The sequence below is a fragment of the Hoplias malabaricus genome, chromosome 1, assembly GCF_029633855.1.
Source record: "Hoplias malabaricus isolate fHopMal1 chromosome 1, fHopMal1.hap1, whole genome shotgun sequence".
Classification (NCBI taxonomy): domain Eukaryota; kingdom Metazoa; phylum Chordata; class Actinopteri; order Characiformes; family Erythrinidae; genus Hoplias; species Hoplias malabaricus.
This window is the reverse complement of record NC_089800.1, coordinates 78,465,547-78,609,725: the sequence shown is the minus strand read 5'-3', so window position 1 is coordinate 78,609,725 and position 144,179 is coordinate 78,465,547. Positions and strand designations below refer to the sequence as shown.

Sequence of the window (144,179 nt, the reverse complement as noted above, 5' to 3'; positions counted from 1 at the left end):
GGCTTCCCAGAGAGCAGCCCGCCTCGCCCTGCTCTAGTAACCCTCTGCTCTAGGCTCTCAACCACACACGGACACAGTGATCAATATAATAGTGATCTTTATTTATACAGGCCTTTTATTTCAGCTACAAAATCCCAAAGTCTGGTAAATGGGAAGATAAGTTAAAAAGCTGCTCCCATAAAATCATATTCTCCTATCAAGACATGTAAAGCCAACTATCACTTCAGCGCAACATGCTTGGAGGAGAACACTAACTGCCCAGTTAGTGCAAAGTTGACTTACAGATGCTTTTGTTATCAAGTTAACTAATGTGGGAGTGTGGGGGCCATTCTACCCACCCACAGAGAGATCAACAGTCTACTGCTGGAGGGCATCACACCCCTCTAGCCCATGCTTGTCATTGAGGCTGGTGACCTAAGGCTCATGTGCAGCTGCTCCCCTTTTTTACAAGCTGTGTGTGCCCGTTTGTACAGTATCTGTGTCTAGTGTGCACCTTAAACGAGCTGAACTCACAATATATAAGCAGTGTCTACAAACTTGTGGACAGGATGAATGTAGATATTATTTTGAAATAAAAATAAAGGCCTGTTGTATGTGAGGGGATTATATCTGTGTGTGTGTGTGTGTGTGTGTGTGTGTGTGTAAGCATGCATGAACATGTGGTAGGGAGTAAGGAAGAGGAGACAGGACACAGAGATAAGGAGAGAGTGATGGAGGTCAGAAGAGTTGAGCTAGCACACACACACACACACACACACACACCTAGTGATTGCGAGCATGCAGGCAGTTTGTTTGAGTAAGGTGATAAATAATTTGGCTCTGCTGACATGGATTAATGTGGCCTTTGGCCTCCCTCCTCCCTTCGCGATTGCTCACGGCTACGTTTGGCCTCTTTCAGACCAATTCCTAATGATTTAAATGCATGACGTTCATATCAGCTTTCATACACACATGCCTAACTCTATCCCCCTCACACAGGAGGCTTCTGGACCTCCCACCACATGCAAACAAACACAGCTTTTCAAGGCAACACTCTCATTCACACTAGAGCCTTGTCCACACAAACATACATTTGCCATTTTATATTTTAAAACATTTTGGCCTTCTGTGCACAGACACAAAGCAGTGTCCGGGGCTGGACTGGTGTGTAAATTTGATTAATATCAGTGTGTAGGAGATAGCCCACTATTCTAGTCCCACAAAGCATGACTTCTTAACTAACCATGTGCCTTTGTGTCTAGATTTAATGTCTTATGACAATGGATAATGTATTTATTTATTTATTTATTGTATTATCTTTTGCCTTTTTTCCCTTAATAATGCAGCCTCTGCAGCTTTCTTAAAACTGCTGCTGCGCAATGCCACTGCGCTTCTCACTTCAACACACTTGCAGGAGCACATTAAAGGCTAAGCACCAGCTCTATGAAAGTGTCAAACAAATAAATACAGTGGAATTTGAGTTCCTAACTTGTTTATTGATAGTCAGAAAACATGTTATTTCTTACTAATTCAAGAAATAAGGTTTAAAAGACAGTTGGTCTCCTCCCCTCCCAACGGTGTTCGGAAACTCTAATAGGCGTCTTGCCTGTGACGTAGATGGTGGACAACAACTCTAGAAGCTGCACTTAATTTAATGCAAAATGACGAAAAGGTGTGTTGTTTTTGGCTGCAATCATTCAATGTACAGTGGGACATCTGTGCACAAATGGCCCAAAGATCCCAAAATACCAAAAAAATTGACTAAATTAGTCAACTTTAAACGGGCACTTTGGAAAGGACCCTCCGCTCACTCCGTTATCTGTAGCTCATTTCACTGGCGCTTTTCCAACAATATGGGCATGTAAGGACACCAACGAAAGGTGTTCAAGAGCCTCTGTAACATGGAGGTAAACAGGGTAAGGACACTCACTTCGCCTGTTTTAGTTGGTGTTAGTTAACGTTAGCTTGACTTGCTAAACTCGGTGTCTCAGATTATACTCGGCTACGTAGCTGCATTACGGAGGTTTATAGTGTCGGATGAATTCGAGTTCGACTTCGATCACATTTACAAGAATAACGGTAATTAATAATTTCAGTTTAGCTTATTGCTAGGCTATTGTCATGAATAATGTTGGTTATTTAGCTAGATACTGTCATAACAGTCAGTCTTAACGGTGTTTTACCGTGGCATTGTTCAGCTGTTGTCCACCAGTGACGCCATGTTTGCGTTCAAGAATTTCCGTAGCGAGCTCGGGTTTTTCCGTCAATTTAATAAAATTGTCAGTTTTAAAGCATATATATGAAATATATTAAGTGGCGCTTAGACTTTAACAACCCAAATGACAGATACCAGTCACACAGGTTCACTAGCATCATGTTGAGCATTAGGGATGATATAGAAGGCCACCCTACACACCCAGAGGGAGTGAGGCCAATTGTGCTCATGGGTAAGGTCTAATTTTTATGACCCCTACCACTCACACCGATCCTGAAGCTAACACTGTGCTAACGGAGCCCACTCTCCATTTGTGTTAGTGGTCAATGCCTAGAGTAAATGCCCCAAATGATGCTTGTACCAGAATTCAGCAGGAGGTTTTTCACGAACATGCTCAAACCCGTCTTCGTATACACAGCCCTTTAAGTATATCTTTTTGGTTTGTAATTAGTTAATTAATGCCTCAGGAAGACACTGGGTTCTGCTACAAGATACATTCTTACATATTTGACTAAAAGACTAGGCCCAGGGTTCCTACAATGTGTGCTAACTATAGTGCACACTTCGTTGATCTACCCCTGAATTTCTGACACATTTAGCTAGAGTGACAATCAGTGTTAACCCTGAAACTCCAAGACACGTGATGTAAGTATAGCTAGATTGTATGTAGTCTGTATTATGTATGACTGTAGTACTGTAATATTTTGTAGAAAATGAATAATGTGATGTGTGCAGCCACAGTTATTACTTACCAGTCGTTTTACCTTGGTAGTGTCCCAGCTCTGCGCACACACACACACACACACACACACACACACACCCTTTAAATTGATCTGCCTGATTTAACATTGAAAAACCACACGCTTGTTCAAATGAAAGGTACAGTGCAATCAACTCAAAGCCATTATTGTTCTTTTCCGCTTGGCCGGCTGTGGATTTCTTTATCCGCGTGCACCCGCTCTGTGTCCTGCCCGAGATCAGCTTGTCGTCCTCAACAAAAACTAAACTAAAGGCATAGCCATTTGTGGATGAGCGAGATGAATAATTCAGAGATATATCCCCCCATGAACACGCCTAAAAGGTCCCTTGCTGTGAAGAGAAAAACACAAAATGTAGACTGGAGCTCACAACAAAAACCCCTCAGCTTCTCATCAAACTCGCTCATTTGCAAGTGGCTCGTTTTAGCATTAGACTTCTTATTAAAGGGCTAAAAATATGAAGCGCTTCATTGGCTGTGATATCCCTCTACTACTTTTCTGCTGATTTAGCAGAGAAAATGAAAACAATTAGCTCCGCAGGGCATGTATGAAGAAGAGTCTTCAGAACTACGTTAGGCCTCGGTACAGAGGAACCGCTGATGGTGATTCATATGATAAAGGCTTGCACTTTGGCCTCTTTTACACGGCAGGGTGAAATGGTCCTCAAGGCTGTTCCGTACCAATCCATGCAGCTGTGGATATTCTATCGTCAGGTGTGTCCGGTCTCACATTTCCGCCCTGATTTCAAAGTTAGCATGATATCTAAATGGAGAACCATGAGGGTTTTTTTTTTTAATTGTTTTCCAAACTTCTTTTTTTGTGTGTAAAACAGCACAGACTACTGAACAAAGGTGGCACAAAGAAGGAGCTTACCTTCAGACACCTGCAGGATATGTGGCCAACAGGGGAACTCTTGGGGTCAGAGTAGGTTGTAGCTACTAATACATTATATAAGACACATTTTAAAAAACATAAGGAAATATTGCACTGTAAAAAAGGTTGTGTTGCAGAATAACTTCATGTTTGAGCAGCAAAATGCTTAAATAAGCAGATCCCACAGATCGGTTCTGTGGCCCTGAGTATGGTTAGCTAACTGTGTTGAGAAAACAGGAATCTGCTACTGAACACTTACAAACCATGCTAACTCTGTCCATGTGGAAAAACCATTTAAACGGTTACCTTCCGAGCTCTGAATCGTTCGGCCCTGGAGTTTGAAAGAAACCTTTAATACACTCTGATAATCTGTGCATGTGCCAATGAACATGTGTCCATGATGGGTGCACCTCTAAGAAGCTATTTTCACTAACATATGAACAGATAGTGCTACTAAAAGACAATGTCCTTCACCTGAGATCTTTTGTGTCATGGAGCAATAGAGCTGTACCAGAAAAACCATATGATTTAAACCTCGCTACCACTGATTTCCCATTGACTTTTACTGTCTCCGGAGCCAGCATTTCCAGAGAGAACTGTAGAAAAATGAAGCAGTTCCTTCTGCTCCCTTCTTAATTTGAAGCACATGGAGAGAGTGTCGTCAAGTCCTCTGTTAGAAGAGACTGGTATATTTAGTCTGAACTACCGCCATTAAAACAGAGCCTCCCATGACCTGTTAGTGCCTCTGCCTAACTGCCTTTTCTGAACTGACAATCTTTTAGACTCTTGGGGAACATCAGTGTAGCAAACAGAACCATTAGGACCTCATTTGGAGATCTCAATTACTCCGAACCTGGAAAAATAAACCCACCAAGTGATGTTCTCTCTCTCCTTACCGGGTCACGGAAAACAACGTGTATCCCTTTGCACAGTCTTGTAGCTATCAACAGGGAGTGTGGCTAATGTTTGTTAGCAGTGAGATGCATAGTGGGGTAAATATGGATTTATGTCGAGCAGAGCGTCACATCAAAGCCAGCCCTTTTTCCTGCCAGTGGTGAAGTTCAATACAAAACCCGGAGAGATGAAAGCTAATGAAAGGCAAACACCAGAGCATTGTAGGTGGAGAATGTGTGGGGTTGGGAAATATACTACAAAGATGGGGGGGTCCAATAAGCCCAGATCTTTAGTCAATACCATGAAGATGAAAAGGCTTTCTGTGGCTCAGAGTGGAAGGTTAGGGCTGGGGTTGGGGTTGCTCCTTAGTTCATTTGAGTGCCGTCTAATCCGGAGCAGGAGAGGTAAACATCAGCCAAAACATGCAGAAAAACAATGAATGTTGGTAGATGTCACACACCGAACCCTGTAAAACTTATAAAGGATCTGATTAGTGCTACAAATTAAGCTAAAGGACAGCTATGTATTGGATGGTGGATAATTCTCAGCATTGCAGTGACACTGACGTGGTGTGTCAGTATGTGTTGCGCTAGAACGAGTGGATCAGACACAGCAGTGCTGCTTGAGTTTATAAGCAGTGTGTCCACTCACTGTCCATTTATTTAGTGGACTATTCACAGTCCAGCAGTGTCACTGAGGGCTTTAAAAACTCATACCAGCACAACACTCACTAATACAGCACCACTATGTCAGTGTTATATATATTTGTATATGTATATTAGCAAACTCCAACCATCATAATTGCTCCGATGCTGGAAGACACACTGCAAACTTGGGCCTGGTTCTCAACCTGAAACTTGAAAATGAAGTTTGTAGCTGTTCGCACTATTTCGACACAAATTTCTGAGTTTAATTCCAGCAAAACACGGAGAGAGTCTATGTCATATTACGAAGAACACATCCAACCAGCGTACACCCCACCACTATTCCCCCAAGGGGAAGAGCAATTTTCAGGAGTAGCTTAAACGGGCTGCTGCCGCTGCTGTCATCGGCAAAGCTACTTTCCGCCTGAAACAAGCAAGAGAGCAGCGTGGAGAAGCCTCCTGCCTCTTGACAGCACAACGAAGGCCTCAAAGAACAACAAATCTTATCAACTTTGTGCCATTAATGAGTGGGTGAGGCCATTTTAAAAGCTCAGACATTAATGTGTTGCAGAAATGCATTCAGATTGCATTAAATCACATCTCTCCCTTTTCTGCCTGTCATGCTGCCATTACGGCTCTCCCGGTGTGTGTGTGTGTGTGTGTGTGTGTGTAGCTGTCATAGTTGTAGTGTGTCAGTGTCAGCGAAGCGCAGCTTTGCCTGTGTAAATAATGCATGTGTTTCAGTGGAGGCTAAGCTAATAGATCTCAGGCCTTCATTAGCTCCCTCTGTGGCTGTGGCTCAGCTCTGGCGCTAAAGCCGTTAAGTGTGCCTGTCACTGACGAGCAAAATCTCCTCTTCACGGCCATAAGGAGCCTGAAAGAACTGTGTGCCACTGAGCACTTTACCTGGGAGATCAGACCTTACTCTGAGAGCCCTTAAAGGAATAGGCAGCTTAGTCTTCGAAATGCTAATGATGCTAATGATGAACCAAGGATAGCGGAGGCCAGGGAGTATTATGTAGACTGACCAACTGCTCTTTCATATTGCTGCTGTGAGATTGTTACCTACATTAAGTGAAGAAATTACAATTTTGCTCCCAATACTTGTTCATATTAATTAACAAATAAACCTAGGTGAAGATGATTGTAATCAAAAAACACTTTTTATAAAATTCAGGTGATCATTCGCTAGCTCTCCAGTCTGTTTGAATACTGAAAATAGGTCTAATGTGTCTAAATAGGTCTAAATGAGTAAAAAAAAAAAAAAACTGGCTTGGTATGGTATGCTAGGCTTTCTCTCTCTCTCTCTCTCTCTCTCTCTCTCTCTCTCTCTCTCTCTCTCTCTCTCTCTCTGCTCATGTCAGAGGCATCTGGAGTTTTTATTACACAATGAAAAGAACTCCATAAGTTGAAAATCATGAATCAAAACAAGGTGTGCCATAATATTGATTCATTTTGCCGTTTCAGGTCAACTAAGATGGAAATATCTCCAAACTCAGGGGAGGGCTAACTGAATTACCAAAAGTGCTACAAAACTAAACAGTTGAATTCAAATTCAAACAGTGAATAAAGATTTACAAGTTAAACTTCAGCCATGTTGTAACATGTTGTAACATTTTCTCTCAAACACACCGTTCCACCTTATAAAACGCAGAGTTTAGAACTGCGATTCCCCACTGCTGTCCAGACTCTTTACAGCTTTTTCTGCTTGTTTCTCACCAGTCAGCCTATTATTCACTGTCGGCTTTGTTGTGACACTGCCAGCTCTCTTGGTTGACCTGCCTGACATCTTGGTGCAGTTCTGACGCTATGCCTCTTGTGTGGGCGGTGTTTCATTAGGACTGCTTCTCCATTGGCTAATGAGTTTTTGAGTGACAGCTCAATGCTCCACATTTTGTTCAGTGCAGTAAGTACTTGTACTTTGTCTAGGGCACTAAACACAAAAATCTTATTAGTCAATATGGACAGACTCCTGAACAAACACAACAATCCAAAACATCGGTGTCTTAACTCCAAACAAGTCAGGCAGCGCAAATGAGAACGCTGGCAGCAGAACCACAATGTGCATTCAAAATCACAAAATTGTCAGCAAAATACATAATGTCAAATTAATAAGGGAAAAAGTTTACACTTTTACACTGCAAAGTTTTTGTTTGCAGTTTATAAGTTTCATATTTGAGATATTTGAGCCTTCAGTAAGGTTTTTATTTATTTTTAATCTGTAAATGGATATATAGGGTGGCACGGTGGCGCAGCAGGTAGTGTCACACAGCTCACCACAACTGGAGGTTGTGGGTTCGATTCCCGCTTCGGGTGACTGTCTGTGAGGAGTTAGTGTGTTCTCCCCGTGTCCACGTGGGTTTCCTCCGGGTGCTCCAGTTTCCTCCCACAGTCCAAAAACACATGCTGGTAGGTGGATTGGCGACTCATAAGTGTCCGTAGGTGTGAGTGAATGTGTGTGTGTGTCTGTGTTGCCCTGTGAAGGACTGGCGCCCCCTCCAGGGTGTATTCCCGCCTTGCGCCCAATGATTCCAGGTAGGCTCTGGACCCCCCGCGACCCTGAACTGGATAAGTGCTTACAGATAATGAATGAATGAATGCTGCAGTTATAACTATGGTTTTGTGCATCATTTAGTGTGATAAGCTAAATAACACTAGAATGCTATTTTGATGATTTGGCTCGATAACATGGTCAGGGTAAAACATTGATGCCTTTAATAAATGTTCTTTTAGAACAACACATTAGGGACTCGTCTAAAATCTGAAATCCAGCCACATTGTGTGATCCTAGAAATCTAGCTCTCCTTCAAGTTCAAGTTCAAAGAGTTTATTGTCATTTGCACAGTAAGGAACAGGTTCCGTGTACAATGAAATTCTTTCTTTGCTCCTCACCAAGAATGCCAAATGGAAGTATTTTGCAGACAGGAGTCTGTGTGGAACAGGCTCCTGTGAGGTCTCCTCCCTTACAGCATAAGTATGTGCAATATGTTTTTACAGTGATTTTTGATTACACAGATATGTTCTGGGTCTGTGGTTTTCTTAATTCTGAACATTTTATCTTATGATATCCTTGTACAGCATAAGTATAAGTTTAATCAATGTATTTTTGTATAATGTCATGGTTAAATTCTGTTTTATAGCAGTATATACATTTTGTCTAGAGCAAAGTAAGTACTAATATCTAATAATTAATAATAAATATAAAATGTGGATAAAATTAACTACATAGCTCATTGTGAAAATTTTAATTTAGTTCTAATCATTTCACTTTCTTTATTATCTGATTACAGATGGCATTTTTTATGAATGAACTAAAGAAATATAAAGTTGGCTTATATTTAGCTTAGGTCTGTCTGCCATAAATTTCTTAGTTATGACAAATAGATTTATCAAGAGAACAGTTACTGAAATTGCTAGTTTTTCTTTCTCTCAAGACGTTATTATAGTTAGCATGTAGCTTTAAGCTAGTTTTAGCCTTTAGCTAATTTAACCAGTTAGAGATTTATAAGTGCATATGCATTTTGTAATATCAGAATTAGTCAGAATTCTCATCCCTAATTTGTATGGAGTTGGTATCCGTTGATATCTGGATGAATGTGATCCAATGGTGTAACAAATCTCTCCTGAAATATCTCTCAAACTGTGTGTTTTAGAAGCTGTAGCTGTACATTTCAGTTAAAAAAAACAACAACTAGGTGGGTGAGATAGCCTGGTTAATCACCAATACTCAAGCTTGGCATTCCACTTATAGTGTTAAAGATGATTAGCCTTCTCAGTCAAGAAATCAGATTACACTTTTCTTAAGTTACTAACTCTCTAAATATTGAATTGCTCAAAAACATATTTTGTTTCAACTAATAAAATAAAATGGGCCTAACTATAATAATAGTATTGGAAGCTAATAGGAGTTTTATCTCATGTGAGGTATGCGTCATAGAAAACTTTGAACAATCAAAATTTGTTTGCTGTATTCTGAAGATTAGTTAAATATATTAACATCTTAATTTAAGATGTTTCTGAGGTATTGATTGATTATGGCCTCTTACCACATTCTGTACAAGTGCTGGTAGCATGTAGTTGGAGGCTAACACAGGACTTGTTCATAAGTGCATGAATCAGAGGCAGATGGTTGTGTAATAGAGGAGATAAGATCAGCATGTGTATAAATGCAGGACTAATTGCCTGACTGGAGGTATTACTGCTGCTCCTCCGCAGGTAAGTAATGCTCAGGAGGTCACTGCCTCTGCTAAACTCTTTATCTCCAGCCATTAGGACTCTTATGAGGTTAGTCCTCTTTTTCCTCTGAGCTGGCTGTGGCTTGGATGGCACGAGCTGTGTCATATTTAATAGTGTTACAGACATCAATGAAGCATGGAGCTTGTTGAATTCTGTCCACTTTCTTAGATGACCACATGATATTAGATATCACTTAGCAAATGTGAGGGGGCTGATGGTCATAGAGCACATACCATAGAAAACCTTGGAGTTTATATAAAGTGTAAGTGCCCATCAACATCCGATATAATAACTACTTGTGATGTAGTCAGTGCTAAATGTGAAATACAGGAGCACACTTTGTGTAATTGTACAGTCCTCAAACCACCGTCATTAAAGAAAAGCTATGTAATAGTTTTATCATAAAATCCATTCATTCATTCATTATCTGTAAGCGCTTATCTAGTTCAGGGTCGCTGTGGGTCCGAAGCCTACCTGGAATCATTGGGCGCAAGGTGGGAATACACCCTGGAGGGGGCGCCAGTCCTTCACAGGGCAACACACACACACTCACTCACACCTACGGGCACTTTTGAGTCGCCAATCCACCTACCAACGTGTGTATTGGGACTGTGGGAGGAAACCGGAGCACCCAGAGGAAACCCACACAGACAACACACCAACTCCTTACAGACAGTCACCCAGAGCGGGAATCGAACCCACAACCTCCAGGTCCCTGGAGCTGTGTCACTACCTGCTGCGCCACCGTGCTGCCCCTATCATAAACACCTTCAAAATAATTGTGATGCTCCACTGAGCTGTAATAGTGAGAACAGATACTCTGTGGTTGCTACTCTGGGTTCAGCACTGCAGAAGCTGCACTATGTAACCTTTGGAGGCAGGTAGGAAACAGCTCCTCCCTCCACCTCCCCCTCACTAATATAATTACATAATTTCATTGCTTTAAAAAGGAAACACACTAGCGGGAGTGCCAGAAGCAAACAAACAAACAAATAAACAAACAAACAAATCTAAACTAAATAGAACCGTATGGAAAAGAAACTGCAAATCCAGACAGGTTTTGTGACGACCCTGAACAGAATAAACTGGTTAAATAAGATGGATGAATTAATGAATGAATGAAGGCAGGTAAATGCATTAATTGTATGTGTTCATGGGATATTGCTTGTTTAAAAACACGAGTTAAAATAAAATGTCTGTTTGTGGGGTTATTTATTTACTCTTGTCTATTTGGCATTTGTGGAGCCAGAACATTTTTAGGAATCTCTCATACACACATATATATATATATATATATATATATATACAGAGAGAGAGAGAGAGAGAGAGAGAGAGAGAGAGAGAGAGAGAGGAGACTTTGCTGGGCTGTGAATGAGTACTGTATTACTACACTGTATGCTGAATTGTCTTGTGGTTTCATTGAGAGAAATCAAAACAATTACTAGAGTGCCACCTTCTGGCCAAAGACAAAACCTGATCACATTTAGAGAGAGAGAGAGAGAGAGAGAGAGAGAGAGAGAGAGAGAGAGGGAGATTTTAGTATGAATCGAAGCCATTTGAAATGCTAACAGTCAGAGCATGAAAAGGCTGCTCATTGCTCTCCTCTTTACATTTTAAACTCACTTTGTTGCATCATTGCCCCAATACCTGAGCAGCCATCGTTTTCAGTGGCACAGGGCTTGCTCTTGAAAGCTCACAACACTAAGGAGAACGACTTTGACTTCACACTCCAAGCACCTACTCCGCCTGGCCTGCTCTCTCTCTCTCTCTCTCTCTCTCTCTCTCTCTCTCTCACACACACACACACACACACACGCTACAGTAAGGCAGTGATGGAAATGGCTTTACTTTCACCTTCCTCATTCTTAAACTTGTGAAATATGTTTCAGGGAAGACTCAGGGAGGTAAATTCTACAAGAACATACCCTTTATTATTTATCACATATATATTATGTGTATGCTATTAACTCCCATATAAATTGTAGATATTGTTCGGTCGTTATCCAGCTGCTAGATTGATTTGAATTGATACAGATGTTAAACAGCTATGTGCTAATATCACAATTAAAAGTTGTTTTGACCTGTAGCTAGGTGTGGAACATTAGGGCAGGAAGACATCAGTTCAGGTAAAGCACAAATCTAAAAGAACTGTGCCTGGGGTTCAGTTCCCTGCTCGGGTTAAGCACATGTCGGCCAAGAAGAGGAGATTTTTGCACTACCACTTTTGGAGGTGTGCTAATATTTCTGCCCCCAACTGCTTACACACACACACACACACACACACACACACACACACAAACACAAAACCTTGAATCAAGCTTGTCTGGTTCCTAAATTTGCAGCCCCCTGCTGGCATTGTGAAGAGCCAGTGGAGCAGAGAGAGCAACCTTTGCTCAGCTCGTTCACTACAACCCGTCTGCCTTGCTCCCCTGCCCCTTCTTTAGCTACGGGGCATTCAGAACGGACCCTTAGACCAAACGTGGGGGTGGGGCGGTAGAGGTGTGAGAGAGAGGAAAAGTTCCTGCACAGGGGCACTTATTTACCCCCACTCCTATCTGCCAGCAGGGAGATAGTGTTGTGGATCTATTGATCCTGGAGCACTGAAGCAGTAACCATGCAACCTTGATTGATTCCGTCTGTTGTGCAGAGCTCAATGCACACCCCAATCCTTTCCTTTCTCTCTCTCTCTCTCTCTCTCTCTCTCTCTCTCTCTCTCTCTCATAAAGCATTGATATGCATGGCAGCAGACAGGGGTCTGAAGGGAGCAGAGGAGGGCATTAAGTGAGTATACAGGAGATGGGATCTATAGCAAGGCCTGGCTTAACACACAACACAGAAACCTGACATTGCACTGCTACTGCTCACACTCTACCAGACCCCCTGTATCAACCCCCAGTGGGAAGACTTCTGTAGGGGTATGGGTCTGGCGTAATCCAACAGTGATGTTATAAAGAAGGTGTCATATCATCAGCAAAAGCTCTAGTCACGGGGAGGTGCTTTTGAGAATGAGACATTAAGGAGAGTCACTCTAAAAGCAGGTCCCTTTCTCCACCGTGAAATGCTGGGGGGCTTTATATCCCTCTAGCCCTGTTCTTTGCTCCTTGGCTCCCCCTAGAGTTACAGAGTGCAGTTTGTTTTTGCAGCACTGTCGTGAATTTGGAAAGGAGTGTGAGGGAAATGGGGTGTTTTCCTACCCTCCTCCACAAGATACATAATGCAATTTCTGCAGTGCTGAGCCTGGAGTAGCAACACCAGAGGCTCCATTCTCCCTATTGCAAGTCAATGAAACATCACAATTATTTTGAAGCTGTAATTTGAATGTTAAAATACTACCTATTGTTGCTTCAACAGAATACAAAGAGAACTCTGGTTCCCTCACTTGCCACCGCATGCTTTTATAAGATGGTGTTGGTCTGGGTGGTGTACTAGGAGGTGTGCTGCACATGCACAGAGCACTGGGCAGCCCTAGCCATGGCTCAGGGAGCAGTTGACTTGCTAAAGGTCACTTCAGTCATGACCTGCCGGTTCTGAGGATCGAACCAGGCAACCTTCCAGTTACAAGCCCAGTTCCCTCACCACCCGGCCACGGCTTCCCCCAAATACAGCACACAGATCAAGCTTCCTAGGTGTAGGTATTCCAAGATGAACATGAGCTATGAAGGAAGTGTGTTTCTCCTTTTAGCATTTGGTGGAAATAGTCAAGCACAGGAGGGAAAACCCTGTGAAACAAAAGTGTGCTGCTTGTTTAAACCCATTATTGTAAGCAAACCAAAGCACATTACAGCCAGCCCTGAATCTGCACGCGTGTTTGCTTTAATCGGCTTTGTTGCCTTGATAACAATGTGTACCTATTTATCTCTGTTTTTGTGCTGCCCGTCACATGTTCTGCTATGGAGAATGTGTGTATGTGTATGTGTGTCTCCCAGGGATACATCATACCGTGGGGACAAAAACCTGTTTACAGACTCATGTTGTGGGGATTTGTCTTCTTTTGGGGACCTCAAGCTGGTCCCCGCAATGTAAATCATTACATTTTATGCTGACAACATGTTTAAAGGTTGAGAGTCTAACCCTCTAACGGGGTTAGAGTTACAGTTAGGGTTAAAGTTAAGCTACTACTAAGTCTCCAGAAAATGAATGGAAGTCTATGTAATGTCCCCACAATTCACCGACACTAGATTCTGTGTGCGTGCGTGTGTTTGTGTTTGTTTCGCGGGACCCTCACTGCTCTGACAGCTGCAGAGGGGAGCGGTTAAATCCTGCTATTCTTCATGATGGAGCAGAGTGCCAGGAGCAGGGCTTCTGGGCCACTCTGAACAGTGGGGGCTACCAGATCCCTCCTGTGCCCCTACATTCATCCTCTTCCCAAAGCACTCAGAGCTTCAGAACGAAGCCCTTGGACAAGATTCCTGCAGGACTTGCAGAGCCACTGGGATTCCCATGAGATACATTGGGGGCAAAAACATGTCCCTGTTGGCAGGATGGTACAGCAGTGTGACCAGACAACAATGCACAAGGTACAAGTGGTGTTTTGGCTGCAAAGGGAACAGACCTGAGGTGCAGTAGCATTGCCATTACAAGTCAGCTTTTAATTAATTTATTAATTTATAAAGAAAAACAAAACAAAAATGTGTCCTTTGACCTGATGTGTATAAGTGTACAGTAGAGGTACTTGATTCTCTTTTAACAGCTGTAACTACAGCAGTTTTCAGAGTGACGTCAGATGCTCTAGTTGTTACCAAGGTCTCAAAAAACGAATCCATATACAACAAAAAGGATTTGCCTGGTTACTTCCAAATGGATATAATTCTAAAGCATGAATGGTACCCTAAAAAACATACATACTACAATGTTATTATTTATAAATTGAGGACATCATAATTTGTAATTATTGTACGTTCACTGAGCCCCCATCCACTGGAGGCGCTGTTTCACTACATACACTCAAAGGCTCTTATGTGTCTGAAGAAGACCTACAAAAACAGCAGAGTACTCTGTTAATGATAGCATTGTGGTTAGGTTTTCAGGTCAAGTTTCAGATTAAGTGACATCCTGGGAATGGTCTTTTAGTAAAATATAGTAAAACGTTTTCACCTTGAGACCAGTCTGAACATTTCATTCATTATGATTGGTTAGTGTTAGTGCAGAGCTTAGTGTTGGGGTTAGAAATCCTGTGAAGTTATTTTAGCCAAATATATATGAATTCACCTTGAGACCAGGTTGAATCCTCACCATGGGAAAAAAACTCTTAGGTTTCTGCAATGGCTGGTGTATTCTTTTTCCATTACAATTTGCTTTTATAAGACTACATTTTCCTCTCATTCTACCTCATTCAAATGTGTCATTACTTTTCAATTTCCAGTTTTTACACCCAAGCCAAATTTCCTACAATAAAAATAAAGGAAAAAATAAAGTAGGATGGGAAAGCTGCGATAGTAAGCAAAAGCACTAAGTTGTCCCAAAGGCAGGAGACACTTTCCAGTCCTCTGGCCTATTCCCAGTGTTGTGGCATCATGTGAACGGCAGCCAGCCGGCAAAAAAGCAACAATAAACTAGTGCAACTGCAGAGCGAGTTGCAAAAACGAGAGCCCTTCACAGTAGACCATGCATAGCAAGGCCTTCTCCTGTGGGACGCTCGGACATTTCCCATTCAGCATCCTTTAGCAGCGCCAACTGACCGGATTCATCACAGGACAGCTCGATTTTGACAGAAAGATGACAGGGCGAATCAGGTGTGATGGTGCAAGGCCGCTACAACCATCCAGACGTCTCCTCAGCTCCGGCCCCACAGTTTACGACAACAGAGTTCGGCTATTGCACTGCTCTTACAGGGATTATGTTTGCCAGGGCATCATGTGCAAATGAAGCATTACTAGCATATCTCAAGTCACTCACCTAATGGCTCCGTATGGGAGGAGACCTCATTTTCGGGAAAAGAATTCCAGAAATAACGCTCTAATGACAGTCAATTAAAAAGCAATATACTCAGACTCTCTATGATCATAAAAGGAGCTTTTGCCATGCTCTGAAGAGCACTCGGAATATCTAAGAGGCATGTGGAGATTGGACGATAAACTTCTAAAGATATACCCATCAATTTAATCAAAGGCAAAAGTCACATGATGCAATGCACTGTCAAACGCGGCCAATGCGGGGTAACGGGCAACACAGGGCTGTCTAATGAAAGCGCTGTTCACTCAACCATCTCATCCCTCCTTTCCTTGAGAGATACACTGTAATCACCAGTGTGAGGTCCATCACCATGAGCCAAGTGTCTACCAAAGTCATGCTGTGCTATCATGCGGAATTTTACTTTTTTATTTTTTGCCAATTCCCTCTTAAATTTCAGTCATTGCTTATTCCTCCTGCTACCTTTATCTGCCAAATCACATTTTACAGGGCTACCAAGGCTTACTCTAAAATGAAGTAAGCCCCCAAAATGCTTGTCTTTAAATCTTCACCAATCGTAATGTCACTGGCCTCTCAACACACTTGGAAGAGAACGCTAACAGCCCGGCTCAGTCACAGCAGCAAACATACGTCCATATGAGCTTACTTTAACCTGGAATAAAGTTCATTTACAGTCCAGCCACTCATCAAACCTCTCCTCCAGGACGCCTTTTGAAGTTACACAGACCCCAACCGTGCTAATGAGCTTGGGCAGTGGAGAGTGATAACCGCTGCTAAGCTGAAGCTGACTTCTGGAAGCTCTTCTTGGGCAGGTGCTGGGTTATTAATCAGTGAGGGAGTAAATAAGAATATTCTGGTTCTTCACATAACATTAAAACCACCTCATTGTTCTTATGCTCATTAGAAGCTCCACGGATCATACAGGTGCACTTTGTAGTTCTACAATTAGAGACTGTAATCTAGGTGATGCTCTGCATACCATCAGTACCATCATAGAGCAGGTATGTATTATTTCTCAGAGCTGCTGTGACACTGATGTGGTGGTGGTGGTGGTGGTGTTATGCACTGCTACGAAAGGAAATGATACAAAAGACTAACAAGGTAGGTGTGTCTAGAGTGGACAGTGTGTAGACACACTATTTAAAAACTCCAGCCGCACTGCTGTGCCTGATCCACTCGTCCTCAAGGAGACTTATTTAACATATATTGAAATTTAACTTGAAAATTCTTACAGTTGAGTTATAATACAACGTAATGATCATTGTTTATAATGCACGAATCTTACAGTTCATAACACATAATAAGCTTGGTTATGGTGTACTGCACTAATGACTATTTACAGCCATGATTATGCCTTTTGAATGTCTTATAGTGGGTTATAAATATGTTTATAGAGTCTTACAGACATGGTATTCATAGAAAATGTTACAGCACCTCTTTACTCCATCTTCTCTCTTCAACCAGGCTATTAATTTACCACAGAACAGGTAACTGCTTAATAGGGCTCCAGCACATGTGAATTGTGTCTGTTGTTCACGGGTAAAATTGTACGCAGCTGGATAAGCAGCAGTGCCACAATTTACTGTGGAAGGAAACTAAGGTGTGGATTCTCTCGGACTCGCTGTTCCACAGATGCGGGGCCTGTTAGACCCTGATTTATTTGAGCCTGGCATCTGGTGCATTAGCATAGGGTTAACACAGACCTGTTATAGGAGAGCGACGGTCTTCCCAACGGCCCACCGTGGCAGATCTGTTATGCAAATCCTCTCACGCATGCCCAATCTAAACTGTTTTCCTCCTCACATCAAGGAACTGCCAATTCTACTGAGGAATAAGAAGGCAAACGCGAGCAAGCTGTAATACAGGCCCATTTGGGGATGCCAGAAAAGTGATGTATGGTGATGAGCCTAGCTGGAGCCTCTCTTGGCCTTATATTTTTTTTCTAGTAGTCTGTCCTCTCGGCTGTCTTCAAGAGGTGTACGTCAAAAAGCCCATTAATCAGTCGTAGAACTGCTTGGTGTCTGAACATTTACCAATATATCTGTCGGTTCACTGGATTATTTCTTCCATTTAATCAATCCATTACTTATTTTTCTTTCTTAGGTTTTCACCTGATTTTCTCTCTAGTTATTAGTCATTATCGATTCCCCCATCATCCCCTTGAGCACACGGTACCACCAACCACGACAGGGAGGGTCACAGATGTGAAAGACATGGCCTGCCCACCTATTCTTTTCAAACCGCCGCTAATACATTGGAGGAGCATGCAAACTGTCCAGATCTCTCACATCAGCTGGCTGTCAGGCTTTGAGCCCAGTTTCGATCCTGCTCCAGTGATGAAGGCACTCTCCTGCTCCTGTGACGGTGGCTCTGGCCGCTCCTGTTCCCATGTCATTGGTCCTGGCTGTTCCTGTTCCTGTGCCGGCGCCTCCTCCAGCCGCTTCTGTTCGTGTCAGTTCATGACAACTGAAAATTGTTCTGTGAGAGTTCTTACAATTGGCACACAGGGTAAAAAAGGGCAAAACATGCAGTTAATTTAGCAGCTGATGGACTACAGTGTGCAATAGTAAAACTACTATGTTCACCTGTATGGTCAGTGAATTTGAGAGAGTGGTGAGATTTGAATGTTTTGGCGGATCAGTGAATATAGTAGCAATATGTGTAACATGTTAGGAGCGCAAGTGACACGGATAGCAAAATAAAATCTTTTTTAACAGGATTAGTTTAGTTTAAGTTCAAGATCAGGGCCCTAGTATTTTCAGTCTACCCCATTGCATCTCTCTCTCTCTCTTTCTCTCTCTAAATGGCACCATCCACTACTGGCATCTTGCTTATTATTCTCTAAAACCTCCAGTTCCCAGCTGACTTTTCCCTCTCGCTTATTCTCCGGTGTAATAAGGCGCTTTGTTTTGGGGCAAGGCGGACCCCCGACTGTGGCAAGGCTTAGTGCAGTGCTGGCGCTTTTTGTCTGTTGCGGGGGTGGGGGTGGGCGGTGCAGGAGCGGTAGAAAAGCGGCTGGGCTTATCTCCTCCCTCCCAGCAGCTCTGCCACACAGGACCGCTGGCTCATTACAGAGCCCGGAGAATAGTGCCAGGGCCCATCCAGCCTGGTGTCATCTCTGGACTCGCTGCCACCGTCAGAGCAATGAAGAGTCTGAGATGACGTAATGTTAACACTCTCTCTCACTCTGGGGTGTCGGGGGTGGGTGGGGTGTGTGGTTGTTGTTGCTTGTTCCCCATGACAGCCTGCAGAGGTTTGTGGAGTTCAGTGCAGTTCAGCTGTGTTGGAACATGCGAGGCATTTGGGTCATATGGGAGATGGTTGTTTCCCATTACAGCTCTCGTGTGAAAGGTCCATGCAATGTTTTTGATTAGAAAAATTTAACATTTGTAAATGGTATTACCACTGCACAATGGGTGTTTCTTAACATTGATCAAGGTGAAAACACTTCCGAAGCAATACATTCAAAATGCACTGTATTTCCATAAGTGTGTAAGCACCCCGTATAATTATTCAACTTTCTTACCTTAAAGGTGATTTACGGTAAAATCACTGCTGTGCACTTGGGGGTGGGTGTCCACAACAAGCGGCTCATTATGATTTAAAGGAGCAGGCACTGAAAATGGCTCTACCGAACACAGCTGCCTAGACAGGGGGAGAATGCTGCTCTGGGGTTTGATCCTTGTGCTGTTTGACCACAGCAGATCACAGATGTTTTATTAAAATCATTTCGCTGCAATGTTGTACTTGTATAACTTTGTATGAGACAAATAAATTGAATCTGAATCTGAATTAAGACCCCAGAACTGTGTTTGTGGAAAGGAGTAGAATATGTCTCCTTTAAGGCTTAGAGGTGTACCATATTGTGTGAAGCATCTGCTGCCTTGACCATAGCTTACATAATCCCCACAGAATAGTGTGAAATAAAACGGGATGCTTCAGAGCAACTGCACATGAGCTTAACGACACCATGTTACAACCCCGGTATCAGTCATTAGTCAGGTTCTGTGGATTACTTTACATTTAATACTCCAACAATGCTGACCAGGTATTTTGCTCTCACAAATACACAAAGGTTTAAAGCAGGACACCTGGCAACCCTACAAGTGTCTGAAAATACAAATGTTAGTCTTTGATAAACACACAGCTGCACATCAACACATACAGACACCAGCTCAATAGCACTGATCATTGATTTGTTTCATTGCACGCCGTACCTAATCTCATCCTCCGCCCCAAACCACCGAGGCAGCAGCTGATTCAGCGCGGGGAGAAAAACACACAGGAATCGAAGTGTAGTACTAATAACAACTGCTTTCACATGTGTCCAATTATCTGCACCGGTTTGTTTATAGTGAATCCCCCAATTTCTCTTCTCTACGGTGTGTGTGTGTGTGTGGAAACTAAAGCTTTGCAGGCTGATTGCTCGATCATGGCAGCTCACAGAGTGCTGTTAATCACACTCTCCCAGACACTGTTGTTTTAACACATTAATGTGGGATCAGAATGAAGGACAAGTGTTTGTGTGTGCGAGTGTGTGTATGTGTGTGTGTGTGTGTGTGAGGGACAGAGAGACATTACTTCTGCCTACAATTAGGACTGTGTTTGTGTGTGTGTGTGTTTGTGTGTGTGTGTGTGTGGTGGGGGGGGGGGGGCATAGAGGGAGATCCAGGGCCATCTGGGCCTAAGGCCTACTGAACAGAAGCTTTCCAGGATCAGTTCTGCACTGTGGTGGTTATAGACATTGGTTTTCATACTGTGTTAGAAAGGCCATGCAATACATACATTCACTGTTGTCATTGTCCCATTATCATAGATGCAGTTTCCTTCTTTTTTTAATTAAAGATTCCAGTTAACTGTTGTCACATTGTCCAGGTGGATGCTGCACACTGTGGCTGTGGACACGACTACTTAGAGTCCCAAAGAATGTAAAGTGCTCTATGGGTCTAGAAAAATGCTGTAGAAGTGGAATTATCATCCATTCATCTTTCATTCATTTCCTGTATTAAATATGATAAAGTGTTCAAAGCTTTCATTTAAAAATAATTAAATGTATATTTTGGAAAAAGCTCTTTCTGATATCAGGATGTTTTTTGTTGGCTCTGATCTCAAAGATGAACCCTGTTTTTCTCAGAAGTTAATTCAAAGTGAGGCACAATTTACAGAGAGAGGGGGCACAAACCGTCAGTCAGAGAGAGGGGAGAGTGAGAATGAGAGAGGGGAGGTGTAGGGTGGAAAAAGAAAGGGGAAAACTGAAAAACACAGAGAGTTAGAAAGAGGCACACAAGGAGGGAGCAAGTCAAAGACTGAAATGGAGAGAGCGAGAGACGAGGGAGACAGACAAGGAGAGAGAGAGAGGGACAGTGACTGAAAGGTCTGGCCGGAGCCCAGCGATTTGTCTCACCCTCTCCAGTCCAGTGATGGGTTGGTAGTTAGGAGGGTACTCTGCCTGGGTGGAGGTTCCAAATAGCTGTCTCAGCTGAAACAGGAAAGCACGTACCACTGAGGCCTGAGAAACACAAAGACAGAGAGAGAGAGTCGTTAGAGTCTCGCACAAGGCTTTAAGGGCAGCACAGAAGTGGAGCGCCGGAGCTAGCTTATCACCAGGAGACTTCCTGTTTGTTAATTACTGTCAGGAACATGAAATATTCATGAAAGAGTGACTTATATAGTGTACTTCATTCCCTATTCACAGCAATGGAACTATATGCAATAAACACCCCATGAAAGCAGGTCTCCTCACAAGCCATAATAGAAGAGGGATCCCCAATGTCTTCTTTGTGATGTTTCCTTATTTTGAAGATAATGTATTTAAATAAAATACAGTAACATACACACTTAAGTAGCAGAGGTCACAGCGATAACAAAAGCATGCTGTAATTTTAAATTAATCATTTCTCCCTCACAGAATAATAAACTGGGAAACTGTGTCAAAGCTAGAGACTATAGTCATAAGCACCACATTTGTATTTGAAAGTAGGAGAGAAAATTATATTCTTCATTGACCTTTATATTACACCAAAACAAACATATTAAACAAAACATCCAATCTCTAAACACACAATGGAAACTGCAAGAGTTCGGCCGGATCTTAAGCTTAATTTTTACATAAGCTTTTCTACAATGTGTACCAAATATAGCTTACCATTTTTGGATGTATCTGACACCCAGTGTGAAAAATCAACTTCACTTTTAAACCTAACCTAACAGCGAAACAGTGAAACAGCGCCACCAGTGGATATAAACTCACTCAGTAATGTTACAGCTGCTCCTTTTTTAATTTAATATGTACTAATGTCTTCATACAATGTTGGGGGTGTTACACCCTGAAAAAGGGGGTTAAATCAATAAAGATGCTCGGACACAATGCTTCACTCTCAGCAGCTTCATTGAGAATGAGGCTTCGCGACCAAAGCGCCCCCTTCCAGCAGCTGAAGGCATAACCAATCAATCAATCATATCACATCAAAAAAAAAAGGACTCATCAAGTCGATCACAGATTGAAACATGACATATTCTTATGAGTTCCACTGAGACTTTTCTACATCATTTATGGACTTATTCTTTTTCAATTAATTATTTAATGTTTAACCATGGCTATTTTACTGCCGAATGAGCATTGATTATCAATCCATACAATGATAACAATCGATCTATCACAGGGGCCTTGGCCTAATGGTTAGAAGACCAGGTTTGGTCCCGGAAAGTTGCCGGTTCGATCCCCAGGAGCAGCAGGAACATCCATGGCCCTTGAGCAAGGCACTGAACCCCAAAATGCTCCCCGGGCACTGGGGATGGCTGCCCGCCGCTCTGGGTGTGTGTTCACTGCCCCTAGTGCACTAGTATATGTGTGTGTGTTCACTGCCACAGATGAATTAAATGAGGAAGACAATTGGACAATTTACAGTGACAAACAATTGCACATTGTTATTAACATGAATATTTGTGTTAATGTGCCTAATTGTACTGTAATTACCTTGATATAATAAAATTAATAATAAATGTACATCTAGACGACAAAAGTACTACTAAAATATATATTTTTTTATTTAAAAGACTTTTTAGAAAGGTAAATTGTATTATTTTATTATGATTAGAATTTTTTAGTAAATTTTCTTTTGCCCTATGTTTACTCCAAAACAAACAAAACATAAACACAGACTCAGATATGTAAATATAGAATGTAATTACACTGATATAATGCTGTAATAAATTAATGTAAACTCTCAATCTCTAGACTTTATTATAGCGACTGAAATGATTTACCAAACTGTCTCCAACGTCTCAGTGTTGTTTTTCTCCGGGTGATTTCAGTGCAAGGGCACTTGAAGAAGAGCCGCTTTCCCCTGATAGGCAGCAGATGGAGGTGTTCTTGGGTGGCATCCCTCTTGTTCCAAAGGGTCATCTCAGCCATTAAGAAGGGAACATTAGTTAGTCTGTTCTTGACGAACCTCCAAACATCACCATGGGAAATGTTGATGGGACATGCCCTTGGCATGTCTGCCATCACAATCTTGGCATAATCTCAAAATGCTGAATTGATCACACACTTTGTTCATATTAATAGATATGATTATGACTCAATGTGTTTACATAGGAAACGGAGTATGATTTGATGAATTATAGGTCATCAAATCATGGACGTCATATAATTGAATGTAAGGCTACTTCCAATTCTATTTATTTTAGACTTGTCCTTTTCAACCTAAATGTCATGCCACTGTTGAGTCTGGATTACAGTAGATGATGGAATATGGCTGCTTTTTTATTTCAGGATAATGCTTGAGCAGATACGCAATGAAGGATCTGAGGAATCTTCCAGTAGTGCTACTCAATCCACAGCAATAGGGTAAAGATTCTGAGTGTTAAGAGAAACATTCCTGCCTCTAGTGTAAGTCTAGTGTAAGAGTAATTTATAAACATTTCTGTCAGCCCTCGACCACAAAGTCAGCCATCAAAATTGCAGACACATTGTTTTGATTTGCAGTATTTGACTATCAATAGAACATAGAAGGAAACCTAGTGTACCTTCCATATGGTCAGATGCGGATCATTAAATACTAGGTCCCTGGGCACACATTTGATAGACCCGACTGCAGCAGGCTGTAAACTGGGCTTTCATAGTATAGCACTTTAAATTCCACAGTTGCACATTTCCACCAGAGGGGTCGCTAATTCCCCAAACACACATTAGTGCAGCTTTAAAAAAGTCAGAGGTTTTACAATGCTATATCTGCACTACACTTTAGTCTTTATAGGATTTAAGGATTTAAGCTTTGGTGCACTTCAAATTTAGTTTAAATCATTAACAATTATTTCTTCAAAATATAACTTGTCTAAAATGTATGTTCTAACTAGGCCAAAAAAATACATCCAAAATGGAGGTGCAAGGCTTTGTTAAACTGTGGTATAAATAGCACATAATCCTTAAACGTGACATTCATGATTTTATTTAAAACATTTTTAATAAAATACATAAAATATTGATTCCTCACCATTTGCTGCTCTCCAGTCTGTGTACTGGACACCGGTCTAATGTGTTTACAAAGTCCCAGTGTCCGTAATTGTCAGGATTCACGGAGCGGACTGACGGAGGCGGACGCATTTGCTAAAACACGGTATTTTAATTATAATGAAAGAAATAACAAAACAACGACAGGAAACAGTAGTTACAACACAACACGAAATGAAACTAGACTAACACTTAGACAGACTAGACTGGGGAGCGAAACGACGATGAGAGAAACTACGGAGACAGACAGATAACATGACTGACATGACAAAAGAGAAAAGAGAATGTGAATGAAATGAACGACAAACAGGACGTGAAACAAGAGGGCTTAAATACTCACACAAACGAGACACACCTGGACAGATAACAAGGAGGACGGGTTAACAGATGACAGACGAGGAGGCGGGACAAAGGCGGAGACTAGAACATAAACAAAACATAGCCATGTGCAAATAAAGCACATGGCGGGGACAACAGACATGACAGGACGAAGGCGTGACAGATGCCCCCCCCAAGAACGCGCAACTCCCGGGCGCGTACTCCTAAACCCCCCAGGAGCTGGCACTGGAGAGGGCACGGAAAACAAGACAGGACAACAAACCAACGTGTGACAGGACTCAGGACAGGACGGGAACAGACACAGGAGCTGGGGACACGACAGGACCGAATATACGAGACGGGACATGGGACATGACAGGAGACTGACAAAGGGGGGCAGCAAGAGACGAGAACGGACTGGACAGGACAGGAATGGACACATGGGACTTGACAGGGTTTTTGACATTGGACATGACACTGGATGGAAACAGGGACTGGACAGAAGACGGGACAGGTGACATGACTTGGTGCTGGGACTGGACGGGAGCAGAGACTGGTGACAAGACACTGGACAGGATAGGAACGTTAGACTGGACAGGGGTACGTGACTGGACAGAAGACAGGACAGGTGACATGACACTAGACTGGAACGGAGATGGGACTGGAGACTGGACAGGGGATTGAAAGGGAAACTGGACCGGAGACAAGACAGGTGACTGGACATTGGACGGATACGGGAACTGGACGTGAGACAAGACAGAGGGTTGAAACAGGGACTGGACAGGACTGACAGGGGACTGGACATGAGACTGAAACAGAGACTGGACAGGGCTGACAGGAGACTGGACTGGACTTGGTAGGGGAACAGGTACAAGGACATTTACAGGGACTGACACAAACACAGTGACCGGGACAGGGACAGAGACAAAGGCAGACACGGGTACAGGGACAAGGACAGAGACGGGAACCAGGACAGGGACTGACAAGGGAACCAAAATAACAGGGGGGTGCCCAGGACTGGCTAATGTCCGTGTGGCAGTCTGAGGAACCAGCCTGGGCACAGTTCTGGGGATCGGCCCCGAAGTCCTTCGGGCCGACCTACGGACATGGACAGGAGCGGCCGTAGCCACCGTCACGGGGACAGGAGAGGCCGTAGCCACCGTCACGGGGACAGGAGAGGCCGTAGCCACCGTCACGGGGACAGGAGCGGCCGTAGCCACCGTCACGGGGACAGGAGCGGCCGATGCCGCCATCACGGACACTGGAGCGGCGGGTGCCGCCATCAACGGGACAGGAGCGGCGGGTGCCGCCATCACGGACACTGGAGCGGCGGGTGCCGCCATCACGGACACTGGAGCGGCGGGTGCCGCCATCACGGACACTGGAGCGGCGGGTGCCGCCATCACGGACACTGGAGCGGCGGGTGCCGCCATCACGGACACAGGAGAACGTGCGACGACGTCCACGGAGGCAGAGGAATCTGCGCCGTCGTCCACGGAGACTGGAGAACGTGCGACGACTTCCACGGAGGCAGAGGAGTCTGCGCCGTCGTCCACGGAGACTGGGGAACGTGCGACGACGTCCACGGAGGCAGAGGAGTCTGCGCCGTCGTCCACGGAGACTGGGGAACGTGCGACGACGACCACGGAGGCAGAGGAGTCTGCGCCGTCGTCCACGGAGACTGGAGAACGTGCGACGACGTCCACGGAGGCAGAGGAATCTGCGCCATCGTCCACGGAGACTGGAGAACGTGCGACGACTTCCACGGAGGCAGAGGAGTCTGCGCCGTCGTCCACGGAGACTGGGGAACGTGCGACGACATCCACGGAGGCAGAGGAGTCTGCGCCGTCGTCCACGGAGACTGGGGAACGTGCGACGACGACCACGGAGGCAGAGGAGTCTGCGCCGTCGTCCACAGAGACTGGAGAACGTGCGACGACGACCACGGAGGCAGAGGAGTCTGCGCCGTCGTCCATGGAGACTGGGGAACGTGCGACGACGTCCACGGAGGCAGAGGAGTCTGCGCCGTCGTCCACGGAGACTGGGGAACGTGCGACGACGTCCACGGAGGCAGAGGAGTCTGCGCCGTCGTCCACGGAGACTGGGGAACGTGCGACAACGTCCACGGAGGCAGAGGAATCTGCGACGTCGTCCACGAAGACAGGAGAGGCGCGCGTCGCGCTCACAAAGACAGGAGAGGCGCGCGCCGCGCTCACGAAGACAGGCGCGGCTGGAGGTGCCGCGCTCTCGAGGACAGGGGTTTGTGCTGCTCGCCGGGCTCGCGCTGGAGCTGTAAAGGGTTTAGGGGGTTTCACAGGCGCACCCATTAGATCCCCTCGAGGTGCGCCCCTGTTAGCCTCCGACCTCAGAGCTACGGAGGTGAGGCTAACAGCCCCTACCCTTAACGCCCCCCCAAAAATTTCCCCGGACCTGAGGGGGTAATCCTCCAGCGAGGGGGAGACTCCAGCCCGCTTTTTCCGTCGGCTCCGTCGACTCGCGCTGGAGCAATCACTCGACTCATGAATCGACTCCTCCCGAAGGCGCTGAGCCACTGTGGCATGTATCTGTCGGAGCCGGCTACTCCATTCCACAGCCCTGTTAAACGAGTTTTCTGTGCTAGCTGCGTCCATGTAATGGTCGTACATTCTGTCAGGATTCACGGAGCGGACTGACGGAGGCGGACGCATTTGCTAAAACACGGTATTTTAATTATAATGAAAGAAATAACAAAACAACGACAGGAAACAGTAGTTACAACACAACACGAAATGAAACTAGACTAACACTTAGACAGACTAGACTGGGGAGCGAAACGACGATGAGAGAAACTACGGAGACAGACAGATAACATGACTGACATGACAAAAGAGAAAAGAGAATGTGAATGAAATGAACGACAAACAGGACGTGAAACAAGAGGGCTTAAATACTCACACAAACGAGACACACCTGGACAGATAACAAGGAGGACGGGTTAACAGATGACAGACGAGGAGGCGGGACAAAGGCGGAGACTAGAACATAAACAAAACATAGCCATGTGCAAATAAAGCACATGGCGGGGACAACAGACATGACAGGACGAAGGCGTGACAGTAATTGGGATTAAAAACAAAGTGTCTCAGTCTGGAATGCTAGGCATTTGGAGTTTTTAGACAATGAAGAGACCCCTGAATGTTGAAAATCAAGAACCAAGATGAGGATTTTGCTCTGCTTCATTGTTGGGTATCATTGATTTATATCTGCTGTAGGTGGCTGCATTAGAATATACACAGAACGAAAGTGCTACAAAACTAAAAAACCCAAGTTACAATTGAGTTCCCTGGTAATTCAACTTACAGACAAGTGCATCTTCAGCCACGTATAAACAACAGTCATTTTTCCCCCTCTGACATACCTAAAGGACATGAAGATTCTGAATGTAAACAAACCAGAAAACAGCATTTCCCCACAATTGTAGCCACTGCCTTTAAATGAGACTACTTCATACTACAGCGATGGAGTTGCTTCATGCTATACATGTATGTTAACTTTCTATGCATCAACAATAAAGCATTCCAAAACACTGTTTCCAGCCAAACAAATGCAGATCACGGTGGGTTGAGCAGCTATTTCGTCAGTGTGTGTTTCAGACAAAAGAACTTGTCTCAAGATTTTATGGCCGTGCTTATTTTCACCAGCCTTGAACAGACAGTTCCAACAGACACACTCTGCTTTACACACAGAACACCACATTTCTGGTCCACTGGCCTTGTGGCTAATTTATAGCCTTGTTAGAAGCCAGTTCCCCTGTGCTAAGTGCTTCTTATTTTAGGAAGCTTCCACAGAAGCAGTGCAGTAACTAGAAACCTGTGGGCCCCTGTAAAACGGAAATGAATGGGCCCTGCCTTAGCAAAATGACTTTCAATAAAAAAATATTGTAATGAGTTTGTTTACTCACCATCTCACACATTTTTGACTTAAATGTAATGCACTCATACACACAATTACTACATATATGACAAATAGGAACAGCCAATACATTCCTAGCGATTCTATGCTATAGCTCGTTATGATTCAGTCATTTTACAATCATGAAGTGATTGGTAGCGCTGTTTCCCTAATGCTGTGAAAAAAAATGTTACACAGGAGGATAACAAAAGAAAATCTGACCATTTCTGACCTCTTGAAGCTTAGATTTAGATCTACCTCCATGAATGTGAAGTATATTTTGTAAACATTGTGCAAATTCTGGAAATGGTCTTTTAGTCAAAGATGTAAAAATGGGCTGATTCCACTGCCCTATTCCTTCCATTCCCAAGTTCTTCATTCTAAAACACTAGGCCTTCAGTTCAGGTCCTGAACACCTTACCAATGAGAGAAAGCACATGTTGTACTATCTAAGTATACATAGAGGGATGGAAGATTCTGAAAACTGGCTATTGGGTGAATCAAGATTTACCCAGAATCATGAGCCGCTAGGCGGGAACACACCCTGGAGGGGGCGCTAGTCCTTTGCTGGGTGACACACACTCACGGACACTTTTGAGTTCCCAATCCACCAACCAACGTGTGTTTTTGGACCGTGGAAGGAAACCGGAGCACTCTAAGGAAACCCACGCAGACACAGGGAGAACACACCAAACTCCTCACAGACAGGCACCCAGATTCATTCATTAATTCACTGTCTGTAACCGCTTATCCAGTTCAGGGTCGCAGTGGACCCGGAGCCTACCCGGAATCACTGGGTGCAAGGCAAGAACACACCCTGGAGGGGGCACCAGTCCTTCAAGCAATAAAATGATTTCATTAATTAAGAAGGACACACTGTGTTTTTGATACAAAGCACTGAATAGCACCCCCTTGTGGAGCAGTTGGTAAATCTGAGTGAGTATTAGCATCCAGTGGAGATTTGTAGGTATAGAGATTGAATTGTAAGTGTGAGTATGTATGTGTGTAAATGAGTGAGATATTGAGTGAGTTACAAACCATCTCCCTAAAGCCCCTTCATAAAGTAGTGTTGCCACTTGGTCAGAAGTTTAATTTCGGATTCATGAATACCAAGTTCCAAAAGTGGAAACGCTTCGGTATTTCCATCGTTCTAGCAAGACAAACACAGAACAAGGCTGTGGGCTCATGCGTTATTTTTGGAGGGGGGCGGGGGGATCTTCGTGTTTTCCTCTTCCAGTCCACACTGGCTCACTGCCTGCTCTCTTTCAGCTCATTCCGCGAGCGCAATGCCATTATGACTGTCAGTCATCCACCAGCATAAAAGGCCCTCATTTGAAAGGCTCAATGCAAATCTCCTATCTTACATGAAACAGTCTTGATTTATGTCTTCTTTCCCGTCTTTATTTCTTTTTCCAGACTCAATTGATCCCTGCATGACTCAGATACAGCCCTTCAACACACAGGCAAAGGAAATTTGAAGCTATTTAGGAGGTTAGGGATGGATTTTAGGCCTGATTTTGTTGTTTTTTTGTTTTTATCCAGTCAATATATGTCCACAGCAGGTAAACAGGAGAAAGTTCAGATGAAGTAAACTAGCCCTAGATTGTAGCCAATGTGTTTTTCATGTGTTTTCCCTTAGAGCAAAGCACAGACAATCCAGGATCTGTGAGGAAACCTGTCAGTAAAGACACTAAGAACAAGAATGCTATTCATTTTGTTTCTTGGTTTTAAAGACTGTGGCTAATCTGCAGTCTTAGGTCACCAGAGAAACTTGTAATTGAAGCTAATGATGCAAGAGTTAAATATAATACTCAAAAATGTCCTTAGGTGTGAGTGAATGTGTCAGTGTGTGTCGTCCTGTGACGGACTGGCGCCCCTCCCAGGGTGTGTTCCTTCCTTGCACTCAGTGATTCCGGGTCGGCTTGAATGGTTGAATGAATGAATGGTTCATTGTTATTATTTTTAACCACTAAGTGAGCTCCAATTCACTGGAGGCATTGTTTCACTAAATCCACATAGACAATGTCATATGTACCTGAAGAACCAGGTGGCTGACCACAGCTATTCAGCTAAGCTTAGCATATTTATTCCTATCATCCAACTGCTGTTGGGAATTCATCCTAAAAACTACCACCTCAGAAGGATTAGAGGTTTAAAAAGCACTTTATCCCAAGAATGTCCAACAGTGAAAGACTCACCCTTGCTCTCTTACTTTTAAACATTTTAGCTACAGGATTTAGCAAACAATCTGATTTAAAAATCTTTATTAAAGCTTTTATTTTTCTTCGTTAATTTATGCTCATAGATGGTATGTTGATAAAAGTTCGGTGAGAGTGTATTGAAAGTTAGTTTGTCATCACAAATGTCAAAAATGAATACTTCAAATAAAGAGTCCCCGAAAGTGCCCTCACTGCTGGGATTAATAAAAATTGTATGGCTAATTTCATTTTATTTTTTCCAGTATTGAGACAGCTGCTCTGATCCTGCCGCACTTGTCCTGTGTTGCCCAGCATTACCTCTTTGCACCAAGCCACTAATGGAAGTGAATCTGGCAGGGTCTCTATGCCCCTCTAGGCTGGAGCTTTGGATGTGTGTGTTGGGGAGCTTGGCTTGTTTTGGCAGGTCTGGCGGCTGGACAGGTTGAGGCTCCTGCAGGGTGCTGACAGAGGAGAGAGACATGGGGAGAGAGAAAGAGAGAGAGAGATTTCTGCTAGACCCCGCAAGCCACCACTACGCAGCTGTGATGATCTCCATTCAGGACCTGAACTTTCTAAGCCCCCAGCTCAGAGGCAAAGACCGGTTTGCCAGCAGTGCCAGGTGCTCCCACAAAAAGTGCCCTTGAAGGACATGAAAGCTGAAATGCATGGTGGTCAGGTTTGTGTTTTTGTTTTCTTTAACAAGGGTACATTTTTTTTTATAACAACCCCACAGCAGGGGTATACAACTATGCGGTTGTGAATATTTCAGGGTCTGGTGATATAAGGTATTAATGTCTACAGAAACACAATCTTAATTAAAGCATAATTTAAAAATTGTAAGCAACAAAGCTCTTAGTTTACTGCTCGGTCTAATACCTAGTGCCATTTTAAACCCTTGCCCCTCTATTTTGTCTCAATTCTTGTTAGGATAGAGGGGTAGCATGATGTGTTAGAGAGACATTGTTTGAAGTGTGCCTCTGAATAGAATGGTATGAATGCAAGATGACTGCACAAGTGAGCAAAAAAATGCAAATGAATGTATTTTCTCCTTTAAAAAACTAAACCATTTACTTCATAACAAGCAGAAAACATCACTAGTAGTACAATGTCTAGGTAGTCATTGAGTTCATTTCTAGTTATGCCTTAAATGATGTAGTAATTACATTCTGGTGCCTGAGGCTACCACAACCTTTAAGGTGAAGCTGAAGTTTCGACCAAAATGTTGCAGAGTTAGAATCTGAATTCATGTTTATATCACAGAAGAGTGAGGAGAGGGTGATAATATATGATTGTGGAACACTTCTGACAGCAAATGAGGCCCTAAATGTAACTATAGTCTAGCAGTTCCTCTGATACTACTGCAGACTGACAGAATTGCTACAGAACCGCGAGTCTCCTGAAAATGAAGCACTGCATTTTTTAAATTTGTGGTCTGATGATGTATCAGGATCTTAAAGGGTCATCCCATGTCATATGATTTTAAACACTACACACTCTAACTCAGTTCCAATGGGCAAGGTGACACTTGAAAAACAAGGAATAGGACTAAAATTAAGAAATGGTTGGGCCTATGTCCCTGATGGTAGCAATGTATTGTAATTGTGATGTAATAGTACGTATTGTCTTATAACATCTGACCATTGCCAGTTCTGGTCATTCTCTGCCCATACATTGCTCTCTGAAGCCTTTTGGAAAATCAGGAACTTGTTATGAAAATGTGGTTACTTAAAAGACATGACTGTAAGTGTTTAACATCTGCGGCTGTTTAAGGGGGGGGATGGGAGGTGGTGTAATTTCATCTCATGACGTCTGGAATCTCACTGCAGTCCCCATTCTGTAATGTCAATAAGTAGGGCACTGTATTAACTCAACTCCTCTGAACATGTTCTGCACTGATCAAATTATCTACAAATGATTCTCACCTCCAAGGATAATGATAGGCTGGGCTCCATGTGCTCCAGATTTTTCACTTTCTGCAGGAGGAGAAGCTGAGAAGTTTACACATGACAAGATGTAAGAAGAGTCTGCTTGTGATGAAGTGGGTTGAAGACCATTTTCCAGTCTCTTTGGTGCCATCTGTTAATTTTGGGTCATTTGCTTCAGGAGAAGGTTGCAGCTTTTTAAATGAAAGGGTCACATGTTATGTAAAAAATCCCTTCTTTAGAGCATGTTCACACTAAAGTGTGTATCTAGAGCCTACCAACCCACACGCTGTGAAACAAGACCATACAGTCGGTTAATTCTACCAAAATCAGTAAAGCCATTCGGACTTTTCTCTGCCTCTGACGTCAAGTGTAGGGACTTTAAAATAGCCCCCCTCTCATATGAGTTTATCCAATCACAGCGCTGGACCTGCGTTTACGTGAGAGTGCAAAGACGAGGTTAAACCGCGCAAAACAGACACAACGAGCACAGAGAAAAACTAAGAAATTGAGAACAGAGACGAAAGAGAACCAAGTGAAAATGGATAAAAACCAGAGCTCCTGCTCCTCACTCTTCACAGGCACTGAAACTGGCCTTTCTGAACAGGACTGTTTAGACAGGGTGAGAACATTGCTGTGGTGTTTGATCCTTGTGATATTTTGACTAAAGCGGGTCACAGATGTTTGAAAGTTGGTGCACACTATGCAATCAATCAATCAAGTGCAGAAATTCAGCTCTCATTTTTCTATGTTCCTTATTCATCTCACATTATTTCTGAATGTTATTTAGCCATGTGAATCTCTGAATGAATTCTGTTTGTCCCATTTTCAGAGATATATAATCAACAAAGCACCCACTGTGAAAGATTACTAAAAAATGTGCGCACCAATTCATCTCTCTGTGTACCAGCGAACAATCCCCCAAGCCCTGAAAAAGGCATTCATACATCAAGGCTATTACCTCAGCTTGTCATTATGTATTTGAGTGGTCAATGCAAATGTGTCGTAACAACACAGACAGCGCTCTCTGTTTGTATTCGCTCCGTGTCCCGGCAGTTCCTCAGGCACTGCATCAATTAGAGTGATAGCTAGCGAAGCTCTTTGTAGCATAATCACACAGAGTGCTCGCAGAGTTCACTCAAGTAAACTACAGCTTCCTTAGTGTGGCGTTCATCCAGATTTCTGTGTGGGACTCAAACCCCTGGAATTTAACCATTTCAGAGTAGAATTAAAAATCTATTTAAGCAGCTTTTTTTTTTTCGTATAAAGTATAAATCATTCAGTTTTTTAGCAGCAAAAACAAAACAAGCTTTATATTCCAGCACAACTGCAATTCAGTCTTTGAAGTTAGTTGTATGTTTCCCAAGCAATTACTTTCAGCTCTGGAAATGACAGTTGTCATATTTAGCCCCTCCTCCTCTGTGTCTAAGTCTGCTTCCAAAAACCTTTGCTACCGCTCCTTTCCTTCCCCTCCCTTCCTACTGCTCCTCTCCCACCCGGAAAGAAGGCGGAGGAATTTAGGAGAGGAACTGAGCAAGAGGAATGGAGAAAATGAGCAGTAATTGGAGAAATGGGACAGCTGATACCCTTTCAAATATGTTGACCACTGATGAACTGGGCCAATCACAGCGCTCGCATTCAGTACAACCCTAATACTCCCAAGCCAATCACAGCTGCTGCACAGAGCCTGCACATATACAGCAGTTCTGTCCATTTAACTGTTGTCATCGTTTCAACCCTTCTTATATTTGCCTAATTGCTTATGTTCAAGATACATTTGTGTGTGTCCTTCTCCATGTCCTAGTGATGTCACTTCAGAATCTTTAAAAGACTTCCTGGGCGGCATACTCCGGTGGATACTCCGCTGAGTTGTTTTGGTGGCGATTTTAAGTGGCTTCTTTTGTCTCCTCCAGTATTTGGACATCTGTCAAGATGGCACCCCTGGTTTCCTTGTATGGTCCTGTTTTCCTCCTTGTTTTGGGGTTCCTGGGGGTTTTTCTTCTTTCACAGTTTTCTCCGTTTATGTTTGTCTTTGTTTCCACATGTTCATTATAGCCATGCTCCTTGTCCTCAGTCTATTTTCCCAGGTGTTTCCCATTAGTCTGATGTTTAAAAACTCTGTGCCTTGTCTCTATGTTTTTTGGTCTTTCAGTTTTTTTGTGTTGATCCTGTTATTTGTGTTGTTTGTGCTCTTACTTGGTGTTCTTCTTGATATATGTCTAGAATGTGGTTTCTTTGACTTGAATCTCTTTAAACTTTATCTTGGTCTTGAGTCTCTTTAGTCATAGTCTTAGTTTTTGTTTGTACCCTGTTTTATTTATTTTTTTCTCAGGGTTTATTTATCTGCTTATGTTTAGTTTCTTGGTCTGTTTATTTGACAGAAACTTATTTGAGTTTTGTAGCACTTTCAGTGATGCAGTTAGTGCTCTCCCAAATTTACAGTCATTTCCCAACTTAATAATCAAATAACAAAAAGGGGGTCCTGGGGTTTTCGGTTTGAGCCCTGTTCTCTCTGTGAGAAGTTTGTTGTGCTTCTGTCTTAAACACAGTGCCACAGGTGGATAGGAGCCCATTTACTGATTGTAAAATAACTATTGGTTAATTTCATTTTCATTTCATTATCTGTAACCCTTATCCAGTTCAGGGTCGCAGTGGGTCCAGAGCCTACCTGGACTCATTGAGCGCAAAGCAGGAATAAACCCTGAAGGGGGCGCCAGTACTTCACAGGGCATAACTATTTGTAATGATTCATATCTATGGAATTTGTAGATCTCAATCAACAGTAAAGCTTTGTCTCTCAAAATAAACATTTTAAAATGTAAGGTACTGTTTATCTGATAGAGGTCAGGTCTTGTATTGTTTATAAGTGTCCCATTTTCTCCAGTTCCCTGAATCTGAATTATTTTTGCAGCAGAGTTCTGAATAACTTAATTGCTGTTTTGACTGGAAGTTAAGCAGCTGAAGGGAGGTGTCTCTGGCTTTAGCTCAGTACTGTACTTGACCAGCCAAGCTAGTTGAACGTTTTGCTTCTTTTAGCTTTGCACTGAAGCTAATTTAGCTAACAAGGAATGAAAACGTATACCTCAGGAGCTGGCGAGGTGCAAACTGAGACAGAAATTGTGTGTTATGATCTAGAATACATCATAACTGATTTCCTGGATTAGATGTGTTTCATTAGGCCTGGAACAGAGCTCTGCAGGGAGGTAGATCTCCAAGGACAGGGTTGGGGACTCTTGCTTGAGCTATTAAATGTAAAGTGTGACTTCATAGCAGTGTAATCTAGGAAGTTTCCACTAGCACGGAGAAGTCAGCTGTGGTGAAGTATGATTGCGGTCTGGACGAGGAGTTGCTGGAATCCCAGAGAGTCTCAAAAAGCTCCCCAATGAGCTCCACTCTCAGGAGCGTTTACGTGAGCAAGGCCGACCCTAATTACCCAGTGTTTATCTCCAGATTTATTAAGTTATTTTTAAACTCCTCAACTTCGTCAGCACGCCACTTACATAATGTTACAATTAACTGTGGCTGAAGCTGTACACACACACACAGAGGGCAGTGGAGGGGTAATTGAAGAGCAATGTAGAGTTTGATAAACATGCTAAGTGATCTTGAGGTCTCTTTGTTCAGGTTCCAATTTCGGCTTCCACATATTCCCCAGTGAAATGTAATAACCTTCCCTTAGTTACATAAGCTCCTGAATTTCATTACCATACGTACCGGAGACTGTAGCAGCGTGAGGCTAATGTCTGAACTATGGCTGCCTTTGAGAAGGTCATGTTAATGAGTATATGGAGAATGCCTCATGGCACGTTTTCAGTGTTTATATTTATTTGAATAGAGTTTTAATGTGGCCTCAAAAGTGTTTTGTCCAGTTGACCTACAAATATAGCAAATCTTTAACATTCCTCTAGAGCTCCAGTAAAGAACTTTTATTGTTTACTGTTATCGTAGCTTTCCTGTGTTCAAGGGAACATGATTTTATAGAGCTTCCCAAAGGGTCATGGCATTTTCTACATTTTTAGCAAACATTTTTTACATTTTTGCAAACTTGGTGATAAATACACTACAAATATAAATATCTGTTGATTTGTTAGTGGACTATCGATTATATATTCACCAAAACAGTGTAAGTTAACATTCATGATGCGACAGAATATCAATCAACCATTCGATCATTCATTAATTTAATAATTCATTCATTCAGTTATCTTCTACTGTCATTTCACCTTTAGGTAATTTCACATTTACCCAGGCACTCATTCCTGTGGACACACAGTTCTCTCTGGTTTGAAAACATTCAGAAGCTCCACATCTTTTAAAGTGGAATGGTATGTTTAGGGGGAACAATTATGGTTTGTGGCTGAAGTTTAAATTGTAAGTTTATATTCACTGTCTGAATTACCACAGAAACTCATTTGTTACTGGAGTTGTTTAATTCTGTAGCACTTTCATTAATGCAGTTAGCCGTCTCCTGAATTTGAAGGCACTGCCACTTTAAGTGATCTGAAACAGCAAAAATAAGTGAAGATTACCCACCAATTGAGCAATATCTTCATCTCGGTACATGCTTTTAATTACCTTTAAAACACAACCTGTGGCTCAAATTCCTAGAGTTCTTTAATGTTTATTTAGCTGTTTACTGCTGGTTTTACACATTTGAATTACTTCTCCAAATTCCCAGGAGCATCTGAATGTGACGATCTGGTGAAAATGGTAAAATCATTAGCAAAGCAAATTAAGAATCCATTCATTCAAAGCAAAAATCAAAATAAACAGATGTTTGCTGTTCTAATAAACAAACTAGGGCTGAGAAAGGACTGAGGAGCTAGATACAGATGGGGCAGTGGTAGACTGCGAAAACATTGTCAGGGGAACTGCTAAGTAGAAGTGGAACATTACCAGGACATTAGCTTGAAACCTTAGCATGATCCTACCTCACATTTTCAGCTGTTTCAGAGCTCCATGTAGTGTAGCTCTGGCAGTGTATGTAACTTTAGGCCTTATCTCAATGCTCATAGCCCCTGTCTGACTCCTCCCTGGTCCTGAGCACTTGAGCTCCGGCGCCTGACATCATAAATCAGGCTAATGGAGTATCCAGAGTAGGGCGGAGAGGGAGGTTACCTCAAAGCACTGCAGAGCTTTTTTCACGACTGAAAAACATCATTATCTCTGACATTTCTGGACGCTGCACTTGCTAATACACTGTTGTTCAAACCCCAGACTTTGATAATAAGCGAGGCTGGCGATGTCACCTGAAAAACTGGAAATCAAAACATTCCCGGCTCACTTTTACTTCAAGGATTTATTTGCTTTAAGCATTTTTTCTGGCACCATTTCCATTCAGATCATCTCCGGTCATGTCTGAATAGCCCAGGTGGTTGTGCTTTGGGTTTCTCTGAACACTTTTAGCGTGATATAGCATCAGTGCTCATCAAAAGGCAAAGAAAGGCTGTTCACATCATCCCTGGTGTACCACCTGCAAACACGGAGGGCAAGCAGCCACCATTTCGGCCGTGCCCTGCGCCACCCTAGCAGGGAAGCATAGATAGCGGCTAAAGAGCTTATTCCCTAAATCTCTTTATCCTCCCCAGACCTGTGAGATGTTGACAGAAAGTCAGCTAACTCTAGCCAGTGGCAGCTGCCTGGGTTTTGCATAATTAATTATTTATACCACGCCAGACACAGTAATTACCATCCAGATGAATATGATATTCTAATCAGGCACGCTTTAATTTTAATTGCCCTCCAGCATCTAACTGTCAGCATCGGCCCGGCTTGATAAAGTGGGCGACTGGTAGAAAATCTATTAGACATCTGCTTTAAGACCACTGCCTGTGCTAGCCATCGCCAGTCGCCATTAAAATCAATACAGCCTGTATGATTATGTATTTCTATGTGTGTGTGTGTGTGTGTGTGTGTGTGTGTATGTGTGAAGACGTTGGGGGTTGGGGAGAGTATAGCTCATCCATTTCTTAACGGAAAGTATATTTCTGTACCAGAGAAAATGTAAACTGGAAAGAGGATTTTTATGGAATGATGTTTTCCTGCTGCAGGATGATTTGGCTTGGCTCGGATCTACACTATAGCGGGGCTTTAGAATAATAAGCCAGTGACAGATGGGGCTGTGAGGAAAATCAGCCAATCTCATACGACAGTGGCTGGATGTGCCCAGAAACATAGGAGGATTATTGGATCCTCTCACTTACGACTTCCATTACGATAACTCACTCTGAAGCCTGAAACAAGCGAGGTCTTCCAATTTGTTACATATACATGAACTGCAGATGATTCCTACAGAGCAGGAATGTGTAAACACACTATAAGACCTATGTATAACAACGCAGGCACTGGTGTACTGCCAAGTAAAAATCATCTTAAAGAGATATGTCAGACAACACAGGCTCCTTTAAGATTGCTGCAGCTTACAGCAAGGCCACAGTAGTCTCTACCCTGAGAGTTTAAAAACGAGGAAAACAACCTTCTAATGATGCACCTTAAAGGGGGGCAGAATTATTATTTTTTCCTGCCAGCTGGTAAATGAATGACAGATGAATGACAGCATGAATGAATGATATTTACACTTATAAAGAACTTTTGTAGTACTCCAAAGCACCTTATGTTCTCAGGGATATTGGGGAGTCACATTGTTTTTCAACTGTGCTTTTCCACAGTGTTTTCCAATGGATGCTGCAACAACAAAGGCTAACAACAATGCTTAACGTTACCATTGCCATTATTGTGGTTTCTAACGCCTGCTGTACTCATTAGTGTCTTGCAGCATCACTGGCTACATTTGATAGTAGACTACAGTGAAAGATGTTATACAGGAAACTGTCCTCTCATCTTTAATGTTTTAGAGCTTAGGGTTAGGGTTATGACTAGCTTTTAGAAATTAATGTGTACATCTATAATTTGTATGAATCCTGGGAATGGACTTTTAGTTGAATTCACCTTGAGAACAGGCTGATTTAAGATGATGCTCAGTCCTATAGCGATACACTGGCCTTCGTAAATGCTTAGCTAGGCAACTTTAGCTAAACACACCCTGTGGTGTCACCCCAGCATTAATTGGTGGCAAATAAAACAGATTGGGAAAAGCATAGAGCCGTTTGCGGCTGAGAAAACGAAAACACATGGCTTTCTTTGACGTGATCTGGCAAAGTAAGAACCACATGGAGAGAAGTGTCAAGTCCTGACTCTGCGTTCTTCCAGCCAAGATGGATAGATCTCTTGGATGTCTGTGATATAAAACCCCAGCATTTGGAAAAGCAGAAACAACAACAAAAAAAGAAATACGGCTTTGCACTACCATGACCAAATTATGAGAAACAGAAAATCCACTCTCGTGATTAAAACAAGCTCCAACTCATCTGCTGTTTGATGAAGTCCCTGTGATGTGCAGCAGATATGAAAACATGTTGAGTGGTAACTGTTTTCAGTTTGTGTTCATACATGTGTTTATGAATGACGCATTCATTCACTTATTCACAGATCCCCATGCAGTGAATTAATGATCTTACTGAGGTTCCTCCTTTAGCAATGTCTCAACAAACTGCAGCAGTATATATCAGAGCCCTAGTGCAGTCTTTACTTAATGATCCCCTCAATGAGGATTTGCCCCCCTTTAGAGTGCACTGAATCTCCACTGACTCCAGATGTTGCTGGGAATTGCACAGAGACGCTCCTGCAAATTGAGTCCCAATAAAGCCGAAAGCTACACTGATCACTGAGATAAAAAAAAAACCCACCTACCTTGTATCTAAACTCACTGTTCATTTTATTAGCTCCACTGACCACACAGGAGCACTGTGTAGTTCTACAATTACAAACTGTGGTGAATACCAGGCTCTGCATACTTTCTTATCCCCATTTCACCCTGCTCTTCAATGGTCAGGACCCCCACAGAGCAGGTATGGTTTGGGTGGAAGATTATCCTCAGCGCTGCAGTGACACTGAAGTGGTGGGCAGCAGTGCTGCTCGAGTTTTTAAACCCTGTGTCCACTCTCTGTTAACTCTGTTAGACATTTCTACTTATTGGTCCACCTTGTAGATGTAATGTCAGAGATGGTAGCTCATCTGTTGCTGCACACTTTGTGTGGACAGGATGCCATCCAGATATTGAGGGCTTTAAAAACTCTTGCAGTTCTGTGAGATTCTCTGAGGCCAGAGCAAAACAAAGGCCCTAAACTGAGGTGTCTATTTGCATTTTGGCCTCCCATCCACATGAAAACTGCATTTTACAGAGGTTTCCAGAAACACAGCAAGAAGTGAAGAGGAGAGAAAGAAAACCAACCAATTTTTTGGATTGTTTTGTGTTCTCCGGTGAGTGTGGATATTTTCTAAAACACTTCTGGTGTGGATTATTTTTATATATATATATATATATATATATATATATATATATATATATATATATATATATATATATATATATATATATATATAAATCAAGATAATAACTTCCATTTTCACAAATATCCAGATACGTGTGGGTGGGGCCTAAACTGCACAAATGAATGAAAGTAGCTTGTTCTAATTTCTCTCATTTTTTGCTTCGCTCTGCCACGTCCGTGTTTCGGAGGGAGCTAAGTTGAGTGTGTGTCTTGCAGACAAGTAGCAGCGGCTTGAATTTCATTAGCGCCACACAGAGCTCTGCCAGGCGAAAGCAGGAGCCTGACTCAGTGCTAATCCTGCTTCCAAAGGCTCAGGGCCAGAGGTCACCAGACAGCAGCCAGTGAATCCTGAGCTCTGGGTTGGCCTTGGGGCTCGAGTAGAAGATACAGAAAGTCTTCTCTTTTTTTTTTTTTTTTTTTAGCCCTACAGGTTAGCTGAGAAGCTAATGAGGAGACACCATCACTATGTCTGCCGTCTGAACGCTCTTCACCGGAAAGTGAGAGTGACATAAAACAGAGAGAAATGCAAACTGCTTTCAAGACACAGTGTTCTCCAGTGGTTACGGCCTGCAGCCTGGGTGCAAGTCCCTGGCTAATAACCCTGGAAGTGGGAAAACGATCTAAGCTCGCTAGAGGAGCTCCATCTATTAGGAATCTAATAAGGGCTCATAGTGGTGGTGGTTGCTTCATGAAAGGAACAGCTCCCTCTGTGCAACTGTTTTTTCTCTGACTTCATTTTGCTTTAATTAAAAGGCTCGCTCTGACCATGTAGGTCATTAATGGGGGGTGAGAAAAACTGTAGCAAAAGGATGACTGATTATATGTTACATGCAAAAGCAGGCCTGCATATAGGCCTAGCAGCATAATTAGTAATAGCTCCTCATATTCCTTCACTTTCAGGTGATAATCATTTTATTATGTAGCTGTAACAAGATCAGTGCACCTCACTAATACATGGGCGGATGTGCAAATGCAAGAGGCAGTAGGAACGAAGCTGAGGAGGATGCCCGCTAATTACTGTGAATGTCTGGACAGCAGGAGGTTGGCTTCAAACATGTTCTGTCTCTATATACTGGCTGGTCTCAGTCACTTGCCTAAAGGTCTGGCCCATGAAAAATATATCACTTTGTTCATGAGTCTATACCAAAAACAGCCTGCATTAATTTAAAGGTAAACTAGGTAAGGCAAGGACGGTGGAGTGGTTTCCTACCCTCCTCTAAAACTTACATAGAGCAGTTTCTGCAATGCTGAGCTCGGAGTAGCAATGACAGAGGCCCTGTTCTCCCTGTCACAGCTCAGTGAAGCATCACAATTATTTTGAAGCTGTAATTTTAAGGTACAAATACTACCTAGTGTTCCTTTAATTTTCAGACAAAATAGTCATTGACTGTGGCCGAACAAAACCTGAAGTTCCTAGATGTTTGTATCATTGGTGTCGGAAACTGTCTTTCTGAACAACAGAATACTTGAACAGGAAGATAATAAACACACACCCAGATCTGAATAAGGCCTCACGCTTTTTCAAAAGAAAACAAAGCACTACAATGTTCAACTGGTATAGGAGACATGGAGCACAAAGAGAGCTCTGATTCCTCTCTGATTTATTTCACTCTGCACAATGTGAATATGCACACGCCAGGACTCCTCTATCTGCACATTTACACCAGGAGAAAAATGAAACCCACTATTGCTTAAGATAAAATTTCTCCATGTCAAATGGTTCAGATATTTTTGATGTCACTCAAATTTAGACACACGTTATATGTGCATTCATAGTCAGCAAGTTTAACCTGGCCATTTGTGTTGAAGCTACAAGCGGTGTTTCTGCTCACACAGTTTATTGATTAAGGCACAATAAAGGGAGGCCAATCAAAGCCAAGCCTAATTACTGGTACTTTAACCTTTATGGTTTTCAATCGCAGACATGAAGAAAAAATAAACCCCAAAAAAACTGAAAAAAGGCACCTTTTAAATTTTTGTACATATTGAATTTTGTCCGTCTAGAAGTTGTTTCAGAGCCTATGAAATCTTGAATTTCTGAGTGCAGCTCATTAGGTCTCGGCTCCACTTTCCTCACAGTCTCTCTCGTTAACGCTGACTTATTACCACATGTCTTATCTGAAAGTTCTGAACTTTAATGATGGCCCACAAAGCTTAATTTATTCTAATCTACCCTCATGGGAAAGCTTTTGATAAAAAAGGCCTTAGGTCATTTGGAGATGTTACTTGTCTGTGCATTAGGTACAAAAACAGACTTCAGTCACCTGAGAATGCAGAAGGTCAAAAACACTCAGAAACTGATAGCTGTTTTTCTATACAAATGAAATGGACGTTACACAGGTCCATGTCATTGTACAATACTGTATATTTGTGTTAGACTTACAAGTACCAGGAAACGTGTGTATGTGTGTGTGGTTGGGGGGGGTGTACTCACAAACACAGATGCAGCTAAGAATCTGTACCTTTATCAGTGAAATATTTATTTAAATAATTACTATATAATTAAATGCTACCAAAGTTAATACATAACATATTCAGTTTTCCCTGTCGGTTGCGGTGGGTCCAGAGCCTACCTGAAATCATTGGGCGCAAGGCAGGAATACACCCTGGAGGCGTCTAAAATTTTATATATTTCTTTAAATTGTATTTATTTGTAAATCTATTTTTATTTTTTTCTGTGAAATACTCACACTACCATGAACCTCTTAAACCCCTACACTGGGATTAGTGGACATTAAACCATACCCTTACCATGAACCTTGGGTGGTGGTCCTCAGGCCTTTCCAGGTTAAGCCTGGTTGAATTATGTGGGCTACCCCGGCACTGGACGCACACTGTCAGACATCGCCCCCAGGCCTGTCTCCAGGGACAGGTCCCTATTGTCCTTTCCTGGGAACTGTTCTCAACACTGTAGACTCCAGACCTTTTCCCCAAGGGAGACCCTACCGGAAGCCCGTAGGTCCTGACGACATGGCAGGATTATATCTCCCGGCTAGCCAAGGAACACCTAGGGATCCCCAGGAGGAGTTAGAGGAAGCTGTGTAGGACAGAATGTAATGTGCTTTCAAGGTTCACAACTGAACTTAAGATCATTGCTTAAGATCCTTTTGAGGGTCCATTTACAACAATGTACCTGTACAGGAAGCTGTACTCTGAGAGTGTATCATGTAATGCACTTTAAATAGGAACAAGTTTCTTTAGCATCAAATTCTAGGCAGTAAAATAAAAAAAGCTACATTTGTTGGTTAACGCTGAGAAATTGTTGTATAACTCTCAAGATTATGCACTTATAACTCTGCAAATCATAGTTTATCACTTCCCCTGCTTTAGTTCTGTGTTTTATAGAAAGCCCCTTCCTGTTTGTGCTGCTAGCAGTTGCTGTCACTCACACACTGCTGTGGCACATCTCACTGTTGCTCATGCGAATGAACTGTCCAGTATATCCATTATGGACATGTCAATTTGTTTCCAGACCTTTTAACTCGGGTGGCAGAGTGGGCACCTCACAAATCCGACGGCTTGCAGCTAGTCATCTGCGCTGGAGCGACTGTCTAGGCTCTAAATTGAGCCCTCTGAGACCACTCACCCAGAGAGAGCCATTGTTAGTAGCCACGCCGAGGCCAGGCACAGGGCCTTAGTCCCGTAACTTGGGGCTGGAGCCAAAGATAAGGGCGAGGGGCCCCTATGGCCCCCAGCGGGATCAGGGCCCAGGCGAACGGAGCACACATAAAGCCTGCTTCCTGAAGTTTTTGATGGGGGTATAAGGCGGTGAGTGGAGACTGAGGCTCAGAGCGTAATGAGAAAATGTGTGCAGCATACTAATACAGGGATGTACCGCGGGGCGCAGGATGAAAGAACAGACCGAATCACACCACCATCTTCCTCCAAATGAGGGACGAATGATGGCTGAGGAAGAAAAGGCGTTTTCTTACATGATGTTTTTTTTTCTAGGTTATTATAACATCTTTTCTTTATGAGGACAGAGTTCAGAGAAAGTTCCTATCAGGATTAGGACGTTACCATTGCTGAAGACTGCGATATGTCTTGCTACATTTTGGCACATAAAATGTAAGAATATCTCAGGGATATCTCCTGAAAAAGACTTGCATTTAGAGGAACCCTAGGTAGTATTTTCGCCTTAAAATTATAGCTTCAAAATCATTGCGATGCTTCATTGACATGCAATAGGGAGAACAGAGTCTGCTTTTGCTTCTCTGGGCTCAGCACCACAGAAACAGCACTATGTAACTTCTGGAGAAGGGTAGGAACCACCTTCTTTACCCCCTCTCTCTTGATTTCAGGACAGCAAAATGATTTTGAAGGTTTTAAAGGTACAACAAACACTCACACAGAAAATGGTAATGTAGAAATCAGTAACAGGTTTTAGTACCTTTCCTTACCATGTCACTGCTGTGTTAATGTATAATAAAAGAACATTAAATTACTTCAACTGAATAGTTTTCTTATTATTCTTCACTTTTTTTTATCTCAATAGTTTTAAGATGCACGCTTGAAGCCAAAGCAAATGAGACAAGAAAGTCATACACACCCATTGCATCACGTACGTATACTGTTATACATCATCCCCCCCACCCACCACCACCACACACACACACACACACACACACATACTTTTGTGTGTTTCAACAGCAAACGTCTTTGTTTCAAGCTCAGTAACTTTATTTGTCTTTGTAGCTGCCAGGGAAACGAGTGATTGCTTATCTTTCTCATTTGCATGTGGAGATAACTGTAATATGGCGGTGGCTAATCCACCCTCTTAGTACTGGGGTAGCGGACCATTTTTAGCTCGCAATCCCTTAATGAAATTTGTTCGAGCACTGGCTTGAATCATGGCAATAATTATGGGAAGAAAGTTATTATTTTCAGTTATCTATAATTATGTGTTTGGTTCCCCACATTTGCATATATAGATTGCAGTAATAATGTCTCATTAATTGATATGATTTGGGCAAATTGACTTATTATGATGCATGGTATGTAAAAGGGAACACTGCTTATAGCTATGAGAGGAGAGGGTGAGTGCGGCACTCATCCGTCTATTGCCATGGTGTTGATAGAGTATCTGAAATGCAAATAAAAACAGATGCTGTGAGTAGTAATCTCTCCTTGACCAAACTGAAAATGTTTACCACAGTGTTACATCAGCTTTCTTTTTCATTACACCTCATAAATATTTGAGGACTGAAGATGCACATTGATCCAGTTTTGAAAGCAGGCTTTAGCTATTCTTCTTTTCAAAATGTCTTAAGCTAAGCATGAAGGTCCCTGAAAAAGACGTCAACTAGAAGGTTGCATGTTTTCTTCCAAAATGTGTGTATATCTTTCAGGGTTGATGATGAGTTCACAGATGATACCAGTTGCTCATAGAATGACAGACTCTGTTCTTTAAACCTCACAAACTAAAATTACAGTCACAATGCCTTGCTTAAATCTCTCTTTGGCATCATTCTTTGCGATTTAGGGGTTTGGTCAGAGTATGGTTTGAGTACTGCCCTGTGTGAAATAATCAGCTCTGAAACTGCTTTATTTAACGCTCTGGGGGATGATGTGACATGCCAGCCTTTTTTTCAAACAGGGGACATGGTTGTTTAAGATGGTTATAAGTGTGGACAAGTCTTAAGTGCATACATTGCAAAACACAATTATCATTCTGCATCATGAACTGAAATAGTCGGGGTCTCTGGTTCCTCTGTTTACAATCACTGTGAATAAACAAGCCATCACTGGGAGCTTTATAAACATGGATTTTGCTGTTGACACTGGGATTGTTGTGTTTATGAATTTGAGCAGAACAGCATGCCTCTAACTCCTTCCTTTAGGGTCTTGGAATATTTAGTGATATCATTGCTCAAATTTCCTTGACCGTGCCCTTCAAATCCAATCCCAATCAAAACATTTCCAGCTGATGGACAAGGTCTGAAAAGTACATCACATTAGTGAAGCAAGAGCTTTATGAACATAAACATCACACATGTTTAGCATGAACTTCACTAATAAAATTTAAACCCTCTACGTCATCAGTAAATTCCTGACTGGGCTTTAAACACAATTCACATTAATTTCAATACATTTACAAATTACACCTCAGGACTTTGTCCTGTTATTGAGGTCTATATTTATTTTGACTTTACGGCACATACACGGTAAAACATAACAGCTAGTGTCATTAAAGTAATTGAGCAATGAAGTCTGAAGTTAATGGCCCTATGAGCAAATCAGCCTCACCTGACTGAGCTTTGGGATAGACATAGTTAAACTGTCAACGTGCCATAATGACAATAGGCATTCACCCGTAAAAATCTGGCCGTGCTGAAGCATGGCTGGAAAAAAACAACATTTCCTTTTAGAAATGAGAGTTTGATGTATTAAGTAAATATTGTTTACCATTGCAGAACATTAGCATTCACATCCAAAAACCAAAAAAAAATCAATGCTTTTACCAATATCTGCTATTGTAGCCTACAGCGGTTTAGCTCCTCCCATTTGTCATGAAGTAATAGGACAGGGGTTTTCAATTAAAAGTAAGTGAGGTCCAGTTGCTAATAAAACAATAAACAAATAAACACCAATAAAAGCTGTCCCTGCAAAATGAAACCTGACATTAACGGGAAAAAAGAAAACATAAACAAATATTCACATTTTCAGTTTAGTTTTCTGCATCATTATTTATTTTGGAGCAGGCTGTGTTTTCCTCCAGCTCTTTTTAGTGAAGTGGCCCAGTAGGGTAAACAATCATCAACCTTTCATATTTTGGAGCATGCCATGCTACCATCTCTCTCATGTCAATTTTACTTTGACCGCTCAGAGTAAACAAACAATTTCTTTGACTTAATTAACTGTGAAGCTATTAACATCTTAACTGAATTCACTGAAGTCTCAATAAACACTATGTTTTATTCTAATTAGTTTATCAAAAATTATTCACAGATCTGAGTAGAACAATCACAACCCCTGGGTGATACCTGTAATAGGGAGTGTTTCCAGTCGGTCTCCTTTTACAGTGGGATGCTAAACAGTGCAGCCGAGGGACCAATTACATTTATCAGTAGTTAATTCTAAGAGATTATGAGAAGTAGGAAAATGGTCACATTAAAACTCGTGTTGGATTATTTTTGCTTCATAAACCGAAACAAATGTCACAACTGGACCCCAGAGGAAGAAATTTAACACATGGAAAATGTAGCAAATGTCCTCTCTATAAAAATACTCTTCTTTGGCTGGGTCTAGAATCAGATCTGCTGCTGTGGATGTTGCAGCGTAGGCTTGGGGCACAGTGTGACATTCAATCTGAGCCCTGAGTCATAGCACTGACAGAGAGCCATTTAGCTAAGCTCAACCAGATACACACTTGTAAATAAATGATGTAGGTTAACTGTCACCCACTGGAAGAGGAAACAGTACATTCCTGCAGCAGGGTAGTCCTGTTTGGGCATAGACGTGTGTGTGTGTGTGTGTGTTTCTGTCTGTCTGTGAGTCTATATAGGTTCATGTAAATTGGCAGGCCCTAAAATGAAGAGATGTATACAATATACACACTGTTTATGAGTAGCTCATTGCACTGAACATTGCATGTTGTTGCACAATACAAAATGTTTGTAAAACAGTAGCACACTAGAATAAAGTATTTTTGGTGTATAAACTTGTTAACATACCCTCAAGCTGCCAAATGACTACCAGCCTTCAAACAGAACTAGTGAATGTCCAAGATAACCTCTTTACACTGCAGCTGCTCTGAAAGCATTTGTCTGTGTTTTGTACTTGTACCAGCACAACACACACTAACACACTTAATTTATTAAGACCACAGAACTCTGTTCACTTGTGGAAAAGGGTTATAATTTGTCCTCTTCAAAAGGATAAAGAGAGGTTGAACATTGTTTTGCTTTGTTGGGAAACTTGCTCTAGGCTCTGCTGTGGGTGATAACAGTGAGTAAGGCTCTGCACTTTAATGTCAAGTGCCACTTGCTTTGAAAAAGAGCAGTATGTGTTACTGTCTGCTGCCGGTATGCGTTTGGTTGTTTACAACTTTTCTAAATGTTGCATTCCGTAGGTCATAGGATCACCCTGAAGTCTACTGACTGACCCTTTTTTTCCTCTCTGTGAGTGAGGTCTTCCCTGGTTGGCTATAGTTCAGCCAGGCTGTCATTTCTGAAGCTGATGTGGGGTATGAGTGTGGGCATTTGTGCCAGGCATCTGCCAAACGAGCAGGAAACTGTCAGTGCCTCCCCTGTCTGTCAGTGAGTAATTGGCATGCATTGGTACAGACATATGCAGGTGGCTGTCTCTATACTGAGTTTCCTTCTCCCCCTCCACCCCCAACCCCCCTCCACCCCCTCCAGCAGGCCCCCTGGGATGAGTTGGAGCTGAGAAATACCCCCTCCACCCCCCATTGCTCCAGGCTGCATGTATATATGCATTACAGCCAATATCCTGCTCTCGCCCCCACAAATTTTAAGTGCCCGAATAAAATATAATTGGCCGTCTGGAGGCGCGCGCTACACGACATACGTTTGTTACGAACTTAGCATTTATTTCTTAAGAAGGGCCTATTTTCTTGCTCCCTGCCCACCCCCCCTCAAACACACTTTTCCTAACAGATGGCATTTGTCCGCAGGTCCTGCGCAAACCAGCGCCTCCCGGAGAATGGCAGAGTTAAAATTCAGCAGCATATGTGATCCAGCAGGGGTGTTAGTCACGGTGCACTAGCCAAATCCCAAACAGGTTGTAAAACCAGGTCTGCCTCTAGTTTCTTTCTCTCATTCCCTGGTGTCTCACCCAAAAAAAAAAGGGCCTCCTTTCACTCAGTGTAGAGAGATTTGCAGAATATGCATCGCTACTGGTTACCTGTCAAAAATGCCATGCCGGAGTTAGTGACCAGAACACACAGATTCTGCACCATTACAGCTGACCGGGAATCACTGACAGGCCAGGCCTGACTGTTATGACACAGGGCTGGTGCTTTACACGAGCCTCTGTGAGTAGGAAACAGTGCAGAACCCTCAGGGGCTGGTAAGACTAATGATTTGCAAGAGATAAAAAAAATTCATATAGGCTATGTTATGCTTATTTAATAAGATCTACAATATTGTTGCATTCAATCTCTGGATATTAAATCTAGGTGGATAAAGCTATGTGAGTTCTCTCATTGGTTAGGCCTTCAGGAGCTAAACGTTGTGGTTTCACTGCATGGTATCTACTCTACTTGGTGCTACTTGCTTTTTTATAATGCTTTGGGGGGAACTGCCCCCCAAATGTAGCTGGTGACATCGCAAAAGAGTCGCTTAACAGAAACATCGGGTTTTAGGAATCACAACAACTGTGGTGGTAAGAGCTGTTTACGCATTGTGTATTTGTGTCGTGGTGCTGTTGTTTGGGACTGAACACAGCTCCGTCATCAGTTCAGATAAAACAGCAGTTTGTTCCTTCCTTGCTGCACTGTCCAGCTCTCACTGGATTCTTTCATCAGACAACGATCCAAGGAGCGTTTTGAACTTCTTCAAAAGATCATGGCGTAATTTACAAGCTGCCATTGTGAGTCGGATTAAAAGAAATGTGATCTCTGCCATAGCTTGGAGATTTTACAAATGCTAAGTTTGTGCTGGACATCTGCATTTCATCAAGATTCATCAACAAGTCTCTGGACAATTAGAGCTCTGCACGGCTTGCATCCCTACTCATCTTACTTGGAACTATGAGTGTGTAGGTATAAAAATGTACCCAGTTCCCGGTACCAAATTTGCCTAATGGAAAAACAAAAAAAGCAGAGTAGAGCCAAGTCAAGTCGAGTAAGTACCATGCAGTGGAAAAGTATTGTAACATAACAACTATGTTACAAATGACTTTTTTTCTGATTCAGACTAAAGGTAGGCTTCAGATCCAGCATTTCACTGAATGAATTACTTTTTCTGACCAGATCTGTTTGGAAACCTGTCCCTCGAGGTTATCTCGAAGTCCTAAGTATGCGGTAGTAGCAGTACAGGACTGATCAATCTTTTTCAGTCAGTAACAGCTGCAGCTACGCCAGGGCTTTTTATTGAATTAAGCCACTGCTAAAGTTAAAATATATGCCCATGACCGTGGTTCACCACTGGTAGGAATGTCATACAAGCTGATGTGAAAGAGATGTCATGTTACATTCGTACCTTGCCTTAATGCCCTTAATGCACATTCAAATCTCACTTACATGAAACATGATTGGTAATGACATTCTTCTGTACCTTCTGTACCCAGCTGTACCTCCTTGACATCTCCGTTGTCTTCTCACAAAGATCAGAGAGTCCATCTCTACAGAGCAGGAGGACGGCCTATCAAGACTAGCTGTGAGCTGCACGACGGCAAGGCAATCCAGGGTTTCTGCAGATTTACAAGAGGCTCTTAAAAACCTAGAATTCCTGGGTGCCCTCCAAAGAATGAGCGGATGTCTTCTAGTGCCAATGAATCATTATGTAATGGCTTAGACGATATAAAGCAGCTTAATAAACCCAAGACAATAAGAGACCCTGCAAAATAATTCAGCTCCAGGGGAATGACTTGGACCATTAAAGACTGTGCTTTTATGGAAATCGCTTGCCTCCAGAATCCCCCTGCAGAGGAGGAAGACTGCAGAGATTCCCAGGGAACGATTTTACCCCTGGTAAAGTCATTTCATAGTGCTTGGTTTTAACCCCTAACCTTCGAACACCTGCAAGTGACGAGAAATAGCATCACAGCAGAGTAGCGTAAACAGTGTAAGACCTCACTTAAAGCAACAGTAGTCAGTATTTTTACCTTAAAATGACTCTAGAGTCACTGTAATACTTTACATGCCTGTAATAGGATACAGCCTCAGAAATTGTACTATGTAACCCTTGGAGGAGGGTAGGAAACACTGTTAATCACATAACAACACCTAGCATAATGTTGCTCCATGACTCCAGAGAACACACTGAGCACTCTGCTCCTGGGGGCTTTAAACCCCTCTAGGTGACAATCAGCATAGAAAATGGTCACCCTAGGGTCATGTGCTGCTGCTCTGTTTCTGTTTCTGTGGAGGTAAAAAAGATATGTGTGCACCTTTAAAGTAGCTGAATTTGCTAACTCCAAACTTCTGGACATATATTTCATGTGTCACACAGCACTGTGAAAGATGGAGGAAGTGTCACTTCGCATAATATGACAGCGCAGCCCTCCTGCCGTCACTCCATCTGAGAGCCAGAGCCGTGAGCCCCCCTGCTGCCACTTTCCAGGCAATCAAACCGTGCTGATATATAAGATCCTGCACTTAACAGCGTCCCCCAACAGCTGCCGACCTGGTAAGGTCTCCTTAAGTAAATTATGAGGAGAAGTCGCAGGCTTCTTCTGAGCTTCTCATCTTTGATCATCTAAGGGACTTGACACGATCCTCACGTACTCTGTAAATGGACGGCCAATTTACATGCCATCAATGCCCAACTCCAGATTAAAATCTAGTTCCTGCTGGCTACAGCAGCAAGCTAAAGGCATGATGGAAAAAAAGAAAGAAAGAGCTCTTGGATTTCTGTGTTGAGCTGAAAATATTTGAAAGCCTCCGTAATGGCTCTCATCCTGTCAGAACCCAGCCATAAAGAAAATGGGGACTATGGTGTGAGGAGGCAGGAGGGTGGATTCACTGTGCCATTAATCTTGTTATTTTTTTTTTTGCTTTACGTAACAAGCTTTAAATGTGCTCCGAGGGCAGGAAAATGTGAACGCTTCCTGATGTGGACGCACAATCGCTTTCCCAACTGCTGTTTCCTTTGCTGGTTCTTTTTTTGGGCCACAGACAGGGATCGTGGCTTGACCCTCAGGAACGTGCCACATGTGGAACTGCAGAAATAAACTCTAAGTGGCATTATACAACCCTCCCAAGAGGGCAGTCTCCAAGCAGACCAAGGATTACGGCTGCAACGTTGCTGGGCTTAATAGCCGCCCTCTTTAACACCGTTCACGCCGTATGAAAGAGCTGTTCCAGACTGGTCAAGGCAGCGCAGCAGCCCATGTCAGGTTTCAAAGGAGGAACAGAGGGGATAGTGTTCTCCTTTGTGACAGCGGGGGTTATTATGGTGGAAAGTTAAGCATACTTCCCTCCATTAATACAGTCAGAAACGGTCATTTTGAACAACAGAAGAGACAAACACATCGCCTGCATTTATCTACAATCAAAAAGGGTCAGTTCTGACGTGATTTTTGTTTGAAGTTCGTGCATCATATACAAGCATTATGGAATCAAGTTGTTGTATCTACGCACAATATTAACTGGGTATTTTGCACACTGATCTCTAGTGGAAAGAGCCTAAAGCAAAGCATTGTCAAAAAGATATGTACAAAATCTCTATTAAAAAATAAAAATCGGGAAAGTTCTGTATCACATTTTCAAAGCCATATTTACTGTATTTTCTTTATCTCTAACAAAGGTGTCAACAGTTCTAGAGGACATTGAGTGTATACTGAAAATAATGACAGATCTGAATGGACACTGCTTGACTGATCATCCCTTTATGTATTACCCCCATTATCTCTTGTTTTGCAGGCCCTGAGCGACCTCAGTCTTGGGTGTAATTACACTGCCAGTGGTCATTCTCCTAAATATCCTTTTTACCCCAGAACCAGGCTTAATCTCTGTCCAGGAATCCTGCTTTTGGGGCGGAGGGGGGTTGCTCCAGCCCTCATTTCATCATGTGTTGTGGTAGCAGTGCTCATGCAGTATTGAATTATTTTGCCAATGAAAAAACATGCAGGACCCACTTCAGATGTCTAACACACACACACACACACACACACACAGAGGAGCTCACTCTCATTTTTCTACTTGATTAATCAATAAATGCCCCGCAATTTTGCCCAATTAGTTTCACACACACATTCCATCGATTATAGGGAGGTGGTAGAAGGTGGGGGGCATATGGGAAAAAAAAAAAAACATACTCCATTTTGATGCACACCGGTGGCAGCCAGACACCTCATCAGGTGGTATTGATTAAGCCTGGCCACACAGGCCTAGCCTAGTAGCGCTCCAACAGCATGCAGGTCCCCATCATTAAGCCTGGGCTTGGAGTGCAGTAGCCCCCCTAGAGTGGTCCTCTTCGGTAATGTGTCGGCGGTGACCCCCTGTTGGCGATAATGGGGTGGAAATCAGGCCCTGCCGTCAGGATGCATCTCATCCCCCCAGGTGTTAGACCACCGTAATGAGGACAGGCGCTGTCATCCTGCATATCCATATACACACGCCTAACGCCGGCATAAACTCAGCCATCTGACAAGAGACCCAGGATGGTGCGCAGATTTCTGCACCTGTTATGAGCTTGATATGGTGAGGGGCTGCTTAAAAGAGCCCCTTGTGCCTCCAGGAGATGCCTCATTACGTTCCACATGCTGCTTCCTGCATTGGAAACAGTGTTATATAGCACAGCCCATTTGCATTCCTCTGGAATAGAGGGCTTCATGCATGTAAATCCCACAACGGTTATTTGTTAATGTATATTTACCCGATTTCAATGGAAAAGGCGCTTGTTCAACATCCGTAGCAAACAGCGCCCACTGGAAGCAGACAGATCAATATTTGAATTGCTAAACAAATGGACGTTTTCACACTGGCGAGCCCTCTGGAAGAAAATGAGTCCACAAGTGCAGATTGCTAAACCTCTTACAGCCTGATCTCCTGACCGCTCCCATTTACACCCCCTGTCCAGACTTTAACTTCCTGCAGCTCCTGACAATCGCCAGCGGTTGCATGAAGGTTCATTGCAGAGGCTCTCAGGAGAATATACCTCTCAGCTTCGGGGGAGACCTTCCATTTTGACAAAAGGCTTATTTATGCTTCCTTGAGTACTTAAATTTCAAACTACAGCCCCTTTCACATAGTTACGGTAACCCAAAAATTAGAATTAGAATTGGCCACTGTGCTTGGACTCACACACACCAGTGAACACTAGGGGGCAGTGAGCACACTTTCCTGTGGAGCAGTCGCGGGTTTAGGTGCCTTGCTCAAGGGCACTTCAGTCATGACTTGCCAGCTCTGGGGTTCAAGCTGGCAACCTTCCTGTTACAAGCTCAGTTCCCTAACCACCAGGCCACAGCTGCCCCCAGATGCGCAGGGATTTACCCAGAGCTGTATGTGTGAACGCAAATGCCTAAAATGTTTGTCCCGGACTTTACACAGACTTTATCCTCCTTTCTCTTATCTAGCAAACTCGGATTCAAAAGCTTTTCATCTCTTCTTGTCAGAGAGGGGAAACACAGAAATGTGGAAAGTGAGGGGTCTGCAGAGGGGAAAAAATATCCCTTATTTCAGACATCATTCTTTTATTCTTCTAACAAAGCAGTAGGATGATAAAGGAAGAAGTCTGCTCTAAATGTAACAGAAATATGCACAAACACAATGGAACCATGTGGTGTCTCACTCCCCCTGTACTCAGTTGCTTTGTACCTTGCTGTTTTAAAAAATTGTTATTCAATCCTCCTTCATGACAAGAACCAAGGAAAGAAATTCTTGTCATTGCCAGTATTGCTACTTATTATTTTTTAAATATATAATGTATGACCTTGCACTTAAGGGGGCTTAATTTCTTAAGTCTATTGTTCTCCAGCTGAGCTTTGAGAAGTTTAGAGCGAAGTCGATCAGGGCCAGCCACAGCTTTAAAGCGTTCCACCGCCTCCGTGCAAGGAGTGAGTAAGTCTATTCCACAAGTCCATTTAAAAGCAACACAACTGTATAATATTGAGGCAGTGGGAATATAAAAATTAATAAATAAATAAGAAATCCCACAGACTAGGTCCAAATTATTCAGTTAAAAAGGGTGAAAAAAGTCTTAATCCTGACCATGAACATCCATGCTCAACAGTTTACAGCACTGTTTCTGTTTCTTCAGGTACATATTAGAGAGTTCATGTGGATTTAGCTACACAATACCTTAACACCATTAACAAATGATAACACCCATTCATTATCTGTAGCCCTTATCCAGTTCAGGGTCGCGGTGGGTCCAGAGCCTCAGAGAGAGAATCACTGGGCACAAGGCAGGAACTCACCCTGGAGGGGGTGCCAGTCCTTTGCAAGGCGACACACACTTAAACAGTCACACCTACGGACACTTTTGAGTCGCCAGTCCACCTACTAACATGTGTTTTTGGACCGTGGCAAAAAAACGGAGCGCCCGGAAGAAACCCGTGCGGACACAGGGAGAACACACCAACCCCAGATCCGTGGAGCTGTGTGACAGCAACACTGCTGCGCCACTGTGCTGCCCAAATTATAACATAGAAATGTTAATATCTTATACAACTGAACTTTGGAGGGTTTTTTATATATATTTTTATTGTTTTCACAGTGAAAGACCCTAGATTAAAAGCTATAAAGAAGGCAAAGCATGGGCCAACTGAATAATTACATTGCTATATTTTCCCTTTGATATGTATATTTTTTTCCTGACATGAAGAAATGACTTTTGCACTGAACTTTTCTTCTGTAAAAACACACAGGGCTCCTCGTAGAGTTCTCAACAGTCATTGGAGGCAAGAAAATAAAGAGAGCAAAGTGCAGCAGAATTGTTTCAGAAGCACCGCACTCAGTGCAAACTCAGGTCCTCCCTGATGGCACTTGGAAGGAGTGACTGCCTGAAATCCACCAAAAAAAAGAAGCTGCCATGTTTTCAATGGTGGGCTTTATTTGGGGGAGGCTGAGATCATGCCCTCTGGCAGCATTTCTCTCTGCTAGTGGTGCCAGAGTCAAAAGATGCCTTACACTGGAGCTAATGAGGCCAGTCAGGCTCTTAATTCCTGGAACAAGCCATTGATCAATTAGAAACATGGCCTCCTTTTGCATCCCTCTGTGTCTCATTTGCAGAGCGCTTTGATTGATACACCGATAGCGGCAAGAACAAAAGCCCGTCCCGAGAGAAGGGCTCAGGGAGGGGGGTTCTTTTCCTCTCTCCACACAAGGCCTGGAGCATAGGAATACAAGAAAAAAAAGGTTGTTTCTTTTTTTCCCTCATTTCTTTCAATCTCTTTGCTAAGGTAACGATGGCGGCAGGGGGCCCCCTTCAATATGGTGCAACTCAAAGGCAATCGGAGGTGCGGGGGTGACAGGGCTGTACGGCGCTCTTCAAAACCTATTTCTGTCTCTCTGCCGTTTGTCGATTTCAAGGGACACTGTCAAGTTCAAACTGGAACGAAGCTGGAGACTTCGGTGCCGGCGGACCGCACCAGGGCTGTGATGCTGTAGAAGAGAAGAACGAGAAACCCACTCTCAGAACTGTAGCTTGTATAAGGATGTGTAAAATATTAAAGATGGGGCACTAAGGTGGAGACAGTACAGGAATTTACTGTTCAGTGAAACTTAATGCTAGGAGAGTTTATACGTGTGTGTTGTGAGAGTACTCAGGAAGGCAGGGTGTGTATACACACTCACACACACACTGCCCCATATGACAAACTGACACTGATAAAAACACTTACTCTAATTTAAAAGGACACTAGGCAAGATTTAGGTTTTTTGCTCCTGGGGATCCCCCAAGTTGAATTCATTTGTACAGCACCCTACTGCAATCAATGAGGAGGGGATGGTTTCCTAGTCTTTTTCAAAATATACATAGTGCAGTTTCTGCAGTGCTGAACCCAGAGTAGCAATAACAAACCCTCTATTCTCCTTGTTACAGGCCAGAGAAGCATACCACTATAATTCTGAAGCTGTAATTTTACATACATATACAGTGGAACCTCTACTAACGAACGCCTATACTAACAAACTTTCCAAGATACAAACCGGGCATTTGAATATTTTTTGCCTCCACCAACGAACCATGACTCTTGAAACGAACCCGAGCCTCCGCTGGCAGCTGGAAATGGCCACTGACCCCTATAGGCGAGTCTCCTAGCGCGCAAAGACTTGAGTGAGCTTTTAAGATTAGCAAATTGTAGCTTTAGCAATTTAGCATTAGTTTAAATAGCAGACATTGAAATTCATGCTAACTTAAGCCGCATCTACGCTTCGTCACCCCACATTCACCCGCCTACTCTCCGTTAGTTCGTAGGTAGAGGTTCCACTGTATTTGCAGTGTGATGACAGCAGAACTTCATCTACGTGATCTCTTCCAGGCAATTTCATCATAGCTACAGTCATAACTGACCCACTAGTGGTACTGTAGGTTCTCATGAGTGAAGAAATATAGTGCCTTTTTCTCAACCAAGAACAGTTTACTGCAGACTAAGGGTGTTTGACCTGGGTGTCATATGGTATTTATACCCCAGTCAAACGAGAATTTATGACATTCTATTACTTTTCAGTTATTTGTTTTTCATGGGGTGCAAGGAACTGTCACCAGTCCTTGAGAATACATTTATATATTTTAAGACAAGCAAAGAGTTATTCACAAATATTTAACACTGACAGCTGCTTTCAGCGTTAGCCTTATTCTATCATAATCATCAAACAAACCAATGGCAGAGTGAAAAAGAATCTCTCAAGTCTTGGTACTTTAACAGTTGGAAGTCAAAAGATTAATGTGCTCCAGATTCAACTGCGCTTAAAGGTATGTGGAAGCATACTCCATCCCCCCTTCGGTAAGCCTGGAGGGGGCCGACTGCTGATACTCAATTACCTCTCTCACTTTGTGGTCCTGTACTCCAGAGGCCAACTGTGGACATCCGTCTGCGGCGAGACAACACACTTCGTCTTCACCTCATGATGCAAGAACGTGACATTAGAGAGAGAGAGAGAAAGAGGCGGAGGCAGAGATAGAGGGAAAAAGGAATAATTAATAAGACTGATGGAGAGGAAAAAGTGCAGTGGTACAAAAAGAGAGAGAGAGAGAGGGAGAAGTCCAATACTGACAACTCGCAGTACCTCAGACACATCTGCCAAAACATCAGGGACCAGACACAGACACTGTTGCAATTGGTGCTTCCTGGCTCGGAACTCGCAGGCGACTGGTTGCCGGGCAGACTCTCCTCTCTTTAGGAGGCTGTCGACAGAGATAGCCTGTTCCCCACAGACGGGTGCTTGATTGCTGATGACAGCGTACAAGACTGCACACCAGACAGCTCTTTTTTTCTGAGTGCGAGACCCGTTTCAACCTTTTCATACTCCCCCAACCCCCCTGTCTTGAGTTCGATACAGGGCACTGATAGAGAAAAACTGCTCACCAAAAAAAAAACAATTCGGGCATTTCACAAACTGAAGACAGTTCAGTCCCATGACTGGTGTGTTTGGATCACACTGTCCTTGAGGTTAAGCTTTACAGCAACACTTTTTTCTCTAGGGGCACAACTACAGGGCTTTCAAGACATTTAATGGAACAACAGAATATCTGTTGTTTTATGAGTACAACTGGAAGCACAACTTTTTAATTGGTTGAACTGGTTGAATACAACATGCACAAAAAATGAGCGAAACAGTAGCAGCTCCATGGTCCTGGGGTTCTAGGTTCTCCCTGTGTCCACATGGGTTTTCTCCAGGTGCTCCTGTTTCCTCCCACAGTCCAAAAACACATATTAGTAGGTGGACTGCTCAAACTGTCCATAGTTGTGAGTGTGTAGTGCCCTGTGATGGACTGGCTCTCCATCCAGGGTGTGTTCCCCTGTGATTCCAGGTAGACTCTCATGTTACAAGTTAATTATGCTTCATTTAAAATATCATCTTTCTCAAACTGAAAACATATCTCTAATGGAAGATGTCAACTCTGCTACCACTGTGGGAAAGTCCCCAACTCAGGCCTATAGTAATTTTTCACAACATGGTACCAACACTACTCGACTCTACTTGCTTTTTAGAGTCAAGGCAAGCAGTGTAGGTACCATGCAGTGGAAAAGCACAGCTATTTGTCTCTGCTACAACAGAGAGTCCCTAACTCAGGTCTTGGAAAAATCACTGGTACCTGCTGGTTACAGTCAGGTTTTGTAGATGTAGTCAGGCAAAATTGGAAACATATTTATTAATTAAATTTATGCAGAAGGGCGGCACGGTAGTGCAGCAGGTAGTGTCGCAGTCCTGCGACAAGTGATTGTCTTTAAGCAGTTTGATGTGTTTTCCCTGTGTCTGCGTGGGTTTCCTCCGGGTGCTCCGGTTTCCTCCCACAGTCCTAAAACACATGTTGGAAGGTGAGTTGGTGACTCAAAAGTGTCCATAGGTGTGAGTGAATTTGTGAGCATATGTGTCACCCTGTGAAGGACTGGCACACTCTCCAGAGTGTGTTCTTGCCTTGTGCCCCGTGATTCCGGGTGGGCTCTGGACCCACCGCAACCCTGAACTGGATAAGAGTTAAAGACAATGAACGAATGAAAAAATATTTATTCAGAATTTGCTCTTTCAATCAAACACTTATTTCACATGGCATTATATGCTACTTATTATGTGTAAGAAAACCTAGCTAATAAGTAAATGCATTGGATTGTTTCCCATTGCTGTTTTGAGCTAGTTAATTTAAAAACATTAAGGGATGTGAGGGTTCTCAAAATGTCCTTGAAGCTCTAACTGCAAGATGGGGTTGCATTTCCAGGATTATTGTCAGTAGGTGGCTACTCTCAGAGGTTGCATGTGGTGTGATAAAATTAAAGCTTGAAGGTTGGGGGTACATCATAATAACATTAAGCCATGTGGCCACATGATGCAGACCACCACTGTTTTTAAATCTCTTTGCAATTTTAAGTGAAATGAGTTAAAGCCTAGTTTAGACAGCCACTACTGTGCTGAGTGTAAACGACTGTCTGACCAGACGCTGTCAAAGACTGTAAAAGATGACCACTGGGGAAAGCAGCTTATAAACAGACAGCCAGTTTGTTTCGTGAGGGGTGAAGTTCTACAGCCTTGTAAGAGGTTAACAACTATCTGTGAGGCCTCCCCCTGTTTGTTTAGGCTGGATGCTTTAGTGATAATAAATTCAAGACTGTGCTATGAACCATTAATTAACCTGTCCAATGAAGCTTGTAATTTGGCATGTGCTGCACTCTTGCCGCTGTGAGCCACAGATATACAAGGTCAGAATCCAAATGCCCAGACTGGCCTGAAAGCGAAGGCCTAGCAAAGGTTCTGATGCGTCAAGCCAACAGCAGGAACTTGTTTCTGATGCACAGATTCAACCTGAAGTCCTTCTTTATGAAACAAAAAGAAAGAAATTACTCTAGTGACTGCAACAGGACAATGGAAGAAACTGGAAAGCCAGGAGATTTAGCTCCATCTTCATGAGGGCTATTTGATCATGGGTTGGCTAAAAAAGGCAGCCATCATTAATCTGCAACCCTAGGCATGGTATAGTAGATGAGGCAGAGAACCAAGAGAAGTCTCAGATGCCATGGCTCCTATAGGCTTGGCTTCTGTCCCTGCTTGCTTTTTGGTTGGCAGGAGAAGCTTTGCCTAGTAGTCAGACTTTAGCCAATCTCTAACGTAGGAAAGCTGCAAAGGTGAGCATTCCTTCTCCAAGCAACCCGCAGCATGGTAGAGAAGCGCACGTGGGTATTCTGCAGGATCAATTACCAGCATTTTGCTTCAGGGGGCTCAGCTCCAGCCAGGGGTCATAGAGGAGAGTGATGCGATCAATGTAGTCTGCTCAAGAGGCTGTGTTCGACCACTTGCTGCTCTGACCAACCTCGCATGTTCTACAGCCTCCAGGTGCTCCACAGACAACTTCCCAACCCCCTGATCTTTCATCTGCACCTATGCCCAAGCCTTACTCAACCAACCTAGCCAATCACAGCAGGAGGTTGGAGGAGAGAGGGTAGGAAGCTACCAACTGGGAGGCAGGTCAAGGTAGGGAGGGGCTAATCAAGATGGGAGAATTGGAAGAAAGGCAAATCCCAAGTGGTCAACTAACCAGTCTCTTGGTATGGCAGTTGTTCAATAAGGCACATCTGGTTGCTGACAGAGGTGAGATTTGTCAGCCGTGGATGAGATGCTGGAACACATAGGGAGGTCATCAGTCACCAGGCTGTGGCTGCCTTATCCAAGCATGTGCACACACACCTAACCAGAGCAGGAGAGCTGCCAAAACAAGTGCACCATACAATCTGTAGCATTGCTTTCCTCTGCAATATATCCTACAAAGCAGTGGTTTCCAATTCTTAAGTTGAGCTATCCCTGATTATCCCTTCCTTTTTTGTGTATGTTCACTCTTAAATAAGTCCTTTTGAGCAATGCTTTAAAAACACTGTTTGGTTCCCTAAAGAACCCTCCATATGATGGTTCTTCTACGCAATGATTCTCAACAAGTCCTACAGACACTACACTTTTTTTTTTTGTTTGCTTGATTCCTAGGTGTTACAAGTTGGGTAGAAGCAAAATTCTTTTAAAATATAAAATACTCAAATAATCCTAAAATATACTACAGGAAGTAGTTTACAACAGAAGCACCCTTGTGGATGACAGATACCCATAACACACTGTGATGTTTGGTTAAATTTGCATGAGGTAGTGTCAAAAATCCTTCCCTACTTAATTTTAATAGAGCACTATATAGTGAGTAATGTATGGAATAGTGAGTAGGAAGCCATTTCAAATACAGCTATAGATTGAGAGACAATTTGTTCATATCCAGTGGCACAAATGTCTTTAATTTATATCTGACTATGTTCTTCTGAATATGTTGGTAAGTCAGCTGTAAACAAGAACATCCATACTGGTTCTTAACTGCATCTTCAGGAATGTTAGGTAAGAACTCCTCACCAAAGTTTGTACTAAGGGCACGTAGAGAAAGGACACATGTAGAATAGGATACTATGGCCTGATGATCCTCAAAAACAGATGCAAATGAGAACTGCAGGCCAAATTCACCACTTGGTACGTGAGCCACACCCGAGACGGCCTTGCTAATGATTTGATTTGGTGGGATCAGGGAGAAATCCCAAATTTTGCAGGGCATAGACACTTGAGGACCAGGGTCATGGAGCATGTTCTTTTGACTCTGGAAAAGTTAGAGATTTTGGATTTTCGATTTGAGGACAGTTGGCATGCCGCTACAAATTCCTTCCAAAAAATCTGACACCCTGTCATAACAAGCCACCTGCGTTGGGGCGTCTTCCACCAAAAAACGAAAGCGACGTCCCCGTCACCTACCTGTATGAATGCATTAGTGTCAGAGTCTTTTCCCGGACTAGTCCTGAATATATTTACAGTGCCGCAGCACCGCCGGAGCCCACCGGTTTTGTAATCTCGCCACATAAAGGGTTCATTCAGTGCCATTAATTGGCGTGCTTGCGGTTTGTCAGCGTCTCGTTAATGAGCGAGCCTCTGTTATGCGGCCCCGGACGGTTCCGCTTCACCGGGCACATCTGCCCGCGCTAAAAACCAGAATCACAGAGGTGTCAAATTGAGGAGCGCACCCCCGCCAGGTATTAGCATATTGTCACTTTGGCTATTAAAAGCGAAGCTGGGCCGATTATGATCCCATTCATTGGGGAAGAATGACATGCCGACGTGAATGATGGCACATCATAAGATCCCTCATAAAGGGGGAGCCAGAGAAGCATGGAGAGGAATACATAATGCTGTCTGTTTCATGCAGACACTTCTCCTTTCACTCCCTCTCCCTCACTCTCTGCTTCTGCCTGTTCTCATTTCTGCTTCCTTCACTCTCCCTTATTCTCACACACACACACAGTTTGCAAGCCCTCGCATTCTCGCTGCCTCAGAAGCAATGTCTCTTCTGTTTCTCTGGTGGAGGCCGCCCCTGGAAACCATGTAAAAATAAACCAGAGTAAATGACTCGCCTCTGCAAGTGTGTTTACGCGAAGAGCCCCTAAGGGCTACATCGATTTGTTTATGGAGGCCTCCTCGTCGTTCATGAAAATGAAGATTCGCATGGAATCCGAACTTGAGATTTCGAGATTGGTAGCTGGAAAAAGTACCAAGATACCTTTCCATTCAAGTGCAACATTGGACTGAAATACTAATAAGCCAACAGTGGACCACATGGGGCTAAAGCCTACAGTACAGGATCTGCTTTTCATATTTCAGCTCCACCAAGGCAGCGTTCGCTCTGGGCTAAGTGAGGCATTAAGACCTCTCTCTCATTATCCCGCTTGGTACTGAGGACCCATATTAAAACAGCTCCTCAGACAGCGGGACAGGGCTGGTGATGAAGAGCAGGAATAAAGCATTCCTAGAGGAAATCAGCGGGGCGCATCCACAGAGGCTCAAGTGGAACTTTTAATATGTCAGCTGTTTTTATCGCAGGCCGTCTCAGCATAGGAGTTTATGCTTGTGATTTTATTGCGCGAATCTTGCATCCTGAGGGCGAATAGACGCACGTTTATGAGATTAGCGCAAGTAAACTTGTCAAAGTGATTCCCCCTGTGAGGGAGAGGGTGTTTAAGGTTTGAGGAAATCGAATTTGTAAGCAACACATTCACCTAAACTTGTTGTGGATATATGTATGTTTGCAACAGAGTGTCCAGATAAATGATTGTTAAATGACTGTAGAGTGCACGATGCCCTGTGATAGACCAGTGACCTGTTTGGAGTGTGTCCAATGATTTCAGCTAGGCTCTCAACGCCTCTGTGATCCTGATTAGTATTTAATAGGTCCAGCAATCATCCTTCTTACAGTTTCCATACTTTTCCAGAGACTTTACTGGTTTCCGTGGTATCTTCAGGGATATGTTTTCATTTGTCCAAAGGTCTGACTTAGACAGAGCCAGTCCAGTTTCCTAGGGCCCAAAGCTGAATTTTGATAAGGGACCCTTCTCCCTGAACTCTGTGAGCCAAAATGTGACCATTTTTTGACAGTTGCACCTGTCTCTCCACTAATATTCTCCCTTCTATTTTGGCTTAAATATAAAAAGCTATATACAGAACAAAATGAGGTGTAAACAAACAATATTTATTTAAAAAAAGAAACATTTATCATAATTAAATTTGTGACCGGCGTCCCCTCCAGGGTGTATTCCCGCCTTGCGCCTGATGATTCCAGGTAGGCTCTGGACCACCCGTGACCCTAAATTGGATAAGCGGTTACAGATAATGGATGGATGGAAATTTGTGACCAGCATCCAGCATCCAAGTCAACATTACTCATTTAAGGTAGAACTGAAACTTGGAGGAACTCAGCACTTGGAAGTAATCTTTTTTTAAGGTGGAATGGAATTTTAAGGAATTTTAGAGTGTACTGGGGTGTTTGGGGAAGTTTAATTGAGTATTAGACCGTGTAAAATATCAGTATATATATTCACTTTTCAGCTTCAAAGTTTGTTTAATGACACTGTGAGGTTTTTAAAGTCTGCTGCACAGTGCACGCCACCTCTAAATATATTCCTGCAGCTATGTTCATAGACTATTATTTCTTAACAGTCCAACCTGGAAAAGAACAGTCAAAGGTTTACTTCACTGCTGTTCCCTCAGCTCAGTTTTGTGGAGTCTTTTTTTTTACCTCTTTTCATATCCTGAAGGAAGTTTTAACTTCATATTCTGTAACTTGACGTGAAGGTGAGATGAGGGGGTTGTCGTTAAATGCAGGGCCTTCCGCAGCGTGCAAAGATTTTTGGTGTTCAGGTTTTCTTTTTACTCAGAAATGGCTTCTTGACAGTTACATATTCTGCTTAACACATGTTTCTTGGGCAAACTCCAGCCTGGCGCTGTGTGTGACTGTGGACTCCAGGACATTAGTCCTCCACCCTACAGCCCAGACTCAGCTCAGAGGGATTTTTACCTCCTCCTAAATCTGAAGTAAGATCTCAGAAAGCAATGTGATGATAGCAATAAATGATCGTGTTTCCATGATCATTTTTCTTCAGATGTTTTTGGGGAGGAGTCCAGGGCGGCTTAGGAAAACCCCGGTTGGATAGATGAACACAAGAAAAAGGTTTGGAAATGGGGTGAGAGTGAGTTTGTCCGACACGGTCGCTGCAAGGTTTCACCACAGTGGATCACCGTCCAAACCTGCTGACAAACTGCACAATAGACTTGGCCCAGGTTTTACACTGGATGTCCTTCCTGATACAGCCCTCCCATTCCAAGTGGCTCGGTAGCAGATACAGGGAGTACATGCCGAACTCCAGACAGACACAGAAATGTGAACCTAGACCCCAAGTCACTGGGGCTGTGCAGCAGACACTATCCCTCATACATTCAGGTGAAGTTTCTATTTAATAATGTCTTCAGAAAGATAATTTCAGATACATTGTCTCCGCGGATGGGAATCATGTGTTTGAATGGTGTGAACATGACTTACATTGAGTACTTACACGAAGGGGATACCTAAGCAAGATTGTTGAGTTTCTTTGGTTTGTTTGTGGGAGTGTGGGACTTCGGTGCCACTTGGTAGAAGACGCATAGACAGTGCACATCAAACTGGAACTTGCTTGGTTTAAAAAGTATCCATAGCAGTCCTCAGAAAGATGCATGTCTAATGGGTACAGGAGAAATTAATAGGGCAATGTTGAAAAAATTGTTATTGATGGCATTGCATGAAGGGATTCACAGCGTACTTGCTGTGGAGAGGTAGCTGCACACAGCAGCAGTCAGAGACTGATGAATTTAGCCGTGAGCAATAATTTATTCAATTGCAGTGGACCTCCAAACACTAGGCTTCTTCAGAGGGCTACTTGGGATGCATATTAAAACATAAAACTATTAGCATGTGTAAATGTTTGCTCAAGGGATCGTTATTCCATTTCTGGCATGGTACCATTTACCACGCAGTGCTATAATTAATGGAGTTATGATATTCAAAACTTTGACTGTTATCAGTCTCTCATATTGAACGGCTGAAACGATTATAATGGAAACCTCCGTGTGATTTGTAGGCTGATAAATTGTTGGGATCAGAGAAGTCATTGATCCTTCCCAAGGCGATCAGAAGTGTACACGACAGCGTTTACATGGCTTGCTAAATGTAATCTCCTAATATCAGCCATTATACTAGGCCATCACACTAATGGATCAGGTTTTGATAGAAGACGACCGTGCTACGAAGCCCCAACCTGTGCGGTTTGGCTTAAGTGCTGTGGAAAAATGCTCTATAGGCAAGCACCCACAGGGTGTGATGTCATTGCTCTTCAATCATGTTTTCCAAAGTTGATGTGTACTCCTTAACCAGGTGGCTATTCCACAACTTTAGCCAGATAACCTGAGCCCAAATCAAGGGTGCGTTCCTGCCTTGATTCAGAGTAGGCTCCGGACCCACAATGACCATGAACTGGGTTAAACAGTTACTGAAGATGAATAACATTCCTGTTGGACAATCTTCAGCTTTGGGCTTACGTCATCTGGCGAACTGAGAGATCCCGTGAGAGGTGTGAGACGTCTGTGAAAGTTGGTATCCACACTGGTCTGAGAACAGTTCTAGCAGCTGATAGGGGAATGATGTTAATAGCCTTGATAGTTCCTACATCACTCTAAAGGGGCAGTTTCTGTATGAGAGCATGAAAGTGGCTGACTCTGCATTCTCTTAATCCTCTTAATCACAGGTGCCGGCAGAAGCCTCTGTAATTAATGAGGGAGGTTTTCCTCGTATGCCTGAGATTGTACCGAGATGAGACGAATTACATCAGATGGTGGGATTCGAAGAAGGGGGCTGTGCTGAGCACCAGGGCTAAAATTCATTAAGCACACATACGGGGTTCCTAATCATCCATGAGGACAAAGGAAAAACTACTTTGGGTCACTGCTGACACTCACTACCGAGCTGTGAAAAATGTTGGGGTAAGTAAGAAACAGCCTGTGTCCCAATTGCACCCTACACATTAATACTATACAGTACATATACTAATCTTAATAGTATGAGACGGGCAGGCTAGTGCACAATACATTAACATACTACACCATTCTTAATAACAGGACGTAGAGAACTATCGTTATGACAATATATGTCATATTGAGGGCGGCACGGTTGCGCAGCAGGTAGTGTCGCAGTCACACAGCTCCAGGGACCTTGAGGTTGTGGGTTCGATTCCCGCTCCAGGTGACTGTCTGTGTGGAGTTGGTGTGTTCTCCCTGTGTCCTCGTGGGATTCCTCTGGGTGCTCCGGTTTCCTCCCACAGTCCAAAAACACACGTTGGTAGGTGGATTGGCGACTCAAAAGTATCTGTGTGTGTGTGTGTGTGTTGCCCTGTGAAGGACTGGCGCCCCCTCCAGGGTGTAATCCCGCCTTGCGCCCAATGATTCCAGGTAGGCTCTGGATCCACTGTGACCATGAATTGGATAAGGGTTACAGATAATGAATGAATGTCATATTGAGCTGCAGTTCCAATGCTGTCTGACATTTTTTCAAAAGCTGAAAGTCATATATATCCCTCCACACTACATAATGCACAGTGTAGATAATAAAATAATGGTTTCTACACTAAAATAGTATATTGTATGTTGGAAAACAACACAATTTATGTTCAAGATAATATCACTGTCCAAAGAAGCATAAGTATAAGTGGATCAGACACAGCAGTGCTGCTGGAGCATCTAAACATTGTGTCCATTCACTGCCCACTCTATTAGACACACCCACCTTGCTGTTTCACCTTGTAGATGTAGAGTCAGAGACTTCAGAGTAGCTCATCTGCTGCCGCACAGTTGGTGTTGGTCATCAGTGGACACAGGACACAGGACACTGCCCACGGCTGGGTGTTTCTGTTTAGTATTTTCAGTCCTGTTTATTATTGCTGATACTGTCCTATTCAAACATTATTTCACACAAACATTTATATTCTGCCTTCTGTTTTGTTGTTGGGAGCCTTTTCAGGCGACATGAAGTCTCTCAGCCAATCTCTGGTGTAGTCAAAACTCCCAGTGCTGTTCCAGTAAACGCTCCGGAAGGGGAAACGTTTCCAATATCCAGACAATCCATGGAAGTCAGACTTTTCTAATGTATGCTGGCATGTCATGACTAACATATAAACTTCCACAGTTGGGAAACCAACCAGAAACTCTGTATGCCAGTGCCATAAATACCAGATGTCAGTGGTCTGAGGGAGATTTGGGGAGAGGTTGGCCTGCCTGGTTTAAGCCTTCTGCCCTAAACATTTACATAAGTCCCTTACAACAGCGGAGGCAATGCATGCATGTTTAAGATTGAGTGTGTGTGTGTGTGTGTGTGTGTGTGTGTGTGTGTGTGTGTGTGTGTGTATATATACACCCTTGATGCATGCATGCCATATGTGTTTACCCTTATGATGCCTCAGATCTAAAATGTTTTCTAGGGCTGGAACAGAAAAACAGAAGATGCCATTTGTCTCCCTGATGGCTTTCCCACTTGCATCATCCACCCCCCCAAAAAAAAACATTTAAACATTTAAGCCAACCAGTAGCACACACTTTGGAGTAATCATTCGGTGAATTTGGAACAGTAACGAGTTTTGTAATTGGCGAGATTAATAATATTTACAGCGTGGCGATGCAAATCGTCTTCGCCGCACATGAATAATGAAGAGCCAGCAATCATTCTGAATAATTCATCTGGAGATATTCTTTAGTGCGATGCTTTTAATGACCAGGGGCAAATCCAGCTTTCCCTTTTTTGTGACAGCAGCGCTACGCCGCTGTAATTACCCAGCGTGGCCGAGGCTCTTAATTGCTGTGAGAAAGTTCTTGGACGCCAGTAGGGGTTTTTTGGAGCAGGGGGCTGCAGATAAACAAGAAAGGCTGCATTAGATATGGAAAGGGCCATGGAGAAAGCTCTCCACCCTGCTGCAGCTCTATGGCTTACACACACATATTTGTATTAGTCGCTTTGCGGGGTCATCTCAAATGGTCCTGTATTATTGTCTGGCCAAAAAACTGTAATGTCCTCAGAAAGAGCTAAAAACCTGCATTTCACAAATTCACAAACTCATTATCCATTTTCTTAGCGCCACTGATTATAGGAGCATGGTTTTGTTATAAAATTACGGTAGGTCTGCATACTTTGTTAGGGCAGTGGATCATCCTCAGAGCTGCAGTGGCACTGGCATGGTGGTGGTGTGTTAGTGTGTGTTGTGCTGTTATGAGTGGATCAGGCACTGCAGTAGCTGCTGGAGTTTTTAAGCCCCTCAATGTCATCGCTGGACTGAAAATAGTCCACCAACCAAAGTAGGCAGGTGTGTCTAAAAACTGGACACCACATCAGTGTCACTGCAGCGCTGAAAATGGACCACCGCCCAAATCCTTTGTGGTGGTTTTGTGGGGTTCAAAGCATTGAAAAGCATGGTGAATGGGGGCCAACAAAGTATGCAGAGCAACATGTGGATCACTTGTCTCCATTGACTTATGTATTTGTATTTTTGTCGTATTATATTCATAAATATTTGTCAACAGTCAAATGACCCCACACTGTCAAAATGGTCATACTTTCATCAGCCTGGGAACATTTGATTCCCGTTAAGTACTAAATACAAGGGCACGTATGTGTGCACAACACACACACACCGGTTCGGATCAGCCCTCATGAGTGGAATATTGATGTTGGGAATTAATGACTTGTTTTACATAGATCCAGACAAAGCCCTCGAAGGGGGAGTGAGCTGGGGGAGCTGAGCAGACTTTGACGGAGGTGGGAAATTAGAGCGGGGCTTTAAGAGCCGAGCTGATGTGTGCACTGGGAGAGAAACTAAGGGGCTCTGAGGTTGGCGATGATTACAATTAGACTTTCTGGTGGAAGCTCTCAGTGCTGGGAGATGTGTTCCACAGAGTTGTTAGAGTCCAAACACTTTTCTTTATTTCTGTGGTCTTGTTCCTGGGTTTGAATCAGTGGCTCTACTGGCGTGAGAAATTGCACTTTTCTGTACAAATCATCACATGTTCACACTGCACCATAATCAAATCATAATATCAGGTTGTCCGTACTCATGATGATTACATCTGCAGAGGTCTTCTCTCACACTGTAGCTGTAGCTGAGAATCGTTCACACACAGCTCCAGCAGTTTCTTCTTTTCTGGGAAGGATTTTACACTCGATATTGTGACATTGTTGTGGAGATTTCACTGCATTCGGCCATAAGAGCATAACTAATGTCAATCATCTTTAGTTCCGGTGAGTGCACACACATAACATACAAAACAGGCCAAACACACAAAAACACTAGTGACAGTATTAAACTAAGGGAATAATCTGAATATAGAATAATGAGCAAAATAGAGCCATGTGCAAGGATATAACATTGAAATACTGTACAGCAACTATGTTCAAAATTATATTACAGAGCAGTTAAAGTACTGTAGTACACTCCACCTACACACATGTGTGTTTGGACTGTGGAAGGAAACCGGAGCACCCGGAGGAAACCCACAAAGACACAGGGAAGACACACCACACACCTCACAGACAGTGACCCAAGTTATTGTTAACAGTTGTTTATTGTGATTTAAAACTACTGTGATCAAAACACGTGTTGCACTGTCAAAATAAAACCTTGTATATCAAGAATTTACAAATGTTTAAACACATAAACTTATGTAAAATCACTCTAGCCCATTTAAATATTGATGTTAATTGTTAAACTCATACAGCTATTTATTCCATAACTACAATAAATGGAGATAAATGGTTTTTTCTTCTGCTCTTATAATTTCAGGTCAACGTACAACTATGATGGTTAAAACCTGGTTCATGTGTGCTACACACATTCTGTGTGTGTGTGTGTGGTTTAGTGTTAATTACCTAACAAACAACCTTCTCTCATGTCTCCTAATCTCCTCAGGCTTCCCTCTCCTTGTCTGGGACTAGTGCCGGCCAGGCCAGCGCGGAGCAGGATGGAGAGATCGATCGTCCGGCTGTAATGATGGCCAGCAGATTGCTTGAATCACAGCCTGATCTGGAAGCTGTGGCTGGATTAAGGGGACCATGGCTGGCCATCGATTTCTATCTGATACAATCATTTCATTCAAGTTCAAATCTCTTTCCTGTGGCACAAAGGCAATCCCTGCACAGATCTTTTAATTCCTGATCGGGGTCTTCATTACATCATTACAACCCCCCCCCCCACACACACACACACACACACCCGCTACACACACACATACCCCACCACCACAACCACCGTCATTACCACATACACTTAAATTCCCCCAAAGTCTACTGATTGGTCATTTAATTTCTACTGTTGTTTAAACTTTCAGCTCTTTCTGAACAATATCAGCTCAGTTTGAACATATCGTAACCCTGATAATATAAAAGCCTGAGATCTTTGGGAAACAAACTGTATTTTTGAAGTTATAAATGGAAAGTGAAACACAATAGAGATGCAGAACAAGTTAAATCCACACTGTAAATATCTAAACAATTATTTACACATTTAGTCTTTTGTTCCAGCGGCCCTTCAGTCTCTGTTTGAAATGGCTTCCAGGTTGCTTCACGCGAGATGTAGAGAAACAATTTCACTGAATTTACTAAGTGTAATAAATGTACTACATCCATGGCTGAGGTAGCACAATGAACACTCCAAAACATCCATATTTTGAGACCTCAAGCTATGGTTAGAATCTCCTTAACCCATACCCAAGGATAAATGGTGAGTAAAACAATGACGGCAACTAAATGACAATTCCCTGGATTTATACAATGTGTTCCAAATATAATTTCACCCTTCATAGACATGGATTTCTGATGCCTACCCAATGTAAAAAAGGCAACCTTAACCCAGCCCCCAATCCCAAATCTCAGCTCGATTTCTAACCCTAACAATTCATTCATTATCTGTAACCCTTATCCAGTTCAGGGTCGCGGGGGGTCCAGAGCCTACCTGGAATCACTGGGCGCAATACGGGAATACACCCTGGAGGGGGCGCCAGTCCTTCACAGGGCGACACACACACTCACACATTCACTCACACACTCACACCTACGGACACTTTCGAATCGCCAATCCACCTACCAACGTGTGTTTTTGGAGTGTGGGAGGAAACCGGAGCACACGGTTATACGTTAATGTTGCAGCTCATATTTTTACTCTATTTTGTGGCCAAATAAGCCTCCCCTCTCTTGCTTGCTCTGTGCCCTCTAAGCCATCGCTCCATGCCCTGAAAGCATGTGGTCCTATTAAAACCAAAACCTTTTTTCCTATCGGTGTGGTGGTCCTGGTTATCCTGATGTGTGATTCTTCCTCTCACTTCAGACGTACTGCAGCCAGCCCTGTTGCTCTAATTCAGATTGGCTCAATTACCCTCTCATGTATCACACTGACGAGGCCAGGCCACTGACTAACCAACTTTAAAGTATGCTCTTCAATTAGTCCACTTTATGTAGCCAGGACTGTGATCCACCAGCTAAGCCAACAAGCAAACATGAAAGTAAACAAGCCTGGGCCTTATTGATTTTCCACAGCGTTTTTTTTTTTTTTTTTTTTTTTGTTTTGGACATTGATTAAATCTCCTGTATTATCTCCGGCGGAGGGATGCATCGTGGCAGGATGCTCTTGTAGCCTGTAGCTTTGTAGCATTCTTCTGAACCTATGCTGTTTTAAAAAAAAAGGCTCATGGATCCAAGCTTGTTAAAATAAAGTGCATAAAACAACAAGATTCCCAGAAATTTGTAGATATATGATGAAAATTAGCAGCCCAGATTTATTTCTACATCATTTGTAGCTCTTTTATGATCACTAAGTGAGCTCCTGTCCACTGGTGGCGCTGTTTCACCGGAGGATGACAAAAAAAATCTGAGCTTTTAACTTTTTGAAGTTGGGATTAAGTTCAAAGTTAGGGTTTGGGTTAGTGTTAGGGTTGAGACAGAGTTTTCACACCGGGTACACGTCAGAATTTCATGTGTACATCCGCAAAGTGTTATCTACATTTGGTACACATTTATGAATCCTGGGAATAGTCTTTAAGCAAATACTGTATAAATTCCCATTGAGTCCAGGCTGGTTACACAGCAGTGTATGGAATAAAAAGGGCTGTCAATCAGAATTGTTGATTAAAATAGTAGGCCACACATGGCACTGAGGTAATATATTTGTATTATATATTTATCTATTTTTTAATGTATAATTATTAATGTGTTGATGAACACAATTAAAGTATCACATAAATATTAATAGATACCATTTTAAAATTAAAAGAACCCCCACATGACTTAGGCTTCTCCATAGACATGTCCAGAACCATGTATATTTGAGGGGTGAATGGAGATGTGAGCAGTGATGATATCTGATTGGATCAATCCCCCAGCTCTCTCACCCAGAGTGGCTCCGGTAATAGAGGTCTCGGCATGGAAACCAAGTAGCCGTTTGAGGTCGGGAGAAAGCTTGCAAGAGTGTCTCTGTCTGCGACAGTGGATAAAAACTTTGCTGTCGTATTTGACCCCCTTGGATTGATTTATCGCAATCAACCCGAGGCAAAGAGGAATTTGGGATGGCCCGTCTAGTGCTGAGAGGAAAGGCACCTTGGGATGGCAACAGACAGTCTCCTGCTCTCCATCAATTTCCACATGACAGGAGCGAATGCTGGAGGAGAAAGGTGGAGAGCGAGGGAGGGAGGGAGATTGGGGGGTGAGGAAATGAAGAGGGTCCCTAAGGCAATGCTAGTTAATTAGCTTTGTGAGGAAACAATCAGACTAACAAGCAAAACAAAGTTTTTAGACTGTCCCTGTTATCTACGGAGGTCTGCCTCATGGACAGGACCACCTCAAACATCTTTCTCTCTCTCTCTCTCTGTTCTGTTCTATTCTTACAACTGTAATCGTCAAAATATGGCTTCTAATGACAACTACAGGGTCATAACTGGATTGAGTTATTTGTGGCGCAGCTGTCCCAGAGCTCCAGGTCCGGACGACTGTCTGTGAGGAGTTGGGTGTGTTCTCCCTGTGTCCGCATGGGTTTCCTCCGGGTGCTCCGTTTTCCTCCCACAGTCCAAAAACACACGGATTGGCGACTCAAAAAGTGTCCGTAGGTGTGAGTGAATGTGTGAGTGTTTGTCACACTGTGAAGGACTGCCGCCCCCTCCAGGGTGTATTCCCGCCTTGCGCCCAATGATTCCAGGTAGGCTCCGGACCCACCATGACCCTGAATTGGATAAGGGTTATAGACAATGAAGGAATGAATAATTTATTTTATTTTATTTTACTTTCACCAATCATAATAAGTCATGACACCATCTGCAATTTCTTGACAACAGAATGAACAGAAATGTGTATATATATATATACAATTAGAAAATGTAAACAGGATGCATAACGCAATAGCATCCACACCACTGCCTTCAGTTTCTTTTATTTATATATTTTTTTGCCCCAAAGCAATATCTAAGATGACAGAGGGGCAAATTTATGTGCCGTTGTAAAAGGTAACGGCGGACATGTGCATCATGGCCATTCGCCCTCTGCAGGGTCCCCCCTCTCTGCAGAGCAGCATGGGTGATCCAGTGACTTCATGAAGTTGGAGGAAGCACAAGTGGAGGCGGTGATAAAATGAGCTTATCACATAAAACGACAGCTGCCCACACACCCGCACAAACACATATGTTCACACACACACACACCGACACGGGCCCTAGGTCCATATTGGAACATCCTGGTGTAAGGTTCCAGATAAATCCGAGGAGATGGGAGGAAATCTCCAATTTGGAGCAGACCCCAAACAAACACGAGCTCGCGTGGGCTTGTAACTAAACCCCTCGTCCTACTGCAATAAAGAGATCGCTTTCATTTATGGTAATACTGCCAGTCAGACTCGATCACAAACACACACACACACCGACACACACACACGTGAGGAGCATGTATGTGTCATGATGCAGTATGAAGGCGAGCAGATGCCATGATCCAGGGGTGCGGCTGGCAGGGAGCTGCTTGGCTTGGCCCCAGGCCATTCCTCTCCTCCTGGTCTGAGGCCAGCAGCCATGCTTTTATTATAGCGTTACCTCCCAGAGCCACTGCAGGGACCAGGGGATCCAATTTAATACCAGCCAGCTGCCGAGAGGTGGGTTTCACACGGAGTACATCACTCTATTTGCACAGGGGTTTGTTTCCATACATTTTCAGGGCAGTGTTTTGACACTGTAGGAAAAATAGGGGACACTCTACAACACCATGGACAACAAAATGGTCCTGACATTGTAAAATGTGTTAAAGATATTTAAACATGTGCTGTTTTATAATATGGGGGATGTGCTACCTGTTCTTCAGTAAATGAACCCCCACAGAGCAGGTGTGATGTGGGTGGTGGGTCATTCTCAGCGCTGCAGTGACACTAACGTTGTGGTGGTGTGTTAGTGTGTGTTGAGCTAATACGAGTGGATCAGACACAGCAGTTGCTGTTTGAGTTTATAAACCCTGTATCCGCTCTTTGATACACACTCCTCCCTTGTTGGTCCACCTTGTAGATGTAAAGTCAGAGACAGTAGCTCATCTGTCGCTGCACAGTGTGTGTCGCTCATCCTCTTGTCCTTCATCAGTGACACAGGACACTGTCGGCTGGATGTTTTTAGTTGGTGGACTATTTTTAGTTGAGTTGTTTTTTCTTTAATTTATTTTAGCTATTTTAATTTTATATGAAAACAGGGTGGGGAGGAACAGTGGTGCAGAAGGTAGTTGTCACAATCACACAGCTCCAGGGACCTGGAGGGTGTGGGTTCAAGTCCTCTTCTGGGTGACTGTCTGTGAGGAGCGTGGTGTGCTCTCCCTGTGTCTGCGTGGGTTTCCTCCGGGTGACTGTCTGTGAGGAGTTGGTGTGTTCAACTGGACCCACCATGACCCTGAACTGAATAAGCGCTTACAGATAATGAATGAATGAATGAATGAAAACATCAGCAGTTCCAATTTTCAGTTATTATGTTTGTTACTTGCTTGTGTATTTGTTTTTGGGAGTGCAACTTCACAATAGTGGAATATATAAAGATCTGCTGTTGAAGGAATATGGGTAGGTTTTTATTAGCTTGTTTTTTGGTTGTTTTGCTTTGTTTACTTTCATTTTGTTATTAACAGCACTGACTACATGATATATTTATGAACCCATATATTGTGTGTGTGTGTGTGTGTGTGTGTGTGTGTGAGAGAGAGAGAGAGAGAGAGAGAGAGAGAGAGATCCATGCATTGAGTTGCAGAGCTAAAATAACCTCATTGTGAAAGTATTTCCATCTCATACACAGTGTCTGTTTTTGCTGTTTATAGAAATAGAAAATCTCCTCTGTAGGGGAGCATGTGGTGATGCACTCCCTCAGTGGGGTCCAGCTGTACCCACAATCCTCTGAAAGGACTGCTGCTGCTCCTGGGAGCTGTCTGAGTTTTTTTTTTCTTTGGCTCTGGTACACATTAAAGGCAAATCGCAGCCTGTGACACAGACCACATGTATGTAAATCTGTCTAAATGACCAGGCATGGTCATGGGTTCCATGAAGTCAACAAGCACAGTGCAGCCTATAGAAACCTCAATAAGGAATTGCTGAAAAAGCATCTTGACGTCCAGAAACCTAGCTCCAGGATCTCTGGATCTCAGAAAGTCCCATACTGTACATTTAATCAGCTGCAGGCTTCTTACTTTACTGTGATCTGAAAACATCTGGTTTGGCTGTAGAGACCTACTGCGCCAGATGCAGTGATTACTGACTGGACCTTTAACCCTTATGCACATGGTTTAAGAAGCTTGTAAGTAATTACTTCATTCCTTGCCATTTGTAGGCACAATCAATGTAAAGATACACTGCATGGCCAAAAGTTTATAGACATGTCACTTCAGCCATTGCGGCCCTAGAGGCTTAGTTTTGTCAAAGCTCCATAGGAGAGAATTGCCAACAGGGCGGATAGTCCTGACAGCACCGTTCCCAGGATTCTTAAAATGTGTCCTAATAATGAGAGTGCTCATATTATAAGTACATATTATATTAATGGATGTTCACATGAATTTCTGGCACCACAGCCTGAAAAATTAAACCTAACTCTTAGCATAAACATAAAACTAGTCCATGCCTTAACCATAACTTCATCAGAAACCCAATTCTAAGCTCTGAAATGTAAGAAATGAGTGTTGTCTGCTTGTTTAATGCTATTACTAACACTTAACCCTGAATACTTAACACAACCATAACCCTAAGCTTAACCAAAAACTTAACTCTGATCTCCCAATGGTTTGAAACCATAAACGTACGCCCTAATAGATTTGAAATGACAATGCTTTGTGTTTGAAAACACGACTGATTTTGTAGTTCTTCTTAAGGAACATATTTCGGATTTTGAGAAACAGCGCCACCAGTGGAGGGGAGCTTTTGCCTGTGTGTCTGTTATGAATATTTCAACTCAGCATTGAATATTGAGGGAGGAGACAGTGCTGCTCCCTCATTTCCCTCACCCTGATTTGGCCCACCAATTATTTCCCACTTCTCTAACTTTCAGACCATGGCTGTATCAAAATCCTTATATCTACTCCTCTGGGAAGGTTTTGCACTCAGTCTTGGAACATTTCTGTGCTGATCTGATTGTGTTTAGCCACAGGAACATGAAAAAGTTCAGGTAATCTCACTGCACAGAGGGGACTGTGCTTATTTAGCACACAGCAGTATTCACAAGGCACGGAACAAGCACATTAATCTTCACAGTGTGTGGCGTTATTGCTGGTGTTTTATGCGTGGATTTGGCTCACTGGTGAGAGTCACAAACAGCGTTTGCTTAACCAACGCAATCTGTTCCTCCCCACAGCCATTTGTTTTATGGACTCGGAATATACGTTTCATATTCATGCAACAGATAGCATGGCGGAGGTAATTAACGCCCCCCTCTCCAATAATCTACAGAGTGAGGACCATTTTGAAAAAGGCCGTACAGTGAATTATGTAAAATGTTTGGCAACACTTCAGCTGATATTGCTGCCATAAATCACGGCATGGCTTTATGAAGAGGCAGGAGCTTCTCACAAATCAATTTTTGAGAGAGCCGCGAGTATGTGATCATTAGGGTCCTGCTCTGTAAGGCATGGTGATCTGCTTTATCGCTGCTCTGGAGGAGAGTGTAAATACAGTCCTGCATTAGTGATTGCCAATGAGATGTTTGTCTGCTGAGATAATGAAATTGGGAAATGATGCATTGATCCCAGTGAACAGAGGGTGTATTCACAGTAGAGTAACTTAAAAGTCATATAAAGTGTCTTTAATCTGCTCATCTAACTATCTTTCATTCATTCATCATCTGGAACCACTTCATCCTGGATCAGGTTTGCAGTGTTTCCGGAGCCAAAGCGGAATGATTGGGGTTGAGGCAGGAACACACCCTGGACAAGGCCATGGACCAGTTCATCACTCACCCAGTCACTCACACACTCACCTAGTCACTCACACACTCACCCAGTCACTCACACACTCACCCAGTCACTCACACACTCACACCTGTGGACAACATCCCACACTCACCCAGTCACGCACACACTCACCCAGTCGCTCACACACTCACATCAGTGGACAATATCACACACTCACCCAGTCATTCACACACTCACACCAGTGGACAATATCACACACTCACCCAGTCACTCACACACTCACACCAGTGGAAAATATCACACACTCACCCAGTCACTCACACACTCACACCAGTGGATAATATCACACACTCACCCAATCATCAACACACTCACACAGTCACTCACACACTCACACCTGTGGACAACATCCCACACTCACCCAGTCACGCACACACTCACCCAGTCAGTCCCACACTCACACCAGTGGACAATATCACACACTCACCCAATCATCAACACACTCACACAGTCACTCACACACTCACACCTGTGGAAAACATCCCACACTCACCCAGTCACGCACACACTCACCCAGTCACTCACACACTCACACCTGTGGACAACATCCCACACTCACCCAGTCACGCACACACTCACCCAGTCACTCACACACTCACATCAGTGGACAATATCACACACTCACCCAGTCATTCACACACTCACACCAGTGGACAATATCACACACTCAGCCAGTCACTCACACACTCACACCAGTGGAAAATATCACACACTCACCCAGTCACTCACACACTCACACCAGTGGACAATATCACACACTCACCCATTCACTCACACCAGTGGACAATATCACACACTCACGCAGTCACTCACACACTCACACCAGTGGACAATATCACATACTAACCCAGTCACTCTCACACTCACACCTGTGGACAATATCACACACTCACCCAGTCACTCACACACTCACACCAGTGGACAATATCACACACTCACCCATTCACTCACACACTCACACCAGTGGACAATATCACACACTCACGCAGTCACTCTCACACTCACACCTGTGGACAATATCACATACTAACCCAGTCACTCTCACACTCACACCTGTGGACAATATCACACACTCACCCAGTCACTCTCACACTCACACCTGTGGATATCACACACTCACAGAGTCACTCTCACACTCACACCTGTGGACAATATCACATACTAACCCAGTCACTCTCACACTCACACCTGTGGACAATATCACACACTAACCCAGTCACTCTCACACTCACACCTGTGGACAATATCACACACTAACCCAGTCACTCTTACACTCACACCTGTGGACAATATCACACACTCACCCAGTCACTCTCACACTCACACCTATGGATATCACACACTGACACAGGCACGCACACACTCACCCAGTCAATCACACACTTACAACAGTGGACAATATCCCACACTCACCCAGTCACTCTCACACTCACACCTGTGGACAATATCACACAATTACCCAGTCACTCACACATTCACACCTGTGGACAATATCACACACTAACCCAGTCACTCTTACACTCACACCTGTGGACAATATCACACACTCACCCAGTCACTCTCACACTCACACCTATTGATATCACACACTGACACAGGCACGCACACACTCACCCAGTCAATCACACACTTACAACAGTGGACAATATCCCACACTCACCCAGTCACTCTCACACTCACACCTGTGGACAATATCACACACTCACCTAGTCACTCACACACTCACCCAGTCACTCACACACTCACCCAGTCACTCACACACTCACCCAGTCATTCACACACTCACCCAGTCACTCACACACTCACCCAGTCAGTCCCACACTCACACCAGTGGACAATATCACACACTCACCCAATCATCAACACACTCACACAGTCACTCACACACTCACACCTGTGGACAACATCCCACACTCACCCAGTCACGCACACACTCACCCAGTCACTCACACACTCACACCTGTGGACAACATCCCACACTCACCCAGTCACGCACACACTCACCCAGTCGCTCACACACTCACATCAGTGGACAATATCACACACTCACCCAGTCATTCACACACTCACACCAGTGGACAATATCACACACTCACCCAGTCACTCACACACTCACACCAGTGGAAAATATCACACACTCACCCAGTCACTCACACACTCACACCAGTGGATAATATCACACACTCACCCAATCATCAACACACTCACACAGTCACTGACACACTCACACCTGTGGACAACATCCCACACTCACCCAGTCACGCACACACTCACCCAGTCAGTCCCACACTCACACCAGTGGACAATATCACACACTCACCCAATCATCAACACACTCACACAGTCACTCACACACTCACACCTGTGGAAAACATCCCACACTCACCCAGTCACGCACACACTCACCCAGTCACTCACACACTCACACCTGTGGACAACATCCCACACTCACCCAGTCACGCACACACTCACCCAGTCACTCACACACTCACATCAATGGACAATATCACACACTCACCCAGTCATTCACACACTCACACCAGTGGACAATATCACACACTCAGCCAGTCACTCACACACTCACACCAGTGGAAAATATCACACACTCACCCAGTCACTCACACACTCACACCAGTGGACAATATCACACACTCACCCATTCACTCACACACTCACACCAGTGGACAATATCACACACTCACGCAGTCACTCACACACTCACACCAGTGGACAATATCACACACTCACGCAGTCACTCTCACACTCACACCTGTGGACAATATCACATACTAACCCAGTCACTCTCACACTCACACCTGTGGACAATATCACACACTCACCCAGTCACTCTCACACTCACACCTGTGGATATCACACACTCACAGAGTCACTCTCACACTCACACCTGTGGACAATATCACATACTAACCCAGTCACTCTCACACTCACACCTGTGGACAATATCACACACTAACCCAGTCACTCTCACACTCACACCTGTGGACAATATCACACACTAACCCAGTCACTCTTACACTCACACCTGTGGACAATATCACACACTCACCCAGTCACTCTCACACTCACACCTATGGATATCACACACTGACACAGGCACGCACACACTCACCCAGTCAATCACACACTTACAACAGTGGACAATATCCCACACTCACCCAGTCACTCTCACACTCACACCTGTGGACAATATCACACAATTACCCAGTCACGCACACACTCACCCAGTCAGTCCCACACTCACACCAGTGGACAATATCACACACTCACCCAATCATCAACACACTCACACAGTCACTCACACACTCACACCTGTGGACAACATCCCACACTCACCCAGTCACGCACACACTCACCCAGTCAGTCCCACACTCACACTAGTGGACAATATCACACACTCACCCAATCATCAACACACTCACACAGTCACTCACACACTCACACCTGTGGAAAACATCCCACACTCACCCAGTCACGCACACACTCACCCAGTCACTCACACACTCACACCTGTGGACAACATCCCACACTCACCCAGTCACGCACACACTCACCCAGTCACTCACACACTCACATCAATGGACAATATCACACACTCACCCAGTCATTCACACACTCACACCAGTGGACAATATCACACACTCAGCCAGTCACTCACACACTCACACCAGTGGAAAATATCACACACTCACCCAGTCACTCACACACTCACACCAGTGGACAATATCACACACTCACCCATTCACTCACACACTCACACCAGTGGACAATATCACACACTCACGCAGTCACTCACACACTCACACCAGTGGACAATATCACACACTCACGCAGTCACTCTCACACTCACACCTGTGGACAATATCACATACTAACCCAGTCACTCTCACACTCACACCTGTGGACAATATCACACACTCACCCAGTCACTCTCACACTCACACCTGTGGATATCACACACTCACAGAGTCACTCTCACACTCACACCTGTGGACAATATCACATACTAACCCAGTCACTCTCACACTCACACCTGTGGACAATATCACACACTAACCCAGTCACTCTCACACTCACACCTGTGGACAATATCACACACTAACCCAGTCACTCTTACACTCACACCTGTGGACAATATCACACACTCACCCAGTCACTCTCACACTCACACCTATGGATATCACACACTGACACAGGCACGCACACACTCACCCAGTCAATCACACACTTACAACAGTGGACAATATCCCACACTCACCCAGTCACTCTCACACTCACACCTGTGGACAATATCACACAATTACCCAGTCACGCACACACTCACCCAGTCAGTCCCACACTCACACCAGTGGACAATATCACACACTCACCCAATCATCAACACACTCACACAGTCACTCACACACTCACACCTGTGGACAACATCCCACACTCACCCAGTCACGCACACACTCACCCAGTCAGTCCCACACTCACACCAGTGGACAATATCACACACTCACCCAATCATCAACACACTCACACAGTCACTCACACACTCACACCTGTGGAAAACATCCCACACTCACCCAGTCACGCACACACTCACCCAGTCACTCACACACTCACACCTGTGGACAACATCCCACACTCACCCAGTCACGCACACACTCACCCAGTCACTCACACACTCACATCAATGGACAATATCACACACTCACCCAGTCATTCACACACTCACACCAGTGGACAATATCACACACTCAGCCAGTCACTCACACACTCACACCAGTGGAAAATATCACACACTCACCCAGTCACTCACACACTCACACCAGTGGACAATATCACACACTCACCCATTCACTCACACACTCACACCAGTGGACAATATCACACACTCACGCAGTCACTCACACACTCACACCAGTGGACAATATCACACACTCACGCAGTCACTCTCACACTCACACCTGTGGACAATATCACATACTAACCCAGTCACTCTCACACTCACACCTGTGGACAATATCACACACTCACCCAGTCACTCTCACACTCACACCTGTGGATATCACACACTCACAGAGTCACTCTCACACTCACACCTGTGGACAATATCACATACTAACCCAGTCACTCTCACACTCACACCTGTGGACAATATCACACACTAACCCAGTCACTCTCACACTCACACCTGTGGACAATATCACACACTAACCCAGTCACTCTTACACTCACACCTGTGGACAATATCACACACTCACCCAGTCACTCTCACACTCACACCTATGGATATCACACACTGACACAGGCACGCACACACTCACCCAGTCAATCACACACTTACAACAGTGGACAATATCCCACACTCACCCAGTCACTCTCACACTCACACCTGTGGACAATATCACACAATTACCCAGTCACTCACACATTCACACCAGTGGACAGTTTCACACACTCACCTGGATACTCACTCTTTCACACCTGTGGATATTTTTTTTCATACACTTACCTTGCCAGTCACTTACACACTCACACATGAGGACAGTTTCATACACTTACCCAGATACTCACTCTTTCATCTGGTCACTCATTCATTCACCTGTAGATTTTTTTTTCATACAATCACCTCACCACTCACTCACTCAATCATTCACTCACTCACTCATACCTGTCAACAATTTTGTACACTCACTTTTACACTCACAATTTTGGACAGTTTCACACACTCACCCAATCACACACACACACACACACACACACCCCTGAATGTAGTTACACTGCTCCAATGCCCACTTTCTGTGAGTCTTTATACTCCTCAAGCCCCTTGTGGTGCTTTAAATCGAGATGATTTGTTCCCAAATATTGTTTGATAGTTTTTGGTGATAATAGTGACTTATTGCTGCTTTAAGGGTACAACATGTTAAAACACTCCAAGCTTTAAGAGCCTTTTCCTTTAAGGGAGTCATCCGGAAAGGTTCGAACATGACACGGAGCCCCCAGAGCTCTCCACCATCGCTGAAAGAGACACATTACGGCTGTAGCATTAAATCACCCTGTCCTCATCCCATCACACATGTGGCCAACTCCGTGAGTATGCAGACCTGAGTGAGAACTCAAGTGTAGAGGTACGGGTCACGGCACCAGCATGCCTTCCTTCCTGGGGAGAGAGAGAGAGAGAGAGAGAGAGAGTGTGTGTTTGTGTGTAGGAGGTGTGCTAATGTAATGGGGTCAGTCCTAAAGGTGAAACATGTAATCCATCAGTTCTTGCCCTACAAGTCCCCCTCACTAAACCCCAGGTCCAGCAACCTTTTGAAGAAAAGCAGAGGTTGCCAGTGCTGCGTGGAAATCCCCTCTTTAACTCCACAGAGAAACTGCATCCTGTGTTGACAGTGTGTAATACGAGGGCTTATCTCAGGGCAGTGTTTTAGTTTTAGCGGCAGGCTTTCTTCTTGTGATGTTTGTGGAGGAGGACGGTGGGGGCTTTACTCTGGACGGTGATGGAGATGCAGGATGAACCAGTGTTTTTTTTTTTTTTTTTTTGTTAAGAGAGGTCTCTGGGTTCTTGGCTTTGAAGCATGCACCTTCTCTCAACTTTGTTTTCAAGTATCAGCAGAAAATAGAGAGATCAACTGCTGCAGTCGGGGTGCTTCCTGCCCTCAGACACAAACCAGAGGCATCTCTCCTCAACCTTTATATATATAAAGCAATATATTTGAGATCCATTAAAAGGTGCTGTAAATACACTGACCGATCACTGCATAAGGAACACCTGCCTACCTTGTATCTACACTCACTGTCCATTTTATCAGCTCCACTGACCTCACAGGAGCACTTTGTAGTGTGTACGATTACACGCTGTTGTGAACCTGTATCTCTGCATACTTTCTCCTCCCCATTCCACATTGTTCTTCAGTTATCAGGACCTCCACATGACCCCACAGGACCACCACGAGATAATCCTGCTTACTCCAGCTTTAACCTCCGCTGAATCAATCAGAAAACAGGTGTTTGAGTTGCAGTGTGGGTATCTGCCTGTGTCTGCGCTCATGTCTTTATCTGAATCATTTACTTACGCTTGAATGAATCATTAATTGCGTTAGCGATGAAGAGTGCAGCACAACAAACTTCATTGCGCCTGATTAAATCTTTACTGCTCCAATTAATTCAGGAACATGGGCGCTGCTCAGTGCTGATGAAACAGTTTGATCATGTGTCATGACAAGCAGGAGTCGAGCCTGAGCTCTTCATTCTAGACGCTGGTTGCATATTTACAGTGGGAGGATTTCCGTGGGAGAAACACCATATCAACCTACAGATCACGATCACTGAGTCCAAGCACATCTGAGGCCGGTGTGGACCAATTAACAGTGTGAGATCAATGTGAATGTGTGCACGTTTGACTAAGACACCATTCACAGGAGTCGTACAACGTGTACCAAATATATTTTATAGAATAGAATGCATAGATACATTCTGACGTGTTTTTTTTAATGTTTACAGAGTGTAAAGTTAAAAAAAAAAAAAAACTAAAACTGCTTTAAAAGATAAGGTTTAAAAGTTGATCATGTCTTGTAAGTTTTATTTATTCAGGTTTAAGTATGTGTCAAATATGACATACAGGCCATTCTTTTTTTATCTGTCTCTTTCTCTCACCAGTCCTTCTGTGATTTTTATTTCTATATTTTTGTTTCTCCCTTTTCTCAGGCCTCTCTCTGCTGTTTCTAATCACACTTTTCACTTCTCTCTCTCTCTCTCTCTCTCTCTCTCTCTCTTGCTCTCTCTCTTTCTCTCTCTCGCTCTCTCTCTCTCTCTCATCCTCTCTCTCTCTCTCTCGCTCTATGTGTGTGTGTGTGTGTGTGTGTGTGTGTGTGACTTTAAGTGGGAGTGTGTTGAAGGCAGCTGAGTAAATCAGACTGCAGCAGTGTGAATGAGTGTCTCACTCTCTCTCTCTCTCTCTGTCTCTCTCTCTCTCTTGCTCTCTCTCTCTCTTGCTCTCTCTCTCTCTCTCACTCTCATCCTCTCTCTCTCTCTCGCTCTGTGTGTATGTGTGTGTGTGTGTGTCTGTGTGTGTGTTGAAGGCAGCTGAGTAAATCAGACTGCAGCAGTGTGAATGAGAGTGTCTCTCTCTCTCTCTCTCTCTCTCTCTCTCTGAGATAAGAACATTTCAGTGTAACAGAGAGAGGAAGTTTCTGCTTCAGGACTGGGACTGTGTCGACTCTGCTGGTGTGTTCTCCCTCTTTCCTCTTTCCGCTGAGTTCTCTCCTTCTGAGACCAAACTGAGAGAGGGTCCACTGATTATATTTTACACCATCATAACTCTTCTCTCTTTTCTGCCAGATTTGTTTGAACCATAGAAGGTTAGCTGTAGTGTAGTCAGTTTGAGGGCTGTTGATCAATAAAAGGAGACAGAGGAGGAAGCTTAAATGTGGGAGTTAGTTATAATATTTAATACATAATTCAGTATAAATAATATGTAATCTACCTTCTGAACTCAACAGTAGCAACACTGTGTTAACATCACTAGATAAAAGACTAATACGTCACTAGACTTTGTAAAAACAGTGAATTGTTGGTGGAATCTGGGTCCAAATTTGGTAAAATAAATAAATTATATTAAAATAAATCACATTAATATGTGTAATTGTATTGTTTAATTGTATTAATGCCTTTATATATATATATATATATATATATATATATATATATATATATATATATATATATAGAGAGAGAGAGAGAGAGAGAGAGAGAGAGAGAGAGAGAGAAGAGAGAGAGAGAGAGAGTCTCTAGAGTGATATGGACCCATTTAAAAACCTTTGGGATGAGTTGGTGTGTATTTTGTGATCTACTTCTAATCACCCAACATCAGTAACTGGTAACTGACCTCACAAATATCAGTCGAATGCTATCAAATCCTCACCAAAATGTTCCTACACCTAGTGTTAAGTCTTTACAGAAGTGAAGAAACTGGTACTGCAGCAAAGGAGGAGAAACTACTAGTTAGTGCCCTTCATTTTATAATAAACGTTGGATAAACTGTTGTCCACAAATGTTTTGACTGTGTAGTATGTGTCCAGCCTCGTAACCAACCATGTCCTGGCTGCCCAGCTATGTCCGAGTGGAAGTGAGTGGGACATAGTGTATATATGACCTGATCTGAGGAGAAACCTTGCCCTGCCCAGAAGTCCTCAGATCTCAGATCAGATCCTTCCCTTGTTTACGTTGGCATTATCAGAAAAACTGACCCCACGTCAGGCCCCTGAGAGATGTAGCACAGGCATTGGAGGCACTCTTGATAAATGTTCTCTGTGTTAGTCAATGATGTCTCCATAGAAATATGCCCCCAGTGCACACAGACAGGGGCCATGCAGAGTGGCGTGGAGAGCGCGTCAGGCTTTTTAAGGCTTTCAAGCTTTTCAGCGAGTGTGATTTGTTGATAAGACTTTATTCCTTCTCTGACGCCAGCCCCTGCCTGGCCATTCTGCTTCACAGAGTGTGTGTCATATTAATACACACTGTATTGAAGATGTTCTTTTCAGGGTTCTTGAGGGGAGGCGTATTTCAGATTGATAGCACAGCAAACCGAGTCCCCAGGCTTCCCAGGCCTCAGAGGGACTTCCAGACCAAGCTACCTTTGAGAAACCCACCCTCTTGGTAGCTGGCAGAAAGCTGGATCTCTTGCACTGAGTGGATACTGCTTGCCAAGCACACTGTCTCACTCTCTCTATCAGATATACACACACACAGACAGAGAGAGAGAGAGAGAGAGAGAGAGAGAGAGGAAATTGTTATTGCTCAGAACTCTTTATATATTTTATTATTGTTATTATTAGTTTAATGGGTGTGAAAAATGTATTTCACCTGGGTTCTCACTAGCACTTGCATTATTCTAAAGTGCATTAACACTTAGCTACTTTAGGTCGTCATGGAAATACAACTGACAATCATTCTACGTCATTATTCGAAAGTGCATTAACACTTAGCTACTTTAGGTTGTCATGGCAATACCACTGACAATCATTCTACGTTTTTGACCCACCGTATCTGACATTTTGGATTTTGGAGCTGTTTAATAAATCTATAAATTTGTAACACAGGGGCTGACTCCACGGCTTGTCTTTAATATTAGGTTTAAAAAGTTTTAATTGTTTAATTGTGATTAAAAAATTCTAAATTTCTCCTGCTCTTTTGTTATTGTTGTGTGGTATTGTCTATTTAAAATACAGCCAAAAATTAAGTATTAATATGCTACGTACATGATCATTAACATTGAAATCACCATCTTTAAATCGTCCAAACCAAATCTCACACACACCTTTGAATATAACATTATCATCAGGAACAGAACAAACGATCACATGATTTGCAGCACTTTTCCCTGATCTCATAACAAATGCAGTGAACAATAATTTCTTCTCACTTACGATTTTCAAACTGCTTAATAATTAGGTTATAATTGTTCATTGGATACCATTCAACAGTTAGCTTAACATGACATGACAGCAGGTATCCTTTCATCTGATGGTGCTTCTTGGAGAAACTGCAGAGAAATGAAGGAGATCTCATTCTTTTTTCGTCTTTCCTGTGGGCAAGTGTTTCACTGCAAAGATGAACAGCTCTAAACTTGATATTTTAAAAAACAGAGTGAGGGGACTGTAAAGAGCAGAGGACTTAAGCTCAAGGCAAGGAGGCTAAATGGGTGTAGAGGGATTGGTGGGGCTTAGTCGGGATAAGGAACTGGGATCTAGCGAGGCCCTCCCTGGTCCCCTAGGGCTTTCAGTGTTGCGCATTCCACCCACCAGACTGTGACAAAGAAGTGAGGTGCTCAAATGGAAATCTATCCGTCCGATGTCCGGACTCTAACTGGACACTCTGATGGGTGACCAAAGTGCTCATGAAATATTTACCACTGGCCACACTTGGCGAAATGTGGTCTATGGGGCTGTATGCGGATTCCAGTAGGAGGCATATTTAGAAAAGTGCTTTGGAGCTTTTAATGAGTGCCTGTGTTTCTAATGGGAGCCGTTTGTCCCCCGTCACTGTCGGTCAAATGTGCATGAATAAAATATGCGGCATTGACGCAACCCCTGTCTCAGGTTTACTGTGCAGTTGTGTTGATGGAACACACTCGAGTAAAACTGAATGACTTATTTGAATCCTGGAAATTCAGACCACACCTAGCGTGGCCATATATATGTTTTCAAAAAAAAGGACACTTGATTGCGAGTACAAACTAAACTGAGATATGCAGGAACATTCATTTTCAACTTCTGTTACAGCTGCATCCTGTTCTTCCTGTCCAGAACCTTGAAATCAGTAGGAACACACCCTGGACCATGTGCTAGTCCATCACAGGGCATCACACACTCACTCACCCTGTTTCACAAACTCAACCGGTCATCATTTTCATTAGAAACTGTCTCTCTTCCACTGCATGGTACCTGCTCCATTCAACACGGCTCTACTCACTTTTTGGGACCTGGTCCCTGGTAGGTTTTCTACTAACACAGCTCGTCACAGAACATCATCTCTAACAGGAACTGTGGGCTTTGGAAACCACAAGTATGCCGGCGGTAACGTTAAGCATCGTTTACTCATCATATTTTCACATGTCCTTTATGTGTTTAGTTGGGTTTTTCATCCCTGGTCGCACCATCCAGCTCTTGTTGCAGCATCCAGTGATGCTATGTGACCCCGCGCAGGTTGGCTGCACATTTTGCTGCAGTTAATAACGCATCTTGGGGCATGGAGGTTGTCTGGGAGCGCTTTGTCAGACTCTGCATTGTAATTCCTCAGTTCTGTGAACAAACTCCCAACCCCCCTTCCCCAACCAAGAGAGCATCCCCTTCAAAGACCACCTCTTTCCCCTGACACTCTCACAAGAACACAGCAGCACGATCGAGATCAGGTTGCTCTCTGTTTATTCAGGAACTGGAGTATTCTGTTTTTCTTTTTTGGGAGAAAAGGGCTGAGCTTGTTTGGATCTTGCCACCGCTTTAGTTTCAAGGGGGCTGCGAGAAACAAACTCAGAACAACACCACGGAACGCTGAACCGTGCCACGGTGAAGCTCCTCACACTGATGGCGTTTCAAACACCTCCCAACATTTACTGCACTACGACAAAAATACACCTCCTCAATAAAAATATACACAGCAGCAAAGTAGCACAGCGGCACTCCGTCTTAGATATATTCCTTAGGGGATGAGAGTGGATTGTATAAGATGGGGAGAGAGAGAGAGAGAGAGAGAGAGAGAGAGAGAGAGAGAGAGAGAGAGAGAGAGATGGGGACAAGAGGGACATGGAGAAAAAGAGAGAGGTAGAAAAATTGACAATAAGTAAGAGAACTTGCTGGAGAGAGACAGCAAAGGTGAAAGGCAGAAAGAGAAGAGAGAGAGAGAGAGAGAGAGAGAGAGAGAGAGAGAGAGAGAGAGAGAAATAAAAGGACAGTATGAGAGAAAGTATACAGACAGACTTGGAGTGGGAGTGGGGGAGAGAGACGATGAGAGGAAGAGAAAGGTAGAGGAGAGAGAATTAAAGAAGCGATGTAGAGGGAGGGAAAAATGAGAGAGAGAGAGAGAGAGAGATGAGAAGAAGAGGGACATGGAGAAAAAGAGAGGTAGAAAAATTGACAGTAAGTGAGAGAACCTGCTGGAGAGAGACAGCAAAAGTGAAAGGCAGAGAGAGAGAGAGAGAGAGAGAGAGAGAGAGAGAGAGCAAGGTAGAGAAATAATTTATCTCTCTTTTTCTCCTTTCCCTCCCTCTACCTCTCTCTTTTGAGAGAAAGTATAGAGACAGACTTGGAGGGGAAGGGGGGGGGGGAGAGGATGAGAGGAAAAAGAGAAAGGTAGAGGTGAGAGAATTAAAGAAGAGAGGTAGAGGGAGAGAAAAATGAGAGAGAGAGAGAGAGAGAGAGAGAGAGAGAGAGAGAGAGAGAACGAGAGAGAGAGAGAGAGAGAGAGAAGGATGAGGAGGAAGATTTGAAGAAACATTTCAAACTTGCCACAAGAAATCAATTTCTTTTTCAGGGGCCATCCAGTCAAACAGGCAACAGTAACAATGCAGTGGATTAATTTGGGGGTGTGTAGGAGAGGGGGCGCTCTCAGGAGAGAGGCCAACTTTGTCCAGCGTCTTGTTTTTGTGTTCTGAGTTATGGGTCTTGCTGAGCTATCACATGATTTCTGTTTTCTCTCCTCCTGTTCTTTTTTCTTTTCTTTTTTCACTGCCGTTGTTGCTTGTGGTTTTCCAGGGTTCGTTGTTGCCAGAAATCAACTACGTCTCGATCACTCGTGGATCTGATGAATCTGCGGCGGTTGGAAGCCTCATTTCACAGGGAATGATGATGCATTGTGCCGGGGCTGGGAGGAGGAAGCTTTAGATAATAAGTGTTGTGTCACACTTCGCTGAGTTATGACTAGTCTCTTGAACGGCTGTGCGAGACGGTAGGGAGACTAGGGGGTGGCGGGGGGTGGAGGTGGGGGGTGAGATTGATGTAGGGCGTGGTGTGGGCAGGTTTTAATGAGATCTTGCTGTGTTGAAATATTTAACCACTCTTGGTGACGTGTCTCCATCCATCGGCAGGAAAGACGCCGCATGTCTTCAGGTTCCAGTCTTAGGACTTATTATTTTTTTTATGTTTTTTTGATAGTAAAACATTTTTAAGATCTCCACAAATAAGTAAATATTTTACTAAAAAGGGCACTTTAGATGTTTGGAATAGTTCTGCATTATAATTATGATAGTAGTTATTTTACGTTCACATTGTGAGCTCCCATCCACTGGTGGCACTGTTTCACTAAATGCGCTCAAACTAATTGTTATGTACCTGAAGAACAGCTACAGAAACAGTGTTGTTATCTGTTTGTGAGGGTTTTTCTACTCATTTGTAACTTTTATTTTTTATTTACTAATTTCTCATGGGGCGGCACGCTGGCACAGCAGGTAGTGTCGCAGTCACACAGCCACAGGGACCTGGAGGTTGTGGGTTCAATTCCCGCTCCGGGTGACTGTCTGTGAGGAGTGTGGTGTGTTCTCCCTGTGTCTGCATGGGTTTCCTCCGGGTGACTGTCTGTAAGGAGTGTGGTGTGTTCTCCCTGTGTCCACATGGGTTTCCTCCAGGTGATTGTCTGTGAGGAGTGTGGTGTGTTCTCCCTGTGTCCGCATGGGTTTCCTTCGGGTGACTGTCTGTGAGGAGTGTGGTGTGTTTTCCCTGTGTCCGCATGGGTTTCCTCCGGGTGACTGTCTGTGAGGAGTGTGGTGTGTTCTCCCTGTGTCCACATGGGTTTCCTCCAGGTGACTGTCTGTGAGGAGTGTGGTGTGTTCTCCCTGTGTCCGCATGGGTTTCCTTCGGGTGACTGTCTGTGAGGAGTGTGGTGTGTTCTCCCTGTGTCCGCATGGGTTTCCTCCGGGTAACTGTCTGTGAGGAGTGTGGTGTGTTCTCCCTGTGTCCGCATGGGTTTCCTCCAGGTGCTCTGGTTTCCTCCCACAGTCCAAAAACACACGTTGGTAGGTGGACTGGCGACTCAAAAGTGTCCGTAGGTGTGAGTGTGTGGGTGAATATGTGAGTGTGTGTGTCACCCTGTGAAGGATTGGCGCCCCCTTCAGGGTGTGTTCCTGCCTTGCGCCCAATGATTCGAGGTAGGCTCTGGACCCACCGCGACCCTGAACTGGATAAGCGGTTACAGATAATAATAATTTCTCAGGTTTAACCGACTAAGGTTAATTTTAAGTGTTTAAGGTTAGGTTGAGGGTTAAGTTAGTAAGAGGTTTACATATAGGTGTTAGATTCGAGGCTGGGGGAATATCTAAGGCAGATTTTTGTAATTCTGGGAGTGCAGAACTTTTGAACATCCAAAAATACATTGGTGTATTTATTTATTTAGTTCTTTTGCAACCAGTAATTTGTATTAAATCACTACTAATGTGTCATTTTAATTAAATTAAGTTACACTAGTCATGTTATGTTTGCCACTCTTCAAATTCACCCCCCCCCCCACTACCCCCCAGCACCCCAACCACATCACAAACAAACACCTCTCTTACCTTCTGTTGTCACGCCCACCCTCTCACACCCTCCAACTCTGCCACAGCTTCTTCCCTTCCACCTCCCCACCCTCCAGATGCTGCTCTAGTTGGCAGCTTCTCCAAGGCCTGGTGCTTGTGGTGGTGGTGGGGGGGGGGTTGGTGTGGAGTGTCCATGCCAGGCCTCTAAGCCCCTCATGCTTACCCTCCATCATTCACACTGCACTCCACCTATTATTCATGCTCCCAAGGATCACTTTCGTTTGATCTATTACTTAGAAGCGCCACCATCAGCTGCTGCGCTCCCGCCCCCCTGTGCTGCATCTTTAATTACGGCATGGTGTTTTTGTTATGATGATGAAATATTAAAGGGGCCAAAGAGGAGGACCGAAGAGGAGGACCATGCCATTCCCCTCTGGACAAACCTGGCGTGTTTAGGCCAGCTGTTTCATATTTCACAAAGTACACAGGACCAGACGTGTGTAGCTACCGTCACTGTGGGTCAAACTGGTCAGCCGTGTGGGTATTTATGTTTACGGGAAGACTCTCCGGCCATGAATTGTGTATGTAGTTATCAGAGGCTTTTCTAGTGTCTGGGTTTATGAGCATTATAACATTTATGTATCACAGGACAGTGGAAGCTTGGAGAAAATTGGTCTCAGCTAAAACACTGGATGGTGCTCCTCTCCAAAGAACACATTTCCACTGCTCTACAACCTAAGGCTGAGGGGACTTATACGCCTCTGGTTACTGCTTGGCTTTGGGCATCCGTGGACACCTCATACCTAAATCTCGAGACAGTCCTTAACTCACCGAGTTTGCTCAGCGTCAGTTTGCATACCGTTGGGAGTCCTGAGAGTGCTCATTCAGGTTCCAAACGGTGTGAGGTGTCCCTTCGTATAAAGCCATTGACATCTGTGTAAATTTGATTAATCTGAGAACAGATGTGTTTGGAACAACACTCCAACATTATTTAAATTGGTGAATGGTAAATGTACAGTCAAGTAGATGGGGCCTAACATAGCTTTCTAAATGGTACATTACCACATAAGGTAACATGAGGATTTAACATCAGGTATCCTTTAAATAGTGAATACCTGGAAGTGGAAACTGGCCCCACAGTGGACTGTGGAAAGTCTGGGTCACTACTGACTACTGAACCTAAAATGCTTGGTTCTCTGTGGGAATTACTGTAAATAGTTGGAAACTTGGCCAGCATTTTATTCTGCCCTTTGGGGATTCTCTGCTCTGTGTGTGTGTGTGTGTGTGTGTGTGTGAGAGAGAGAGAGAGAGAGAGAGAGAGAGAGAGAGAGAGAGAGAGAGAGAGAAATCAAGACAGAGGGACCATGAATGAAAAACAGTGTGTGGGTGTGAGAGAAGGACACAAACAAACAGAGAAAGAGAGAGATTAGGTAAAAGAATCCCAGGAATCTAAGCTACACCCAGTCCGATCTCTCCTCGCTTTCATACCTCTACGTCTCTCTTTATGGATAATTCCTGTGAAAGTGATGCTACAGTGAAGTGCACCAATGTTCACCATCAAGGAAAAAATAGGGGTGTAATATATTAAAAATGACTGCATTCGCGTTAAAGGAGCAGTTTAGGTAATTGGCTGAGGGGAGGGTGTGATTGTGCAGCGGCGTGGAAAGCAGTCTGGCAGTGATCTACAGGAGTCCATTAATTGCTGTATGAATGCTTCTCTCTCATCTCCACACTGCTGCAGCTTCAGAGAGAGAGAGAGAGAGAGAGAGAGGGAGAGAGAGAGGTCACTCTGTCTTCCCCAGCCCACAGCCATGCCAAGCTCAAATCTAAAACCTCTAATTAATCTTGCTATCATGGGGTAACTTTAGCACTCACTATATAAATGAGTTATGGGTCTAACTGTATGGGTCTGCAAGTGTGCGTGTGTGTGTGTGTGTGTGTGTGTGTGTGAACACTGTTAGCAGACAACACTGTGCATTTAAACAAATTGGGATGTAACTGTTGATTAACTAATTATTCAAATATAATAATCATCATCATTATTATTAATTAGGAAGTCATATATAAACAATCTATAGCAGCATTTTTTTTTTACTTTATTTAAGTACATTTTTCTCTAACACTAAGACAGTCAGTGAGATCCTGCTGGTGTGGGTTTCCTCTCTTTCAATGACGCACCTAAAACTGATTCATGGTTATAATATTTGTATATTACTGAAATTAGACCATGTGATATGTTCAGTATCATATCAAGCAAGTTCCAAGGCTTGTTATGATAAGCTCAAGCCCTAATGCCCACACTAAACACACACTAATGCCTACACTAAACACACTCTAAGGCCCACACTAAACACACTCCTCCAGTAACATTGAGTTTAAGTTGAAATTAGGTAAAAGTTACAAGAAGATTCACGAAAAACCTGCTCCATTCAACTTCCACAGTATATTGCATATTTTTTTTTCAAAATTTAAGATGTACATTTCAGAGCTACAGCTGCTTTAAGCCCAGCTAAGGAAAGTGGCTTGTGACTACACTGCATTACAAATTCCATAGATGTGCTTGTAGGAAGCATTTATAATAGAACAACAATATTAACAAAGTAAAGATTCCTACTGAAATATGTGCGATATCAGAGGGGTCCAAGCTTAATGACGCTTTTACCATGCACCTGATCACTGCATTAGGAACACTACTTTGTATCTACACTCGTTGTCCAGTTTACCAGCTCCACTGACCACACAGGAGCACTCTGTAGTCCAGTAGCACTGCTGTGTCTGATCCACACCTACAAGCGCAACACACACTAACACACCACCACCACGTCAGTGTCACTGCAGCACTGAGAGTGATCCAAATCATACCTGCTCTGTGTGGGTCCTGACCATGGAAGAGCAGGGTGAAATGGGGATAAGAAAGTATCCAGAGCAGCAGGGGGACTACAGTGCTCCTGTGTGGTCAGTGGAGCTGAGAAAATGGGCAATGAGTGTAGATACAAGGTTGATGTTTCTAACCCAGTGATCATTCAGTGTATTTAATCAATCACAGAGCAGAGAAAGTAGATGCTAAGCGTATACATATTAATGATTCATTTTTAATCAACTTTTATCAGGTAATTATGACAAGCCTTAAGCAAACAAGGTAATCAGTGCCTCATATCAAATTTAGAAAGTGCTTCATGGACACAGGCATTAGAAACAGGTTCTTTAAACAAAGTGCAAAGTAAGAAATGAACATCAAACATCAGGAGGAAATTAATAAAAGGGTCCCTATTTTTCCTGGCTTATATCGTCCTGATAGCTCCTAATGTGTAGTGTTTTTGCTCTCTCTCTCTCAGAGGACTTAACATAGAGCTGACCGACAATAGGCCCTTGTGCTGAAATCGAATAGAAGTGATTGATGAATTCGCCAAGGCCTTTCGGTTCAGTTCCTGTGCTCCGGCAAAGGGGGAATAGCATAACACAGAGCGAATGGAACACGCTAAGCCGCGGCTGTGTATATGGGAGTTGACGGCAAGCCCCGGCATTCATAATAACTTTCCCTCTCATGTCATCAGCGCCGCTCTGTGGGAAGTGAACAGGTTGTGACATGTTTGAGTTTTGATACTTGCTGGCCCTTAGCCATCCGCCTCCTGTGCGGCCAATGCACTCCAAGACCCTGGACTTTTTTCACACTAGGGCCATGTTTTTATAAGGAGTAAATATATAAAGCTGTAGTGGCATCTAATGGATCATAGGGGTACTGCAGCCTCCAGGTCAACTCAGTTACAGTGTTTACAAGCGACATGCCTTTCTAATTAAATGCAGCACTTGTTGGAGCACTTGGTCCGGGGAAGGGCTGGCATCCACAGCCACACACGCAGGGTTCTGGATCCGTCTGTATGCCTCGTCCACTCTGGAATCAAACACAGAAATGTCAGGATGGACGACACCACTGGAGTGTCAAATATACTACCCCCCCACTCACTTTTCCATCCCATTCAGACAAAACACCTAGTACCATTATGTTTGCAAAAGGTCTGCCCAAAGGAAACCAAGATTCTCCATGCTCTTAATACAGTGGGAACATTTCATAATAAATAGACCAAGGCGCTCCACAATGACCTGGAATAAATTTCTTTATGATAAATTGCATTAAATGTTAGGAACAATGTTGCTCTTCCACAGTCCAATGTTTTTTGTTTTGTTTTGTTTTGTTTTGTTTTGTTTATGATATTATTAACTTTTACATTTATATATATATATATATATTGTAAGCAATTTTTTTAAACTGCTTTAAAGGAACACTAGGTAACATTTAGTATTTTTGCCCCTGTGCTCCCCCTACATTTGAACAGTTTAATTTTTACAGTTATTTGTACAGTTTTACAGTGATGACCTGAAATCAATGGGGGATGGTGGGGTGGGGGGGGGTGTTCCTAGCCTCCTCCAGAATTTACATAGTGCTGTTTCTGCCATGCTTAACGTGGAGTAGCAACAACAGAGATGATTTTTGAAGCTGTAATTTTAAGGTAAATATACCACCTAATGTTGCTTTAATATTTCTGTATATTCTCTATATTTTTGTAAAGTATTTCAAATTGCAATTGTTGATAAAACATTGTGTGTGTGTGTTTGTGTGTGTGTATATGTGTGTTAACCTTATAAAAATGTTTTTGCCATTCATTCATTCATTCATTCATTCATTTATTATCTGTAACCCTTATCCAGTTCAAGGTCGCGGTGGGTCCAGAGCCTACCTGGAATAATTGGAGGGCAAGCAGGAACGCACCCTGGAGGGGGCGCCAATCCTTCACAGGGCAACACACATACTCACATATTGGCTCACACACTCACACCTACAGACACCTTTGAATCGTCAATCCACCTACCAACGTGTGTTTTTGGAATGTGGAGGAAACTGGAGCACCCGAAGGAAACCCACGAGGACAGGGGGAAAACACACCACACTCCTCACAGGTCTCTGAAGCTATGTGACTGCGACACTACCTGCTGCTCCCCCTTGCCGCCCAGTTTTTTTGCATGTCATTTTTTATTTTTCTAGTTCCATTCATCATGAAACTTACACCCAGTGTAAACTGCAAATTACATTTTTAAATATCTTCAAACGATCCCAAACAGAAGAGAGTATCTAAATTTCCATAGGTCCACAGCTGTTCTGTAGTGAGCTACTAAACACTCAATGAGTTTCACTTGATAACTTCTATGAGTTGGTATTTGGCAGGCTCAAGTCAATTTTTATTTTATTTAGGAAATTGCAAAATGATTTGAGCGTGGGTTCAAGCCACACATCACACCTCTATTTAGTGCAAAGAAAATAATAAAATATGCAGGCCAAGACCAGCAGGACTGAAAAGAGCTATAATAACCCACTGGTTGTGCAGCACAGTTTGACTTGTTAATGAAGCACCACATATAAAATTGAACCATGGCCTTGGGCAGAGTGCGATGCGCACTTACTTCTGGCGGAAAAGGTCATTGACCTCTAGCTGGGTCTCCTCTTCAGTCTGCCCCAGGCCTCTGTGCTGGAGCCTTCGGAGCCGCTCCTGAGGAGTGACAGCCAGCAACAGGACCAGGCTGGGCCGCAACAGGTCAGATGGCCACTGGTAGACCTCTGAGCCCAGAGTGGGCAGCTTCTCCACTGACCCTCTCACTGCTGTGGCTATGGCATATGCTGCTGTACTGTGCCAAAACCTGAGAGGCAAATATAAGAAGTTATAATAACACATTTGACTTTTGGGGTTACTGACCGAATGCCATGTGACACTCAGATTCATTCATTCATTATCTGTAACCGCTTATCCAGTTCAGGGTCGCGGTCACTCAGATTAGTGCAGAGTTCAGAGTCACATTACCGGCAGGTTTCTTTATAGTCTAGATTGTGCAACAAAGAACCATATATGTGAATCTCTCTAAAAAACATTATAAAATTCTGAAGATGTTTCCTCACCATTTACTAGCCCTAGAGTCTGTTCTGTGCTTGAAACCAATGTAATTTGTTTACAAAAAAAAAAAAAAAGTATCTAGGTCCAGTTTGCTAGGCTTCCTCAGTCTCTGCCCTTTTTTAGAAACAGAGAGACCTCCAATCATTGAAATGCACAAACCTCCACAGGTGGGTAATATTGACTTATATTTGCTGTTTCGGATTTCTTAAGGTTGAATGTCTCCAAATTCCAGAAATGGATGACCGCATTCCTGAACGTGCTACAAAACTAAACAATTAGAATTACACCACAAGATTCTGTGGTAATTCAAATGGTGGATAAAAACGTACAGATAAGTTCAAATTCAGCCACGTACAAGCAACAATTGTATTTTCCTATGAAACATAAAGTTTCACCTTAAAAGGCACAGAGATACTGAACATAAACAAACCAGAGAGAACAGCATTTCCCCACAATCGTAGACAAAGGCAGTGGGGAATTATCTGAAATCTCTCTCTCTCTCACACACGCACACAAATGTCTTAACAGCCTTGTCCTTTCCAAAGCTTATAGTAGCATTCTGAGTAACGCCATTGGCCTCTGCCTGGCAAACTCTGGTTCGATTCCCAGCTCAGGTAGTGAAATATTAGCCTACAATAGCAACATGCTAAACACTATGGACATGTGCGTTTGTCACAGGCTTTGTTTACAGTGTGGATTTGTTTACATCAGGAATGTCTTCTAACCTGTCCACAATCACAGTTCTCTGCGAGGCCTCTCTCAGGATCTGAGCTGCTGTGATGTAGTTCCCCAGAGCATAGAAGGCCCTGCGGATGAGGGGGGGCTCTGAGTCAAAGCGCAGTCTGTAGGGGGCCAGGCACTGAGGTGGAGATTTCAGCAGAGCAGCGCCCAGAGCCTTCTGCAGGCTTTCAGTCAGAGTGGTTTTACCTGTTCACACAAGGGGCAAACAGGATGCTGTTAGAGGACCAGGCAAAACACATACGTTCCTGTCTTTACCGACACAGACAGAGCTTTAGCTGAGAACAGGGTGAGGACCCAGTGACTGTTTGAATGCACAGGTGAATGAATGGTGCTGGATGCTATGAACAGGAATTAAGGATGGTGTTAAAGGTGGTGTCCCTGCCACACAGCACCAGAGACCTGTGGTTTCAGGTTTGGTCCTCTCCTCAGATCATTATCAGTGTCTGACACACACAAACACACACACACACACACACTGCCCTAAATGCTCATTACGCATGGTGCATAGAGCCCCACAAATTAACAAAGGCCCCCTCGTCTCCCCCTCGCGTCAAGTAAGGGCGATTTAGTGTATCATCAAAAGATGAAGCGAAACTATCTTTCAAAGTATGAAAAGAGGGGAAAAAGACTAATACATAGTTTATTTAGTATAGTTAATAAATAATAGTCTACTAACACAGCCTGGTACTATATTTAGAGGTGACGTGCACTGCACAGCTGTTCTCCACAACTTTAAAAGCCTCACAGTGCCTCAGTATCATGAACCAAACTTTGAAGCTGAAACGTGAAATGAGAACATATACTGATGTTTTTATATGGTCTAGTACTCGTATAAACCTGGTAAAACACCCCAGTACACTTTTAAATTTCATTACTATTCCATTCCACCTTAAAAATGACATAGTTACTTCAAAGTACCAAGATGAATTCTTCGAAGTTTCAGTTCCACCTTAAACGCTGCCATGATATTCACACACAATCACAATAACACCAGCTTATTTGATGTTTTCATTACACCTTAAACAATGAAGCAGTTACAGGTGCCTGGACAAATCTACTGCATTATTTAAGGTGACACAAGGCTGCAAGATGGAGGATTAACAGCTACGTTAGCTTCTTTTTCTTCTATTCCACCTTAAGTGCTGCAGCTGTTTATATATATATTTACTATATATATAGTTTTTTTATATTTTGTATCTCATTTTGTCCTGTACACTGCTGTATATTTTTAAGCCAAAAAAGAAGGGAGAACGTTAGTGGAGAGTCAGGGGCAACTGTCAAAATAAAAGGCCACAAATTGGCTCACATAGTTCAGGTAGGAGGTCCCCTTTTCAAAATGTTGCTGTCTGCACCAGCTCTGCATACATCTGTGGAGTGTCTCACACACTCACCCTGTCACACACACAAATACACACATTCTCACACCTGTGGATAGACTTACACACTCACCCAGTCAATCATAGACACACACACTTTCGCAGTGGCACTACCTGTTGGACCACTGTTATTCAATTTGCACATCAGTTTAACAGCTGTGAACCATGACATTCATCACCTGTAGCGTCCAGTCCTTCTATCACGATGACCGGAAACACTCTGTCCTGCTCATTGGCCTCCAGCTCTGTGTCCGCTATCTCCAGCACAGCCTTGGACTCCGGGATGATGTCCCTGCACTGAGAAAGCCGCAGTTGATTACATGTGATCTGACTGGATCTGACTGTCAAGGCCTAAGTTCACTATGCCCAATGCCAAGTGTCAGAAAGAGGGGTAAAAAGCAGAGATGTACCTCCTGAAGGACGTGGTAAGCATCCTCCCTCCTGTAGAACACGTGAGAGCTGATAATGTCCAGCGTTGTTGGATGATGCTGATGGGGGACTACGGCTGGAGTGACGTAAAACCTCTGTCCAGTCTCTGGCTCCGCGCTGGGATTTGTCCAGAGCTCGTGACACCACGGCTGTCCTCCATCCTCCTCGAGCTCGAACTCCAACACGGTGACCTGCTCCCGCTCCCTACACTCGCGTAACACACGCTCCGCGCAGGTCGGGTCGGACTCGTCCCGAAGGAGGAAGCCCTGGATGACGGAGCCCTCCACGCCGGGGATGAACGAAGTCAGCGGCGAGAGCGTGCACGCGCGATGCAACCGTGCGCTCAGCGTCTTCACGAGCTCGGAATGACATCGCGCGGTCTGCACTCTGCCGCCGCCGGCGTGAGCGAGCACAGAGAATATGCGGCGCGCGCTGCCGAAGGCTCGCCGCCACACCGCGGGGTCCGTGTCCGCGGTTCCGGGGCTCGCGCTGGGCTCCGGGCTCAGAGTGAAGCACAGCGGCTCAGCGCGCGCCTCCAGCTCCAGCAAAAAGAGCCGCGAGCAGCCGCGAGCTAAACGCTGTACAGTCATGCTACGCGTTCTGTACACACATACACACCCACACACACACACACACACACACACGCACACGCACACCCTTTTATTAGAGGGAAACAAAACTGAAGGAGGAAAGCGAAACTTAACGTAGCAGCCAAGCATCACGTGGCCACAATAACACAGCAACGTGCAAATGAAATCATTGAGAAATCATGAGAAAAATCTCATTGGACTTGGTGGTCCTGGGGAGACCACTCTCCTGTTTGGTAGAATCAGAAGTACGTCCTTAAATAACCCACGTCTGGACCCGAGCCCATTACCCCGTTTATGGCCCTTACAAGTTCAGCGTGAGCAAAACTGATACAGAGCTTGTCCCCAGTTAACCCCTTGGTGGCCTACACTAGGGGCAGCCTTGGCCTGATGTTTACAGGACCGGGCTTAGTCGCTCTGGGTGTGTGTTCGCAGCCCCTAGTGCACTAGTGTGTGTTTGTGTGTTCACTGCCAAACATGGGTTAAATGCAGAAGACACATTTCGTTGTACAGTACAACGTTGACAAGTAATTGCACCTTTCATATTTTTTCATACGCTTTGGAGGAATGGCGCCACCTCCAGGGTGTGTTCCTGCCTTGCGCTTAATTATTCCGGGTAGGCTCCGGACCCACCTCTGCCCTGAACTGGATAAGTGCTTACAGATAATGAATGAATAAATGAATGAAAGAATAATATAAACTAAAGCCAGATTGTATATATATATATATTATTATTTTTATTATTATTATTAAACACTGCAGCTAGTTTTTGTGTATTACTTAGGCCTAAACTATTGAATGTTTCATTTCTGATAATCTTTCATACGCTGACTGACGTGATGTTATCTCATCCCAAAGGTTTCCACAAAAAGGAAACTCAATTTGGCTCCTTACCACATGAAATATGGCTAGAACAGTAGGCAGTGTCTCTGTGTTTTCCCCTTGACTGTGTGGGTTTCCTCCCACAATCCATAAACACATGTTGGTAGGTTGACCAGCTGTGAGTTGGAAGGTGAACTAGCAACGCACCTTGCCCAGGGTGTGTTCCTTTCTTGCATCCAAAGATTCCAGGAATTCTCCAAACCCAACCCTGAACTGGGCACACCGGTTACCAAAAGTTAATTAATGAAGGAATGATATTTTATGCACGGGGATTTTATTAGATGGTGAACAGCAGAGATATCACTGGTTACTATATTATTTTCCACACCCTCAGGTTCTCGCTGAGTTTATCATGTGTTATAAATAGTTAACAGGAAGTAATAGTCACCACAACACTGTCATTATTCTTTTATAACACAAGACTACTTTAAAATTCACATTATATTTAATGTACATGACAGGAACTAATACGAGAAACAAGGTCTGTTTTCATTTCAGCTTTACTTTAAAGCCCTGCTCTAGGAACACTAACCTGGTGAGACAGGATAAGGGCCATTGCACTGTGGACTGTACTTAACCCCTGATTCAGCTAAGGGAGTTTTTCTGAGGAGGTCATTGCAGTCCACTGTATTCTGACCACTTTCCCCTTTGTTTCTGTGTAAATAGGTGTGTTGTACACTGGCTGTGTTGTTGCACAACTCTCTTCTCTGCATCCTGTGAGCACTAAGTTTCAGACCCTAAGGTGAAATGAAGCTGAAGCTCATGTTGTTTCAGTTTCCTTTCTCCAGCCTCAGCTCAGCTGATCTGCTTTAAAAACAGTTGCTGCAGTTCAGAACACACCCATTCAATTTCTTACTCTCACACATACACACACTCAGTCGACATGTTCCTCTCCAGTCAGCTGGTTCTGGTCCGGCTGCTCGTGCAGCTATGTGTCAGCAGTATGCATGCTGTGATCTCTGCATTCATGAAGTTCAAGGCTGCCTGGCTGATGGGGACAACCAGAGGGTCCAGAAGCCTCAAAGGGACCTCGACTGTTCAGAAAGACTCGGTTCCTCTCACCACTCCCAGCAGCGTCAACTACCACTTTACCCGCCAGTGCAACTATAAATGTGGCTTCTGCTTCCACACCGCCAAGACCTCCTTCGTTTTACCCATTGAGGAAGCTAAGAGAGGACTACTGCTCCTTAAACAAGCAGGTGGGCAAGATTGATTTATTCCAGATTTATTTCACTGCATAAAAAGCACAAAAAATATTCCCAATATTTTCAGTGTACAATGTTCAGTGTGTTTTGTAAATAGAAAATTAAAAAACTGGGTTTGATGCCTACAACTCTGTTGGAACGGAGGCAAAATAAGAGTCTCTTTGAAACATTCTACACTAAGAAGGTGAAAACCATGAATACACAAGACCTTCGAGCCCTCAGACAGCACTGCATCTGCTGAGAATCTGCGACAAATAGTTCTCAAATGCTTGAATTGTGTAAATAAAAGGAAAGGTGATGTAAAAAAGTGGGGAAGACATCTTTGTCCCAACGTTTTTGGAGTGTGTTGCAGGAGTTGTGTTATAAATGTGATTATATTTATAATCAAGGTTGTCCTTGGCAACGTTGGATTTTTTTTTTCCTGTTTGCTTCTACAAGTTAAATAATTGTTCAAGAGGATTAACACATCATAGATTTTAGTTTTTATCGTATTATACAAAACAAAAAATGCAGCCTAGTGTTAGCCTGTTAATATTGTTATTATTGTTATTATTGTTATTTGTAGTAGTAGTAGTAGTAGTATCCATACATTACAATGTTATTTTTCTTTTATAAGGAATGGAAAAAATAAACTTCTCGGGGGGAGAGCCTTTCATACACCAGAGAGGCGAGTTTCTGGGAGAGATGGTGCGCTACTGCAAGCAGGAGCTCCAGTTACCGAGCGTCAGTATCGTCAGTAACGGGAGCATGATAAAGGAGAACTGGTTTCAGAGATACGGTGAGATGTGTTGGAGGTAACAGCAGGGGGCAGCAAATTACAACTCATCTGCTGTTGCATCAGCCTATATTATTACCATTAAGTCACTGTTATACATAATTATAATATCGTTTTTGTTTTGTTTTTTCGTTTGAATGCCTTATTTTGTCGTTTCAGCAGCAAACAGAGCTTATAAACTGCTCACCAGCAAACCTGTGTATGTTGTTTTGAATGTTGCTATGCTGGTCAACCTGCAAGGCCAAGCTGGCTAACCACATAAACCAACACTGGGCCAAATTAAAAAATGAAACAGTATAAACCAGTGTAGACCATTATGAAGTTCATGCTGAAATATAGTTTTTATTTAAGAGCCTTCTTGAATGTGCAGCAGTGGTATATGCAGGTCTTTAACAGATTTTACAGTCCTAATGAAATGGGAAAAGCTAATAACCGCAATCGTCATTTGTGTTGTTGCAGGAGAGTATCTGGACATTCTAGCCGTATCTTGTGACAGTTTTGATGAGGAGACCAACAAAGCTATCGGTCGAGCTCAGGGCAGGAAAAGCCACTTGGACAACCTTTATAAAGTGCGTGACTGGTGCAGACAGTACAAGGTGGCCTTCAAAATCAACTCCGTCATCAACACCTTTAACGTCCATGAAGATATGACAGAGCACATTGCTTCTCTCAATCCCGTGCGCTGGAAGGTAGGGCCTTAGGACATCTTAGAGTTACGAGTTACATATAGAGATACATCTAAACATCTAAACATCTTCTGAGACACAGCCTGAGTGTGTGTTGTGTTGAGTGGTCGATGTAGTGTAGTTGGTAATACCTCTGCTTTCTAAACAGAAAACACACAACACTACACCAATAACAGTCATTGGGCAAGACTGATCATGTCACATTTGCTTGTAAGATGCTCAGGATAAAACAGTTTACCATACGTTATCAGTGGAAAGGAATGGTATTTTGATGTGGTCCTGTATTGTAGGTGTTCCAGTGTCTGCTGATTGAGGGTGAGAACTCAGGGGGGGACAGCCTTCGTGAGGCAGAGAAGTTTATCATCACTGACCAGGAGTTTCAGGACTTTCTGGACAGACACCAGAACACTGAGTGTTTGGTTCCAGAGTCTAATCAAAAGGTAATTTCCAGTGACAAATCTGAACATGCATTTTAGTCATTTAAGTTTCACACTGTAACTAAAACATACATGAATCTGAATCTATTAATAATTATCCAAAACACTAATCCTTTGTTGTCTTTCAGATGAGAGACTCCTATCTGATCCTGGATGAATATGTAAGTACTTCCAAGTATCATCTGTGGTTGTCCAAAGACAGAATAAAAACTTACAGAAAAGTTAAACTTCAGTCACGTACAAACAACAGCCCTTTGTTCCCCATAAAATCTACCACTCCACCTTTAAAGATGTGGTGCTTCTGAACGTAAACAAACCAGAGAGAACAGCACTTCCCCGTAGCTGTCCCCTTTAATTGGTTTGAAAATGGCGAGTGAAGGATTTATTGGTCATTGCATTCGTTATGAGTACACTTTTTAAACATAATTCTACACATAACAGTATTATTATAAGACTGATATAACTGATCCCTGTTCTTTGTCTTTGCAGATGAGGTTTCTGGACTGTCGATCAGGAAGGAAAGACCCATCAAAGTCCATTCTGGATGTTGGTGTAGAGGAGGCCATCAAGTTCAGTGGATTTGATGAGAAGATGTTTCTTAAAAGGGGGGGCAAATACACATGGAGCAAAGCAGATATGAAGCTGGAATGGTGATCGTCTTCTGTGTTTACCATGTGTGCTGTTAGCTCTAATCTTGTTACCTGTTCCTAAGAAGTGTGAGTGTCATGTGTTACGGCATTATATAGATGTAACTTTTGCAATGAAGATTGTTTTATATTAATTTAATTTATTATTGTTTTATTTACTATTGTATGGATTATTTCTCAGTTTTCACACATTAATGACCAGCATGTTTGATTCAGTTTCCTTTCATTTTCAATGAGGGGCAGCACAGTGGTGTTACAGCCAGTGTTCATGGCACACCCTCCTGGGTCTAGGGTCCTGAATCTTTGCCTCGGAGTTTCAAGGGTTTGATCTTTGCCTTGGATTACAGTTTGTGAGGGGGGTGTTTTCCCAATCGGTGCACTCTGATTTCTGCTCAAATCTGGCTGTGTGAAATTGTCCACAGGTGTGAGTGTATGAGTGACTGGGTGTGACCTGTCCTCTGGTGGATTCATGCCCAATGGCTCCAGGTTGGTTCAGGGCCCACTATGACCCTGAACAGAATAAAGGAGGGTAAAGTAGGAGACGATCTCTGTGTTTTCTGTGTAAGCACATAACTGAAGAAATGTGCCAAATTGAACCAACCATATGGATGAAGAAAGATTTTATATAGCTTATCATATTTAATGCTTACAAAATCAGATGTTTAGCTAATCTATACATGCATATGTCATCATGCTGTTATTAATTGCACATAAGTGGGCAAATTTGATGTATATATTTTTCAAATCCAGTGACTCATGGCTTTACTGCAGCACTTGTAGCAAACATTGCACAATTTAGAAACATGTTAATAATTGTCTTAAATAAAGAGTTATATATTTGACAAATCCAGTGTCGTTCTTTAGCTATCGTCATGAAATATAATGTGATTTGAATTATAGAGTGGGCTAATAGTGAGTAGAATTTCAAAATACCACAGTGTATTATGTAAAAGATTGGAGCTAGCACAAGATCTTTTTTCTCTAATATTGATAATGAGATGTCATTTTGACGACAACTCATAAAATTTGGCACACAGTAGTGAACCACGAAGCATTATTGCTGTAGATACTTTGGTTTTTGCTCCTTATACCTTATATATCCACTTGTTTATAGTGGCATGATTCAAAATGGTGGGACTTGTATATTCTATTAACATTTCACATTTATTTTTGGCCTTGTCTCAGTTTGTTGCATACATCAATTCTATTTTTTTCTGATTTAAAAACACAATCAATCTGGCTGGTGAAGCATTGGAAATATTTTTAATGTGTGTGTGTGTGTGTCCATTTGGTAGTGAAATAAATGTTCAGGAAAATGAACATATCACATATTCTAATTATTTTCCATTTTTTAAACATATTAGCCTAATGTTAAATAACTAATACGTGTATGGCTGTTAGTCTTATTATAGTTACTACCTTCTTATTATAATGTTATCTTCTCTCATGTGTTTAATTCAAAATCTCAAAGGTAGAGTAAAGAATGTGGGGAAAGAGATTGTATAACTCTGTGGACTTCATAAAACGTTTGAACGTAAAAGAGTATGCTTCAGTGCATAAAACCCTGTCACAAACGTGGATCTCAGGAGCAAAAGAAATCAGGATGAAAATGTAGGGTATGTGTCTTTAAAAAAAACCGTTAAATAGTGTCTGGTGTTATCCGACCAGCGGCGCTGTTTGTGCAGTTTGCCAAGACCCCGTTTTAAAGCTGAACACTAGGAAATGCTCAGACAAATGGCGTCTTCACAACAAATCGGACTAATCAGCTGATTATTCTCAACTACACGGAGACCTGAGGTAAATAAAGCCGTTGACTGCAGTCTTGTCATGACGAGGCTGTTTTCCTTGGCTTTACGTTTGGTTGTTACCAACTGCGAGGGTTAAACAGGCACGGTTTAGTCTTTATTTTAAGAAGAAATATCCTTTATGCAGCTCTCAGTAGAGTAAAGGCTGTTTGCGTCGTTGGTAACTTCGCTATAACGTTACACCTCGGTAAATGACGGTTGCGGTTCTGCAGCGCAGAGACGTTACACGAGGTGCCATTTTAACGCGATTCACAGAGGACAGTCTACTGGGGGATACCGCTGTGAGGGCTTTCTCTGGGATCTATTATTGTTTACGCTCGCTTCTTCTCTTCTTTCTGTTGTCTCTGACCACAGGTCGTTTATTCAGATGGTCTCCGTGAGCTCAGGAGGCAGACAATGTCTATCCGCTGTCAGCGCGACATCCCTGTAACATTTATAAAATGTGTGAAACCTTCCTCCGACGTTTTCTCACAGTAGTCTATCGGGCTACTGCACTGTAGCTTAGCAGAGCTGCTGGGAATTGGCTGAGCTCCTGCTCCTTGGACGGTAACAACCTGCGGGGCTAGGGACTCCTCACAGCTGGTCTGTAGCTCGGGAAGTTTTCACTTACTCAGTCCACTGCTCAGAGGCTAAGGTGAGTGTATTTATTATTATTTTTTAATGCTGTGTATGTCTTCTAAACTTTTCCATATGTAATATTTCTTATAACCAACGCTATGCCACGAAAATGAGTGCAGGGACAGGTTTAATGGCACTCTGTCTTAAAGATATGTCTTCAGTAAAAGGTCTTTAATACTGTTTGAAGCATTTAATATTGGGTTGAACATTTTCCAGAAGTGAAATATACTGAGGACAATGTCGTGATATTAAAAGGCCCACGCTGGTCAATGATTAAACCACTTACATTTATCTGGTTTCCTCAGAATTAGATATAGAAGTTATTAACAGAAATCCATCCTGTAATATTTTAAATTGCATTTAGATATAACTGCCCCAACCCTCAAATTGAAGGGGTTAGTTCCTTGGCTCAGTGACCTAAGAAACACTGACTTTTCTGAATCTGGGAATTTGAGACTGTATTTGAAATGTGGTAGTTTCAAAGTAGAAAAGCTCAACAATGTTTCTGACCACTAATTTTACTCATGATACATATTGTAGCATAGAGGTCTTAAAATCTGGACTTTGGATTCATGTTCCAGACCAGGATTTAAAAATTTCTGGTCCGTATAACACTATACCTGGCCTGTCAGGTACATGAGCAGTAGCAGATATAGTGTAATACCAGCTGTTCATTTTAAAATGCCAAGGTCCATATTTGAAGACCTCTGTCCTAGCATAAAAAACAACCACGCGTGCACATGCTAACAAGACTAAACACTGGATAGAGTCATTACCTGGGTCTGTTTTGTTGACATGTGTGGGTTTACTTTTTTGATTATAGTCTGCAGTACTGTTGAGTATTGTTACTTTTTCTTTTACTAGCTCACACAAAATGTGTGTTTGCTACTTACAAATTCCAGTGAAATGTTTTGAAATCTGTGACCATGCATTATTGTAGGCCACATACTTAATAGGCATATGTGGGTATGATATATGAGTATATCATTTTTTGTTAAGAGATAAATTGTATTAGATGTTATATTACACACTAAAGTATTCTTGGAATCAAACTGAACCAAAGAGAGGTAAGAAAGTGAAAGTAAATTCACATGAATGTGGAACTGGAAGCTTATGAGAAGATGTTTATCTTGTCACAGTTGTTATTCTGCCCAGGTATCGGTGAGATAGAACAACCCCTGATGTCAACTGACTTACATTTGCATTTTAATCTTGTCATTGGGAACATGTTAATGCCTGCTGAACGAGCCTGAGCAAGTTACTATGTGCCCTTAGCTTAAAGGTGGACCTCAGAATGGTATGTTTTGTATGTTTGATGCTAATTTCATATGCAAAAAGCCTGTAAGAAGACTACTGCTTGGAACACAGGTGTGATATGTGTTCATTCTTCTCTCCCTCTTACTGCATTCTGAGGAGTCTAGGGGTGCTATTTTTCAGTACAGCAGAGTTTATTCCAAGAAATAGTAGGCCATTTATTGTGCAATGCTGTAATGCTTTTGCTGCACAGGAAGCAGAGAGAGTGACCTTCACTTGACAGGAGAAGAATGGCTGTGACTCTCAAAGCCTGCAGTTCATACTTCAGGTCTTGGTTCGAGAGTACTTGAGAAAGCGGGATCTTTTGTCGTTTGAGGAAAACGCAGCCGTCACATATATTTGTCTTTGAAAAAAGCCCTCACTTTACTCTTGGCATGAGGGTAGATGCATGATTATTTTACAGGAAAAACACAATGAAATTTGAATCTCTTGTATTGATAGTCACTCTTTAACAAATGGTGGTTCTTTAATGGTTCTTTTTTAAAGACCTTGGTTCTATTTAGAAACATGTTTTCTACATAAAATTATTCGTACACTGAACTGTTTACTTGCACGGTGAATTCATTCTTTAGAATAATGGAGGATGTGTTGTAAATGGTTCTATAGATCACCAAAACACAGAGATTTTAATGACACACTTAACTTGATGGTCTGTGACCAGACCAGGTAAGGTCTAAACTGAATGCCTTTGCAAGGAGTGGTTGTGAGTAAGTGCTGGTGGAAGGAGAGGGTTCGGCACTTGAATTAGGAGGCAGGGAAGTAAGAGATTATCTGTAGGCCGGTATTTAAATAGATGTGAAGGTGTTTCAATTTTATTACTTTATTTACATTTTATGATGTCCACCATTGTTTTTGTGGTTCCTCTCAGACACGTGATGAAGAACTGAGTGTTGAGAAGTGCTCTAGCGGCAAGTTTACATTTAAACTTAACTTGGTGGTCTATGGAAAGACTACTGTTCCAGGTAAAGTCTAAACTGAATGCCTTTGTAAGGAGTGGTTGTGAGTAGTTTGTGGTGGAATGAGATGGTTTGGATAAAGAGGGAAGGAGGACAGTTTATTGCGTAGTGGATGATTAGCCATAGGTCTGTGTTTGAATAGGTTTTGTATGTGAAGAACAAAAAGAATATTTACTAGGCCAGGCTTAGCCATAAAAACAACCAAAAAGCTCTGCTATTGTGGACATTTTATGTCTGATGATTTTAGTATATCAATAATTTTAGTAAGCAATGATTTATATGGGAGATCTCACAGTGACATGACTTATATACAATAAGAATATAGTGATCTTCTAAAGAGTGATTTTTACTACATGAAGGCACCAGTTGGTGATGAAGGCCTTTAACTATGCACACCCAGTACGCTGAGAAGCTGCACATGAGCCTAAAGTCACCATGCCCTGTGCCGAGCTTTGGGATAAATGCATAAAAATCTCCTCATCATTGTGGTAGTTGTGTCTGTGGTGTTCATTGTTTGTATTGTGTAGGATCCAGGGAGTTGACTGTCGTTGCAGTTGAATTTAGGTTTGTGATTTTTGGGCGTACTATCAATTTAAGACCATGCAGCTTCAGGCTTGGACTTGAACCTGGCACTAAGAAGTCTGTGGGGAGTTTTGGGATTGAAGCCACACAGTTTTTTACATCGGGAAGAACTTTGAATTTGTTTCTGCGAAAGAAAGACGGTTTATTTTGAGATACTCTGCAACTTGCATAATTCAAACTAATCAGGCTTATTTTATCATGCTTACACGGAGTGCCCTGGAAGGTATTCTTTGGACAAGCACATTGATCAGCTCTCACCTCCTCCATGTCTGGCATTAAATACAATATTTGCACATCGTGCTACCATCCTTCAGACGGCCCACCTCCCTTTCAGCCAGTCAAAACGTCGAATACGGAGCCTCTGAGAGGCATGGTCTGATTTATCTGCTTGAAGATTTCACTCAAATATTGGTAGGGACCTTTCCTTCCATCAGAAATATCCCACCATCCATGTGCAAACCTACACCAATGAACCTTTTTTTGGATATACACAGGGGTAAACTCCCTCTTAATATGACTTCAGATGAAACACTGTTCAAGGAGGTCCCTTGCCAGTGCCCTCATAACTTGAAGTATAGAACCAAAGAGGCAGAAAACTAAGTGCCTGTAAAGAAGTTTAAAAGTACAGTGGATTATATCTTGTTGGTTTAACCTCTGATGATAATTTTCAGGATGATGTCAACCAATGTAAACATATTAACAGCGCGGCTTGTGTTGTAGCCAGGGTTTGTGTTAGTGTCACTCTGTTACTGCACACTTCAGTCGGCCTAGCATTTCAAATCTGAATGCGTATACACGTCAGCTTTGGTGGGAAGATAAATGGTAAAAACAGAGTGGAACACATCCTTATGTAATTGGTCTGAGAACGGCTGAAGCATGCAGTGATTAGATAAGCCCATTACTCACAGCAGCCCCAAAGACACTCCTGCCTTGTTATGAAGACACTACTGTGCCTTCTGTCTGTGTTGTGTCAGAGCTTTGCGCTCAGGGGCTTGTGTTTTGTGGTGTTTTCTTTTTTCTTTTTTTTCCTGCTCTTTCACATCATCAGTGTTCTTCAGCTCACTGGGGTTTCCTGTCACTAGCTGTACCCTGCAAGTCAATGCAGCTTCGGTTAGTCAGCGTCTGTGGTTAGGAAGGGAAAGGCATAAGCCATGGAGAAGTGAGAGGAGAGGCCAAAGGTGCTTGCTCATCGTTTTGGGGAAGAAAAGTCTCAACTGGTCATGGTTGGATATCAGCCAGAGGGCTGCGCAAGGTGTTGTCTGAGGACTTCTCAGGGTTGAGAAAGGAGTGGTGGCAAATTAAATTTTCAGGCTATTAGAACAGGAGACAACAGTGTGTAATGGATTAAAAAGCCTCTCATCTTTTATTTAGAGGTTATTTTAATGTGTTAGTTTCCTGTTTACCATAATGTGGATTTTTTTGTTTGTGCAGCCCTTCTATGAAGCCCCAGGAGTATCTTTTACAATATGCCTCTTTGCTTTTTGACCTAGGCAGCCTTCAATCCTGACTAGTGAAGGACGTCCCTGATTACATACTGAGATATAGCCCTTTCCTGGTGTCTTAATTTCTACGTTCACATTACAAGCCTCACTAATCAATTCAGATTATTTGCTAAGATCACGGTTCCCATCATAAATGTGAAGTGACCTGTATCTGTCATTTGAGCAAACTTGAGTCACTGAAATGGCACGTTCACATTTAGGCGGCTCTGTCTCAAATGGGTCTCTAAGCCCTGTATACTACTTGATGTAGTGCACCTGGTAAATGTGAACATGGCCCATAAAAAATCTGTGACCTGCTTTGGTCAAAATCCCACAAGGACCAAGCAACGCAGCAGACTTTTTCCACTGTTCAGAACCGCCGGTTTCAGTGCTGGTTCCTTTAAATGATAATTAGCTACTGTTCACCTCAAGCTGAATGCACAGCAATGAGGAGTGAGCAGCACGAAGATTTTAGCCATTTTCACTCTGTTCTCTTCCTTTCCGTCCTCATTTCACAGCACATCTTGGACTGCCATATTTAATAGTACTTAATTACTTTTAAAGTGTCAGCTTTGATTTATTAGGGATTTGAAATTTTGTTATGCTGCATTTATAGGAGACAACAATAATGAATGTAGCATTGTGACTTCTCTCTTTTTTTTCGGTGAAATGATCATGACTTTTGTCACATGTTGGTTAGTCTAACCTACATTCTGTCTCCATTACCACACCATAAGCTAATTCTTTGCTATGTATCTGTGGTAGCTCTGTCCATGGGTGAAAAACAGGATCTTGTGCTACGGGCCAATAATACGGAAGTGCTGGATGTTTGTAAGAATCTCCAATGTTGCCTAATATGTTACCATTTAAAATAAAGCTACACCCTCACAATTTAGCATTCTGCACCTGCTATTTGTCTCTCCTCAGGCTGAGGAGGAGTAATGATGTTGTATGAGAGCACAGGGTTAATTTATATCAGGGAAGAACATATGAGCAAGTGATTAGCCTCATACTATTATATTACAGAGTGTTTGCTTGCGTAGGACAGTATTGTTTTCTTCTGGGGAAGTGTCAGCTTATTTTCTCCCCCGACTTTTTCACAAGTGAACACAGTTCTGGAGTCTCAGTGAAATATCTGTGACCTGCTTTGGTCAAAATACCACAAGGATAAAGCCCTGCAAAAGTGGAGCAGAAACAGAACAGCTCCTTTTATCACATTTCTGACTTAGGCAGCCGATATTGGTATTTTCCCTTTAACGTGTAAGTGTTAAGACTGCCCCATATATTTCAAGAAGATCCATTGTTGTGTTATCAGACTTGAAGCGATGCTTTGGCCCAAGGCTGCATTTTGAATGTTCTTAATGTTACTGGATAAAGTTTATACAAGCTTTGTGGAAATTAAACAGAAGTTAAACCACAAAATTAAAGAAATTATGTTTTGTTAATTATTTTTTGCCACATAATTAAAGAAAAAAAGAGGATGGTGTAACCAGCGCAGGCCTGAATCCAACTAAAGGAAACTGGGTCAAAACAATGTGTATCAATGTTTACAAATGTTGCGTTATTAATTAATCATTGTATTTTGATACATTGCATCATATCAGTATGATAGCAATTCTCTTGTCCATACCATTCAGATGTGTGTATGTGTGTTGAAAACCCAAGTGAGGCACAGAGAGAAGCTGAGGACATTGAGACTTGAGGCACTAAGTGAATCACATGGTGGATGTGCTGACTCTGTTTTCTGTTCTAGTGCACAGATCAACAGGGCTAAGGGAACCAGCATGGAAACCTGCTGACCAAATTAATCTCCATGGCTTTATTACCTGTCCAGAAGAAGCTTGTTTGGACTTGTGTTGTTTTCAAACCTAGGGTCAGCGCACTCTTTGACCCGTGTTAAGCCAGTGCAAAGGGAATCAGCAGGATTAGAGTTAATGGGAGAATTAGATTAATGCTGACTCTCAGTCAGACTAATACTGGTGCTACGTGTTTGTTTAAAGTGGGCTTTTTCCCTAACAAGTGAAATCAGTTCAACAGTTTTTCGGTTGTAATGAAATGTTTGTAGTCAAAATACCACAAGGATGAACACCACAGCAGTGTTTACACATGGTCTAAAGAGCCCTGTTAAGATCGGCCGGTTTCAGCGCCTGTTTCTTTTAACAATAATGAGCCACACTGCACAGCAGTGAGGAGCGAGGAGCAGATGCTCTGGATTTTAGTCGTCTTTGCTCAGTTCTCTTCTCCTTTTTGGTTTTTTACTCACTGCTCATTTCCTTTTGTCTGTTTTACTATTTGTCTCTGCTCTCACATAAACACAGGTCCGGCGCTGTGATTGGAGAGTACCATATGAGGGGGTGGAGCAATTTGAGGTCAGAAGCAGAGCAAAATTATAACAGCAGCCCACAGAAAACTGGTCTTGTTTCACAGTTTGTGGGTTGGTAGGCCCCAGACACACACATTAACTTCAAAGATTTTTTTTCTTCACTTTTAATATGTCTCGTTAAGATAGGTGGATAATTTAAATCAATCATAGCTCATAGAGTCGGCATTTGTCTCAGTATTAGCTTGGCTGTAGTTTTGACCTAACCATTATAGCCATCAAAATATAAGACAGGATTTTTAAAGAAGTGCTATGTTAATGCTGCTAGCCGTGTTTGGGATGAAAAAGCACCAGGGATCGATTCAGCACAATGATGTAAGTTGCAAATTGTTGTTCTTTCACATTCTTCAGACTGTCTCTTTTCACTACTGGGGCTGATGTTTAAAACATGGGAACCATGGCAGACCTCGGGCTCATGCTCTCTGCACATGTCAATAGCAATAAGCACTGTAGAGCGTGGTTGTCGTATCCTTTTAATTTTTCAGACACAAATGGCATGCCACAAGGCTTTTGAAAAAGGGGGATGTCTCTTTAAATACTGCTTTTTCATTCTGAAATGGTGGCCACTCGTGCTTTTTCTCCATTAAATCCTTCTTAGCAAATCAATTTCATACCCTGCGTTTCTGCTTTTAAGAACTCGTTTCAGCACACGTTGCGGACAAATGTTATAGATGAGCATTTACATAAGTATTTTTTTGTTTATTTTTCACACATTATCTTTAAAAGGGTCTGTACCATTATTTAATGTATTTATCCTCTGTAACTACTTCATTTTGATGTGCCTGGAATCACTGGACGTAAGGCAGGAACACATCCTTGACACAGAGCCAATCAGTCACAGGGCATGAAGTATATAATATCCATTTGATATTTAATTATCAAAATTAATAACAAAAAATTTCTAGGGTGTATTTGATTTTGAACTTACATTAAGGCACATGATATTGGTTCGGGCTTCTACAGTTACTGAAATATTGGTCTTTGATATTGGCTCGTCCAATCTGCTATTTTTCATTCCAGTATGTTCATAATAAACAAAGGACTATTATTCTGTATTAACATTTAAGAAGTGGGCATGTCATGGACTGAGATTCTCTCACCCTGGGTATGTTTTACTTTAATTTATTACATATATCATATGCATTGTTAATTTAGCTGGCTTTAGCAAGACATACTTGACTACAGACTGTGCAGACATTATATTTGTTGTTACAACCACATAAACCTGCTGTAAACATATAATATCTCATGGTATTGGTGAGGTTCATAATGTAGGCAACATCTTGGGGTCATGGAGTGTTCAGTCAATTTCCATTTGGGTCGTATTAGACACATTATTTTCTTCTCACAAAATGAGTGCCAATGTGTCCATTCAGCCTGAGTGCTGACTCAGTCCCTTCCAATTCTCCCAGTGATTCACTGAAGGAAATATCGGCCCTTAGAGAAGGCCTGGGGTGATGACGCATGTCCACGTTGACAACAGGCTTGAACTCGTTTGCCTTTCTAATAGTAGTGATTTTCAGACTTTCAGGTTTTCTGTCCACTTAACAAACTGCGTCTCATATAAAATATATATTTGAAGGGGCCATATTATGAAAAACATATTTTTTTCTGCGCATGTTTATATTCATTTGGGGATCTGGAGGCTTCCAACCCACACACATTGTGAAAGAAGACCACCCTGTCGGTTTTCTGTGGGCTGCCCAAGTCAGAAAACATGGGATAACAGGAGCCGTTGTGATTCTGCTCCGCCTCCTCATCTTAGTCTCTCCAATCACAATGTTGGACCTGCATTTATGTGACAGCACAAAGACAAGGTTAAACAGAACCAAGCAAACACTACAAGTGCATAGAAATAAGAGCAGAGCTGCTCGCTCATCACTGCTGTGTGCTCAGGTCGGGTGAACAGCAGCTCATCATCATTTAAAGGAACAGGCGCTGAAACTGGACTGCCTGAACTGGGCTGTTTTGGCAGGTGGAGAACTCTGCTGTGGGGCTTGATCCTAAGGGTATTTTGAACAAAGCAGATCAAAGGCGTTTCATTAAGACTCCAGAACTGCGTTTACACTGGAAAAAAGTGACGTTTTTTTCTTTGGCGCTGGCAGTATTCAGCCACAGCCGATTTTCCTGGTTCCACTCTAAACATGTAGAAACATGGGCCGGTTCAATGGAAAGAACCAAGGTTCCAAGAATCAGGAATGGAACCAGTTCAAGAACCACAGTTATTTGGTGGAAAAGCACTATGAGTGTTCTGATTGGTTAAACAAACCTTGCGATCTGATTGGTCCAGCTAAAGCTTTCCTATTGGTCCATCAATTGACTGTCAAAACAGGGTCAAAAATCCACAACTCCAAAGAACAGGGAGAACACACCAAACCCCTCACAGACAGTCACCCGGAGCGGGAATCAAACCCACAACCTCCAGGTCCCTGGAGCTGTGTGACTGCGACACCTACCTGCTGCACCACCGTGCCGCCACACTTACAACATTTGATTTACAAATGCAAATCTTTTCTACACATTTAAAAATGATTTCTATACATTACAAATATTTTTTCCACATTTGTAATTTTAAATTATTAGTTGCTAGTACAGACCACGCCCGTAGAGGCGGAAAAGGGGAGGTGAACTCAGAAGTCATTGGGGAGGAGTTCAGGGCGGCTTATGTATGTGTATGAAGACGGACCCCCCCCCACTCCGTTGGATAAATGAATATGAGAAAAGGGTGGAGATGGGGTGGAGTTTTAAAACAGGAGGCTCAGTGGGTTTGATAATGGCTGAACACGGCTCAGAATATGGGGACCAGCAGGAATGACCCATCGCGGAGGAGCGAGCGGACGTACTGAAGCAGTCGAGTCGAGATTTTTCTCCTGAACTAAATGAAGCGAGTTTGTCTGACGTGGATTTGTGGGGTATATATATGGCTGAGAGGAGGAGTTTGGGAGTGGTCCTACTCCCAAAATGATGTTATTACATAACTTCAATTATTGTTGTTGTTTTAAATTTGAGCATTCCTATACATTTGTGGATTTGAACTTCACGTTTATGTAGTTGCTCAAACACAGTTATAAGTTTTGTTACGTCTTTGAGTATTGTTTTACAAACTCTAAATCTTGTTGACTGCATAAGTTTTGAACAGGGCTGGGCGATATGGTCAAAATCTATATCACAATAAATTCCTACTTTTGGTCGATACAATTTAATTTCGATATTGATATGAACAATAAAAATCCACTGAAAAACTTCCAAGAACAACCAAGAAATATGACATCACTCTCAAGCATAAACCTATATAACTGAAGACCGCACCCTGTAATTAACGTCAGTTAGTGACAGACGTAAATAATGTATATTAAAATATAGTGTTTAAAAATCATACTCCAAAAGTTACAGAGTGCAGTTTCTGCAGTGCTGAGCCCGAAGTAGCAAAGAGAGTCTCTTCTATTTCTCTCTATTACAGCTCAGTGGAGCATCACAATTATTCTGAAGCTATGATTAAAAGATAATAATATTACCTAGTGTTTCTTTAAATAAAAAACAAAAAAGCCTAATGAGGTTTGTTATAAACTTGATCTTACAGCATCTTGTCAATGTTTTCAAGAGCTACTTCAGTTAAGAGTGTTAGATAAAGGGTGGAAATGACAGTCATCAAGCCATTCATTCCCCCCTACTATCCACAAACAGTCAGGTCAGCTTTCTCTGCGGTTCTGACAGCAGCAGCTGTTCCAACCCCTAGTACTGAATGTAGAAATGTGGTTTTAAAGCGTTAAGTCCTCGTGGGTGGTTTATTATGATGTTGGTGACAGGTTAGAAATGTTTGGACTGTGCAGCAAGCTGGGAGCTAAAATAGATATACAACGTTGATACTTAAATTTAGGACTATGTAATCGAATATATGGACACACACTGTATGAATGTAACCGTTGCCCCATTTAAGGTGGAAGGGATAATGCAAACAAGAAGCCAAAGCATGTGAAAAGTGAACATTTTAGAGAAATATCATACCTCAGTATTTGTAAATGTTTACACAGTAAAGGGAAAATTGGAACCCAGGCGCAAAGACACATACTCTCGCGTATTTCTTTTTGACATAGTGATGTGCTTAGCTGAAGTTTAATGACATCTAATACACCTTGGCTGTCTACATATTGTGAAACTCTAAAAGGCGTACAAGAGCATTTCCTACAGAAACAACCAAAACTCAATGTCTGCACTGAAAATGTTTTTACATGTTTGTAAAAGTTTACTCTGCTTTATCGAGATTTTGCATTTTGTATTTTCATCTAGTTTTAATAGCATGTTATTTGTATTCACTCCAGTCCATGTGGTGTCCTATTTACACTCAGTTAGTTTAAGAAAATCAATTCACTTTAGTTGCCAGAATTAAGAAAACAACAAAGTTGGACATTCCACAACTCCACAACACCACAACTCTTCTGAACACTCTTCTTTAAATCTTTAATCCCAGTAGAAAACCAGACTGCACAAAAATAATTTTCTTTTTTCCCTCTTCCAAGACTTCTCCTCCAGGCTGGGGCTGTGCAAACTCATTTTATTTGGTTGGAATTTGAAAGTAGTAATTCAATAAAAATAATCATCACAATATAATATGGTTTAATAACAACGTTATGATTTTTAAACACATTTTCAAAATTTCAATACACGTTATTTACAATATCGGTCACTGACTGACCTTAATTACAGGGCACTGACATCAATTACAATTTATCAGAACAATTCATTTAGAATTTATTATAAAAATATTAAGTAATAAACTCAGTACATCAGAATAAAACACCATACCTAAGGGTTTTTACTGTTTGGTGAGGGGTAAATGGCCACTTAGTCAGGGACAGGAGACGAGTTTCTCATAGAAACTAAAGAAAAACACTAAGATGTTGACATTAGGTCTAGACAAGATATATACACTGTATTTTTGCAGGAAAAGTAATCATTTTCCTTATGGAGACCTTGGGGTCTAAAGGGACACTTGGAGAGGCCATCTGTCCACTGTCTGCTCCAGCTTGAATAACTTCAAATCAGTAGGAGGTATGAACTCCAAATTTTACCTGATGAAAGTAGACCCCTGGAGACACAATTTTAAAAAGAAAACAGTAATGGGACTCATGAACTCTTCAGTTTATAGTCACTAACTTTATTTATTTATTTATTTATTTATTAGACAAGTGCCTACATTATTTTTGTTGTTTTCATAATTTTTTGACCACTTCATATATATTCCAGGACCTCTAAATAGTTTCTTTTACAAATTTGAAGGGTTTTCAATAAAAATAAACCATGAAAATGTCTCTAGTTTATTCACTGCCTCAGGAATGTGAATATCGGCTTTACATGTCGGCCATCGGCCACTACAGCTGTCTAAAAATCGGCATCGGCATCAGCCATCAAAAAACCCATATCGGTCGATCAGGATGCAAATTCATGTTTGTAAGTTGACCAAACCATATATTTGCCCCTGTGGTGGACAGTCGCTCATCAGATGAAAGGGTTTTCTGTTGCAGAATTTTGCTGAGTTAAATCGAGTGTTACTGTGTGGCTTATGACTGGGCCTTTTTGAAAGCGTGGAGCATTGGATCAGTGAAGTAAAAGAGTTCAGTAGGCAGATTTGAGTGATTTGGAGTCTGGCAGACCATCACAGACCGATGGAAGCAATGATGAGTGAAATAAGATGACATTAATTAGGCTTAAAACTCCTCTAATTGGACTTCCACCCATGAGTCTATATATAGGCTGGGAGTGGGGATGATAAGTAGGCCTCTGCCCTGCTGCTGTTGGGTATATTTCTAGGCCATAAAGACTACAATAAGTGGATTCTGTCTTTCACTTCCGTTGTTCTACTTTGCAGACCCTTGTAGTTTAGATAGCAGGTTTCTCTTTGTGAGAAACACACAGGCCTTTTGATAACATTAGCATTAGCATACATTAGAGCTGTTGATTTCTGTAGTTGCTCTGGTAACAACCCAATATTTGCTGTGTCCATCTCTGTATGACCTTGCAGCTGTTGTTTGTGTTTCAGTGTAACAGCTAAATGTAGCTTATGAAATGGATTTTATGCAGTCATCCATGCCATTATATGATTAGCCTATATTTTGAGAGATCACATCAACCTAGGTCCGTCCCAGATCCTTCGTCAGTCTTGGAGCAGCTTTTACTCAGATGAATGCTATAGAATCTCAGCTGTCTCAGTGGAGAAGGTGCGGCTGCAGTGACTATCAAGTCTAGGGCTGGGACTGCATTGATTTATCAGCAGCAGTGGACCTTAATGTGCTTCAGTCCAAATTCCAGTCCAGGAAAATATTAATGTCATGACCTGCTGACATATAAACTCCATCCCAGACTTCTTAACTCTATTCTAATGTAAAGCTTTGTCAGAATAAAAAAAATATTGATTATAAAAGAGAGAGAATGTATGACTTTTAAGCCCCAATTTGGCGCTGAAAAACAATGTTCAAGAACAGTGTTAAAACAGTGAATTGCAGTTTTAGCATCCTCTCTCAGGCAGCAGTTAAAAGATAAAATCTATACATGTGCAAAACAATACAAAGATTATTCAGAAGTATTAACACTAGAAAATATGTACAGGCTTTATTTAAAAGTGCTGTGTGCAGTTGCCTGTCCGTTAGGATGGGTGGTTGTCCATTGATTCTACTGATTATCAATCAGGATGGATTGGTTAAAGTATTAAAGGGGGGATTGATGGCTTTCACAGCCTGGGGAAAGAAGCTGTGTTTCAACCTGTTTGTCTTTACTTTTAATTGTTTGAATCTCTTTTTAGAGCGGAGGGGGGAAAACAGAGTGTGTCCAGGTTGAGTAATGTCCATTGAAATGCTGATAGCCTTTTTCTGGAGTCGGCTGTTGTAAATGTCACTGAGGGGGGGTAGTGAAGTTCCTATGATTTTTTTTTTTCCACCCCTCTCACCACTCGCTGCAGGTCTCTCCCGTCCTGTGCTGTGCAACTGGTGAACCAAACTGTCAGGCTGGTTTCGATCATATATATATATATATGTATATATGTGTGTGTGTGATGATGTCATGTTTCTTATTTGTCCTTGTTCTTTTCCTGTGACTTTGTTTATTGTTCGTATCGATATCAGTACTGTATCTCATCGACCGGAATTAAGAACCATTTTGTGATATAAATTTTGGCCGTATCGTCCAGCTTTAGATGCACAATTTGGAGATTTGTTGTTGATCACAGGGAAACAGATACACATCTAGTAATGAGAATGATTCTATCATTCTTTTAGTCTCCCTGCCGCATCTTAGCAGGCAACAGAGGGAGTTCCAGAATCATTTCCCCTTTTACTGCTTCCCATTTACAGAGCCAGGGCTGCTTACAAACACGGGACCTTTTTCCAGTAAAACAAACAAACCGAAGAGCTGCAAATGGTGAGGAAACATTCTGTGAGGTTTATGTCTGATATTAGCAATATTTTTACACGAATTACTGTACTACACTTAAAAATGTGTGTTTTGCACTTCATCAATTAGTTTAAGAAGGTTTAAGAAAACCTACAATTAAACAGTATATTAATGGTAAAGATTTAAATAGAAATATAAGGATTATAGTGGTAAAAATGTATTAATTTATTTAATTTGTCTGTGGAAAGACGCTGGCCCTATTCACTTCCTCTGGCAAAAAAATGGAAACTGGCCAAATATTTTACATACTCCACAGTTATATTATTGTGTTATAAATAAAGACAATTATTATATTCATTATGTCTCAAATAAACTTGTTTACTTGTTTTTCCCCCAGTGTGCCTATTGTCCCAGCCATAGTCAATGAACCTTGTGGAGAAGTCACTATGTAATTGGGTATTGTTGCTTACAATGAATGTGTAACTTGGTGTAGCAAAAAACCTGCTATTATGATATTAATTATTCTGATTAAAAACCAAGCATAGCTGCTTTCAGGTGCGCCGCGGAGATGCTGCTGACTTTGTGAAAGAACAGTAATTGCTTTTCAGTGTGCTTTATTTTGTGGGAGACAGCAACTGTGCAGTTCATTCAACAGCCACCTTGAAAGCTGGTTTATTTATTGTTTCTCCTTTCTTTCTGATCTGATATAGCACTTGAATTCGAGTTTAGAAAATGATTTTCTTGTGAATATTGGACGTTTTGGAGGTCTTGCCGAGTAATAACAGATTTGCTTGTAAATAATGCAACACACTGAACTCTCACTTTCGCATTGCACCACTCAGGTCCACAATTTTTCTTCTCCAGCTCCGAGATGAACTACCTCTCTTTACTGGCTTGTGATGTCATTGCGTCAAAACATTACATTTCTTTATTCACCACATTACAGATGCCTTTTCTCGCTGTTGGGTTTTGATAAGCTCTAGGCTGAAAGAGAAGGGATGCATAATGGGATGTCTTTGTCATACTGGATCGCTGGGTTTTTAAACATTGTGCATCATTATAGAGTTTGGAGTTAGGAAATGGTAGCTTCGTTAAAAGGAAACAACCCCAGTGTATTAAGTCTAAACGTTATGACGTTATGGCTTTTTGGTAAAATGAAATCAAATGTTGCCTCTAGTCCAGTGCTCACACATTTAGCTGTATTTATAACATGGCTGCAGATATGTGAGTAAGTGCTGTGAAGGGCTCACATACTGATAAAGCTGCTAACAGAGGCTGTGAAGGAACATGGCAGGGATGGATGGAAGCGCAGGAGAGCGGCAGGATATGGCAGAATGGGGAGAGTCTGAGGGCTGACGTAACGCTGCAAGCGCTGCATGTTAAATCACTGCTGGCTTTTCCGCTTTGACTCAGCACTAGGTGAGGTTTCATTATGCAAACAAAATGTTAGTTTTGTGATATTGCTACATGCTGTGCTTGCTGTACGCCTTGGTGACTCAAGGGTGAAGCATGTTTCAGGCTGCCCTGCCTTGTTTTGGCCAAAATCTTTCAATTAATTTGGATTACCAGTGATGAATCTCCCATCATCAGAACACAAACACTGACAGTGAAATCATGACTAACAGCTGATAGTGATCCTATTACCACATTTCGTCCTTAAAAACAACCTAAACAGGAGCATTATAATACATTTTCACAAAGAGTGAATGTTATACTAATTTTTCACAAATTAACACGTCTGTTACATGTTTTTATCAAAATACCACAAGGATCAAACATCTAAACAGCCCTGTTCAGAACGGCCGGTTTCAGCACATGTTCCTTTAAATGAGAATGAGCTGCTCACTGTTCACCCCGACCCTGAGTGCACAGCAGTGAAAAGGCGAGCAGTTTTTGCTCAGTTCTCCTACTTCTTTGTTCCCATTGTGTCTGTTTCGCTCTGTTCAACCTCCACTTTGCACTCTCATGTAAACACTGGTACAGCTCTGTGATTGGAGAGACATGAGAGAGACAGTTATAAAGTCTCAGAAATATGCATAAGATGCCAAACAAAATCCGAAATATTCATTGTCCCATTTTTTCTGACGTAGCCAGACAACAAAAAAACTGACTGTGTGGGTCTTGTTTCACAGTTTGTGGGTTGGGATGCTCCTGACCCCTGCTTTAATGAGCTAACGCAATGAATAAGTGAACATTTCATAATATATCCCCTTTAAGAAGAACATCTAAAACAAATCTATGCTCAAACTGCTAAAATAGCCCACTACTCCACAGGAAGAAATGCATGACTCATAACAGGACGTCACACAATGTGAGTCTATGCTGCTATTTCAGGCTAGATTTTGGACAGGACTGAATTCAACCCTTGAATAACTAGTACCAAATCTGTAACTGCAACGCTGTACATAGTTAGGCATCTTCTGTTTCAGCTTCTACACTGTGGCACTAACAAAATGTGAGTACAAGGCAAGTGGATCTTCTCTTTTTTTTTTTATTTGTTGTGCCAGTAAATTTCATACATTAATTGTTATAGATTGTGCTTCTGTGTTTGTTTATCTGGTCCTGCCTATAGCTAGCATCCAAAGCTCTCCTCACTCTGATTGGTCTGTGGTTGCTCTGAGCAGTTTTGACAGGCGTGTGTAAGTCTCTGAGGGTGAATCTGACAAGAGCTTTTTCTAGGTCAGAGGTCTTCAAATTAAGAACTATCCGGTTCCAGGTCCCAGGCCTGGATTTTAAAATGGTCGGCGGGTATGACACTATACCTTGCTGTTCAGGGGCATTATCAGTGGCAGTTACAGGAAAACGTCTGCTCTAGGTCATCTGCCCTGATTCATAAAAGCATTCCTTCTACAGTTTCTACAGTGTCTGCCTCAGAGATGCAGTAAATGCTTTGGTGTGAACAGGAATATTTGCATTCGCTGTGGAGAACCTAATACAGGTGCTATCTCACCAACAGCCATGTGTGTCGTCTTATTTATATATTTATTATTATTATTATTTTTTTTTTTTTCAATTTTCCAGCCATCCTCCAGTTGCCTAGCAGCCAGAGGAGCGTTTTTGACAGCGCTGGGTGACGCTGACTTTCGCAGGAGCATTTCCTGTAAACACTTCACACACCGGCGAGCCTGTGTGCTGGGGCTATGCTCAGAATAAGAAACAGGAAAGCTTGGAGAGACACCTGCCAAAAATAGTCCGCCTCCTCCCTCCCTCGATCTGCAGAGGAGATTTAGAGGGAAGCAGCAAAGTGTCATTTCTGTGTCTTTTTTTTAAAGCTGGAATTTTTTTAAATCTGACTCCTAGCAGATGTCGGCTGAAAGGCTCTTCTCCTCCACCTCTCAGTCCACGGTACAAGCCTGACTGAGTGTTTTAGGCCGGGCTCTCATGTCATTCCATTACCATTGAACTCTTGAAAGCAATCTAGCAAGCACTACATGAAGCATGTACCGTCACTTGCATAATAAACCTGCAGCTAAGTGTCTGACCCATTCCCGATCACGTCCATTAGACGTCTCCCGTACAAACAGAGCAGCCCATTTTTAGTCTAATGTACTTTTGGAGTGTCTGCCTCTCTGTTTGTGCCGTTAGCATTGGTACATTACAACAATCTTGGGGGCAGCAGCCTTTGCCTCTGAACTGGCATCATTTGAACTGTGTAAATGTCCTTTTCTAAAACAGTTGTTTTATTGCAGCACTCCGGTAGGCAACCATGACCACAGCCCGGTACCGACCCACGTGGGATCTGGCTCTAGATCCGCTGGTATCCTGCAAGCTGTGCCTGGGAGAGTTCCCCCTGGAGCAGATGACCACCATCACACAGTGCCAATGTGTCTTCTGCACACTGGTGAGTATGAGCTGTTTCACCTACTTCTTCCAGCATTTGTGCTAGCACTGAGGGCCCACCAGACAGTGGCGCTGCTCCGCGGTGAGTTTGATCATGTGTGAACCACAATGAGAAGTGGTAGCATATGTAGCATCTGCCCACAAAGCTGTAAGTAATCTAGCCAACTTATATTACATTCTAGAATGGTCTCAATAAATATGGTGTTACTGCGGGATATAACATCACCCAATGTTTTTAAAATTTAAATCACTGAAAATGAAAATGTGATGTGAAATATTCTGATAAAAAAAAAATACTGGTCAATAAATATAAATCTTCAAAAGTCTGATCTCAAACATTTGGGACACAGAAGGCATTGTATATATGTTATTAAAATGTAAAATTCAGATTAAATAAAAAAATTATTCTGGTTATTTAGCTGCATATATTCCAAAGAAGTGTTTGTCGTTTACGTGAAGAAAGTCACAAATAGTATGAGTTGTTTTTTGTTGTTTTTTAATTAAGTGTTACATTAGTTGTCATCATCACAGGGGGCTTTAGTACGGTTGCTCTATTAATAACAGTCACTGAGCACAGCCCTGCTATTCCAGTTCCTTGGCTCATCTTTTGTTTATTTGCTCCACTCCAGTGCTAGACTCCTTCTCTTCTGTTTTCGTGGGGCTTCTTTATTACATCCATTATTTCTGTCTTTTCGTTTCGGCTTCCCAGCAGCAGACTCCATTGCTAGGCTTGTTTCACTTTTGTTTCCTCGCCAAATTGTCCTTCTTTCCCTTTTGGTTTTTAGATCTCAAAATAATATTTACAGGCCACATGGACTGTTTGTTATGCCAACATGGCCGTGTGTGATTCTGTGTCCAGGAATAAACACTGGAAGCAGCTTCTGTTCTCTCGTGCCCCCTGTGGAGCCATGCGCTGGTGGGACTTAGCCTTTTACTCAGATCTGCGACCGGTTTCATGGTTTATGTCGTGCTGTAGTGATAAGGACAGTTGAGAGAAACTGGATTCTTGGCCTTCTGCGCTGGGTGTGGTTTCGCTCCCTCAAACAGCATGAGGCGTTGTTTGTTAGCATGGGCTCACCAGAATAAAGCTGTCTTTGTTTCATATAGTGTTTATAGAAATGGTTTCCACTGTGTTTATCGGTATAGCCCAGCTAATAAGACGCGGGAATATTGTTGCCAAAGATAATGAGACCCAAGTTCTAGGCCGACATATTCGTATTATATTGGATGCCTAATGTGAATACGTTTAGATGTTGTTATTGCTTTTTTCCTCTTCTCTGGACCACAGATTGCCCACTCAGAGTTCAATTAGTCTGGGAGATGTGAGAGCTGTGGCATTGTGCTAACCGAGCCTTTATTACAGAATCAATTTACCATGCTTCCCCACTGAAATCAATACATACAATATAAGGCATTACAAGCACAGTGTCTTTTATAAATACCCTTTTGATGTGGTTTTAATTCAACTGTGATCAGATCATCTGCTCTGGAATTCGTGACTGTGTTTTCCATGTATGTAATTGCACAGATCCATGCCGCAGAGATGCTAGAGCATCAGACCATCAAGAGTTTGCCCTTGAGCTCTTGTTTTTCTTTGTTTGCAGTGCCTGAAGCAGTATGTGGAACTTCTCATCAAAGAAGGCCTTGAAACGGCTATTAGCTGCCCAGACTCTGCCTGTCCAAAACGAGGGCATTTACAAGAGAATGAGGTAACCACCGAGCAAGTCATTTCTGTTTAATTTTTAGTTATAAAACAGTCACAGTTGTCAAAACCATTTTTTTGCCCCCAAAAGAAACCTTAGCATCAGCAAGACCAAGCGGTTTAAGCCAGTTGAAGATTTAAACCTTAGAAATCCAGTATGGCACCCACCCAGCTTCAGCCTTGGTCATGTGAAAACAGAAGACACTACTCCCACCTCTCTTCCCAAAAATATTTTCACCTCAGAGCAAAAGCTAAAGATTTATTGCCTGTAATATTGGGCTTTCTAGCTGAGATGTTGGTTGTGCCTCCTGCTGGCTTCTCTTCAGTCGTACCTCACTGAACTTCCCCTTCTTCTCCAAGGAGCATTAAGTTGTTGTAGAGTCACTGAAGTTTTGAAAGATATGTCCAAATGTTTTCCTTCAAGCTTTTATATTCCCTACCGGCCAGTGCTAGTCTCTTTGTTTCCTTCACACTCTGAAATCGTCCTGTTCTCCGTGACTCTTGGTGTTTTCATGTAGAGTTTTGTTCAACTGAAGACTGTTTATTGTCAGAGTAATTCTACAAAAGACATTGGCTGCTAATGACATCAGTTCTTTGATTTGAAATGAAATCTTAAGAATACTTCAAAACATAGCCTCCAGCTGTGTAGCAGGGAATTATGAGGAATGTTTTACACTTGTTGAACAGTCCCTATTATAAGAGACACTTTCAGCCTTGTTATTACGGTGCAGAGTCAAGCACGAGTGACTTAGCTTTTTTATTATTATTTATTATTATTTGTTGCAACACTTAATATTTATTGAGTAAAGGACAATTAACATTTATCCTGGTCTTTTCCCCGGAATCCAAAACACCAACCATCTATGACAAGGCTCTTAACGTCCCGTTCTGGCCATCAATAAAACCCATGAAAACTCATCGATGGTCAGAATTACAGATGTACAAGATATTTCCTTTAAAAAAACCCTTTGAGACTATCTTTTGAAGTGCTCAGCTTTGACGCTGATCTCTTCTTTCACTCACGATAAGTCTCTTGGGTCATAAACAACACCACAATTGCAGACTGACAAGGCTAAACACTTGATTTACACTGGAACGTGTCTTTAACTATAAACCAAAATGAGATGTGGATTGACGATAATTGATTCAAACATACAACTAAACAGGCTAGACACAAACTTTCACCGGAGCACGTTAAAACAGGTTTAACTTTGTGTGATTTATATGCATATGTGCATAATGGATATGTGAAGGTGGCCTAAGTGTGAAAATGTTTTTGCACTCCATGTTTGGGGCAGTCTGGTGATGTAATGCAAAAAAAAAAGTACGCGAAGTGTTTCCGACTTAGAGCTTTTATACTGTGTAGACCACAGCTGATTTATTAATTGAAGATGTGGTCTGCTTTAGGGCCTTGAGATATTGACAGAATAATACATCACTGCATCCTTCATCCTGTTATTACAGTGTGCTTTGAAACCTGAAAGATGTCGATGTGGCATCATTTAAAGACATTTTAACAAATGAGAAATTGTGTGATGACTAGAAACACCCAACTTTAGTGAGTGTGTACTCTTGCTGAACATTGTAGAACCTGAAAGGCAGAAACTGACCATAGACCAGGGTTTGTACCGAGGTCCTTGAGATATACAGCATTAGACAATGTTGACCATTGCACACAGTGGATAGTCTGCACAGTACATGCTTTCAGTCTGAGGGCAGAGCCCTTGGTGCCTTGGGCAAGTGTGTGTGTGTGTGATATGCCTGATTTACTCACAACGAAGTACTGTCTACACAACCCTGCATTCAGAACCCAACACTGTCTTAAGAAGGCAAGGTCCATATGCAGCTTTCTGAACTTGCCATATGGCCATTTATGTTAGTGGAAGGTGTTGATGTGATACATATTTGCTTCCTCAGCAACTGTCTTTTTTGCTGCCATTCATTTTGCTTGTTTCTGTCTCACAGATTGAATGCATGGTGGCATCAGAAATAATGCAGAGATACAGAAAGCTGCAGTTTGAAAAGGGTAAGTACCTCTCTGTCCATATTGTCTCTGTCTGACGGAACAGATATATTTCACGTGAAATTCAGGAGTTAAATATGGACAGAGTCTAAAAAAAGGAGGAGTTTATCATTATTATTATTATTATTATTATTATTATTATTATTTATTGGGAATAAATTATTTGGTTTTCCAAGAAATTATAAATGTCCTAAAGCTTTTGGAAAATCTTAAAAATCAAACCCTTTAGATGGCAAGAATAGAGACTACCGTTTACTGTAGCCGCTGACGTCACACATTTTTTTTTTTTTTATCAGCTTGGCTTCCTGTCTCACTAGGGTGCATGCACTTAAGAACATCAAAGGTGCTATGACTCGGCTTGGGGTTAGAATTAACAAGCCACACATTACTGCTGTTTCATGAAATGAAACGATCATAACTAGCGTCTCCAGGGAGGGCTCCAGTGTGCAGTCTGATGGTAGTAGCTTTGAGGAAACCTGAACCCGATGCACTCTTGAGTACTCTGTGTTGTGTTCCTGCATTGTTTTCCTACGCATCTGTGAGGACCACCTTTCACTCTTACACCAAAGTGTAGGTCCGGCACATTTTGAGTCTCTTCGTAGTCCTGGCATCTTACAACTGAGGTATGTAGTTTACACTGTAGTCGAAACTATTTGCAAATAATACTAATTAGGGTTTAACACTCATGGGAATATCAGTTTATGCTACAGGAATATCATACTTCAGGGACTAGATCTGAAAACTAGCCAGTTGGCTATCACAGATACCTTTTAGTCTTGGATTATTTAGTGTTCGCTCTCCTTAATGAATAAATAAATATAAATGAATTATCCTGAGAAGTGCCAGTACGTGAAGTGCCAGTTTTACTGAATTTCACTGGGTTATATCGAGTAAAAATCATCATTGCACAGCAGCACAACTAAATTAAGATGTTTTACCCATCCGTAGCACTGAACACACACACACACACACACTAGGGAACAGAGTCTGTGCGCAAACACACATCCTAAGCATGGTGCAGCTTTGGTGTCTAGGGAGTGTTGGGAGTTTTAGTGCCATGCTCAAGGCCACTTCAGCCATGAATTTTGAGGGATGAGAAAGCGCTGTTCCTTCACTCCACAGATTTTATTCGCTCAAATATTTAAAATATGCTTTTAAGCACAGAATATTTGAAATGCAACTGAAATAATGAGGACATTTTAGCGGAGACTGTATTAAAAGCCGTGTGCCGTCTCTGTGTGTCTAGGTGTCCTGCGTGAGTGAATTCCTCTCTCTTTCTCTCTCTCTCTCGCTCACTGTCTCTCCACCTGTCTCAGCTTGACTGATTCTCGTACGTGAGCAGGTCATTGTGAACGTGTGAGTGGGAGAGTGATGCGGTGGACCAGTGTCGGCGCACGTGCGGCTGATGGAGGTCACGTTGGCTGAGCGCAGTCTCTTTCACTGGAGCACACCGTACCTCACACACATGCAGCCTGCCATCTGCCTTCCTCTATCAATGTCAACCAGAACCACACGCCGGCATTTCACTGCCACATCTCCATTATTGCTGAATCACAGGAGCCCTGTGGATCAGAGCTGTTTGTTTGTATTTATCGAGAGTCAATTGCTGGGTTTGGGTTAAAAAGCCAGTCCGATTCCTGGTCTGCTGGTGCTGTATATGTTTTAGAGCTGAAGTTAGATTGGAAATTAACGTAGCTGAGATGGACAAGGGGATTAATGGTAGCATTTATCGCTTACGAAGTTAAAGGAGTAGCTCACCATCAATTAAATATACAGATTTTGAACGTAGTTGAGTATTCTAGACATGTTATGTATTCCAAGACTTGTTTATCACACCATATTAGGCTGTTATTACAGGCCCACGTGCAGAGAGAATTTATGCAGCAGCCACCATAGCTCCACAACGACCAGTGCACCGTGAAATAAGGCCTAGAAATCAATCAAGACATCTTTTTGAGTCAGAAATCAGCACTCGCTTTGTATTCATACAGTGCTTCTACTTAGAATGTATACGTGCCTCATCCTGACTGCAGACTTTAACAAATGTAGGGCCAGTTTTGTTTCTCTATTGTTTTATCCACTGTCCAGTAAAAAAAAAGTGTCTATAGAAAAGCTGATATGTCAGATTTGCTGTTGAGTTCCACTTGTTCCAGACAAATCCAAGTCTCTGTGATTGTTGGTTGTAGACGGTGTAAAGGCTTGTTTCTTTGTGAACTACATTAATACTCTGCAGTGTTGGTACAAGTTTAAAAATGTTTTGGGATAAGACATCTATTGGCCTCACTGTCTACGATGGTCAGTTCTCCTCTGGTGCATGAAGCTGTTAAGTGACGTTGCCTTAGCGAGAGTTTGAAAAGAAGCAGTGGGTTGGCCTCAGAGGTTTTGGTGGAAGCATGTGTTCACCCTTCCCTCCCCAGGCTGCTGGCACCATGTGCAATCGGGGGGAGTCTTACAGATGAGAGGGAGCTGGCAATAACTTATAAATGGGGAGAAAACTCTGCACTGTGACCTTAATATTTAATCATGTTTGGTTGTATGCACTATGGCCTTAATTTATTTTATACAGCTTCTATATCACAGATTTTCTTTCATGATTTTGCTGAGGATAGGAATGACATACTCCACTCAGAAATTCTGACATTGTGCAAGTTTAATGAGATGTGATTTTATGAATACAAGGATGTTTTATATAGTGTCAGAAAGTCCATTAGCATCTCCGTTTGTGTTTACAGCTCACAGCTGCTGTGCAGACTTTTGATGCTTTACTCCATTTGGAATAAAGGGTGAAGTTATATAAATTAGATTTTTTTTTCTAAAAAGCCAAATGAGTCCTTTTTTATAAAAACAGCTCCCCTGAGTCTCATAGAACAGCTGTCCATGCCTGGGATTGGTGACAAATCTTCAGAGGGTTCAGTAAGAGCAGACATAACTCTGTAAGCTAATTGCTTTTCCTCCTATTTATAATTTGGGTGTGTGTGTGAGAGGGAGAGCGAGAGACGGAGAGAGGGGTGTGGGGAAGAAAGAGAGAGAGTGTGATATGTTTGTGTGGCACTTATTCCCACACAGTGAGTGTTGTGGTGAGAGCCAGTTTTTCTCACAGCGCTGAGCGTCTGCCTCAAAGGTCCTTGCACCCACACGCGAGAGCCACAGTGACTGTTCTTCTCATAAGTGAGTCAGACCCGAGAGAGAGAGAGAGAGAGAGAGAGAGAGAGAGAGAGAGAGAGAGAGAGACTGATTTGAAGGCATTCACCCAGTTTAACAGTGCTCCTGAGCGCTGCAGCAGAATGCTGCAACATTTTTTTTATTCGACAACACAGAACTCTAGACTGCAGATGGAGTTGCATTGCCTGTTGCATTTAACTGTTCTATATTTGCTTGAGTAGGAGTTACAGTAGCGCAGACATGCCAAGATGCCACAGGCTGAGCAGCAGTCAGTCGCCAGCCGCTGTGAAAGTAAAGTTTAAAGTCTACAGTGACCCCAAATTAAGTGGCTCACTCGTTGATAATCGATATGTTAACATTTCTTCAAGTTGGACAAATAACAAAACTGCAGTGCTTTCTTTTGAGAATCTGTATTCAAACAAAACGCTGGCTGCATTTCTTTGGTTCAAATGGTTTTCATTTATCTAATAAACACACTGGGGCTGAGACAGCTATTCATTGTGGTGGCATGCTGCTCTTTGGCTCTTGCTCTATATTAGGCTCGCTCTATACTCCCTTTTTGTGTTTGCATGGTGACTTGGCAACCCATAGAGTAGTCCAAAATTTGCCAGCACCCACACATGAAGAGATTTGGCTCATTTTAGTTAGGGCTAGACAATAATTCAATATCGGTAATTATCACAATATAAAATGTTTTAAAAAAACAATGGCATGATTTTTCAGTATTTCAGCGCACATTATTTACAGCATCTGTCACTGACTGACGATCATCACAGGGCGCTGTTGTCAGTTCAGCACTCAGTTTAAAATTTAATTTAAAAATATTAATATTGACAAAGCCAATAGGTTTATATTTGATGGTGATGTCATGTTGGAAGTTTTTCAGTGGATTTTTTCTATTGTTCTTTTTCGTTACGATTATATTAGAATTATATCACAGCGAACAAAATTAAGAAACATATCGTGATGTAAATCTTGGCCGTATCGTCCAGCCTTCATAAACCCATGAAGTAACAGGTTTATGCTGTGAACAAAGCAGTGCTGATGAATGCATCCACCCTTTGAGCATTCTTTCAGGAAGTTGCAAGAGCAGCCATGTGGGATACGTTTCCACCAGGCCTGAAGAACGTTGTTGCGTTTTACGCTGCGAGTGACAGGTGCGAGCAACAACATACAAACCTGAATGCTCCCGTTTGCTCGATACAGCTGACTGAAATGGCTGTGAGCGTCAGAGTGTGACTTGACATTTTACTTTTCGACAGACTCCCTGTTCCTGTCCCTGACGTATTGCGTGGATATGCGACTCTGACAGCAGATTTAGGATACTTAGCTACTCAAGGTGTAGGTGTTTGCTGTTTTATGATTGGCCAGTAGTTGATGTACGTTTTGACCTGACACTTTTAGTGTTGTGCTCTGCCGTGTCACTGGATCTCAGCGCATACAGTGAGGACGTGGTCTAACATATTTTAGTTAGTATATATATTTAACATGTATATTTAATATCTATATATACCATCTACCTCTTTAATTTAGATTGTCTGCAAATTTCATTACTATTTTTTTTAAAAATTCAGCAAATATAAGCAGACAGAAATGTTTTTCTATCCCTAAATCTATGTAGCCGAGTACAATGTGTGAATGTGTATATACACACACACACACACACACAGACCTCTAACCACGCAGTCTCCTCCTCCTCTCGCCACACAGAGGTGTTGCTGGACCCTTGTCGAACATGGTGCCCGTCGTCATCGTGCCAGGCCGTGTGCCAGCTAAAGGAGGCGGATGCCACCCGGCCGCAGCTGGTACGCTGTGGTAACTGCACCCTGGAGTTTTGCTCTGCCTGCAAGGCAAGCTGGCACCCAGGCCAGGACTGCCAGGAAAATCCCCCAATCACCGCCTACCTGCCGGGGGAGACCAGGTACTTCATTCTCACAATAAAGTTTTATTGAAAAATCTCCTGTGTTTTCTCTCTTTACCTCAGGCTTTGTCTGATGCCTAAAGTTTTCCATCCTTATACTTGCACAGGAACATGACTAATGCAGCCAACATGTAGAAACCTTTACCCACAAACTGTAACAACCACACACTTGCCTCAAGCTTTTGCCTCAATCTTGTTTATGCAGTTTCTAATACTGTATGACATAACCCATCATTAACAGGTGTGTCCTAACAGACAGTTACTGGATATAAGCAGTCGGTGGTTTTATTTTTCTTGTTTGGAGTTGCTATGTTTTCTTTGCCTCCTCTTCTTGTGAGTCTCAGGATTTAAGTGTTTGAGGTACTGGCATTGAAAGTGAAAAAACATGTCTTCGTCTGTCTCAGAGGCAAGTACTACTCAAGCGCAGTGTTCTGTGCCTTAGAGGCCTCGTGCTACTGCCCACGACTTACAAAGCCAACTGAATTGTGGGGTTGGATGCATAACTCTTTGCTTTCTCAACACATTTGATTTCAGCTGTGTCTGTATCTGTGTGTTATGGTGGATGCTGTAGCTTAGTATCTTAACGATTTCTGCCTAAGCTTTAGGAATTACAATCTTTTGTGTACTTCTTTCTAATGTTATTGAATATAACAAGTTTTTTAAGATAAAGAGAGAGGAGTTGTCTTGTATTTGCTTGTCTTTTCTTTTCTTCCTGTCCCTGCTCCCAACATAAATAATAAGGCCCTTGATGATACCAAATCCGGTTATAGGGGGGTTAAACTAAAGATACTTTTTTTTTTACAGTGCTTTGAGCTCCTTTTGAACAGTAAAAACATATAACCTTTGTCTCTCTGTCTTTCTCAGTTCTTTCTTTAAGACTGAAGAGGATGATGCACCTATCAAGCGCTGTCCCAAATGTAAAGTTTACATTGAGAGAGATGAAGGCTGTGCCCAGATGATGTGCAAGAACTGCAAGCATGCCTTCTGCTGGTACTGCTTGGAGTCTCTGGATGTAAGTGCTAACTTGAGTCTTGCAGTGAATTTTCTGTCTTTGCTTTACACCTGACACTGTGTCCTTGTTGATTTTAAGAAATCAGAATAGCTCTAGTCCTGGGTGTAGGCTCGGGACCCACTGCATACCACAGTGGATTAACCGGTTTCAGGGGGTTAATGAATGAATGAAAATATATACAACTAAAATGAATACATAATGCTAAGATTAAATGTGTCCTCTTCCTTTGGTGCCTTTGGGCCTTGTGCTTGTCAGTAAGCCATTACACTGCAGCTGAGTGCTTTTGAGCAACTGTCTCACACAAGCCCCCCTTCCAGGATAAGAAGCAACCTCTTCTAACATTTTGTATTTGACAGGATGACTTCCTCCTCATCCATTACGACAAAGGACCCTGCCGCAACAAGCTGGGCCACTCCAGGGCCTCCGTAATCTGGCACAGAACGCAGGTGAGCAGCAGGACTTTTATCACACCCTGTGTCACATCCAAATTAACCTCTGGACGACATTGATTTGAAAATGCGGATCCTGCCTCGCTTCACAGCCTCAGACAGATCTCTCAAATACCTGGGGATAGCTGTAGTTTGCTAGACACTGAACAGGATGGAGTTTCCACCCAGTAGAGGCACTGCCACGTGTAAATTCATGAAGTTGGAACACCATCTTAAACCCTTTCTCGCCCTCCAGTTTGAGTGTGATCCAAATGGAGGGCTTGCAGTGTGTTTTCTCTGAGCCACCTGTTGCTCAGTGGCGAGGGCGGAGTCAGTAGGCCAACCTGCCTCCTTGTGAATTAGTAAACAAGAGGTGCTTCATGCTACGTCATGCGGAGTTCTGAGGGGTATCTTTTACTCAGTGCTAAGAGAAAGATAGAGAAACTGAGACAAGGAAGGAGTGGGGTTGTATATAGAGAGGCAGGGAGTCAAGGGCATTGGTTCAATGCTGTGTTTATAAATTCTATTCCCATATTAATGGTAGTGTTCTATGAAAAAGAAGTGGCTGACTGTGTTGCTGCCTTTTTTTAAACAAAAACGATGTCATACTGTGACCATTTAACTATGACTTGTTCACAAGCCAGTGTCCCAGGATGACCCCATCGAATGAGAACATATAGCACCCTTTGCTGTGACTTTTATAGCAGCAAATAATTAACGCATTCTCTTTGAGCTGTTTTCTAGATGCTGATATTCTAATATACGATGCCCCCATGTGTTCAAAGATTTTATAACACGCCTGCGTTATGAACAGTCCTAAAGGCATTTTCAATGAAGGCAGTAAACATCTACAGAGGGTATGTGACTGTAGGTTATCTCCCGAGACTCTGGGTAGTGCACTTTAAAATATACTTAGTGCTTATTAAAGCCGTTTAGAAAGAGATGGGTGTTCAATCGATGTTTGAAAACCGTGAGAGAGCCTGCTGTCCGGACAGTGAAGGCCAGTGGGAGTTCATTTCACCATCTGGGAACCAGAACAGAGCAGAATCTTCAAATTCATTAGCTTAATCACTCCCTCTCATCTCCTCTCTACATAATAACTGATGTGAGCTGAGTTGTACAGACGCAGATCGGCTGCTGTTGCAGATCGTCCTGGTGGATGCTGCACGTTGGTTGTGGTTGAGGCGACTCCCTAATGTCCCAAAGTCTGGAAAGCTGCATGAGGCTTCTGCAGTTTCCCTCTGGGATCAGTAAAATATTTCTGATTCTGATATAGATGATCTTAGATCTGTTTTTAGGATGCTGTTAGCACAAAGGTGTGTTGGGAATCATGAATAAGTTTAGGTGCTGCTTCTGATACCCACTTTTCTTCTAATTTATCGTTTTTTGTGTGTGCGTGTCTCTCTCTCCAGGTTGTTGGTATCTTTGCCGGCTTTGGCCTCCTGTTGCTGGTGGCCTCTCCATTTCTGCTGCTGGCTACACCATTTGTCCTGTGCTGCAAGTGTAAGTGCAGCAAAGGGGACGACGACCCCTTACCCACCTAACAACCTACACAGTGGAGACGCTGTGGAGCTACTCCAGCCATCTCCGCTTGTTGCTGTTATTGTTTGTATTTTGTTTTTCCTTCCCCCCCTCGCTCTTTCTCAAGGTTGGAGTTGTTCATTGAAGGGGGGCTTTGCATTGGAAGCCATGTTCCGGCTCGATTCTGGGAGTGGGTTGGGGGCAGGCTTGTTCAAAGACTCTGAGTGAAACCTTACACACGTGCTTGATGTCCCACAGAAGGCCCTGAGAGGTTGGGCTGCGAACCTGCCGTCGATAACGTGGGTGCGATTGACTTTCGACGGTCCAGAGAGTCATCTCGTTGGATGTTTGTTTTGTAATTTTTGTGTCGGGGGTTTCGGGAGTTATCTGGAGGGCTCTTCAACTGAATACTGCAATATATGTAGCTCTGTGTGCATAGTAGCACTTGGGTCACTCAACAATTTCCCTGCTTTTCACTCTGTCTTGCACATACAAGGGGCTCTCGCGTCACTTTAAGGTCTGCAGTGTAAGCAGAGACTTTAGATGTACAGCGTGATTTTTACTGCAAAACCTGAACTTGTATCTTGCTTTAAAATGTGTGTTACTACTACTTATTTGTACGAGGACACGATGCAGACTAATATTGTGTTGGTCATTGTTTTGGGTTTTACTTTCCTTTTTTCCCCCCCGTTTACCAAACTGCACCTTGATTATTGGTTAATCTTGAGATTCAGGCAACTTTTATTTTTTCTTTGCTAGCAGAGATCTCATTTAAAGCCATTAATGCTTGCTTTGACTGTACTGCTGATTGTTTTTTTACTTTCTAGAAGCTTTACTGCATTAATTTAAGAAATATTTTTAAAAACAAACAAACAAAACAAACAAATAAACCACTGTACTGGCACCGTACATTATTGTTTCTAAACCAAAACAATGTTGCCCACCCCCCATATATAGATATATAATTCAACTCAAGCGCAGCCCAACAACAACTTTTGTTTATTTGTTTCTCATAAGTTACCCGTGTCTAAATGATCATGTAAACATATCCCCAGGCAATTCCTCGGTATATCAAACAATGTACTTTACAGTAATCCTGTATATTCTGTGTCAGATAGTTGCAAACTTGCATGTCTGTTTCACTCACGTCAGCTTTTATAACTCCAAACAGGAGATAACCTCCCTCACAAAAAGGGACAAAACAGTCTTCTGGCAGGGATTATAAACTCTGGCTGGTTTTAAGACTGTTCAGCTTGTGCTCGTTTAAGTCTAGCACTATATCTATGCAAGTTTGTACAACTTGAAGATTGCCGACAAAGTGGTTTGTGCTGTCCTTTAGTGCATTATTGAAGTGCTGTAGGCAACAAGGCGCCCCCCCCCCCTCATTCCCCACCACTGTGGTTTACACATGAACTTCAGTCGTAATTACAGCTATTCCATCCACAAATGTCCAGCTTCATTTTGGCTGTGATTTTCTGTCCAGCGAACATCACACAAAGCAGACTCCAAATTCTGAAAAGTCCTATAACCTTGTTCAGTCTTGCCTACAGCACTGAAACAGTGCATGTGTTATCCGAAGCTTGTGTGCCATCATATCATGTAAGATTAAAAAAAATAAATAAATGAATGAACTGCTGAATTCATCATGTGATCAGAAACAAAGGTTGTATTGATGTAGCTGGACAATATGTAGCTCACTGGAATCCTTTACAACCTTTGCTGATCTCATACGTACAGCAGATGTGCCATATTGGAGAGTTTGATATTACTGAGTGAGCATATCTCTCTCTCTCTCTCTCTCTCTCTCTCTGTCTCTCTCTCTGTCTCACTCTCTCTCTCTCACTCTCGCTTTCTCTCACTCTCTCTCTCTCTCTCACTCTCGCTTTCTCTCTCTCACTCACACTCTCACTCTCTTTCTCTCTCTCTCTTTCTCTCTCACTCTCACAAAACACTTTTTTCATCATGTGACAAACATTTTGACACTGTTCACATGTTCACGTCATTCTTCAGTAGCTATCTGCATTAATACGGTTTTTGCCTTAAGTTTTCAGTACCTCACTTGTTTTTTTTCTTGACTTGTAGCTCTGTTTTCCTTTTCTTTTCTTTGTCTCTCTTTTGTTTAATCTCAGGTCCTCGAAGATTAAGCATTTTGTCACTGTTTGATATTTTGTTGTATGTAGATACAGTTTCGAAGTTCATCTATGAATGACAATCGTGCCAAGCAGGTTTCTAAGATGCTGATGGGGTTCGTTGTTTTTCGACGCAGTGAAGAAACACTTAAATAGGTTTGTAGTGCTTTGGCCCCTTGATGTTGTGTGGGAAAAAAAAAAAACATTTTAAAGGGTTTGTCTTGTGTACAGTATGTGTATATGGTTCTTGATTTCATTATGCATTGATGTGTTTTGTTTTTGTTTTTGTTTATGTCGTTTTCGTAAACACTTCAGGGATTAGTCTGATTTGAAAGTCCACATCTGGCATATGTCACTGAGTACTGAGTAGCCTAGTGGTCTACATGGTCAACTGTTCATCTTTATTCGTTCGCATGAAGACAAAAACACCTGAGGAACAACAATCTCAGACACCAATATTCAGCAAAAATCCAGAAGTTACTTCTCCTTTGTATAAGAATTTTATCTCTTGCATAAAAACAGGGGGGGAGTTGTTCATATCTTTTTTTTTTTGTTCGGTGCCGTGACACTCATCTTCACGGCACAATTCATTTGTATCATTTTACCCTTAAGGTTGTTCTTTTAAATGCATGCCTAACAACAATTTTTTTTTCCTCCTTGTACACTGCAGTAGTTTATTTGTGAGGACAATGTCCGTGTGTCACTCCCCAGCTTTGGCTATTCCAAATATAATTTCTGACCTGTAAACTTGCTTTAAAATGACAGAATGTATGTCCATTGCCATGTAACTTTAGGGACTTGTACCCTTTGCTCCTAAAACTGTTTTTTGCCTTTCTTTCTTCTTTAGATGGCCTTTAATGTGTAATTTGTTTGGTTTTTATACTTCATAGATAAAAAAAATAAATATTTAATTGTATTTTCTGTATATTGGAAGAAGTAAATCCCACGTGTACAGTTGTAATCTAATTCATTTGCATGAGTGTAAAGTCCTGCAAACAAATACAGAATTATACATTAAGCCCCCTCCAGAATAGTTGTTGTATTCTCTGTGCTAATACATAATGTATTGTTTAAACATACTCTTTAGTTTCCTATTTTGACATTTCAGGGCTGTTTGCCTTGCATTTAATTTTCTAGCTCAGAAATAAGTCACCAGAGTTAATAGCTCATGGCCAGTACATCGTCCCAAGGCTAAACTGGGATATGTAAATGTGTTCGATGTCATCTTTCATAATTTCACATGCTTAGTGCATCTTAATATCAGGACGACTAATATCAGCCATTGTAAGCTGGAGCCAAGGATAAATGTGATGAGGCTGAGATTGAATTTGGCGTTTCAGTTTGTTTTTTATTCAGAGCTCAATGTCCCTTCCAGAAGAACAGGAACAAAACCCTCTATTCTTAAGGAACTAAAGAACCCAGTGGTGTCTTCATTCATTAACAAGGTTGACAGAGAGCAGACACTTATAGACCAAATCTGTCTTCATTTTGGCACAGCTCAGGCCTGGCTTGACTTGAGTTAGTGTGTGTTGGTCAGAGGTGGGCCAAATGTTGGTTCGGCTCAGATTTCTTCCACAACACACCTGATATCTGGACCATATAAAGTTAAGCTGTGGCTGAGTTGAGGCAACAGCAACCAGGCCACAACAAACTGGTCAAACATTAAAAGCTAAAGATTTAAAAGCGATCTAAAAACCAGATCTGTAAAACACGAGTTTTCATAGGGTGACCAGATGTCCTCTTTTACCCGGACATGTCCTCTTTTTTAGACTTAAAAAAAATGTCCGGGCGGAATTTCACAAACGTCCGGGATTTTGTTTTTCTAGAGCTTACATAGAACTTCGAGAAGTTTCGTTCACAAACTAGTCCCGCCCTCCCCTACTCTGATTGGTTCGCTTGTGTGAAATGGGGCGTGGTGAAGTAGCCTAAAATCTTCTGATTGGACGGTCTGACTATAGAGCTACCGTTATTGGTCGATAACCTTCTCTGTAAACATTTAATTGGTCAGTCTGCACGTCAGTAGTCCTTGTTTACGTCAGGCAAAGCTCATGTACCTACCCTCATCTCGAGCAGCTATGCCGAAACGTAAATGTAAGTTCTCGGATGAATCAAGAAATAAATTCCCATGTTTTGTGTAACAAATAAAGGTGTAAAGGACGTAAGAGCACACATAGGTTCAGTTAAGCATACAACGGCAGCGAGGGGCGTAACCCCCCCAAGCACATTAATACTTGCTACATTTAAAGAGCACTTTTCTAGACCCCACAGTGCTTTACATTGTT

General features: G+C 42.7%; 3 protein-coding genes across 6 annotated transcripts; 2 read left to right on the top strand and 1 right to left on the bottom strand.

Annotated features, from left to right (window-relative positions):
• Window positions 1-96,080: 96,080 nt before the first annotated feature.
• Window positions 96,081-103,037, bottom strand: cmpk2 (cytidine monophosphate (UMP-CMP) kinase 2, mitochondrial). Its single transcript, XM_066684391.1, has 5 exons — window positions 102,403-103,037; window positions 102,172-102,289; window positions 100,601-100,802; window positions 99,391-99,624; window positions 96,081-97,825 (listed from the first exon to the last, which is right to left on the bottom strand). Exons 1-5 carry the CDS (start codon window positions 103,009-103,011, stop codon window positions 97,705-97,707), a joined length of 1,284 nt encoding a protein of 427 aa, XP_066540488.1. The 5' UTR covers window positions 103,012-103,037; the 3' UTR covers window positions 96,081-97,704.
• A 1,695-nt stretch (window positions 103,038-104,732) lies between these two features.
• rsad2 (radical S-adenosyl methionine domain containing 2) lies at window positions 104,733-108,464 on the top strand. The gene is made up of 6 exons (XM_066684377.1): window positions 104,733-105,089; window positions 105,712-105,873; window positions 106,330-106,559; window positions 106,847-106,996; window positions 107,122-107,154; window positions 107,483-108,464. Exons 1-6 carry the CDS (start codon window positions 104,774-104,776, stop codon window positions 107,645-107,647), a joined length of 1,056 nt encoding a protein of 351 aa, XP_066540474.1. The 5' UTR covers window positions 104,733-104,773; the 3' UTR covers window positions 107,648-108,464.
• An 858-nt stretch (window positions 108,465-109,322) lies between these two features.
• Window positions 109,323-142,914, top strand: rnf144aa (ring finger protein 144aa). 4 transcript variants are annotated; one of them, XR_010803647.1, is made up of 11 exons: window positions 109,323-109,437; window positions 109,800-110,079; window positions 127,849-128,000; window positions 129,604-129,708; window positions 131,667-131,727; window positions 136,597-136,807; window positions 137,672-137,819; window positions 138,176-138,265; window positions 139,660-139,750; window positions 141,949-142,053; window positions 142,213-142,914. XR_010803647.1 is itself a non-coding variant. In XM_066674274.1 (10 exons), the coding sequence occupies exons 3-10, from the start codon at window positions 127,866-127,868 to the stop codon at window positions 141,975-141,977; spliced, it is 870 nt and encodes a 289-aa protein (XP_066530371.1). In that variant the 5' UTR covers window positions 109,323-109,437; window positions 109,800-110,079; window positions 127,849-127,865; the 3' UTR covers window positions 141,978-142,914. The 4 variants fall into 4 exon arrangements, 3 of the variants coding, with proteins under 3 accessions (XP_066530371.1, XP_066530353.1, XP_066530362.1); XM_066674274.1 differs by having other exon boundaries at window positions 141,949-142,914; XM_066674256.1 differs by having other exon boundaries at window positions 139,660-142,914.
• Window positions 142,915-144,179: the final 1,265 nt, after the last annotated feature.

What these genes read in the sequence shown, in the direction of transcription:
- cmpk2 (XM_066684391.1), bottom strand. Translation starts at nt 103,011, where the DNA reads ATGACTGTACAGCGTTTAGCTCGCGGCTGCTCGCGGCTCTTTTTGCTG. An exon ending in AGAACTGTGATTGTGGACAG is followed by an intron (nt 99,625 to 100,600) that starts GTTAGAAGACAT and finishes TTTGCCTCTCAG; the next exon opens with GTTTTGGCACAGTACAGCAG. An exon ending in AATGACCTTTTCCGCCAGAA is followed by an intron (nt 97,826 to 99,390) that starts GTAAGTGCGCAT and finishes GTTTGATTCCAG; the next exon opens with AGTGGACGAGGCATACAGAC.
- rsad2 (XM_066684377.1), top strand. Translation starts at nt 104,774, where the DNA reads ATGTTCCTCTCCAGTCAGCTGGTTCTGGTCCGGCTGCTCGTGCAGCTA. An exon ending in ACTGCTCCTTAAACAAGCAG is followed by an intron (nt 105,090 to 105,711) that starts GTGGGCAAGATT and finishes TTCTTTTATAAG; the next exon opens with GAATGGAAAAAATAAACTTC. An exon ending in TTCCAGAGTCTAATCAAAAG is followed by an intron (nt 106,997 to 107,121) that starts GTAATTTCCAGT and finishes GTTGTCTTTCAG; the next exon opens with ATGAGAGACTCCTATCTGAT.
- rnf144aa (XM_066674256.1), top strand. Translation starts at nt 127,866, where the DNA reads ATGACCACAGCCCGGTACCGACCCACGTGGGATCTGGCTCTAGATCCG. An exon ending in TACCTGCCGGGGGAGACCAG is followed by an intron (nt 136,808 to 137,671) that starts GTACTTCATTCT and finishes TGTCTTTCTCAG; the next exon opens with TTCTTTCTTTAAGACTGAAG. An exon ending in TAATCTGGCACAGAACGCAG is followed by an intron (nt 138,266 to 139,659) that starts GTGAGCAGCAGG and finishes CTCTCTCTCCAG; the next exon opens with GTTGTTGGTATCTTTGCCGG.